This window comes from Balaenoptera borealis (assembly GCF_965194805.1).
Source record: "Balaenoptera borealis genome assembly, chromosome: 5".
Taxonomy (NCBI): domain Eukaryota; kingdom Metazoa; phylum Chordata; class Mammalia; order Artiodactyla; family Balaenopteridae; genus Balaenoptera; species Balaenoptera borealis.
In genome coordinates this window covers 84,908,297-85,052,475 of record NC_138862.1, presented here as the reverse complement: position 1 = coordinate 85,052,475, position 144,179 = coordinate 84,908,297, and the positions used below count along the sequence as shown (strand labels likewise).

At 37.6% G+C, this 144,179-nt stretch overlaps 1 long non-coding RNA gene across 1 annotated transcript; it reads left to right on the top strand.

The window, feature by feature from the left end:
- Nucleotides 1-47,525: 47,525 nt before the first annotated feature.
- On the top strand, nucleotides 47,526-118,655 carry LOC309629822. Its single transcript, XR_014245243.1, has 2 exons — nucleotides 47,526-110,799; nucleotides 110,838-118,655. It is a non-coding gene; the product is annotated as an uncharacterized lncRNA (long non-coding RNA).
- Nucleotides 118,656-144,179: the final 25,524 nt, after the last annotated feature.

Below are 144,179 nucleotides of genomic sequence, written 5' to 3'. Positions count from 1 at the left end.
ACTTGCTAAATAGCAGAGTGTTTGGAAATTTTTAAACCACTGCACTGGATACACCTGGACTCCCCGAGTGAACTGACTCTCCCTCTCCCATCCACGTGGGTTCGGCAAATACGAGCAACTCCCAGCCTCTTTATGGTGATTTCTCTGTAGGGAAGAGGGTCTGGGAAGGGGAGTGGAGGTCAGAGGCTCCAGCAGTCCCAGTGGCTGTCAGCAGAGAGACCCAGTGACAAGAGCCAGCTGCATGTTTGCAGGACCCATTGCAAAATGAAAATGTGGGGCCTCCTGCTTCAAAAGCAAGAAAAATGTGTCATTAAAGGGATTTTTTTAAGTTTTTTCCTTTTTCTCTGTGGTTTCTTTCTCTCGACTTGTCATGGTGTTTTTTTACTTGCTATTTAATGTCTTTCTAAGTAGAGCACAATATCAAGAATTTAAATTATTAGCATGAATTTTACCATTCATCTTTTTATTATACAGTGTGAGTTTTATAAAAGGGCATTTAGCTCAAATGCAGATTCAAATGCAGACGCATTGAAATTACACAATTCATTTTTCTTAGTTCATACATGCATACGTATTTTGTTATCAGAACACTGGAAACATTGCACAAAACTAAGTAAATGCTTTTATTTCACTTCTTGATATATGCACATTCTACCAATACTTTCTTCCTTTGGCTTACTGATGAATAAGGGAAGACTGAACTATGGGTTGCCCTGTCTTTCCCTTTCCTTCTGTGTCATCATTTTCAGCATAAGTGGGTGGCTAATACAAGGAAGTAACAGACGTTAAGAAAGAATCTCATGGATTCCTTGGGCTTTCATGTTCTTAGAACATCACTGCTTTGTTTCAGCATTAGAAGCAGGTTCCGTACTGAGTTTGAGTCTAACTGAATTTCCACACACTGTGAGTCCACCAAAACTCTGTGCTTACTGGGCACTGTGAATACTATATGAGGATGAAGAAGAAAGGAATGGTGGCACTCAGATGGTGTGTGTTTCCTTTGTTCAAGCTCATGCTCCGTTGCCCCACTGGACATAACTTAGAAAACACAAGTTCAAAGATAAAATTATTAAGAATTTAAAAATAGCAACAGGAAAGTAGTGAACCAAGCACTGAGCCTTCTGAGTGGGAGGCCCTGTGTGACTGCACAGGTCACATGTCCATGAACCTAGCCCAGCTTTTGAATCATCAAAGGCAAGACTATGTCCCTTCCAATGATGGAGCAACATCCAGGAAGGCTAGCTCTGCAAGGGGAGAGACGGGGGCTGGGGGGAGAGTGAGAGAAGAGAAAAGTCCCACACCCCAGAAGAACTGGATAATAATACAGCAATAAAGTCATTCTAGTCCACTCCCAGCCTAGACTAGTTAAGATGGTCAAATTGGCCAATATTTTGCCAGAGCATTCAAAACACTTTCTGGCCCCTCACAAAATAGTTTGTTGTCAGTGTTATTTCCAGGCAATATACAGTTAAATATGTTTTTCAAGCACAGAAAGATTTTCCAATGTATTATAATATAATCAGTGGCAACAATTCTCTTCTATCCTGGGTTGACAGTTACACTGTGCTAAAATGTCAAATGTGTATGAAAGACCCTCGACAGTTATGAAGGATATACCCCAAGTCCTTAATAATCCCTAACTAGAGAAAATGGAATGATCCTGGATGTTCCATAAATTATTTTCTGTGCATGTCTTCACACCACAAATTTATTGCCTTTTCAACTGTCACTATGTCTGTTTCTCATTCATTGGGTATTGTTACATAAATAAAGTTTATTTTTAATTCTTAAGAGTTACTATATTAAATAGTGAGTAGAAAAACACAAAAATGATTCACTTTCACAACGCAGATGCACAGATCATGTGACTAAATTTGGTGCCTCAGAAAAATTGCAAATGACTACATACCCTAGGCTGACTAACTAAAGTGGCAAGTGTTAAATCTTCAGATGCCCAGGACTTGCTTTCTATTTCTACATCCATCAGACCTAAAATGTATACTAACTCTTCCTAAGGAACTTGCAAAAAGTAAAGAATGTTTGCTACTGATAGGACTTGCGGATTTTATAACAATTTTTCTAGAACCTACATTCTTCTCAGGTATGAAGCCTTTGACTACTCTGCAGGAATCCTAACTGATGCTTATAAACTTTTTTTTTTTTTTTTTTAAACTTTGGGTTTATTTATTTATTTATTTTTATGGCTGTGTTGGGTCTTCGTTTCTTTGTGAGGGCTTTCTCTAGTTGCGGCAAGTGGGGGCCATTCTTCATCGCAGTGCGCGGGCCTCTCATTATCGTGGCCTCTCTTGTTGCGGAGCACAGGCTCCAGACACGCAGGCTCAGTAATTGTGGCTCACGGGCCCAGTTGCTCCGCGGCATGTGGGATCTTCCCAGACCAGGGCTCGAACCCGTATCCTCTGCATTGGCAGGCAGATTCTCAACCACTGCGCCACCAGGGAAGCCCTAAACTTTTTTTAATGTTTTAAACTTTAGTACTATTAATTTTTAGCTAGGGTAAAGAAAAGCCCCCATAATAGAGGCATCAGGAAAGTCACTAAGTTTTGAACACTGTAAACATCATAGCGACACTCTCTATTGATTTGTTTATTCCTTAATTGAGCAACTATTTTCCTAGCACTGTGTTAGATGGGAGGTATGCAACAATGAATAAAAGAGGTGTGATGTGTGCTTTAAGGAGCTTAGGGATCGGTGAGGAAGATAAACATTAAACAATATACCGCCAGCTGAAGTACTTACCTGCGTGTGCGTGTGCGCACGCGCGTGCACTTGCATCAGATAGGTGAGGAATGGAAGGTAAAATTAAGGAGTGCACGTGGTGTCAGGAAAGGCCTAGAGGAAAGAGAGGGAGTCACAAGGATGGGTAGGGAATCACAGTTGGAGATTTTTCCACGTCAAGGTAACAGTGTGTGTAAAGTGCTACGCAGAAGGCCTTTTAAGCCACACTAAGAATGTTGGACTTCACCCCAGGCAGTGGGATCTCAGAAAGGCATCTCAGAGGAGGTGGTACCACTGACACACCAGGTCTTGCAAAACGGTGACATAACAAGTATATTGTGGTTCAACGTAATGTATTGGACCAAAGCTCACAAAGCCAGGAATCTATCCTAGAAGACCTTTCAAAACCTCTGTCCCTTGGCATCTTGGTTTCTCTTTCTAAAATGAAGCAGATATCAACTGCTTATTCTTCTTAAGAGAGCACTTCATGCCATACATTAAGTTTCATTGCCTGAGATCTATAAAACTGCTTAAACTGACGAAAAAACTTAATCAGATAACATTATTAATATATTATGAGTTATAAGCTACTGATGTAAGGTTAAACAGCAAGTTAGCTCAATTAATATTCTCCCAGATAATAGACATGAAAATTAACTGAATAAAGGCCAAACAGTGAGCCACAACTCTTAAGATCTCATCTCTTAGTAGAAGGGCTGCCCTCGGCGTAAGATCTGGTATCTGTCGTAGAAGAGTCACTGTAATGTAAAATGTCTGCCTCTTGGCTCCTTGGGGTATAATGCCATCTTCACTAGGGTTTATTGAGTTCTTTCAGTTTATAGTCTTTTTCAGTATACCTGTTACTTAGTTGTCATTCTCAACCAGGTTCTGATGGATGCTAATGGAAGAAATGTGGGTACCAGCTCTCTCAGTTAAAAACAGTAGGATCTTTCAGTTATAATACACTGTGAGTACCACTCTATTTAGCAGCAAATTAGTCTCTAAATGCTCTGTTTGTGTTGCTTTTGACTCCTTAACAGACCATTCTCATAACTGCTGTAGGTCTGGACACATAACTATGCCCAGAATGATACTCATGGCTTAATCTCGAGACCGTGCCCAGACCACTGCAGCCTCTTCTTAACAGTGTGTTGTGCTCACAGTTGCTTCTTGGTCACATCACCATGGAAGGCAAGCAGAAATGGATCAGGTTCAGTATTTTCAGGCCAAGGTGAAAGTGTAAAAATAAAGTACTGTAGTGACCACAACTGTGGGTCTGCAGAAATCATTTCCAGCAACAAACTTTGGTACTGATTTTAGCTAACTAAAATTTCATAGTTTAAATTTTATTTCATAGTTGAAAAAATTGGTAAGTGAATCCTTTTATTAGACTCCAACAAATTAATTGACTATTTAACAATAGATTCTGATACAAAATTTGACTTGAGTGAATTCTGTATTTCACACCAGGATAATAAGCATAGTCAATATTTTGTTAAGATTAGAGTAGAAAGCATGTTTAAATGCTGTCTTTCTGATGATCAGTTGCAAAAGACAATTCAAGCCTTTGCTAATTGTTCTTCCTTGCTACAGGCTTTGGTCTTTAAAGGAGTCAGAAAAAAATTCTACCTACTTTATGATCTATCATGATTTCTACTGAACTCTTTTGCAAGATTTTATTACTCCAGTCTCAGGAGGTGCTCTCTGAAAAACATTTCCATGAAAAAAGAGTTCCATGGTCAAATAAGTTAGGGAAAGACTAAAATTATGTCACTCCTTGTATAGTCACAACAGATAGTAGCATGGTAAAACCACTGAGAAGTCCTATAGTGAAGAAATTTATGTCATTTCATTTCATCCATAGATGCCACAAACTATCTGACCACAAAACCCTATTGTCAAATACCACCTGTTAACATCCTGTGGAACAGTAATCCATGGAATGTCCTTTGGAAAGGATGTGTCTGAGTAAGGAGACAGCCAACAAAGCCAAGGTACTTGCTAACCATCCGCTTTAATAAATAAATACCACACTTCAGTTGCACCCATTCAATTGACTAACTATTAATCCATTCTAAAGGTATAAATTCTTAACATTCACTATGTTACACTGATGTTTTAGTCATTGAATATAAGAGCTATGTCAACACAGTATCTACTGTTAGGAGCTTCTAGTATTCTTGGAAAGAAGAGCTCTATCTCCTTAAAGGAAGTTGCACAGAAAGGCCACATGTAATTATGCAAAAATTAGTGAGGCAGAAATAAGCACTATGGGAGTTGAAAGGGGGAGGGCAACTGAATGTACATTATCCACTTCTAGAGACAATGGCAAAACATACACACGCTTTGTTCCCTTCTGCCTGTCATTTCTTTCTTCCTTTCCCAGAGACACTGAGAATACAAAATGTGTTATTTGTTCTCTGCCCACAGCTCTGGCAAGTTGGGATCCCTATATTGTAAAGCCAAAAGACATTCAGTATTAGAGTTTATTGTCAGGAAGTCACAGATCTTAGAGCCAGGGTAGAAGGAAAGTCGCCCTCATCTAAGCTTGGCTCCCCCTAGCCCCTCCACCAAAGGTCTCCTTGCTCCTACCCGGGCCCCCTTGCTCACACTTCCCCAGGCAGCAGCCAGAGTCACTCTTTTCAGATGTAAATCTGACCAGGTCTTTTTCCGGTGGCTTCCTGTCACTGGCTACCAAACCTGCAGTGATCTAGCCTAATACTTCCCCTCCGTGTTTCTAACCGCTCTCCTGGCTCGCTGATCTCCAGCCCCACTGGCATCTCCATGTCCCTCCTTCCTCAGGGCCTGTGTACTCACTGTTCCTTTTCCCAGGGCATTTCCCCTCACATCTTCACGTCTCTGCTCATCTGCTTTCTCCTCAGAGAGGCCTGCCCCAGGCCTTCATCTAAAATAGCAGTGTCATTCCCCACCTCACCCCCACTGCATCCTCCATTCCCCTCACCCGTCTCTCCTTGTTCTTGAATAGGGTTATTGCTATTTTTAAAATATTTATCTATCTACTTGTTTACCTCTGTGAGGGCAGGGGCATTATTCTGTATTTCTGTTTTTGCCAGGCATATTTTAGGCACTCCATAAGTGTTTGTTGAATGACTGAGTCAATCGCTGAATGATTGGATGATAAATTTACAGTAGAATAAACCTGCACAGAATAAATTTGCAGTAGAATATATGTTAAAGAATAGCTGAGTGAATTAGAAAATATACACTTTCTCATCAAAATCTGGTGGGTGACTAACTTCTGTGTTGGCATAGGAATTTCAAGAACTTGTTCTGGAGCGAGTCTGGCACTTACAGCCGATGGCCTTGCGTAAGTTACTCAGCTTGTGTGTGTCTCAGGGTTTTTTTCTGTAAAAAGGGAACAATAACTACCTGGCAGGTTTCCTGTGAGGATTAAACGAGATAATGTATAGGAAGCCCATAGGCCAAGTACCTTCCACAATGGATGGTAACTATTATTAATTCCCAAAAGCCTCTTTTATAGAGTTTCCTTAAATAGAAAGGTATCTTTTACTAGTTCTTGGCGAAGACCCTTTGGCCTGTTAATACATGAGAAAATAATCAGCTATTCATGAAACATATGGTAATTACCATGCAAAGAAATATTTTAGATTATTGTTTTGAACTATCTAGACAAAAAAATCCTCAGCATTCTGAGCATATAAATATATGACACATCCCCTTTCCGCTGATGTTTTCAACTTCTTGGAGATTTCTTAGCTTTCCAGGAGAAAGCTATATAAAGAGTTGGGTTGTTCTTAATAACTTTGATTTTGAAATAGTTTAAGACTCTGAAGAATTTGCAAAAATAGTACAGTTTCCATGTAACCTTCACCGCACTTGCACTAATGATTATATCTTATATAACCATAGTGTAGTCTCAAAACGAAGAAATTAACACTAATGTATCTGAGTTAATGGCGCAATTCCATTAACTCAGATACAAACCTTATTTGAATTCACATGAAGGATTTTTTAATCTTAGGGTTAGGAGCTAATTAGGATCATATCTTGGCTCCATTAATCAGGCAAATGAGACACTTACATATTAGTGTATGAAAACCATAAATTATACAATTCCTTTCATTTTCAAAGAATTTTAGAATTTAAAAAGCTATAAGTTCCAACCTACCTAGAAGTCTGGTCTACTATTCTGTAAAAGCAAAACACAAAAGCCCTTCACAATTTCAAAGGGATGTAGACAAGAGAATCCCTGATTTTAATCTCTAAGGTCAAAGCCCTTCTTTCCCTGAAAAACTAATTCCTCCTTTTCTATCAGTTCTGGATATTGCTGTTCATTAGTACTGGAGGGGAAATAAAGTCGAGGGCAGGCCCAGAGTTCAAGAAGTGTTTCAACTCTAGCTAGATGATTATTAGGGCAGAGGTGTACGGGAGAGGCAGATATGGATGGAGGGAAGCCCTCCCTAGTGCCTAGGGAGGGCCCGCGTGTTCTGGGCTCCCTCAGTCTGTGCAGGTGCAGAAGCCACCTGCGTCCAGCTGGACACACACAAGGGAACACATCCCAGCTGTCCCTCACCCAAACCAAATTCCCCTTGCTCCACAGCCTCCCTGCTGCCAACTTTTGGAAAGAATGCATTGGAGCAAGGAGACATCTCCCAGACCTGAATGTGAACAAATTTGCATCAAGTTAGTCAATTTGATGGAGCAGAAAGAGGTACAAAAGTTTTTTAAAGGAAAAAAAAAATCTAAAAGTAAAAAACACAAAATCAACTACAGGTGAGGCACTAACATGTTTTTGTTTGTCTTATTAACTAAATGTTTTCTGCTTTTCTCTTTTGTGTAATCCCACCCCACAGGGTCATCCACTTGGAGTATGAAAATGTGGCTTTATATATGCCAGGTTTGAGATACCCATTCTTTGTAATTAGAGTGTCTTGGGACTGAGCATAGCTTTTCGTTTCAGGTCTACCATGGTGGAAATTTGGGTTGTTCATAATTCAAAAAGAGTCATGTACCAAAATGTTCATTGCAGCTCTATTTACAATAGCCAGGACATGGAAGCAACCTAAGTGTCCATCATCGGATGAATGGATAAAGAAGATGTGGCACATATATACAATGGAATATTACTCAGCCATAAAAAGAAATGAAATGGAGGTATTTGTAATGAGGTGGATGGAGTTAGAGTCTGTCATACAGAGTGAAGTAAGTCAGAAAAAGAAAAACAAATACAGTATGCTAACACATATATATGGAATCTAAGGAAAAAAAAAAAAGGTCAAGAAGAACCTAGTGGCAAGATGGGAATAAAGACACAGACCTACTAGAGAATGGACTTGAGGGTATGGGGAGGGGGAGGGGTGAGATGTGACAGGGTGAGAGAGTGGCATGGACATATATACACTACCAAATGTAAAATAGATAGCTAGTGGGAAGCAGCCGCATAGCACAGGGAGATCAACTCGGTGCTTTGTGACCACCTAGAGGGGTGGGATAGGGAGGGTGAGAGGGAGTTGCAAGAGGGAAGAGATATGGGAACATATGTATATGTATAACTGATTCACTTTGTTATAAAGCAGAAACTAACACACCATTGTAAAGCAATTATACTTCAATAAAGATGTTTAAAAAATAAATAAATAAATAAATAAATAAATTTGGGTTGTTTATAAGATTTTCCCAAAGTGTGATAATCTTGTTCCAGAGAATAAAACAGATTGAGCATGGGAAAATTATGTCAAAGAATGTCCTTCTTTCCTTAACACATGGAGTAGACAGAGAAAGAGCACAGAATTTGGAACCAAAGGACGTGGGTTTAGTTCTAGCCCCATAATTTACCAAATTTATAAACTTGAGCAAATCTTACCCTGTTTCCTCATCCATAAAATGGGTAATAGGAAAATAACAGGATTATTATAAATATATAGGGTTGTTTGGAGAATCAAATAAGATTATAATGTGAAAATCCTTTACAAATGAAATAGTGCTATAGGTATGTTACCGTTGCTATGTTACCTGGAAGAAATACATGGTCAAAAATCCTATTTAAATCCATCAGAACATTTTTATAACAGAACTTTGAATACCACTGTAATGAAATGATTTAATAGATTAGCCTCTCTTTTCTTTTCCTTTCCTTTTTCCCCCCTTTTTGTATAGAGAAGGGATGGAAGTCATTTTTCTCCATAAAGTTCTTCTTAAAGAAATCTTCATAAAGTTTCTCTTCCTAAAGTTCATGAAGTGTGTAGTGTTATTTTTCTGCTCATGAATATTCTTTATAAAACTGTTCCCTGGGTCTTGCCATTGTGGAAAATCTGGAGGGAAAACCTAAAGCCGGCCTGCAAGAGAGTTTTCATAAGTCTTCATGGTAATGAGAAAAAAAACCACATCTTGGTGAGCTAAATTAATTAAATTTACATGACTGTCATTTATCCTGAGATTATGTCCTTCATACATTATTTTGTGTAAAAATCCCCTTTCTCTTGTGAAATGATGGTGATAGTGGATGGCAACTGTTTTGTTTGTTTTCAATGTCCTTACTCTGCAAAATAAAAAGTTGGCTACCCTACGTCAGGCCCCAATTATTTTTTGAAATTGGACTGGCCCCTAACATGCCAGTTTCTGGGAACCCTTGGCCTAGAAGGTTAATTGGAGATGGCAGGTATGGCGGTGGGGAAGCCAGTTCAGCTGCCTGTGTTTTGCTCCCTTCCCCAGAGCCCGCGGGGCCCACTGCCCCACATCCGGGCTGTCGCCAGTCCCTGGCTGTGTATCTGCGTCCCAGCCGCCCCCCACCCCCCCGCTCCTCACCCCTGTCCGCTTCACTCTCCCAGCCCCTCCTAGCTGGCGTCATCCTTCCAGACACAGCTCCCTAAGTTTGCCATGTGCAGTGACCCTGGGTTGACCCCGAGCCATGATACAAACTATGGGATTGTAATGAATCTTTAATTACCCACAGTACCTTCATGAGTCGTCAGCCCTGCTGCTCAGCTATATTCCTCAGCAATTTGGTCATTACCAAGAATTCAGAACGCAGCCAAACTCTGTGCCCGGAAGCTGGGAGCCCTCACGATCTCTGCCAAATGAGGCTGGCTCTGCAGGCTTCTGGGAATGACAGGGTGATTTCCTCCCTCGTTATGAATCAGAGAGGGTGTCTGCACATGAATCATGCAGCTCTGCGTGGGGACCTTGTCCTGACTTTTATTTATTCCAGTAGGTCAGACTTAGTGGATGCTCAGGAACTTGGGGAGAGTTGTAGCATTTTTAATCTCATGTGATAATTCCAAAATTCCACATCTTATCTTCAAGCCAAAAAGAGATATCGGCAGACTTAATAAAGTGACAGCAGCAGGTCTTGCTTGATTTTCCTGCAGAAAATGTCATATCTTACTACTGGGGCAAATAGCTTCATAATAAGACAGTAATAATAGCTCCCCCATGTGCCAGGCATTGTGCTAGAGGCCTATATACCTTATGTCTAATATTGACTAAAACAAGAACAAAAACAAATAACGGCAAAGACATTTTACACACAAGGAAACTGAGCCTTGAGTGGTTAAGTAAAGGTTAAGTTTCCAACTCATATAGCTAGAAAGCAACAGTCTGCCTTGCTCCAAAGCACATGTTCTTTAGGAGCATTTAACAGTTGGAACTAGAGAGAAATGACTGGTCTTAAAGGGTAGATGGACTTTTAATTCACTATTAGCTTCCAAGTGAAGAATTAGTCCTAGTTTTCAAAATAACTCATAGAATTTTATTTTTTTTAAGACTAAATGAGATATCAGCATGAAAGTACTGACTTAAGAAAAATTAGCAAAACACTTGAGAAAGTGCTCTACTAACTCAAGAAATCAATTCAATTCAAATATTCATGGCACAAATAGTAAACATTCTCTTCAATATTTAAATATCCTTTTGCCTGTGTCAGGAACTGGGGAAATAAAGATGACTAAGACAGTTCCTGCCTTCAGGAAGCTCAGAGATCATTATTGTTGCTGTTCTTATTTCCTACTTAATACAGTGTTAAACGTTATATTTATTTATTTTATTCATTCATGTATTTATTTATTTATTTTTGGCCGTACGGTGCAGCTTGTGGGGTCTTAGTTCCCTGACCAGGGACTGAACCTGGGCCCTCGGCAGTGAAAGCACGGAGTCTTAACTACTAAACCACCAGGGAATTCCCTTTTTTTAAAAAAATTTTTTTTAATTAATTAATTTATTTTTAAACATTATATTTATAAAGTACCATAATCAAAAAAAATTTTAGAGTAAATTACTAATATTTCTCTGGCTTTCTAAATACCAGGCTTGTCATAGCATGAATGATGTCACACTGTTCAACTAGTGTGGGTAGAAAATGCTTATTAACACTTGATACCCAGGTTATGTCCAATAACCTGTGTGAAAAAGATTTTCAAGGAATAAATGTATGTGTTCAGTGGTTGTGTCTTAAAAAGCGGAAATGAATAAGCCACAGGAAATGGTCTTGGCCACATTTCTGAAGCCAGCCTGTTTTCCTAGCTTCAGGAGATGTTTTTAATACTTAGTGTCTTGCAGTCCAATTAATTCCTTGAATTTGCAGGTAATTTGTATTTTTGTTGTACAACAAAGCTTTGTGGTTAAAATAGTAATACTCTGTTCTTGGGACTTACAGCCTTCTCCTACCTCCTAGGTCAGGCCACAGAACGTAACTTTCTTCTTAGGGAACAATTTCATAATTAAAACCCAATTAAAACCCATAGTTCCTAAACCCAGAGTCTCTGAATCATGCTATCTCTCACCTCGCCAATAAAACAACAGATGGTTTGAGCTAGCAGGGAATTCGGAGATAGCTAACACTCTCATTTTACAGATGAAGAAAATGACGCACAGAGAAGTGATGTAACTTCAAAGACACATTGGCACACAGAATGCTAATGGGATATAAGCATATTCTATCCAGGGTAAGAAGTTTGCATTACCCTACTTTTGAAGGTTTGTTCCTGCTGTGGTATTGCCCATATGTCTCTGCAAAGTTGACTACAGTCTTATCTATCTAAAGGAAGGCCATTTCTCAGGCAGGAAGACTGTTAACATTTTAGGAATATGGGTCCAAGCAAAAGGATAATTTAGGACATGTTTACATAGATTTACATAGGACATGTTTACATAGATTTAGGACATGTTTACATAGATACCTGCCATTTGAATATAAAGTAGCGTCCCTAAATCTTTTTAAGCATTACAGTTAATAATAATACCATTTACTGAGTGTACCTTATATGTCATATATTATATATATGCCTTCTATATGTCATGTATCACTCATCTTCTCACTATCCAGAATGTATTATGAATCCCATTTTACAAAATAAAGAAACAAGTAATGTGCTGAGAGTCACAGCAGCTTGCAACTAAACTCAGCTTCTTTTTCCATCTGCCTCTAAAGCTCAGGCTCCTCCACCACCCTGATATGTGAACACAAGTGCCAAAATCAGACGAGGAAAAGTAGTCTTACCCCATTTCACAGTATGATAAAATGTCTGTATCATGAATTTAAGGCTGGAGGAAGTTTAGTCAAAACATCCTTAATTAAGTCTCTACCTGCAAGGGCTTCACCGTGGACATGGTGCCTGTCTCACCACAGCCCCTGAGTCAACAAAAGTATTCCTCTACAGCTCAAGAAGGAGGAAACACCTCCAATCTCACTTCCAGATCAGCTTCAACAGAATAAGAAGTAACCACTGAGTAGGGGGATCTCTCCAGGCAAGTATTTGCCTTTAGGAAGATTCTTGCCTGCTATTACTACATTTCTACTTGACTGTTTGAGCCTAACTACAGAAAGTACTTATTAAAATTCACACATACAGCAAAGAGGGCTAAAGAGGATTGGCTGTTCCATTTTCAATCTCTCCAGCACTCACCTGGACTGAAGAAAAGAGAAAATGGGCCTTCCTACAACTTTGCTGGAAAAACGAAAGAACACAACTACATTGTTAAAGAAGCCAGATAACTGTCTAAAACAAGGCAGCTGACAGGAGTGAGCCAGTAGAATACATGTGGGTGAATTTTGTCCTAGTCACATATTTGTGCACACAGTTCTATAAGGCTTCTAAGGATTTCCCTATGTTCAGTACCTTGCACTCATCCTTAAATAACTTTTAAAGGAGAAATGGACAAGTTTCCATATGTAAGGGAGGTCTATTTGTGATAATAATAGTAGTAATAACCAAAATGTGCATAAAATTTGCATGCTTAAAAGCTTTCCTAGACAATGTCATGGTGTGCTTAAGCTTCTGGGCTCTGGAGTCAGATTTCCCATTCTGGAATCCCAGCTCCACCACTCCCAATTGTGTGACTGTGGGTACATTCCTAAACCTCTTGGGGCTGTCTCAGTTTCTTCTGTAACACTGGGATAATAATAATAATACCTATTTCATGAAGTAATTGTGAGCATTAAATGAATTTATGTGTGAAACACTTGAAAGGTGGATGGTAAAGTAACTGTGCGATAAATGTTGTTCTTATGGTTTTTGCGTTTTGTTTTGTTTCAAATAGTCCTTTAACAAAGCTAGTATATAGTGGAGCCAGGACTTGAACAAGAGGGAAAATAGACATTTTGCATGTTGCATCTTAGTCAACATGAAGAATTGACTAAAGAGGGACACGGGTGGCAACAGGGAAGCAAGAGAGGTACATACTGCAGGGCCAGGTTAGAGATGATGGTACTTTGAAGCAGAGCAGAAAAAGGTAAAAGAGGTAATAAATGGTGGGATTTAGAATGTACTTTGAAGAATGCAAAGTTTGAGGCCTGACCAATAGGTGAATAGAGATGCATATTTGGGTAAAACAAGGCAATCAAGATTTTGGTTTTGGACATGATGAGTTTAGCATTCCTATTAGACATCAAAAGGCAGATTTTGAGTAGGCAGTTGGATAAATAGTCTGTAGTCTCTTATCAACAGGGGAGAGGTTGGGACTGAAGATAAAAATTTGGGAGTCATCAGTAAATAGGGGGTTTTTAAAGCCATGGAATTGAATTCAACCCCTCAGGATGTTGAATGAAGACAGAGAAGAAAAGAGATCCCAAGATCGAGGTCTGAAGCAACTCCAATTTAGAAGCAGGAATACAGAGAGTCCAGCAAAGGAGACTGAGGAAGAACAACCAATGTGGCAGGAGAAAAATCAGCAGCACATGCTGTTCCTGAGCCCAAAAGAAGAAACCATTTCAAGATGGTGGGAGCACTAATTATATGAAAAGATTTCTGAGGAGTAGAGTTCATACTCGAAGGATCAAGATTTGGCCAGTGGCTTAGGCAACATGGAGGATATTTGTGACTTTGGCAAGAGAGAATGCAGTGAAGTGCTGGGAAAGATAGCTTAGTTGGGGTAGTGGGGAAGTGATAAGGTGAGAAAGCAGGTAAGGTGAGGATGAATCTTGTAGATGATACCATCCAATCAATTTAGTCAAGTCTTACTGGCCTAGAAGTCTGTATTTTGCTGAATACCATTGTATGCTGAATTTGAGGTTTAACTTCAAATGGGCAAGGGTTCAATGGGCAAGGAGAAGAACGGTAAGATGATTGGGAGAGACAGTCAAGGGCAATATCACAAAGGGTCTTATAAAGTTATAAGGCCATGATAAGGGCAGTTTTATTTCTCCTAATTCCAGTTCCTTGAGAGCATCTTGATGTTTCCTTTAGGAATCCACTACTTCAAAATTTCATTGTTAGTCTGACAGATATAAAATATCAAATAAAAACATATAAGAATAAACAATCACTGTTTTTGAAGAAAGATCAGGAAAAGAAAGAAGCAGAATTATAAATTATTTTAAAGAGCTATGATTTAATTCTCTTGGATAAAAAATTTCATGACAAGAAACGTTTCTATGAATTATATAAATCCATGTAAAACCCTAGTACCCCAAACTCAGTATGTATTCACTGATATTGTTAGTAATTGATGACCATGATGATAATGGTGATTGTGATTCTTTAAAAAGTAATTATATTAGAGCAAATAAAGATGAAATATCTTTAATATGAAGAACAGGCAAGAATTCAGCCAATAAATTATTAACTTTCTCTAAAAATCTTAGGAAAAAATAAACAGACCTGACTGAGCAAATAGACTGCCAAATCTTACAAGGAAAGGTGCCAGACTTACTGATTAATGAATTGTCTGGAGGTACACTTTTAAAAAAAAATTTTTATTTTATATTGGAGTATAGTTGATTAACAATGTTGTTAGTTTAATCTTTTCCCACTTAGGTTATTACAAAATATTAAGCACAGTTCCCTGTGCTATACAGTAGGTCCTTGTTGGTTATCTATTTTAAATATAGCAGTGTGTACAAGTCAATCCCAAATTCCCAATCTAACCCTTCCCCCACCCTTCCCCACTAGTAACCATAAATTTGTTCTCTAAGCCTGTGAGTCTGTTTCTGTTTTGTAAATAAGTTCATTTGTTATCATTTTTTTTAGATTCCGCATATAAGTGATATCATATGATATGTCTTTCTCTGTCAGATTTACTTCACTTAGTATGATAATATCCAGGTCCATCCATGTTGCTGCAAATGGCATTATTTCATTCTTTTTAATGGCTGAGAAATATTCCATTGTATATATGTACCAAATCTTCTTTATCCATTCATCTGTTGGTGGACATTCAGGTTGCTTCCATATCTTGGCTATTGTAAACAGCATTGCAATGAACATTGGGGTGCACGTATCCTCTCAAACCATATTTTTCTCTGGATATATGCCCAGGAATGGGATTGCTGGATCATATGGTAGCTCTGTTTTTAGTTTTTTAAGGAAACTCCATACTTGGAGATATGCTTTTTTAAAAATAAATTTATTTACTTATTAATTTTTGGCTGCGTTGGGTCTTCATTGCTGGGTGTGGGCTTTCTTTAGTTGTGGCGAGTGGGGGCTACTCTTCGTTGCGGTGCATGGGCTTCTCATCCTGTTGGCTTCTCTTGTTGTGGAGCACAGGCTCTAGGCACACGGGCTTCAGTAGTTGTGGCGTGTGGGCTCAGTAGTTGTGGCTCACGGGCTCTAGAGTGCAGGCTCAGTAGTTGTGGCACACGGGCTTAGTTGCTCCGCGGCATGTGGGATATTCCCGGACAAGGGCTCGAACACGTGTCCCCTACATAGGCAGACGGATTCTCAACCACTGCGCCACCAGGGAAGCCCGGAGATACACTTTTCGTGTCCACCTTTCTGGGACTATCACCATATACATTTTTTTGTTTGTTGGTCTTAAAGTAAAATTGGGTCCAATCAGTTTTGAAGCATCTTGCCAGTAGACATCGTGAATTTGAAGACACTGAATTATTTTTAAAAGTCTGATTTATCATTATATAAATGTTAAATTATGTATAATATCTTTGAAAAACTTATGAAACAGGAAGTCAATAATTATTCATAAACTGAAGCTGGAAACTCAAGGACTTAGATATACTCAGAACATAGGTAACATGTAGTGACTATCCCAGAGGCAACGGTATATAACAGAAAACTACAGTTCCCAGTCCACCTGAAGATAAATGGGTTTGTGTGCCTACTGATGGTCTGTGAAATGTGAACAGAAGTGACATGAGTTACTTTAGAGCTGAGGCAGTGATATGCCCAGTGTGGTCTTCCATCTTCCATTCTTTTGCTTTAGCAAATGACAAAGTTATGAGCCAAGGTGGTGGAACCTATATCCACCTGGGTAATTCCATGCAGCAGAGCTCTCCACTAACCTGCTCAAGACAAGTAGCATGAACAAGAAGTAACATGTAAAATATTCAGGGTTAATTTATTATTGCAACATCACTTATCCTAACCTAATAGTGCCCACAACAAGTGAGATATTGTAACCCAATTCTACTAAGGTAAAGAGAAGGGAAGTTCTAAAGACCTGAAGAGGGACAGGGGCCTAGGACCTCTACAGCATGAGAATCCAAATTAAAGGCCTCTACACAAAGATGAGACTACATAAAGATGACTCCTTCTGTCAGTGAACTAAAAAACCATGTGTCCCACAGAAAGAGATGTTGAGGATGCATACTGATCATGGCCTTGACTCTAGGAGAAGCAGGAAACAAAAAGAAAATAGTGCCCTCTGGGATTCCCAGCCTCCTCAGGCTGCTCTCATGTAAGTTTGGGGCTAGAATTTTACCACCTATTTAGCCACATAAAATTTCCCAGCTGAAAATTCTGTTAAAGGGTTCCTGAGTCAGTAACTACCTCAGATACCCACCAGAAACAAAAGCAAATCCTTTCTCAAGGAGCCAGTTATAAAACCAGACCTTAAAGAATTCCATCAGGTAACGTGAAAAACACAAACACATGAGGAAATAAGTTTGCATTAGTGAGAGTCATCAGATATTTGAATTATCAGAAAGAGACTATAGAGTAATACACCTCAAACTGGAGAATATACATTCTTTTAAGCAGACATGGAGTATTTTTAAAAGTTGCCTATGTTCTAATCTAGACCATAAAGCCATATTCAGCATATATTTTTAAATCTATGTTATATAAAATACACTTTCTAAACACAATGAAATTTTAAAAAATCAATAACAAAAGAAAACTTTAAAACATACATTTAGTAATCTTCCAGGTGCCAATTTAGTTGCATTTCATAAATTTCGGTTGGTGGCAATTTCATTGTTTTTTAAGTTCCATTTTATTTTTATTTGGCCTATCAACCAAAACTTAGGAGACACAGCTAATATGGCAACTGAAAGGAAATTATAATCTAAAGTCTCATTAGAAAAAATAAAAAGCTGAAAATAGATAAATTAAGTATCCAACTCAGTATGTTAGAATAATAGCAGAATAAATCAAATGAAGAAACAAAGTAAATCCAAGGAAACTCAAAGGGAAGAAATAATAAAAACAGCAAAACTCAATGTAAAAGGAAAAAAGATATAAAAAACATGGCTCTCAAGAGCATGAGAAGACAAGCCACCCCAGACTGGGAGAAAATATTTGCAAAGAAGTGGCTAATGAAGGATCATTATCCAAAATATGCAAAGTACTCTAAAACTCAATAATAAGAAAACAAATGAACAGAATTAAAAAATGGTCAATAGAACTGAACACATACCTTACCAAAGAAGATATACCGATGGCAAATAAGTATATGACAAGATTCCCCACAGCATACGTCATCAGAGAAATGCAAACTAAAATGACAATGGCATGTTACTACACTCCAGCAGAATGGTGAAAATCCAGAATGCTGACAACACTAAATGCTGAAAAGAATGTGGAGCAACAGGAATTCTCGTAGATGGCTAGTGGAAATGCAAAATGGTACAGTCACTTTGGAAGACAGTTTAGCAGTTTCTTACAAAATTAGACATACTTTTACCATACAATCCAGCAATTGCACTTTTTGGTATTTACTGAAATGGGCTGAGAACTTATATACACAAAAAAACCTGCACATGGATGTTTATAGCAGCTTTATTCAAAATTGTCAAAACTTGGAAGCAACCAAGATGTCCTTCAGTAGGTAAATGGATTAATAAACTGTGATAAGTCCAGACAATGAAATATTATTCAGTACTAAAATGAAATAAATTATCAAGCCACAAAAAGGCATAGAGGAATAATAAGTGCATATTTACTAAGTGAAAGAAACCAATCTGAAAAGACTACATACTGCATGATTCTAACTACATGACATTCTGAAAAAGGCAAAACTATGAAGACAGTAAAAAGATAGGTGATTGTGGGGGTCCAGGGGAGGGAGATAAATAGGCAGGGCACAGAGGATTTTTAGGGCAGTTAAAATATTCTGTATGATATTATAATATTTGATACATGTCATAATACATTTGTCAAAACCCATTGAATGTTCAATACCAAGAGTGTCCTCTAAACTGTGGACTTGGGTTATAATGATGTGTCAGTTTAGGTCCAACAATGGTAAAAAAATGTACTGTGTAGTGTGGAATGTTGACAGTAGGGGAAGATATGAGTGTGGGAGAGTATATAGGAACTCTCCATAGTTTCTACTCAATTTTGCTATGAACCTAAAACTACTATTAAAAATGAAATCTACCTAAAAGGAAAAAAAAAGGATCAACAAGGTTGAAAATTAGTTCTTTGAAAAAAGTAATAAAATTGATAAACCACTGGCAAAGCTGATCAAGGCAGAGAGAAGGTACAAATGAACAATAAAGGAATAAAACTATACAGCTTTTTTATATAAATATTTTACAAATTTAAGTTATGAAATATCAAAATATAGAAAATTTCAGAAAAAAGTAACAGCTACCTATGTTCCTACTATATATGTGCTAACATTCTGATGTATTTGCTTTCAATTCTTTTTTTAAAGACATAAAAGATTATATATATCAAAAATATATAGCTAGAGGAGCAATTAGAGAGGTTAAAAAGTAAACTTGAATATAAAACGTTAAAATGTAGATACAGATGTATGAAAATCATTAGTATGGTATTTTTTATGTGAAAAATTGTGAAAACTTGTCTTAATGTCCCAAATATCTGGAAATTAAGTTTCTAAATAACCATGGGCAAAGTAGAAACTCCACGAAATTTAGAAAATATTTTCAGCTGAATGATAATGAAAAACAAAATACCAAAATATCTAAGCAATACTGAGAGAAAAATATGTAGCTTATATTAGAACATAAAAAATTTTAAATCTGTGATCTAAATTTTCACTTTAATAAATTAGAAAAAAAAGTCAAATTCAGCCCAAAGTAAAAAGAAGGAAATAATGACGATAATAGAAATAAATAAAATAGAAAACAAACACTAGAGAATAATGACAAAAGCAAAAGTTGACTCTCTGTAAAGATTAATAAAATTAATAAACCTATAGCAAGACTGATCAAGAAAAAGAGTAAATAAAAAGAAAACATCAATTCAGAGCCTAAAAACATTAAAAGATCAATAAAGTAATGCTAAGAACAATTTTATGCCAATAAATTCAACAATTTAGATGAAGTGGACAACTTTTGACAGATACAAATTACCAAATTGACATAAGAAGAAACAGAAAACCTGAATAGCCCTTTATCTATTTTAAAAAATTGAATTTGGGATTGAAAAATATTCTCACAAAGAAAACTCCAGACCCAGAGTTTATTCCTATGGAAGAAATAATAGTAATTTCACACAAATTCTTTCAAGAAATGGAGGAGGGTATGTGACCCATCTCATTATATGAAGTCAGCATAACCATAAAAATAACAAAACCTGATAAGGACTTTAGACACAAAAAAATATATTGCAGGGAAATATCACCCATAAACAAGAAGTTAAAATCCTCAACAAAATAATAGCAAAACAAATGCAGCAATATGTAAAAAGGATAATATATTATAACCAAGTGAAATTTATCCCAGGAATGCAAGGTAGATTTAATACGTAAAATCTGTCAATATAAGATGCCACAATAGCAGAATAAAAAAATCATATGAACATTTCAAATAGATGTAGAAAAATATTTGATAAAATTCAACATTCCTTCATGCTGCAGACTTTCAGTAAACTAGAAATCAAAGGTAACTTCCTCAATCTAATAAAGGGCATCTATGAAAAACTTCAGCCAACACTATATTTAATGATAAAAATTTGAAGGTTACTTCCTAAGATTGAGAACAAAGCAAGGACATCCACTCTCACCACTTATATTAAAAACATTATACTGGAGATCCTGGAATTATAATAAGGGAAAGGGAAAAAAAGGCAAAGGAAGAAAAAGAAAAAAGAGAAGTGAAATTGCTTTTTTTTTTTTTTTTTTGCCACACCACGAGGCATGTGGGATCTTAGTTCCCCCACCAGGGACAGAACCCGTGCCCCCTGCAGTGGAAGTGCAGAGTCTTAACCACTAGATCACCAGGGAAGTCCCTAAAATTGCCTTTATTTGCATACAGTGTGATTTGTATGTAGAAAAATCCAATTAAAACATAAATTACTGGAACTAATAAGTGAATTTAACAAGCTTGTAGAGTACAAGTCAATATCTAAAAGCAATTGTATTTTTATGCTCTAGCAACGAACAATTGAAAGTGAAATTTTTAAAATACTGTTTGCTATAACATCAACATTTTAATAGTTTTAGGAATAAATATAGCAAAATGTGCAAGAACTTTACACTAAAAACTATACAGTTTTGCTGAGAAAAGTAACTCAAATAAAGGAGAGATGTCATGTTCAAAGATTAGAAGCCCAATATTGCCAGATTACAATAGCAATCATAATCCTAGTAGCTTCAGATGGAAATATTTTTAAAAAACAAAACAGAATATCCATGACAATAATTAAAACAGAACAACAAAGTTTGAGGGCTTACTATGATGGTAAGTGATTAAGAGAGTGTTGTATTGGCTTAAGGATAGACATATATATCAATGGAGTTGAATAAAAAGTCCAAAAGCAGATCCCCATTAAATGTGGTCAACTGACTTTCATCAAAGACAGCAAGGTAATTCAATAGGGAATGAAACGTCTTTTCAATAAATAGTGCTGGAATAACACGATGTCCATGTGGGAAAAAATGAAACTTGATCTTCTATCTCACACCATGAAAAAAATTTATTTCAAGATAATTCATACATCTAGATGTAAAAGCCAAAATTATACATATGATAGAACACACAGCGGAATATCCTGACTATTGTGGAGGAGGCGCAAAGACTTCTCAGGACACAAAAAACACTAATTCAAAAATTTGATAAATTGTACATCGCCAGAATTAAAAACCTCTGCATATCAAAAGACACAATTAAGAAAATAAAAAGACAAACCACAAACTGAGCGAATATATTTACCATTTATACTTCTGACAAAGGACTTGTATCCAGAAAATATAAAGAACTATAAGTCAATAGAAAAAAAAGAGAACAAAATTTAAAAATAGGCAAAAAAAAATTCAACAGATCTTTATTTTAAAAAGTATATGAATGGCAGGCATGCTCATGAAAAGATGCTTAAAATCATTAATAGAGAGATACAAGTTAAAACCATAATGAGATATCACCATATACCCACTTGAGTGACTAAGATTGAAAAAAGTGATAATACCAAATATTAGCAAAAAAAAGGTGATGCACCAGAACTCTCCTATTCTGCTGGCAGAATGTAAAATCCTAAAACCACTTTGGAAAATGGTAAGGCAGTTTCTTCTCAAGTTTATCATTCACCTACCCAATAACCTAGCAACTCTACTCTCAGCTATTTACCCAAGAAAAATGAAACATGTCCACAAAGAGACTTGCATGAGAATGTTCAGAACAGCTCTATTTGTAATAGCCAAAAGTGGAAACAGTGGAAATGCTCATTAATAGGAGAATGGATAAACAAACGGTGGAATATTCATATAATAGAATATTACTCAGCAACAAAAAGTTAACAAGCCATAGATACTGCAGCAACTTGAAGGAATCTCAAAAAAAAAGTTTGAGAAAAAGAATCCAAACTCATAGAGTACACACGATATAATTCCCTTTATATGAAATTCAAGAACAAACAAGACTAATCTAAGGTAGAAATCAGAACAGAAATGTTTCTTAGAGATAGAGGGCAGGATTCCCCGGAAAATGGCATGCAAGAACTTCCTGCAGTGATGAAAATATTCTATCTCTTTACGGGTGTTGGGTACATAGGTGTATACATTTGTCAAAGTTCTTCCATATATATTTACTACATATAAATTATATCCCACCAAAAAATTTAAAAAAACAAGCAAAAATGACAAATCCTAGTGAAAAAAGGATCAAAATTGACCCAACAATAACTGAAACTTGAATTGTTCTAAAATAATGAGGAAAATAAATCAGCAGTTCAAAATTTTCTCAAAAACAAACTGCCAGTCTTTTTTTCCAAATACAGAAAAACTGGGCTGAGATGGAGACATTGTGACAAGGACCGATGAGGCAGAACAGTAAGAAAACACTTAACTGATAAGTCAAGCTCACCTTTGAACTTAAATGTAAAAGCCCTAAATAAAATATTATTAAACCAAGTCTAGCAATTTTTAAAAAGATACTATCTCATAACAATTTGAATGCAATGTGAATTAAACATGGGAAAATATCTTATTGAAATTCACTGTATTAACTGGTTAAAGACAAATGTGTGTGGTAATTTCAGCAGATGCAGATAAGAGGCATGGCCAAGGAACAAATAAAAAGATGCTCAGTTTTACTAATAACAGAGAAATATGTTAGAATCACAATAAGATATCATTTTACAAACAGTTGTTTGCCAAAAATTAAAAACACCAAGAGTTGGCTAGAATGTGGAACAAAGGAAGGCATGCATGGATGACAGTGTAAATTGATAGACTCATTGTGGAAAACAATCTGACATTACCTACAGAAATGCGCTCCTCCTCTGACCCAGCAATTAATTCCATTCCTAAGTGCATACTAAGAAATGAAAGAATGAACATGGCAATTAGAAGTGGGATGAGTGGGAAAAGGTGGGTGTTACATTGGAAGAGGAAGCCTTAACTATAGGGTTTGGGAGTATTTATGGTCCCAGGTTTGGAGATCAATGCAAGTGGTCAAAGCAATTAGCAAGATTATTGCTTGTATTGGACAAATATCTCAAAGTGGTTTTGCCTGATTCTTTTACACATTCCATTAATATAAAAATCCCTGTTCTGACTCTGTGTTCATCAAGCAATCTCCCATTTCCCAAGTATATCTGCCTATAGAAGGTAATATAATAATCACCTAGGTTTTGGTTATTTCTGATTCCTGAGAATAATTTCTGGATAAATAAAAAACTGGCCTCTTATTATAATTTGGCTTCTTAAATACTTTGACTATAGGAAGAGAACTTTATGGCAACCTCAATGATCTGGTTATATTTCTCACTGAATTCATAAAAATAGACTTTCTGATTTGTATGACTCTTGTGTGCCCTTGAGTTAGCGTGAGTTCCTCCCTCTGGGGCTGATCATCCTGGTGCTAATTCACAAGCATGATTTCTAGATCTTCGACAGAGTCCAGATCCAGCTGTTCTTGTGTTAGGTGACATCACTATCTCACATCCACTTTCCAATCCTTTTTGTTGATTCCTGTACTGATTACATTAACGTTCAACTAGTAATGAAAATTAAGGTTACAAGTTGAAACTATAATATATGAAGTCATTCCTGAAACTCCACAAATTTTGAAGTTAACTAGTTCTAATTTATAAGTATTAGTATATTTAAAAATTTATATGAAAAAGTGCTGAACACAAACATAAGCACTTGTGTTTTGAAGTCAGTATTATGGAAAAGTTATGATTTTTTGAGAAAGTTGAGAACTTAACGGAGATAGGCATATCATGATTAAGCACTGACCAGTGGGCGAGCTAGCTACATGCAAGTTTACCTAGTGATGATTTTGTTACGAGGTGGTAAGTGGCAACATATATAGCCATGTAAAACCAGCTGAACCTGTTAGGACTTGAATATGATGGGCATGTTTCTCAACAACCACACCTTACACCTCCTTTGGTTGACCTTTTTTTTTCATCTTTTTTACCTGTCAATGAATAGTGCCCACTCAGTGCTGCCTCTGGTCTATTAATTCTGCTTGGCTCTCTTTGAAATTTTGGACAACGTGCTTCGCAGGTGATTGCAATATGAGTCAAGTAGAAAAAGAAGTTGTCAACAGTCTCAGTGAGGTCCTAAGCCTTGGCAGTGGGTTTCATGCAAGCCTGGTATTGTCACAGCATCAATCAGCCCTGGAGCACACTGTCGTTATCACAACCAGTTATTCCCCACTGCAATCACAACAGGACAGAGGAAAGCCTGCTCTTCACAATTGACTGCAAGCAGCTTGATCCCCGTAACCCTGAGAAGTGCCCACTGTCACACGTAGGAGTTCCCTGCGGCACATCTACATATCCTTTTCTCCCACTGCACCGCCCCCTCCCTCTCCAAGTCTTCATTCTTCTCCAACTGGAAGATAGTCATGAATGAGACTGAGCACAAGGATCTGGCTCTAAGCCAAAGGACAAACTGAAAGGACCATAGATGGGAAGGAAAGGTATAATTTTGGACTGCTGTGGAGGGGAATGCAAAATCCAGAAACAGAGGCTTCAGTCTCTGGAAGCACTTGCCAGTGTTTTTTGTGAATGAAAACCGATCACTGGCTTCAACTAGTGATCCTTACTTAGCAAGGCCCATTTCTGCACAAAATAATGAAGAAAGTAAAGTTTATCATCTTTTTTTGCCACTTTCATTTCCTGCCTTTTTCCCCCTCTCCTGTTATAAGGACATTTTCCCCTAAGTTGACCAAAATCTACCTTTCCCGGTGACCAGACTGGCCCTTGATTCATGCTGATGTTGCAAAGAATCACCCATATCACAATTCACACAAATGTTTAAGGACCTGCTATACTTTATTGAGGTGCTTTTGCTTGATGGTTTGGATATGAATAAGGGATAATATGTCAATTTAGAGAAATGAAGCTTGATTAGTGAATGTTTGCTCCTCTCAATCCAGGCTCAATGGCTTCTTAGTTGGTCTAGAACTAGATGTCATTTTCTCCTGTGTTGGTGAGAACAGCATGTTGGACTAAGCTTATTTAACCCAATAACAACCACAGCAATAGCTGCTATCTATTAAGTGCCTACATATGCCACTTACCAGATGCTTTACATAAGTCATCTCATCAGTCATCACATAAATAACATTAAATGTATACTATTATTTCTATTTTACAGATGAGGAAACCAACATAAGTAATTCTAAGTCACTAAGCTTTAGAGCTCATGAAGGGCAGAGATAGACTTTGAAAGCACTTGACCTCTCCACTATACACAACATCCCAGTAAAACAAAAACTTCAGTTAAATTCTAAAATTAAACCATTTAAACTAGATTTCCAATGTAGCAATAGAATACAATTGTGACACTGAAAGAGGTGTTTAGAGTATCTCTACCTGCTTTACCCACCTACCTCAAAGGATGATTAAAGAGCTTCTCCAAAAACCTTTCTTCTAAGAAGACCAAACTACTAGAGTAAATCTCTGTTTCATTCTTTTTTAAAAAAAACCATTATATTCCTATACCTGGACCACAAAGATAGCCTCAACGCATTTTAAAAAGAAGAAATAGTACAAACAACATTCTATGACTAAAATGTAATAAAACTAAAGGTAAAAACAAAATCAAAAACTAAAAAGGAAATTTCAGCTAGAAATTAAAAACATGTTAAATAACACCTGAGTCAAAAACATTATATTGAGTGGAAGAATCCAGACACTAAAAGTACATACAGTATGATTTTATTTATATGCTGTTAACAAGCAAAACTGATCCATGATGACAAAGATTAGAATAGTGGTTACCTCTGAGTATTATTAACTAAGAATGGGCACAGAGAAACTTTCTGGTGGATGAAGATAGTCTAAATCTCAATCTAAATGGTAATTACGTGAGTGTACACATGAGCAAAAATTCATCAAGCTGTACACTTAAAATCTGTCCATTTTAATGTATGTAAATTATACCTCAATTCAAATAAGAGAAATCAATGTAATTCACCACATTAAAAATTAGATTAAAAATTATATTATCACTCCATAGTTACAGAAAAGGAATTTGATAAAATTAATCACCTATTTACTTAAAAAAAAAAAACCTGTTAGAAAAACTAGGACTAGGAGGAAACTCCCTTAATCTGATAAAAGGTGTAAAAAAAATCCTACTGCAAACCAAATGCTTAATGTTGAAGTACTAACACTCTCCTATGAGATTAGAAATGAAGCAAAGATGCCCATTATCACCACTTTTATTCAACATGGTACTGGAGGTCCTGTCCAGGGCAATAAAGCACTGTCATTTTTTGCAAATTGGCATGATTGTGCATGTAAAAATCCAAAATTATTTAGAGATAAATTATTATATATAGTGAATTAGCAAGGCTCAATATACAATCAAATTACAAAAAATAATTGTATTTTTATTAATAAACAAAACTGTGAGAAAAATAGCATTTACAATAGCATCAACTTTAAATAACTTAGAATAAATCTAATGAAATATGCACAAAACTTCGACACCGAGAACTTTAAAATATTATTGAAAGAAATTGTAAAATCCCTAAATAGATATATTTCATTCATAAATTAGAAGAATCGGTGAGTTAACATGTTAGTTCTCCCCAAATCAATTAATAGATTCAATGCAACTACAATCAAAATCCCAGGAAGTGTTTTTGGAGGGAGAAATTGACAAGTTTCTAAAATTTATTTTTTTAAATGCAAAGAACCAAGAACAGACAAGGTAGGTTTGAAGAAGAATATATTTGGAGAACCTATACCACTGGATATCAAGCTACATTAAGGCAGTGTGACACCAGTTCAAGATTAGGCAAATGGACCAGTGAAACAGAAGAGGGACACCTCATTTATGGCAGAGGTCACATTACAGAGTCACAAGTAGAGGAGAATTCTCACACACTGTGGTGGGTCAACTGGATATCCATACAAAAATATTAATCTTGATTCTCACATTATACCATACAACATTCAGTTCTAGACGGATTGTAGATTTAAACATGATGGGTAAAACAATTACGGTTTTAGAACATGAGGTAGGAGAATACCTTCTCAAAGACTTCTCAAATAGAAAAAAAAAAAAAGCATTAACCAAAAAGGGAAAAATGATAAGTTGGACTAAATAAAAATTTAAAACTTCTGCTCATCAAAAAACTCATTTAGAGACTTAAAAGATAAGATGCAGAGTAAGAGTTCATGTTTGTAATTCTTAAATCTGACAAAGGTTTTGTATCCAGAATATATAAAGAACCTCTTTAAATAAAAAAGACAGACAATCCAATAGAAACATGGGCAAAAGAACTGAACAGCCATTTCTTAAAGGATCATACCCAAATGGATAATAAAACATGTGAAAGATGCTCATTGGTCATCAGGGAAATGCAAATCCAAAACCAGAAGAGTTATATTTAAGATGACTGATAATACCAAGTTTAATAAGGATGTGGCACAAAAGGAACTCTTATATACTATTTTGGGGAGTGTAAATTGGAACATTTTAAAAACTTTTTGGAAGTATTTACCAAAGCTGAACACATGGTATGATTCATGAGCCAGCAAATCACCTCATAAGTAGCTATCACATGGACATGTTTATATGTGTACCAGAAGACATGTATAAGAATGTTCATAGTAGCATTATTCTTAGCTGGCCACCAAATAGAAACAATCTATGTGTTAATCAACAATAGAACAGATCTTAAATTGTGGTATATTAGCAAATGGAGTTTTATTCAGTAATTAACATGAATGAACTATTGCTACATGCAGCAACATGGAATAATCTCACAAATGTAATGCTGAGTGAAAGAAGCTAGACCTAAAGGAGAAGCAAGACTCTATAATTCCATTTATATAGAATTGACAAACAAGCAAAATGAATCTACAGTTTTGGAATTCAGATAGTAGTTACCTACTTGAGGAGTAGGGAAGTTGTAGTGACTGGGAGGAGACGCAATAGGGTTTCAGGGTGTACTATTTCCAATAATGTTCCATATCTTGATTAGGTATCAGGGCTATGCAGGTGTGTACACTTTGTGACAATTCATTGAGATGTACACTTATGATTTATTCCCTTTTTGCATATTATATGTCAGTGAAAAAATAATTTATTTTAAAAATTAAGACAGTACAAATACATAAAATTAAAAATGACAAATGAGAGATAATTATCAAAATGAAGAAAACTTTTAAAAAGACACTTTTTAAAACCTACTTTGCACAACTCAATGCAAATAAATTTGAAAACTTAAGTAAAATGTGTTCTTTTCAAGAAAAATACAATATACCTTAATAGAGACAGAAAATCTAAACAGCCTAGTTACCATAAAAGAAATAAATAGTTGAAAGGAAATAATACAATTATATATGTGGAAAATGCAAAAGAACAAATGAAAAAGATTTTTGGAACAATAACAGAATTTAGTAAAGTAGCAGTTTAGAAAATCGTGCAAAAATCAATAGCCTTCATCTGTACAAACAAAACAGAATATGCAGGGAGGGAGATGCAAGAGGGAAGAGATATGGGGATATATGTATACATATAGCTGATTCACTTTGTTATAAAGCAGAAACTAACACAGCACTGTAAAGCAATTATACTCCAATAAAGATGTTAAAAAAAACCAGAATATGCAATAGAATATCCCTTATATGATTACCAAAAAGAGAAAAACAAACCTAGGAGTAAACTTGGCTAGAAAGGTTTAAAATCTATGTGAGGAAAACTATAAAATGCCCTGAAAGACAAAAAGAAAAAAAAAAAAAAAAAAGGAAAGACATATTGTTTTTGGATTATAAAACTTAATAGCTAAAAATGACAGGTCTCTCTCAGTTCAGTATTTAAATGCAATGCAACCTTCACAAAAATACAATCAAGCCTTTTTCTAGAACTAGACAAAATGATTATAAATTTCATATGGAAGAACAATAGCCAAGAAAACCCTGGAAAAAAGAAGAGCAATGGGACTGGGAGGAGGGGTGTGGGAGCAGGAGTCTAGCCTTACTGGATATTAAAATACAGTTATAGCTTCTACAAGTAAACCAGTCTGGTATGAATAAATGGACTGACCAATGTAACAGAATAAGAAATCCAGAAATAGATCCAATGCACTTGGAAATGCAGTACACGAGAAGGGCAGCGTCTCAAACCAATGGGGAAAAAATGCACTTTCTAATATATAAGGTACTGGGCTAACTAGATAACCATGTGAAAAAAGACACGATTGGATCCATTCTTCATAGCACACACAAAAATAAATTCAAATGTAGCAGAGTTAAATGTTAAAGTCTAATGAAGCCATCTAAATCCTAGAAATATTACTTGGAAAAACACAGAAGAATTTCTTTTTAATTTGAGAGGAGGGCTTCTTTCCAAACTATGACTCAAGATCCAGAAGAAAGAAGGGGAAAAATGATACATATAATAATACACAAAGTTTTTAATTGAAAAGCAAAAATGAACATCATAAGCAAAATAAAAAGTCAAATGGCAAACTGGATAAAATACTTGCAACTTCTATCACATAGAGTTAATAGCCCCAAATAAAAAGCTTTTAAAAACTGAGAGGCATAAAATCCTATAGGTAAAATGGGCTAGAGGTAAGAGTAGACACTTTAGTCAAAAAGAAATACAAATGACCCTTAGTCATATGAAAAAATGTTCAACCTTCTCCTCAGTAAGAGAAATGTCAATTAAATCTACTCTGAGATGTTTGACAACATCATCTTTGGTTGAGGCTGTGGTGAGTCACTTTTATGCTCTACTCATGGAAATGAAAAAATGGTATAAACCCCAAGGAAAGGAGTTCGACAATAAACATTCTCATACATTTACTCTTTGACACAAAAGTCCTCCTTGTAAAAATCTATCACAAATATACACTGGAAAAATATGAAAAGACATTCAAATACATCAAGGGCACAAAACCATTCTTTATAACACTATTTGGGAAAGCTAAATACTATAAACAACCCAAATCAATAGGAGAGAGTTACATCAATTCTGGCACATGCACATAATGGAGTGCTACCCTCCTGTAAAAAGGAGCGCAGAATATAGTCACTATGCTATGCTAGGAGAAAAAGGTAAAGTGGAAAAGAGGATGTATGGTAATATAATTGTGTAAACATGTGTGTACTAGCTCTGTACCTAGTCTGGCAGCATAACCACAAAGAAGGAAAATATCCCAGGTAACTTTAAAATGCAGTGTTTGGAATATTCATCCCTAGTGGAATATATTCTAAGGACCAAAGAACTGCAAACACGACTTAAACTGTTTTCAGTAACCATATTGTTGGTGGTAGTCTTAATATTATTAGTATAATTTTGTTATATCTTTATTGTAGGATAAAGCAAATAAGAAATTATTTTAGTGCCAGAATCAGGGATGTTGGTGTACAACAAAGGAATGCAGATGTAAGAAGAGTTTAAGTAAAATTCTATAGTCCTGAATTTGAGTTGGAAGTATCAATGTGAAATTATGATATATTTTGTCTTTAAAAAATACATATTTCTTACCTCTGTCCACTGACAAGGCCTAAGAGCAATGACAAATCCAGAAGCAATAGGCACTCTTACTAACCAGATGGTGACCTTTAGATACTACTTCTTATTAAAAGAAGCCAGGGCTTCTTCGGAAAATGGCTGACTCTAAGTGTGGGGCAAGCAATATACAACAGTGTCATACCAGAAAGCATGAAAAATATTAGGGCTATTAGGATTTTGTCAAATGGACTCAACAGCAAACTTGAAAAGGCCTCCACTGGCTAAAGACAGAATAATTTCAGCAGCATCAACAGCAATAACTAAAATGGAGTGAAACATGTCAAGTATGTTTAAATTCATGAGTTCATAATGATACTTTAAAAACTTTATTGATTACTTTTGGAAAATGTTAGAGATCTAACACTGTTTTGAAAACTGGTTCATACCATGAAAGAATTCAACATTTATTCTGCCTTTATTATATGAACTGTTCCTCAAGGTAAAGAAATCGTTGATAAAGAATAATTCTTTAGAGAAGTATTCAAGCTAGTAAATGAAGAAAGAAAAATGGAATAGTGCATTTTGCAGCTGTTAATGAATTAATTGATCTAGGCAATGATCATTAATTGCTGTTAACATCTCGAGACAATCAGATACCATAAGCCTCCTGATAGGTGTATACAATACCACTTATGAAATATTTTTGTTAAACAAAAGTCAAACCTGAATCTGATCAACCCTCTATATCAAGTTATCAATTAATGGGAAAAAGAGGGAAGAGAAAATATTTGGAGCAATACCAAAGGGATATGAATAGAAAAGTGCACAAACGAAAAACTCCACAGGACAAACAACTTCAACAGATAAGCTGTAGAAGAAAAAAGATAGAAGTTACAGACTAAATAAGCCTTAAGAGATATATTAATCAATTGCAATTTATGGACCTTATTTGGGTCCTAATTTAAACAAAGTATGTATGTGCAAAACAGCCAGGAAATTTTAACTGACCATACCACATATCAAGGATGTTATTAATTTTTAGTATGATCTTTTGGGATTCTTTTTTAAAAGAGTCCATATCTTTTAAAGATATATATTAAAATCTTTACACTTGAAATTATATGACACCTGAGTTTGCTTTAAAAGAATGAAGCAAGGGAGAGACCTTCAAGATGGAGGAAGAGTAAGACATGGAGATCACCTTCCTCCCCACAAATACATCAGAAATACATCTACATATGGAACAACTCCTACAGAACACCTACTGAATGCTGGCAGAAGACCTCAGACATCCCAAAAGGGAACAGATGCCCTCAGGCGACCTACACGCAGAGGCAGGGCCAATCCAAAGCTGAACCCCAGGAGCTGTGTGAACAAGGAAGAGAAAGGGAAATCTCTCCCACCAGCCTCAGGAGCAACGGATTAAATCTCCACAATCAAATTGATGTACCCTGAATCTGTGGAATACCTGAATAGACAACAAATCATCCCAAAACTGAGGCGGTGGACTTTGGGAGCAACGATGTATATTTTTTTTTCCTTTTTCACTTTTTGTGAGTGTTTATGTGTATGCTTCTTTGTGTGATTTTGTCTGTATAGCTTTGCTTTTACCATTTGTCCTGGGGTTCTGTCTGTCTATTTTTTTTTTTTTTTTAGTATAGTTTTTAGCACTTGTTATCACTGGTGGATTTGTTTTTTGGTTTGGTTGCTCTGTTCTTTCTTTCTTTTTTTTTCTTTTTTTTAAATTACTTTTTACTTTTTTTATTGTTAATAATTATTTTTTATTTTAATAACTTTATTTTATTTTATTTTTTTTTCTTCCTTTCTTTTTTTCTCCCTTTTCTTCTGAGCCATGTGGCTGACAGGGCCTTGGTGCTCCGGCCGGGTGTCAGGCCTGTGCCTCTGAGGTGGGAGAGCCAAGTTCAGGACATTGGTCCACCAGAGACCTCCCGGCTACATGTAATATCAAACGGCAAAAGCCCTCCCAGAGATCTCCATCTCAATGCTAAGACCGAGCTCCACTCATCAACCAGCAAGCTACAGTGCTGGACACCCTATGCCAAATAACTAGCAAGACAGGAACACAACCCCACCCATTAGCACAGAGGCTGCCTAAAATCATAATAAGGTCACAGACACCACAAAACACATCACTGGATGCAGTCCTGTCCACCAAAAGACAAGATCCAGCCTCATCCACCAGAACACAGGCACCAGTCCCCTCCACCAGGAAGCCTACACAACCCACTGAACCATCATTAGCCACTGGGGGCAGACACCAAAAACAACAGGAACTACAAACCTGAAGCCTGCGAAAAGGAGACCCCAAACACAGTAAGTTAAGCAAAATGAGAGGACAGAGAAACACACAGCAGATGAAGGAGCAAGGTAACAACCCAGCAGACCAAACAAATGAAGAGGAAATAGGCAGTGTACCTGAAAAAGAATTCAGAGTAATGATAGTAAAGATGATCCAAAATCTTGGAAATAGAATGGAGAAACTACAAGAAGCGTTTAACAAGGACCTAGAAGAACTAAAGAGCAAACAAACAATGATGAACAACACAATAAATGAAATTAAAAATTCTCTAGAAGGAATCAATAGCACAATAACTGAGGCAGAAGAATGGATAAGTGACCTGGAAGGTAAAATAGTGGAAATAACTACTGCAGGGCAGAATAAAGAAAAAAGAATGAAAAGAATTGAGGACAGTCTCAGAGACCTCTGGGACAACATTAAACATACCAACATTCTATTTATAGGGGTCCCAGAGAAGAAGAGAAAAAGAAAGGGACTGAGAAAATATTTGAAGAGATTGTAGTTGAAAACTTCCCTAATATGGGAAAGGAAATAGTTAATCAAGTCCAGGAAGCACAGAGAGTCCCATACAGGATAAATCCAAGGAGAAGCATGCCAAGACACATATTAATCAAACCATCAAAAATTAAATACAAAGAAAAAATATTAAAAGCAGCAAGGGAACAACAACAAATAACATAAAAGGGAATCCCCATAAGGTTAACAGCTGATCTTTCAGCAGAAACTCTGCAAGCCAGAAAGGAGTGGCAGGACATATTTAAAGTGATGAAAGGGAAAAACTTACAACCACGATTACTCTACCAGCAAGGATCTCATTCAGATCCGATGGAGAAATTAAAACCTTTGCAGACAAGCAAAAGCTAAGACAATTCAGCACCACTAAACCAGCTTTACAACAAATGCTGAAGGAACTTCTCTAGGCAGGAAACACAAGAGAAGCAAAAGACCTACAATAATAAACCCAAAACAATTAAGAAAATGGCAATAGGAACATACATATCAATAATTACCTTAAATGTAAATGGATGTAATGCTCCAACCAAAAGACATAGACTGGCTGAATGGATACAAAAACAAGACCCGTATACAAGCTGTCTACAAGAGACCCACTTCAGACCTAGGGACACATAGAGACTGAAAGTGAGGGGGTGGAAAAAGATATTCCATGCAAATGGAAATCAAAAGAAAGCTGGAGTAGCAATTCTCATATCAGGCAAAATAGACTTTAAAATAAAGACTATTACAAGAGACAAAGAAGGACACTACATAATGATCAAGGGATCAATCCAAACAGAAGGTATAACAATTGTAAATATATATGCACCCAACATAGGAGCACCTCAATACATAAGGCAAATGCTAACAGCCATAAAAGGGGAAATCGACAGTAACACAATCATAGTCGGGGACTTTAACACCCCACTTTCACCAGTGGACAGATCATCCAAAATGAAAATAAATAAGGAAACACAAGCTTTAAATGATATATTAAACAAGATGGACTTAATTGATATTCATAGGACATTCCATCCAAACACAACAGAATACACTTTCTTCTCAAGTGCTCAAGGAACATTCTCCAGGATAGATCATATCTTGGGTCACAAATCAAGACTTGGTAAATTTAAGAAAATTGAAATCATATCAAGTATGTTTTCCAACAACACTATAAGACTAGGTATCAATTAAAGGAAAAAATCTGTAAAAAATACAAACACATGGAGGCTAAACAATACACTACTTAATAACCAAGAGATCATTGAAGAAATCAAAGAGGAAATCAAAAAATACCTAGAAACAAATGACAATGAAAACACGACAACACAAAACCTATGGGCCGCAGCAAAAGCAGTTCTAAGAGAGAAGTTTAGAGCAATAAAATCCTACCTCAAGAAACAAGAAACAGCTCAAATCAACAACCTAACCTTACACCTAAAGCAATTAGAGAAAAGAACAAAAAAACCCCAAGGTTAGCAGAAGGAAAGAAATCATAAAGATCAGATCAGAAATAAATGAAAAAGAAATGAAGGAAACAATAGCAAAGATCAATAAAACTAAATGCTGGTTCTTTGAGAAGATAAACAAAATTGATAAACCATTAGCCAGACACATCAAGAAAAAAGGGAGAAGACTCAAATCAATAGAATTAGAAATGGAAAAGGAGAAGTAACAACCGACACTGCAGAAATACAAAGGATCATGAGACATTACTACAAGCAACTATATGCCAATAAAATGGACAACCTGGAAGAAATGGACAAATTCTTAGAAAAGCACAACCTTCCGAGTCTGAACCAGGAAGAAATAGAAAATATAAACAGACCTATCACAAGCACTGAAATTGAGTCTGTGATTAAAAATCTTCCAAAAAACAAAAGCCCAGGACCAGATGGCTTCACAGGCAAATTCTATCAAACATTTAGAAAAGAGCTAACACCTATCCTTCTCAAAATCTTCCAGAATATTGCAGAGAGAGGAACACTCCCCAACTCATTCTACGAGGCCACCATCACCCTGATACCAAAACCAGACAAAGATGTCACAAAGAAAGAAAACTACAGGCCAATATCACTGATGAACATAGATGCAAAAATCCTCAGCAAAATACTAGCAAACAGAATCCAGCAGCATATTAAAAGGATCATACACCATGATCAAGTGGGGTTTATCCCAGGACTGCAGGGATTCTTCAATATATGCAAATCAATCAATGTGATATACCATATTAACAAACTGAAGGAGAAAAACCATATGATCATCTCAATAGATGCAGAAAAAGCTTTTGACAAAATTCAACACTCATTTATGATAAAAACCCTCTAGAAAGTAGGCATAGAGGGAACTTATCTCAACTTAATAAAGGCCATATATGACAAACCCACAGCCAACATCATTCTCAATGGTGAAAAACTGAAAGCATTTCCTCTAAGATCAGGAACAAGGCAAGGTTGTCCACTCTCACCACTATTATTCAACATAGTTTTGGAAGTTTTAGCCACAGCAATCAGAGAAGAAAAATAAATAAAAGGAATCCAAACCGGAAAAAGAGAAGTAAAACTGTCACTGTTTGCCGATGACATGATACTATTCATAGAGAATCCTAAAGATGCTACCAGAAAACTACTAGAGCTAATCAATGAATTTGATAAAGCAGCAGGATACAAAATTAATGCACAGAAATCTCTTGCATTCCTATACACTAATGATGAACAATCTGAAGAGAAATTAAGGAAACATTCCCATTTACCATTGCAACAAAAAGAATAAAATACCTAGGAATAAACCTATCTAAGGGGACAAAAGACCTGTATGCAGAAAACTATAAGACGCTGATGAAAGAAATTAAAGATGATACAAACAGATGGAGAGATATACCATGTTTTTGGATTGGAAGAATCAACAGTGTGAAAATGACTATACTACCCAAAGCAATCTACAGATTCAATGCAATCCTTATCAAACTACCAATGGCATTTTTCACAGAACTAGAACAAAATTTTTCACAATTTGTATGGAAACAGAAAAGAACCTAAATACCCAAAACAATCTTGAGAAAGAAAAATGGAGCTGGAGGAATCAGGCTCCTGGACTTCTGACTATCCTACAAATCTACAGTAATAAAGACAGTATGGTACTGGCACAAAAACAGAAATATAGATCAAGGAACAGGATAGAAAGCCCAGAGATAAACCCACGCACATATGGTCATCTTATCTTTGATAACGGAGGCAAGAATATACAATGGAGAAAAGACAGCCTCTTCAATAAGTGGTGCTGGGAAAACCAGACAGCTACATGCAAAAGAATGAAATTAGAACACTTCCTAACACCATACACAAAAATAAGCTCAAAACGGATTAAAGACCTAAATGTAAGGCCAGACACTATAAAACTCTTAGAGGGAAACATAGGCAGAACACTCTATGACATAAATCACAGCAAGATCCTTTCTGACCCACTTCCTAGAGAAATGGAAATAAAGACAAAAATAAACAAATGGGACCTAATGAAACTTCAAAGCTTTTGCACAGCAAAGGAAACCATAAACAAGATGAAAAGACAACCCTCAGAATGGGAGAAAATATTGGCAAATGAAGTAACTGATAAAGGATTAATCTCCAAAATTTACAAGCAACTCAATATCAAGAAAACAAACAACCCAATCCAAAAAAGGGCAGAAGACCTAAATAGACATTTCTCCAAAGAAGATATACAGATTGCCAACAAACACACGAAAGAATGCTCAACATCACTAATCATTAGAGAAATGCAAATCAAAACTACAATGAGGTATCACATCACGCTGATCAGAATGGCCATCATCAAAAAATCTACAAACAATAAATGCTACAGACGGTGTGGAGAAAAGGGAACCCTCTTGCACTGTTGATGGGAATGTAAATTGATACAGCCACTATGGAGAACAATATGGAGGTTCCTTAAAAAACTAAAAATAGAACTACCATACGACCCAGCAATCCCACTACTGGGCATATACCCTGAGAAAACCATAATTCAAAAAGACTCATGTACCACAATGTTCATTGCAGCTCTATTTACAATAGCCAGGACATGGAAGTAACCTAAGTGTCCATCGACAGATGAATGGATAAAGAAGATGTGGCACATATATACAATGGACTATTACTCAGCCATAAAAAGAAAGGAAATTGAGTTATTTGTAGTGAGGTGTATGGACCCAGAGTCTGTCATACAGAGTGAAGAAAGTCAGAAAGAGAAAAACAAATACCGTATGCTAACACATATATATGGAATCTAAAAAACAAAAAAAAAAATGGTCATGAAGAACCTAGGGGCAAGACGGGAATAAAGACACAGACCTACTAGAGAATGGACTTCAGGATACGGGGAGGGGGAAGGGTAAGCTGGGACAAAGTGAGAGAGTGGTATGGACATATATACACTATCAAATGTAAAATAGATAGCTAGTGGGAAGCAGCCGCATAGCACAGGGAGATCAGCTCAGTGTTTTGTGACCACCTAGATGGGTGGGATAGGGAGGGTGGGAGGGAGACGCAAGAGGGAAGAGATAGGGGGATATATGTATATGTATAGCTGATTCACTTTATGATAAAGCAGAAACTAACACACCATTGTAAAGCAGTTATACTCCAATAAAGATTTAAAAAAACAAACAAACAAAGAACCAAGAAAGGGAACAGAACAAGTGGGGATGAAACAAGATTGGCCATAAATTGATAACTGTTGAATCTGGATGGGGTTCATAGGAGTTCATTATACCATTCTCTCCACTTGCTTATGTTTGAAATTTCTATAATAAATTTTTATAGTTTAAAACATCGTTGATCATTTTCATTCATTTACCCATTCATTCAAAATGTATTGAGCAGCCACTAAGGATTTGACAGAAACAACAACAACAACAACAAAACAAATCTGAATTTACCTAAATCTGTAGGAAAAGTTGAGTGTAATAATGCGAAATAGAAAAAATAAGGGCAGAATCCTTTTCAATAAAGATGTTCTCTCCTTCTCCATCCAGGTCACAATGAAAACATTCTGTTTTATCAGAGCCAAGATAAACCCCTTCGGAGTTGCTAGTTGACCTCTCCTTGTTAAAAAACAAACAAACAAACAAAAAAACTCCTGGACAGGTCTCTACAAGGTGAACCTCACTCCATCCATGGGTAAATTAATGAAGTATGTGAGCTGTTTTTCATTTATCCCAGAATGCCCTTTACAGTACCTTTTCTTTACCTTTACACAGATGTCTTTCAGACCTACCACAGTCCTACACTCACATTTGGTAAACTTGCTTGTTAGTGGAATGTGCTACCTTTACACGAGATTGTAATCTTTATGACAACCCAGAGAGATATGTTATTCCCATTCTTCAGATGAAGAAATGAAGACTTAAATTTAGGTTCATGATAAAGTATCAGAAACAAAGTACAAACTTTGACTTGGGACCCCATAGAAATGACTCAAAAAGGAAACCTTAGTCTTCTAAGGGGTTTTCAAGAAAAGAGAGTCATATTTCAAAACAGGGGTGGGCATGCCTGTGTTCTCCCCATGGAATAAGGCTGACCATGGGAGACCAGGAATAGATTTAAAACCACGCACTGGAGAAGGCAGGTACTGAGGATGGGTCCTGAGAGGCAACCCAGGCCACAGGGAACCCATGGTACCCAAAGTATTGGACAGCAGATGAAAGATGGTAGTCCTTGCAAGTGGTTGGAAAAATTAGAGGCAATATATGCGAAAGGCTTAGCCCTTAGTGGTCAATGAAGAGAAAGTAAATTATTATTCCTGGATGTAGAACCACCAAAGCAATGCAAATTCTCATTCTGGAAAAACCATGGGACAAACAGATTGTCTACCTGGGATTTCATGCAGGGAAAAAGACAGAGGTCAAGAGGCCATCATCAAGGCACAAGGTGAAAGAAGACTGGCTGCAAGAATGGCTTGTTGCAGCATCACTCATTGCTTGAGCTAGGAGTGCTTAAAGTCTCCCCTTAGGTAGCCTACAGGTGAGTGTCTGAGTGTGTGTGTGTATGTCTGTGTGTGCGTGTGTGTGTAAGGGGGAAGAGGGAGGCACTGACTCTACTGGACAAAAAAAAGGACAAGAATCTGAACCATAAAAACTATACTACACAATCTCTCCTAATTGGGGCATATTTAGCTACAGGAGCTCATTGATTAAGCAATTCTGAGATCATTGCACTGAGGCCAAGAGCACTTCCTTTGGCGCTCAGAGCCAAAGTGTGAATTTAACACTTTTGCTTACTAGCTTTGGGCTCTCACAAGTTATTTAACCTAACTGAGTCCATGACTTACAGGATTCTGTAAAGTTTCACTTTGGGCTTTCATCAAAACATACACTTTTTGTCTTCCTAATTAAAAATATTCATGGCTGTATTGCCAGAATTTCACAGTTGAAAGCTTCTCATTAGTAAAAGAGTACCTGTGACATGATGAGAACTCAATAAAGAATGTACTGAAATGAACAAATGAATTAATGCCAGATTAGATAAATGTAGCCTCAAATACTCTCCACGTATGGATCTCAGACCTTGGTGGGGGGAGGGTCATACCTATATCTCCCTTGAACATTTTGAAATCTACTTCCCTAACTCTAGATTTTATTTGACATTCCTTTCCTTGACTAGTAGGAATACACTCGACACATCTCCCAAACTTCCTGTCACTTCCATTTCAACTCTTTCCTTCTTGCTTCCTTCATTTTCTCATTTAAATTAAGAAGATAATTTGGTCTGGAGAAGGTTAGGCATGAATTCTACTTCTTGTAATTATAAGAAAAAAATCACTTTACAGATTTTAAAAGACATATTAGAAAAGCATTATTATTGCTGGGATTATGTCTATGTTTTATGTTTCAGCATAGAAAATCTCATAGTTCAGCATAGAAATTCAGCATAGTTCAGAGAAATTCCCAGCTTTGGAATAAAGTCGAGCTAGTCACAGGAAAGGCACTCAGAGCACTGTACTTCATCAATAGCATTGAGTGAGCATTAAGTGCTACTCTAATCCCAACTTACTCGTAATATCTCTCCAATGAATTTCTTGTCATCATAGGCAGTGTTTTACACAATTCATGTTTCTGTATGTCACACAGTAGAATGAAACAAAGACCAGCCAAATGCCATAAACCACCCAGAAGCCTCTTTGCTGCTTTAAGAAGGCCAACAAATCTATTCTTATTGGTATTCCTGTAAACCCTTATAAGTACTGGTTAGTCTTCCATGGCCATTTAAGAGGCTTTTATATGGTTTTTGAAATGCTCTCCAGCCATATTGCTTTTATCTTTTTTTTTTCTTTATTGATTTTTCTCCTTAAGACTTTAATTCACTCTTCTGAGGTTGCTACAGTCAAGAGAGAAATTCTGCAGATCACATAGAGATAACATTCTAACCCAGACTGGGTCACATGCATCTCACATAAGAATACCAGCTTCCTGCAGATAACTAACTGGTCCTTTCCTGCGTTTCAAGCCCTTTCGGTCCTGCTTTTCTTTTTTTTTCTGTCCCTTAGTATTTGAGACTTAATCTTTCTTCAGTCTTATTCTTCATGCTGAGCTCATCTGAAATGTACCAATAATTGCTACCAGCTAAATCTGGTTTCATCATTCTGAAAATCCCTCATTGAAACCAGCCCTGTGGAATAGGAATCTGATCATTTCTTGCAGGTTGAAGTGACATTTGTGATGTAGCTCTGCCAATACACTATAGTATAAGCATAAATAATTCCTGGGTGAATTTGATTATATTTCTAAGAGGTACAGGCATATAACATTTGGCTAACTGCTTTAACAAAACATCATTTAATTTGATTAAAGCACCACCTAAGTGGAATTATTTTTTTAGATCATGTGTGACTAAACCTTTATAAAGTTTAATATTCTGCGGAAAAATATCTTTAGTTTTGAGTGTTAGGCAAACCAAGTCCTCAATGCACTGGGAGAATGATAGCTTAATCTATTTTATCTTCCAGATGTTGTAGCTATTAAATTCATAAGTTTCCTGAGTTCCTACATTGTGCCAGGCATTGTGTGATGTATTGAATATAGAGTTAAAAGAGTCTCAAGTCACAGTAAATATGTATACATTACAAATATGCAAACAAGTTAATGACATTGTGAAAAGAAGTTATTTGAAGTATATGCTATGATTGAGTCTATCTGGGCAATCAAGGAAGGCTTCCTTAGGGAGGCAACACTATGTTTTAGATTAAAATATCTTCAAGGGAGACCACTGATTTATTTCTTTACAAGTTCTGCCTTCATCCCTTAGCCTGAGGTCATCACCATTATTAATGTCACATTAAATCACTTATAGTTCTGTCATTCAGACAGTACTGGTAACATTTCACAACTTACTCCAAGTTTCCTCCCAATATCACTATTAGATATAAGAGGGACACAAGGCATGTCTACAAAGAATGTAAAGTCGATTGGAAGGCTTTCTTTCCTTCTTCCTGGTGTCATATTTCTTCCCCTAGCCCACAGGCATCAACCCTGTGCCTTAACCCAGTTACAACCTGTTAAGTGCTAATTGCTAGTAAAGGGCTAACTTTTGTTCTTCTATGTGTTTGCATTTTAATAAGCAATAGGAAGAGCAAAATGACTGGGAAATGCAAAACAGTAAAGCTATAACAGTGGAATGATTGGCAGTAGGGTTGATGTTTGGAGAGTAGAGAGCCATTGGGACCACTTCCACAGATTAAATAATGTAGGAAGCCATGGTACAGTATACTCATAAAATTAGTGGTGGGATACACATCTCTACTCCAGCTTAAGGGCACATTCATTTTTCTGAAAGTCACAGAACAAAAAATAGAGTTGGCAGGATCTAAGTGTCTTAACATCTCTGTTCCTAGTTCTTCCTATTAGACCATCCTGCATTACCTCTTAGTATTTATTAATTAATTTTATTAATTTAAATAGTTCAATTAATAATGATATCCACTTGCATAGTAATGTATAATTTACACTCTTATTCTCACATTATCTCATTTAGTCCCCAAAACAACCAAATGAGGAAAGTGATACACTGAGGAGTTAAGAGATTTGCCCAAGGTTACGCAGCTAGTAGCAGAGTTGGTACGTGAAGGCAAGGTCTGTGTCACTGTCACCGCTCCTCTGCCAGGGTGGATGCTGCTGATCTGTTTGGCCTCAGCACACTCCTACCACTGCCCACTGTGTGCCCAGTTGAAGAAACCGATTTCCCATTCAGTGGCAGCTCTTCTGTAGTCAGGGATATAAGTAGCTGTGTTCTGAAGCCAGAACTTTCCTTCAAATCCTCCCAAGAACATAGCATTTCTGAAGCCCAGGCATTCTAACTTTTATTTATTTTTTAATTATAGAGTACAGAACACGATGCATACTTACACCACCAAAAGAGAAAGCATGCAATGACCACTGCAACCAATAAGTTCCAAGGCACAAAGGCCCCAGAAACCCTGGATACAACAAATCTTCACCCTGCCATCCCTTCTTGAGTGGTATGAGTGAACTTCCTGTGTGATTCTGAGGCGGAGTCAGCTGAAGTCCTAAGAGTTGGCAACCAGTTCGCCTCCGTAGAGGGCATTCATTTAGGGAGCTTGACTGGTGGCTTCATAGGATTGGAGAAAGGGGGAGGGGGAGCCGAAGAGAGGAGGAGGAGCCCTAGGCAGAAGTCCAAGTTCCGTGGCACTGGCCCCACGGAACTTTGGAAACAAGAATCAGGCATGGGCTGCACAGGTTCCAAGTCACAGGGCTTCCATGGCTGGCAAGCGTCGAGCCGGAAATTCAGCTGAATAGAGCTCTAAATGTTTTTTTGTTTGACATTCATGCTTAACAGAAAATGATGAATCCATTAGCAACTCCTTCCGTTGCCAAAAGAAACAGACTTGCACTTGTAGATTGCTTTCATTCTGCGCTATCAAGCCACTGCATGTGCTGCTTTCACAAAGCTGACAGTCATCTATCATTTTTAAATGGGTTTAGAGGTACAGTCGTCTTTGTCTGAAGTGTGTGGATGTGTCAGCGTGAATGCGACTCATTAAAACAGACTGACCCAAACAGTTTAAATAGGATTCACAGTAGGGGGAAAATGTTTTATTTGAGGTTTGTTTGGAATTATTTTGAAGTTTGTCACTAATTTTGAAAAACAATGGGCTCATTTTCCCAACTTCTTTTTCTTCCCAGAGATGTGTTCATGAGAACAAATAGCTATATTATATGCTGTCTCAAAAACATGCTCTTTTGGAAATGAAGAAAGATTCTATGATTATGAAATTTCAAGAGTTCCCTTGTGCTCTAGAACATTCCACATACTTAGATGACTTCATGAAACTCCCCCAAGTTTCTCTATCTCTCCTGAGCCTCTGACCTCCAGCCCATAAATGACATATTTGAACATAATTTTTAGACCCGTTTTTCATCATTTAGATTAGCCTCTCAAGGAATACCTTTTGAAGTCAATGATTTAACATATGGATTAAATCTTCCATAAAATGGGTTTAAATATTAAGAGGAAAGCACCTGGCTATATTCATCTGGGTTCCATAGGACATCATTTTATTTTAAATGCTTCAAGATGTTCAATAAAAATTGAATATGGCCAAACTCATCTCCAGTGTGAGCCTGTGGGCCTTCAACTTGTTCCCCAATGGCTCTCTTATCTCTCTCCTCTCATCCAACACTGATATTAAGTTCCTAAAGAAATAATAGAAGTGTAAATTGTAGAAATTAAGATCCAAGAAGATTCTCACATATCAGTGATGATGAAAGTAACTTGTCAAGAGTTTCAGTGTGGCTAGTATGGTTGATCTTCTGAGTTTTATATGTGGTTACAGAGGGAGATATTCAAAATATTTAACACATATAAGTCCTGGGCACAGCCAGTCAGAACAGTCCCCAGAGCAGGGTCGTGGAAGCCCCTTGCTAGGGCAAATGTTAAACCTTAGGTTGCTGGATTCCAGAGATTCAAGGAGTGTTGACATCAAGGAGGCTGGGGCAGTGAGTGAAGGTAGGTTGGGAGTAATGGGAGTGGCTATTTATCAGCCAGCAGAGAAGTATTCCCATATTTTGATGCCTCGCTATATCAGTGTATATTGGCTGAATTTCAGCGTAGTTTTACCATTTCTTATTCATCATGACATAGATTCCTAGGACTTGAAAAAACAAAGGCAGGAATACCTCGTTAGTGTTTTGGCATTGCTCTATAGTCTACAACTTCTTTCTGTGCAACCCCAAATCAACTGAGCACCTGCTAAGGCCCCAAGGGCTGTGTAAGCAGCTCCCACAGGAATGAACAGTCATTGGAAGTGAGGGATGAGGGAGAAACCCTAAGAAAATAGTGAACTAGTAATTATGGTATAAAAAACATTTTAAAATAAGAATAATTTCTTAGTCTTCACCCTATTTTATCCAAAAGACTTCTAGATTTTTAGCACTTGCAAGGCCTGTTTGTAGAATAAGATACGTAGAACATATATTTAACGTATGTCACATGTTTCCTTTAAGGCGCTATAATGATTTGACAAATTAACCAATTCATTCCTTCCCACCACCACTCCCAAAGAAAGTAAATTCAAGTCAAATATTATGATACCCATTTGTCAGATGAAGAAATTAAAGCAATTTTCAAGACCCTAAGGCTCAAACCAACCAAGGACCAGTTCAAGTCATCTTTCTCGCAACCAAGGCTTCTTTGACGGAGCTGCCATGTGATCTGACCACAAGTAACATTCATGTAGGAAGAGGATGGAGGAAAATGACAATTCTGTGATCTCATTCTTTACAGAAGTACAACTGGATATCACTAGTGTAACTTAAGACACATCAGAGCTTGAAATACGCATCAAATATAAGGAGGAATGTAGTGCTTTTATAGAAAAAGCAATGACCATAAAAAAAAACAGTTTCTACTTAAGTGCACAAAAATATAATTAAAAGCATTTGATACTAAAAAAAGCATAGAAAGACCAAGAGAGAGAGGTGGAAAGTTAGATTCTGGAAAGTTACATTCCTTCTAAAGAATGTGGGCCAGAATGCAGCAGTTCATATCCGATTTTCCCAGGCAACACGCACTACTGCAGAAGATTGCACTTCTGACCAAAACCTCAAAACTCAAGTCAAACTATTTTATTTAAACTATCAGTTTATGTGCTACATACAATTATAAACACAATAATGTTTATGTAAACAAATATACATTCTATAAAGATTCAAAAGGCCTGAAACTGTAACAACTTCATGCATTGCATTTATTTAATAACAGGACATTAAACGCAGGCTCCGGAGTCAGAATGCCTGTTTGAATCAGCGTTACTACTTGGTGGCTCTACAACCTTGGACAAATTACTCCCTCTGGCTCCTGCTTATAAAATGGACATATTAACGCACAGTGAGGTGGTGAGGATTAAATGAGATATGTTTCCCAAGTTCCAACAGAATGATTGGCAGAGAGTAGATATTTGGGTACCTCCCTCTCACTGACATTTTTCACTCCACTCTTTCATTGAACATTTCCCTTTAGCATTCAAAGACTTCAATGATTGAGTTTCTGGTCGTTCTGCTGCAAGTTTGGAATTTCATCAAAAACAATGCCAATGCAGCTTCTGGAATACTTGGTCCCTCCTCCTGGTCCTAACCACCCCAAGTCTTTCTCCATCTTGGACTGCCTGCGTAGTTAGCAATGTCATGGTTTCTGATGGCCCCAGAACTTGGGCCACCACTTTCTGGCATGCTACTGCCATCTCACTGGTCACTTGGTTCTCTTTCAAGTGGAAGAGATACACCCAGGCCGTCTATAGAAGTAGGTGTAAGTTACCAAACTCTCCCCCTTTCTTTATTGTGCTTCCTCTTAAGAAAGTGCAATGCATCTTTTGAGTTTACAGTGAGCAAATACAAGGAAAAACAAGGAAAGAAAATTGTCAAATAAGGGAAAATGTCATAAATTATTTATATAACCCCATTCGTTAAGAGTTGATACTGCTCTTGACTGAATCACAAATGGAGCTAAAGTCTTTCTTGGTTCCCATATTATATTTTGTTTCTTTATTAGGCTGGGCTCTCATCATCTCTGACTTTATTAGTTTATTCAGCAAATATGTATCAAGTACCTACTCCATGCCTGGTGCAGAGTAATTTAGGTACAGATCCTGAACTTGAAATATGTCAAGTCTACTCTTCCTGCCTCCAGACTACTGGTTCTCAAACTTGACTGTGAAGCAGAACCATCTGGAAACATTGTTAAACCACTGGTTACTGGGCTACTTACTCAGGTTCTGATTCAGGAAATCTGGGTAGGGGTCTGAGGATTTGCATTTCTAACCTGTGCATGCTGGTCCAGGAAACACTTTTTTTTTTTTTTTTAAACATCTTTATTGGAGTATAATTGCTTTACAATGGTGTGTTAGTAAATACTTTGAGACCACTGCTCTAGGTTCTAATCCCTTGTCTTCACCATCACATGTGTAAACCTCCTAAAATATAATTAAATCACTCTACAAAGCAAAACCCTATTTGGTTCTCCAACAGACCCAAACCTTCAAACTTCAAGATCTGCTACTCAAGGCTGCTCCTTTTCTAGCCTCTCTCTGGTAATGACAGAGCATGAGGACGCACTTCCCAGTCTTCATTAGTTAAGTCTAACTCTCTCTCTACCAAACATTGTTTAGGTCCCTTTGAATAATTAGCTTCTGTGGAAACTAAAAGTCTTGAACTTCCCATTTATTAAAGAAGGGAGAGAGGAGTTGTCTTCCTTTTGTAAGTGTATTGGCTCACTAGGCATACAAAGCATGCTTTTAGGAGTAGAAGGCAGCAATGGCGCTAGAATGGAACCCTCCCATGAAGACCCAAACCCTGAAAAAAGTTGTTTAAAAAATATGTTTAAATTGAAGAAATATCTGATGACACCAATCACTTTAAAGTACTTATTAATAGTCTGTTTTCATTCTACATTTATGTGTCTGAAACAGTAACAGGAAAATCATCTGATTTGGGAAATTGAAGGTAGGAGAGAAAGAGAGAGAGAGAGATTATAGACAAACGACACCACGTATAATAATCACCATTGTCTTTCTTTCTCTGAAAACTGATATGTTCATAGCTGTTATTTTTGAAAATATCTTGCCTGTGAGCAATCTTCTAACTGAACATTGTAGAAAAGTAGAAGAAGATATATCAATAATGAAGACAAACTTAATAAAAGTGCCCTGGAGTATACGTGTGTGGGCGTGTATATATATGTAAGAGGTGGGGAGGTGGAGCTGGGGCAAGCCTGAGCCACTGGTATTCACTTGGAGGTCTAATTTGGTACCTGTATTTTTTTATTGTGTCCCTACATTTGTAACTAAAGAGTCATGTGATGGGTGAGTAGTTTTCCAATTCCACCAACTGTATCAACCATGAAACTGGCCGCACTCAGCCCATCTACCCTTGATGAGGTCTTGTACAGGCTCTGGAAGGGAAGGGAATGTCTAGAAGGATTTGTGACCAACTGCAATCAAACAGAACATCTGTAAGATTAGTGAACAAATCCCACTGAATGACATATGATGGCCTCTTTGTCTTCAAACCATTGGAAAGACAGCTTAAAAAGACAAGCCTAGAATTAAGCTTTTTATCATTATCCATATTAAACAGATACATACAAAACATCAGCAGAAACCAAAGGCCTTTTAGTAGTAGCCTGGTGTGTGCAAAGAACATTGGATTTGAATCGGGCACACTTGGGTGTGAATCACAGCCTCAGAGCTGTGACCTTAGTCTTGTTCTCCAATTTTGTTAATTGTAAAATAAAAACAGGATTATGCTGTGAGCGATTAAGTGTGCTAACATATACAAAGCATCTGGAACAGTGCCAGCACACAGTAGGCACATAGTAAATTATAGTAGTAGTGGTCGAACAAGAAGGGAATCACTTGAACTTTTGTATGCAGCTCTCCTTAGAGGGCAGAACTCCACAAAACTTTTTTTTTTAACCAAGGCCGCTTAATGTATGCGTGCTGTATAAAGGAATAAATGAATGAGACTGAAATAATCATACTTCCCTAAAGATTATCAGGTTGACAGAATGAAAGATTTCCCAATAGCTTCCATGTCAGACATATCAATAAACATTTTTTAAACACCTACTAAGTTCAAGGCATTGTTCTTAGAGCAGGGGAAAATAAATAAAGATGATCTCAACGTTCCAAAGACAATGGTTTAACCTTCTCAATTGTGACTGCAGGTAGAATCAATTAGATTTCGAAACTCTTGATGCCCAGGCTGCACCTCATACCAATCAAATCAGAATCTCTGGGGGTTGGATTCACCCATCAGTATTTTTTATAAACCCCCTTGTGATTCCAGTGCATAGCCAAGATTAAGAAGCAATGATCTAGGAGACAGGTGGAGAAACAACATGAAAATAGGTAAACAACAACAATGTGACAGTGATAAAGAAATATTTGTGAAAAAATTAATGTAGTGGGAATTGGAAAACATCTATCAGGAGAGGCATGCATATAGAGTTTCAGAGAGGGATCAGTGTTTGAACAAAATCTTCAAAGATGCTCCTTTCATACAGGTGGAACATGGCCAGGCATGAGTCCCACAGCGGAGGGATAGCAATATGTCACATGAAAGACAGGAGATGCAGGTGGTGTTTTCTATACATGAAGAATAACGATGCACTTGGCTTTTTCTCATAAACTTACATTTTAACTCAACAACCCTGCCCCATTTGACTTCGGTTTTACAATTATTTGCAGAATTCTAATGGCCCAAATTTCTATATTTATCTTGAGATCTTAAGGTCAAAACACAGAAGAAATTATTTTAACAACTCTTACGTATTTTTATTTTATGCAGAAATTAGACTCTTCATATTCTCACAAAGAATTTGAGGTAACTTAAATTTTATAGCACTTGTAAGGTAGCAATCTTTTAAGGCAGAACAGAAATCATCTAGGAAAAAGACATAATTATGCCAGAAAGTTAGAATGACATTGTTTCTGAAATTGAGTACTTAATATAATCCTGAGATTCCTGGCAGTCGATGCAACAAGGGAAATATGAAGTCTTATTGTTTGATGAAAGAAAGTATGTAGTTTATTGGAAAAGGCAAATACTGCCCATTGCTCAAGTCTGGGAAGAACGTGGAAAGCACATTGCATACATAACGAGAAGTGCCTTTAACTCACTTTACCCACAACTTGGTCCTTGGATGCTTGGAGAACTTTGATGACTTCAACTCACTGTGAGAGTAAGTTCTTCCTACCCACTTTTAATTCACCTCCCTAAGATTATTCAGATTGAATTGATGTGCCCATTCTATTTAGAAAAATGCATTCTCTCTCCCATAGCTCGGCATGGGAAAAAATACCTGCACTGATCTTTCTGCTTTCTAGCTTTGTTGATATATTAGCATACACAATCTGTAAACCTTGTATTTTAATTCCTCTTTGGTGCCAAGAGTAATGCTTAAAGAATCATTTGCCCACCTATATTATTCCAAATGCATCACGTTGTTAAAAGAAAACATGGGTAGTAAAACCCTCTTGAAATTTAAGGCATTTGAAGGAGTTATATTCTTAAGGCATTAAGTCACCATATTAAGGTATATAAGCAAATTCTTATAAGCTTTCACACGCCCAATTTGGCAAGAGATCATCCATGTGAATAGTCCTTTGTTTTCAAGGACATTTCCCATGATATGTGCAGGTTTTTACAGAACTCAAATTGATTCTAGCAATTACTTAAAATTCCCCAGAAATACCTTAAATCTCATATCTTCGTTTCTGAGTAGGGACAATGCCAAAATGCCAGCAGCTGAGTACTTTTAGATTAAAGGTAACATCCCTTTCGACAGCCTTTCACAGACACAGGTGAACAGCAATTCATATAAATCACATACATCTAATGTCTCACTTTATGTATCTTGATGGGAGAATCCTGCGGTTGACTAATCTAAGACATGAACCTCGGCCATAATTTCTTGAGACTGATTTAATGCCAGTCCTGCTCAAAACCATGCCACATTCAACAGGTCGTGTTTTAAATGGAGGTTGTATATTTATGTCTATTATTGCATTGCCTTGCAAGATCACATATCAACTCTTTTTGTCACTTTTAATTACAGTTACAGCAGCAAATTATCTCATACCAATCTAAATGTCTACATTTTTAAAGCATTGCCCTTTATTTAGGAGATGCTGATGACAAATACAACTGAGTTATTTTCTAAGACTGTACCTTATGCTGAGCCATGCTCCCTTGTTCTCTACTCCTTCAGACTAACAGCTTGTCATGTTCAATAGCTGGATGGTTTCAAGATTTAATCAGTGAACATGAACAGAAAACTATGGAAACAGCTTCACAGGGGAATGCAGGTCAGAATCAACTCTCACTGAATTTTCTAGGACAGGTGGAAACACAGTCATAAACAGTAACACTCCTTTATGCAAAGGTAGACGCTGACTAACAGATCATGAACATTTCTCCTGAAGAGCTTGGACATGGCTTCAGAATTCTTTTCAACAAAGGGCATTTTGCAGACATTATTAACTGATCAAAGGGGTACTTTGTTTAAACTTATTTGCCATCCCTCTCCTAGGACCTCAGACTGGCACAGACTTTGGAGGTAACCTAACTCAACCCAACATCTGGTCCTTAAACCCTCTCTCTAAAATCTCCAGCAAGTGACCATTCAGCTTCGTCTCAAAAGCTTTCATCAGTAGGCCGAGTGAACCAGCCACATGCAAAAGGTTCCACAAACTCATGTGCAAAAAAACTGAGCAATTAAGTTATTTGTAAATAAGTAAAAACAGCTAGGGAGTTCATGAATTGTCTTCTAAGTAGTCCTCTATTGCCATGGTGTACTATTCACTCGTATCACAGCTCTTTGAAAATAAAAAAGGAAAGATGAATTTCTTTTGTTCTTTATTTCCTAAGAAGAGCATTTCCTATCCAAGAATGAACTCTCGACTCTCTGATATTTAGGAGACTTTGCCTTCCAAGGAAGAGTTTGTAGAGCTCTCCAAGAACAGGGCAGTCTGAAAATTCTCACAATAAAGGAAAAGAGAGATAAGTTGGGGAGGAATCAGGCATAGAAGAGTCTGGGGAAGGGTCAAGAATCTGATCCCTTGTGGCCCAGATCTCACCATCGTTATTTTTGACCATTCGCTCCCCCTACCTAATTTCCATGCAGTCAAAATCTCCACTTCCTCTCCTCTCCATTCAAAATACTCAGTTTGATTGAGCTAATTAAAGAAATTCCCACTAAAGCATGCATAACTAGCCCTTTCAGAAAACATTCGAATCCAAAAGAAAGATTTGTTAGTGCAAATGAATTTTTGAAGCTATTTATCATATAGATTATTATCCCTTACTTCCCTCACCTAAGTTGATTAGAATCTCAGGAAATAAAATCCAGGGTATTTGTCATCATTTCATAAATCACAGTCAAACGATGAACTTTTCTTGAATTTTAAAAGTTATTGTACTTTCCAGCATTCTGATGTTCAAGAACACCTGAAAACCTTTGCAATACTTATATTAAAATATTCTACCCCAAAACCTATAAACTCCAACAAATCATTAGCATTGGAGAAAAATTTTAAATAGCAATTTGCTGTGTGAGGTTTCTAACTATTCTTCGTTCACTGTTGATCTTAACCAAGGTTAGTCTTTAACTGCAATACATACACATGCAAAGGCGAACAATAACAAAAGGAAGAAGGTACTTCTAAGACCTAAGTGCTATCACAGAGATCATTCTGACTATAGTGTGGGCCAAAAAGACTACAGTGACTACTCTAGTGTTCAGTGTGAATTTTATTGGCTGAATCACGCTTTTTTGTAAACCAGGAGATATTTGGAAATTGTTGCTATGAAGATGTACAAAAGGTTTTCAAAAATTTGGTATATATATCATCTCATCTGGTAGCTGTTCCAGATATTTACAAGGGCACCCCTTTCTTTAAGTGATTCGGTGAGGCATAATCATTGATGTTCTTTGAGACTAATAGAAGGCAGGCAAAATGGAACAAAAGTTAAATCGTACACCCAATATTAAATCTGGAATTGATCTATTTTATGTCTAGAATTTCATTCAGCTCCTTAGATTGATAATATAATTAATGGCATGTTTCAAAAAATTAGAAAACCAACTCATGTGCATCTCAAATGAGCCAAGTCTTACAGAAGTTCAAAGTATGAACAGGTAATTTTCATCATGAAAACATTCATATTTTTTCTCTTGCACAAATGTAAAATTATCACGTCTCACGTTGAGCTGATTAGAACATATCAATCTCTGATCAGCCAGTACTTTAAGAGCAGATTCTAGAGGACTTATACATTCAACAAATTTGTATGTATAGTATTATTTATATCTTTATTCTTCCCTTGAACCCTGAGGCAAAACAGCACCTTCTGCTACTATGCTAATTCAGAAGTAAGAGCTGGATAGTTATCCCTATGGTAACTCGTTTTACCCCTAGGCTCATTTTACCCCTAGCCCATTTCCAACCTGTTACTAAATTACTAAGCACTGGAGAGATGCATCAAAGAGCACAGAGAGATGCTGTTAAGGTAATGAAACCAAACACCATCCACTTAAAACATGTTGTGTCAGCTTGGAAGTAAGGGTGGATAAGCCCCTATAGCTGACCACCTAGCAACTGTTACATTTTCTAAGTTACAAACCCAGGACCTCCCTCCACACAACAGAAACTACTTCCCAGAGGCAGAACTGACTTTCTAGAGCTCTTGTGTTTTGGGCATAGGAATATTTTTTATTATGCTCCAAAACACGTATTTTGACTTGTTCACATCTCTATTTTTCTACATTAATGAACAACGACTAGATATATTTTCTTTGGAAGCAATTTTTAAGTGTCTATTAGCTGCAAAAAGCAATTACATTTCTTTAGTGCATCCAAGAGTCCAGGAGGCCAAGAATGAGATTTTCCCTCAGTCAAGGTTTTCAAAGTGTCGACCAAGAGAATTGGGACAGGCTTCATTCCTTACTAATGGTGCACTACCACAACATTCTAATATCCTGCCGAGAAGAATCTTTTACTTTGACATTTAAAGTCTCATCCGACAGAACCCATGCCTGCAGGAGCCTCAATTTATCTGCTCTAGAGGAAGAACATCGAAATCCAATGTGAGGGATTCCAAACCTTTGTTTCCATGGTGAGGCTTCCAAAAAGCTACTGAACATTTTATTCTATCCATTTCAGTTATGGGTTGTGGGTATATTTAAGAGTCTACCTTAAGTTAACACAAAGGCACACAAAGCGTCAGTCGTTTCTGCAATGAGGAACCAGGTCATCGTGAGAAGACAGTACAGGTATTTACCTTGAGGTACTGGAATTGTGTCCACCTGTTAGATTAACTTGTCCAAAAAATGAAGGGGCTGAATTAGATGATCTCTAGAGTCCATTTTAGGTCTACACTTTAACTAAGAGGTTAGCTGATTCTGTGACCTTGATCAAGTCACTGAGCGTCACTAATGTGTAAGTTTCCTTCCAGCTCTGAAACAAGTCCACATATCCTTAATATAATTTCAGGGATTATTTTTTTTCCCTTAAAATTAACAGATAACCTTAGAAATAAGATTTGTGTTCTACACACTACATGATATTAACGAGGGAGGTAAAAAGTAGGGAGTAAATGTTTCTTCTAGGAGTTAATTCTATTGGGCAATCAGGTGGTAAATAACTAACCAAAAAACGTACTTAAGTAAAAAAGTGCTTAAGAATGTAAAGTTACAGTAATGAAATCAAAGAATAACAATTGATGAAGAGCAATATTTGCCACTGAAACTAATGTCAATAGGTCTCCACCTATTTGCCTTTTTCATGTCAAAAGTCTCTTGCCTGCCAGTCCTAAATTCTTCAGGGAACATACAACAGGCTTTTTCAAGAGCCGTTCCTTGAGATGGCTCTCCACCAAGTTTAGGTAGACTTGGATCCAGTATGAGATTCCTCTATTGACTTGGAGATATATCAATTGACGTAAGGCCCATCCCCCCCAAAAAAATTCCTGAAGGCAATGCAGTATGAAATGAAATGAAAAGGATGTGGGATTTGGGTTTAGAGGATCCTAGCAAAATGAACTTTGTATTCTATCTCTGTTCCTTTCTAGCTGTGAAGCTGGACACTGCTTTTAATATCTCTGGGTTTCAGTCCCATCATCGTAAAATCATGCTAATATTACCTTCTTCAAATGATTGTCATAAGGATTAAATGAGATAATGGGGGAGAGCGATAAGACCTCAATAAATGCTTGAACTACCTGTTGAATTTACCCAACCTCAGATCAGTAATCGTTTACTGGTGCCCTACTATGTACCAGGCACTGCATAAGATGTTACAGATTAAATGATGGAAAAGATTCATTCCTACTCTGATGATACACTTTGAACAGAAACAATCTAACCCTGAGAAACCCACTTGCCTTGAAATTAGAGATCAGAATTTGTGCTGCTCATCTTTCCCATGGCAAAATCCTTGAGGGAAAAAAAAAACCTGTTGTTGAAACTAATCAATCTCACCATTTTTCAGAGCATGATATTCTTATTTGCTAAAAAAAATATTAATTGATCAACTGCTCTGTGTGAGACACGAAAGTCTTAGCTAAAGTTTTTGTTAAGATGTTTGTAATTCCATAGGGAGAGGAGACATAAACCTATGGCAAGCTAAATGTCAAGACAAAGAAGTAATTCATGAATTTCAGAAAATACCCACTATAGCTTCATAATCCTGCTAGGACTTTTAGAGAAGAGAGAAGTAGGAAATATATATGGCTCCTGCCCTCAAGGTATTTACAATCTATTGGGGGAAAGAAAACTAAAAGACATAAATTGCTAGTCCAAAATAGGACATGATTATATGTCAACTGAGTCTGTTGAGATGTCCAGGCAGAAGTTCTATTGTAACTTTGTAGGAACTGTGAGCTGCTCTCCTTAAGGAATGGGCTAAGGAAAAGATGGGGTTCAACCTAACTTTGAAGAATCAGTAAGATTTAAATAAATGGATATGAGAGGGAGGAAAGTCAAGATTATTGTAATTTGTATTTAAAAGTCTTGGTGTTAAAAGAAAAATGAGCACAACTTGTTCAGAGGTTAAGAAGCCATATGAGATGAGGATGGAAAGATGGGGCATCTTACAATGGTACAGCATAGTAAGCATCTATTCAAACAATTATTTTCCCTTGGCCTGACAGCAGATGCTCAAAAGACCTGCTGTTACCTCTTATCCCTGTCAGTTGTTCTCTTAGACCATGAAGAGTTCTACCAAAATGCATCAAACTTTCAGTTACTGACAGCATAGTCAAGGTCACAGCTACTCAGTCCATTAGAGAAGTACTATTACAGGGCATAACTACCATTTGACAGTGAGTAAAGTAGGGATGTATTCAGACGAGACCCAGAGTGGAAACTGGATAGGGGGCAAGGGATCTGTCTCCCGGAAGTGATGTTGTTATTACATTATTTTTTCCTATTTCAAAGCAGGAAATATCAGGAAAGTGTTGGAACCAGATGTAAGAAAGAAAGGAAGAGTAGACTTGGGAATATGGGTGCTTCCTCTGAACACTTCAGCTTAGTCCAGCAAATATTCTATTGTCATCTTCCCAATATACACCTTTGCAAGTGATTTCTAAGTATATGTTAGTTGAAGATAAGTGTAGCCTTTTCAAAAAAAGTCAATGATATATATATGGATGGATGAATGCAGTTTGGATAACAGATATATGCATGTATTTATTGATCATTTATTAGGTCAGTGAGGACCTTCAAGTTCTTCTAGAGTGGTGGCAAAGGTCCAAAGGCTCTTCTGCTAACTACCCCAACTCAATGAGCTGGAAATATCAGAGATATAGAAATATAGAGAGAATATATATTTATATATAAAATACTAAATGATATTAGTGCAACTCTTTCTCCTCTATTTCAGTGTTTAATATCAGCACCTCAGTTTTATTGAAGTTGTCACTAATATGGTATGACTTAGGTTCATCTGGGTTAAGAAGTGGATTCTAATAGATCTATCTATCCTGAAACCTTTAAGCTAAATGTTGCTGAAAAGATGTATGTAAAAGAAAACCTTGATTTCTCTTTTTGTAAGATAAGAAAATTTTATTGTAACTTGAAAACCTTTCTAGGTATTTTCCTACAACCCAGCCACCTATAAATATCAGGAGAGAGGACCAAAAAAAGATAACTTTAGTTAGTTAATATCCTAGTATTAGGTTTCTTCCTATAACTGAAACCCAGGATTTAGCTTTTAAATGGAATATAGCTTTCCCCCACTCCTGCCCACCGCCCACCCCTGCCCAGCTGGCTGTATTGTTTCTAAACAAGTCCTTCAGTTGATATTCTTTAATGAATCTTATAGGCTCCTTGCCTATAATTCCAATTCATTTTAGTTGTTGGTGACTGTCATTTTAAAGGTGAAAATGTTTTAGCCAGGTGGGTTCTACCATTTTGTTATTGCTACTGTCAAAAGATTGGGGGAGGGAGGAAGGGCACATGTACTGCATTACAAAAGAAGAACATGTCACATATAACTTCCATATTGGAGACCTAGATCAGAGAGCCGAGCATATGGCCCGGATGCAGGCTATAGAGTGCAGATCCATGTTGTATTATGAGACTTATTAAAGGGTTTTAAATTGTATCACTGGAATTCAAAATTATTATACACATCTTTTGGATTAAAAAGTCCTGCTACATTGGGAATATATAATAATGTTGAATACTGCTTACCTTCAACCCAGCAATTATAGTCTGTGGTATATTTCTAGAAAAATCTTCATACCTAAGTACAAAGAGACATGTAAAATATTTTAAGCTAGTATAAACAATGTTGTGATTTAGAAACAACATAAATGTTCATCATTAACAGAAGAATGGATCTATCATGTCATATTCATACAACTGATGAAGTAAAATGAATTAACTAGAGCTGTGTGAATGAACATAGAAAAAAATCTCACAAATACAATTTGGAGCAAAACAACATTTGTACAAGGATATATTCAATATATTACCATGTACATAAACTTTAAAATCATGCCAAACAATATTATCTAATGGTTATTGGTACAGTCATATTTAGTAAAAGCATTAAATTACTATAGTATAGTGAATGCAGTAACAGAAAGGCACACAAGAGACTTCACCTGTATCTGTAAAGGTGTATTTCTTTAAAAATAATTCAAAGCAAATATGATAAAATGTTTAGAATGCTAAACAGTGATTTCTTAGATATTAGTAACATTGTACTTTTCTATAGGGTTCTAATATTTCATTTAAAAAGAAAATTGAACAACAAAAGCCAACCTGCTTCAATGGAATGGGTTTGGGTTTTGGTTTTGGTTTTGTTTTCTTTTTTTAAGTGGTGAGAAATTTTATGTACCACATTTCTTTCTTCTTTCCTTCCTTCCTTTCTTTCTTTCTTTTTCTTTTCTTTCTTTCTTCCTTTCTTCCTTTCTTTCTTTCTTTCTCTTTCTTTTTTTCTTCTATTCAGGTTTTAACTTCTCCACAAGGATATGCAGGAGCTTTAGAAAAAGATTCCCTAACAATTCTTCAAAGAAATTAAGAAGTGAAGCACAAAGAGAAGGATTTTCTACACTTCTAACCAGATTACTTTTCTCTGCACTGAATTTTTTAAAATAAGAGGTCACTAATCACAAATTTTGGAGTTGGAGAATTCTCAGTCTCTCCAAAATACCAGAGCCCAGAAACCTCTGAGACGGGTCTAAGCATTTGAGAGTATGTGTCTATTTTCTCCTCAAACAGCCGTAGGTGCTTTAACTTCTTGAGCTTGGCTAAACCCATTCCAATATTGCATCTCCCATCAGTGTCACTCTGGATCAAGATAATCTCTGTGGGCACTGTGCACTGTTCGCTTTTATCTGCATCCACTCTGAGAGCTTTCAATAATTGCTCTTGGAGCTACAAGGTAAAGTTGCCATTCTTGTGAAATATGAATGGAAGCTTACCTCTTTTTACCTGTAAACTGAATCCAAGTAAAACAACTTGTAAGTGGTTGGTCTGTAGTTTTCCCCTCACCATGAAGGTTCCATTTGTAGATGAATGTTTTCTACCTAATCAATATAAACTTTGGAAATAATCAAAGCAGGCCATCAGTCTGGAAGTTTCTTTTTATTAAGTATATTTTCCATGTTTACATTATTCTTTTATTTTTATTTCTGAGGATTTCAGGGTCATGTAATCTGTAATGGAGCTGAAAATACTCCAACCAGCAATGATCCAGGAAGACATCAAAAACACCCAGACAGAATAAGGCTAATATTTCCTCACCAGGTGTCTAGCCTCTTAATCTAGTGATAATATCACATTCCAAAGGAAAAGGCACCGAGATCCTCCCAACTAGTGCTCTAAGCACTTACTTCTCCACCTAGGATTACCAGCTTGTTAAGCAGCAAACATTCTCACCTGCATCAGAGGTGGGGGCTGATCTCCACTTGCTGAGAGCAGCATCTGAGGAGTAAAGAAGAGCCGAGGCAAAACTCTTTTTAGAAACCAAAACCCGGTAACAAACTTGCTGGTTTCAGGCGCAGGTGCCAAATTATCTGGGGTTTTATTTATGCTTCCTGAGACTGTGGCCCTTCTTTTGAATTGGGAATTAAAAAGTGGTCTTTTTTTATAGGTATTTTAGGTTCTGTGATGAGGAGGGGATGTCCCATCTTCCTTGTCAGAGGATAAATCTGCAGACTTCTCTAGGACTGATGTGACCCAAACTCTGAGCAGGGTCAAGGGTCTTACCTGACAGAATGCTTGTGATGAGTAGTGTAGGGGGAGAGAAAGCCAGGAAATTTTTTGGATCTGATTTATCATCCAGTTTCTAGAACTCATCTTAGACAATTAACTTTTTCCTCTGAAAAAATGGAGTGTGGCTATTAAAATATCCTTTATCGGGTTTCTAAGTGATCGCTCAGAGACTGTTGGTATGGGGGAAAGGACACAGGACTAGAATAAGTAAACATGAGTTCTAATCACAATTTGGCCACCAAATTGCTGTCTACAGCATCCTTATCAATACCGTTGGAAAAGGAAGGGCCCAAGTCATGGGTTTCCAACGCTGTCTACTATACTTGGAATCATTTGGGAAGTTAAAAAGTAGTAACAACAGCAATGTCCTGCCTGGCCATTTCCCAGAGCAACAGAATCAGAAACTCCGGGACATGGGACCTAGCACTGTTATTTATAAAACGCTCCCAGGGTGATTTTAACTGAGAGCCAGACTGAAAACTAGAGTAGTGTTTCTCATACTTTCATGTGCCAGAGAGCCACCTGGGAGCTTATGAAAATGCAGGTTTGGATTCAGCAGGTCACGGCTGAGGCGTTTCTCACAAGCTCCCAGGTGACGTGCTGCTGCTGGTCCACAGAGCACAATTTGAGCAGCAGGAAACCAGATGGTTTCCAATCACCCCTCCAGCGCTGATTCTGTGAATCTGCATTTTTCACTTTCAACAGAATCATCAGTTTCCCACCTAAGATCACCCATCTCAGAGAAATGCCTTTATAATGTCATGCACTGTGCTCGTCTCTGTGAAATAATTTAATGTTCTTTAGAAGTTAGAAGAGACTTCAGAATCTTATGGTGCCTGATGCAACACCATGGACATTATCACTGACTAGTGTAACAGATACAAAAATTACAGGGGATTTGGGGGAATTCACATAAGTAGGAAGGTACCCCTTGGTGTGCAGAATTTAGCACTATGAGGGTATATATACAGGGACATCTCACTTAGAAATCTGTGTGTGTGTGTGTGTGTGTGTGTGTGTGTGTGTGCGTGTGTGTGTGTGCACGCCTGGGGTGCGGTGTAGGTTGGAGATTGGAGGGGTTTAGGGAAAGCTTTCTGGAGAAAAGTATTTTTGATCTGAGCTCTAAAGATAAATAAAATTCAGGAGTTGGGAGGGGTATCCAGACAGAGGAATGTGGTATAAATACCTAAGTGTGTGTGAAAGAGAGGCTGAGGAAATCGGATGACTAAAGTAGCTTGATTTGACTGAAGCATAAAAAACCATGAGAAATGAGGGGTAAGCAGTGGCTAGAGACAGGACTTGAAAAATCGTACCAAGGAGTTGAGTCATTTTCCTAAAGCAAAAGAAGGCCTTCAAAGTGTTCTAAGCAGAAAAGCAACATGATTTACATTTTCAGAAATAACTTTTGTGTGCTCTGTGGGCAATGGAATCACAGAGGCAGGCATATCTGTTAGGGGGTGTCTCGCTGAGAATGAATGAGGCCGGCTACTTCCACTTCCAGGAAATTCTTCTACAGATACTCACACAGGTGCCCACAGGTGTTTGGGCAAGTATGTTCATTGCACTACTGCTTATAATGACAAAACCTATAAGCATAGATGGTGTCTATCAATTGGACACTAGTTGTATAGCTTCTGTTATATCCATGCTATGAAATACTGCATGACCCTTAAAAAGAATGTAGTAGATCTATATTTATTAACATATAAAGATTTCCAAGACATATTGTAAAGAGAAAAAAGCAAGTCACAAATAATCTATATAGTATGGACCCCAATTACATAAAATCAAAAATATATTCTCTATATCTGCATAGTATATGTGTATGTAAATTAACAGAAAAAGGACAGAAAGGATATATTTCAAAGTGATGACAATGTCTTCCTTTAAGGAAAGGAATGGAAGACAAAGAGCAACTTCCACTCTATATGCTTCTGTTTTGTTTAAGATACTAAGAGAAAAAAGTATTTGTGTATCACTTGTGTAATAAGAAAAACAGAAATTAATTGCTATATTGCATATCTTTTTTTATTCATCAATAGCATGAGTTTTGTCTTCATCCTGTCTAATAATTTCTATGATTTTTAATTCTAAATTTCTGAAAAACTTAAAATCTAAAAAATCTTTTAAGAATTTAAAATTCTGTAAAGACGCAAACATAGAGAATGGACTTGAGGACACGGGGAGGGGGAAGGGGAAGCTGGGACGAAGTGAGAGAGTGGCATGGACATATATACACTGCCCAATGTAAAACAGATAGCTAGTGGGAAGCAGCCGCATAGCACAGGGAGATCAGCTCAGTGCTTTGTGACCACCTAGAGGGGTGGGATAGGGAGAGTGGGAGGGAGACGCAAGAGGGAGGGGATATGGGGATATATGTATACATATAGCTGATTCACTTTGTTATACAGCAGAAACTAACACACCATTGTAAAGCAATTCTACTCCAATAAAGATGTTAAAAAAAAAAGAATTTAAAATTCTGAAAATTTCTCTTCTCTCCCCTCCAAGACTGTGCCCTAAAGGTCACCTCTTCTTTCCCCCCCAAACCCCAACCCCCTCAGTTTAATCTTTCTCTAGTTCTCATTACGCAGCTACCCCAAACAGACGATAACTCAGGGCACGATTTAAACTTCCAGAGGTTGAAAATCATTAAAAAGATTAAGTAACCAGCAAAAATCAACAGGGATTGAAAAAAGGAAGTTTTTCTCTTTACCCTTCTGGGCACTGAGAATTTTTAGTGCTGCCATAATTTTCTAGAAAGATCCTGTGATGACCTCTGAAAACAATCCAGGACCCCCACAGCTGCTCTTGGATCCCAGTAGAACCGATTCAGCTGTGCACTGAAGGGAAAGTTATAAATTGCTTAGAGGAGGAGGTTACAAAAGGGAGCGACCAGGCTGGCTTTTGTTAGGGTAAATCTGGGCTCCCCAACCTGTTAAGATGCTTTGAAAGAGGTAACAAAATGATCTATAAAGGCGAACCAGTGGGTGTCATTTCTTTAGATAATCAAAAACCTTTTGATTGGGGCATACACAAAAGGCTGAGGAAGGTTAGTAACCCTGGGATAAAAGAAAAATTTCCTTCATCAATTAAAAAACAGTTATGGAAAAATGAAGACTAGAACTCCAATTTCCCCAATGGAGAAAGATTAAAATGTTGACATCGTTCAACATTTATTATTCAATGTCAATTGAATGGAGATCTCCTGGAAGAAATCAACGATCTAAAATTGATTTTAAATGTTATAACTAAAAATACAAAATGTAAAAACAACCTTTTTAGCAATTAATTAATAAAAGTAACAAACATTTTATTTCCATTCTCGTACATGTTTTTTGGCCTAGTACCTAATAAGCATTCACCAGCACTGAAAGTGTCACCATTCTAATGCTGTTTCTTTCTTCTTTTCTCACCAATCCTTAATTTTTCACTTGAGTTTTATTTTAAATACTGTGAAGACTTTTCTGATACTTATCCTGAGGGGTTTTTTTGTTTTTGTTTTTGTTTTTTGCACTTTTACGTAATACAAATTCACTAGGTAGAAGTCCTATCTAAACAAAGTCAATACAAAAACAACAGCAACACTAAGCTTATTAATAAATAACATTTGGAGCTTTTCTCCGGGGAAACTAAACATTTCTAAAGACACTTGCCATTTAATAATCATTAAATATGAGTGATGTGCTGACATGTTATATGTATTGGAAAGAGAATAACAAAATCTGTATAATACCAACTTAATCCTACAGTTTCTAGGAAACCTCCAAATCAATGAAGCATCAAGCCAGAGAGGGACTGTATTTGCATTGGGAGCTCAGAATTATTCGGTTGGCAAAAGGGAGCAGAGCAAAAAGATGCCCACTGTATATAAAAGCAGAGTTGACACAGTGACGGCAGCACAGCATGGCCGTCTCATCAGCCTGCTCCAAAATACAAAGGCAGTGCAATGGAGCCAGATTCCTGAAGGCAAAGGACTCTACCTTGATGCTTTACATCCTTGTAGAGCAACCAAGATGGAAAAAAACAACTGTCCATCTCCAGAGCTGAATGATAAATAATCCACGGGCAAGGCTGCCCCAAACAGATCAGGTACAATAAAGTACCTGTGGAGTGGAGAAGGTTACACTGACCAGGACAACAGTGACAAGGGTCAGCACTTCTATGCAGCATAGCAAGAACTTGCAGAAGAGCCCGGCAATCTGAACCTGGTCATTGTTCAGCATCTGACTTTGAATGCACTCATCTCCTCCTCCTGAGCCCCACATCAGCCCCAGTTCCAATGCCTGTCTTTTTGTCCCTGTTTTCATCACTCCATGGTAAAATCTGAAAAATACGGGCAATGAAGGGAGGTTTTTTTAAAAAAAATAAAACTATATGTATTCAATTGTTTTTATTTTTAATAATCTTACCTTTATGAAATAATGGTTATAAGAAATAGTGGTAGAAGTAGTAGTAATGTTGTTTTATTGATAAAATGTGGGTAATCCTGTGTTTTTGCATTTAAAACAATTATTAGTTTGTTCAATTGAAAAACCTGGGGATTGCTGGTGCAACAGTTGGAAATTCTGACTGAAAGTTAAAATAGATTTGGCTCAAGTCCCCTCTCTGCCATTTATTGGCTGTGTGACCTCCATTAAGCCTCAGTTTCTTCATCTGTTGAACAGAAATAACAATAGTGCCTACCGAATGGGTTGTCAGGAATATTATGGAGATAACGCAGAAGATGCTTAGCACAGAGTATGGCACACTGTAATACTCGAGTGTTAGCTTTTTAAAGAGTCAAAAGAAAGGTCACTCATCATCTCTGGCCCTCAGCTGGCTCATCTCTCAAATGAGGCCTCTGACCTCAGAGACTTCTGCATCCCCTCTAATTGTGGCATCCTATACCCCACCCCACAGTTCTAGTCCTTCTACCTTTCTAAGCTATTCAAGTCCACAACTGTTCACAGGTTCGAGTCGAACAGATGGTGCTCCATCCATATAATGAACTACCACCCAGACGTGAAATGACATCCAATTATATTACTGAGTGGGAAAAGCAAAGTTACAAACCAGTTACTAACCACATGATCCAATTTTTGTAAAATGAAATACATACAAATGGTAATTTCTAACTCATCCTCCAAACCCCCCCACCCAAGTACTCAAGCCAGAGCTGTCCAGAAGTAATACAACATGAGCCACAATGTGAGCCATATGTGGAGTATTCAATTTCTAGTAGCCACATTAAAAGAAACAGATGAAATTTGGTTTAATGATATAGTACAAAATATTTTCATTTCCACATGTAATCATTACAAAAATTATTACTGAGTATTTTACATTATTTTTCATATGAAGTCTTTGAAATCAGTGAGTATTAGACACTTTCTCATATCTTAATGTGGACTAGCTACATTTCAAGTGCTCGGTGGCCACATGCGATTCACGGCTACCATCTCAGACAGTGCCACTCTAGGCAGTTAGTCCTCCATCTCACATTGAATTAGAATTATCAGACTGAAAGGAAACTCATCTTATTTATCTTATATGCCCATAGCCTAAAATAGTTCCTGTACCTATTGGGTACTCAAAAAACATGAAGTTTGAATGAATATATTTAATTCAAAGTATTCTTGGGGGACTTTGCATCTTTAAGCACTGTATTAATCATGGAATAAAAGACACTGCACCAATCCCAAGAAAGAGCTTGGGAATTTTGGAAAGTGTCTCCCCAAAATCAGACTTCATAAGCAGCCTCCTACTTTGTCCAGAGGTAAAGCCAGCCATGCAGAAATGCAAGTTACCCCAATGAATTAACTAAAAATATTTATAGAACTAAAGCTAGTACCAAAATGTATATTATAGACAAATGTTCAAAGATAGCGGGGCTGAGAGAAATGGATAATAATAATAAAACCTTTATTAAGTGCCTGTTATGAAAATACTTTACATACATCATTTATAATCTTCACCAAAACTCGGTAAGGTAAGGTTAGGTGGAGGAATACGACAAAGAGGAAAAAATACTGGCCGTGGAATCATTAAAACAAACAAACAAAAACTCTTCAGATTTGAATTCTATCTCTGCCAATTTCTAGCTCTATGACCTAAGGTAAGTTTCTTAATCTCTCTAGCCTCCGTTTTCTCATCTGTACAATGGGCATTAAATTAACTATCCTTAATTATTGTGAGGGTTAGATTAATTGCCACATGAACTCTCAATGAATGACACCTAGTATTATTATAGTAGGGCTCAAATAAAATAGGAGTGATCATTGTTATCATCCTTGGTTTGCGGAAGGGAAGATCAAGGTTCAGAGGAATTAAACAGCCTCAATGTCATGTAGCAGATAAATAGATGAGCCAGGATTGAAACCCAGATCTGTCCAACTTAGCAAGCCCATGCACCTTCCACCATATCATACGTGGGAAGGTCCCATGGCCGAGGCCACAGTATTTGGATACAGGGAAGACACCCTGCGAGGGTACCCATGTGGCAAAAGATGCAAATAAACACAACTTGAGGAGAAAGGCATCTCACTTAACTGGATCAGATCAGAATAGGGAACTAGAGGAGCTAAATTTGAGTCAATACGGGAGTTTGGCTTGTGGAAGGCCTTGAGCCATTTGGAGGAGTTGAGACTTGACTACCACCTAAATCCCGTCATAAATCTGTGAAGCAGTTGATCAATCTCTGTGCAATTATGAAGCTCTTCTTTTTTTTAACTTAATTCTTTAGGCTGATAGGAACATTCCTTTATTTAAGTAAAGGCTGAACATATGCTTTTCTACCCTCTTCAAATCCTACTTTAAATTTGTCTTAATCCTTTGAGTCCGCATGAGGAGTGGCGTTCACCTTCCAATATATTAACAAGACTGTGAAAGGTAAACCAACCAAACTCTTATCTGTGGTTAGAACACTGCAACAACTTTACTCAGGTTAGATCCTCTCGCAGGCCCATTAAACCAACACAGCTGTTCGCCATTAGTTACCCTCTCTCATTTGGCTGTTTTCCTGAACCACCTCATCAATAAGCCATGAGCCACCACACCTGGCACACTCGTGTCTGAACTGAGTCATGTGAAGAATGTTATCAGAAACATTTTTTTAAAAAATGAACAAAGTGCATGTATGTGTATTAGACTCTGTATATAAACATGCATGTTCATATACACATACAATTAACAGGTGTTCAAGCAACACATACAACTAGGGATTCTCTCCAACTGAAGATGGACACAAAAGATTGTTTATAAAAAAATGTCCCCTGATTATTTTGTTTCTCTAAAGACTGTATTCTCTTTTAAAAAATGTGTATTCTTTTTCTTAAATTATTTTGACACATATTATTTACTTGATACACAAAATGAAACAGGAAATCTACTAGCAAAAATGACCAGAAAAAGGATAGAGGATGACGACTTAGGGAAATCATCATTAATATTGCTAATGAATAGTTATTCCCTATGGTACGTTCAGAGGCAATTATTTCTCATGTTTTTTCTAAAACAAAAAAATATATATAATTACCAATTTGAAAGAAACTGTATGGAAGATTAAAATCAGCGTCTTACAATCCTTTTAAAAGTTTTCAGTTTTTTCCAACAAGAAAACAAACCAGAAATGACTGATAAACTGAATCATTGATTGAACACTGAAAAGTGTTGTAATTACTCAAGACATGTTCTCCTTCCCTGGCCTGTTAGAGTCCCGTGGTTTCATTATATGACACTTTTCAGCACTTTTAGCTGGTTTGTGGCACAACCTCCCCAAAGAAATATGAAGAGTAATTTTCAAAAGGAACTTTTATTTTTAATATGGATTGATTTTTTTAAAGGCAGCTCCAAGCAGCCCAGTATATCAAACAGGAGCCATCACGCCAATCCCAACACATCAAGGAGCAGTTTTAGCACGTGAGGTTTGTTGTTTCTAGCAGGTATCCATGTAGCCAGCGAGGTCACCACTCAGCGAGGTGCTTTCTTTCTGGTATATAAGAAAAGAAATCACCAGGAATAAGGGGGGAAATGGGCTTGGGAAACAGGAGGGGACCTTGTCAATCTCCAAGATGCTAGAAAATGATTGTGGAAATCTTTTGTTAGGGAATCCTATAATGGTATTGCAGCTCATCTCTTGTGGACATGAACAGCAACTAGCCTAAGATGGTGAGGGCGACAGGGGATTAGACAAATCGTGAAAAGGCCCTGGAAAGGACATTACTGGTGATTGGAATCATAAAGGCCAAAACTGTATCATTATTTACCTTCAACAGCAGTGTCCCTATAAACAAGATTTCTTGGGGAAAAAAACCCGAAGGCATATATGAAATGTTTATTATGAGTGTGTGTATATAAATTATGTTACAAATGGGGAAAGAAAAAGGCCCTACAGAACTACCCATATATTCCTATGAGTCATGCACCGATTTTTTTTATTGTTAAGAATTTATGCTACTTCCAAGATGAGGACATTAAGCTTGTTCCCAGTCCTTTTTATTTTAAACATATGGATCACTGAGAAGGTTAGCATTGTGCTGGAAATGATTTTGATGCATATAACAAAGCTATAAAAAGAACAATAGGAAGAGATGGATAAATTTGTGAGGTTTCAAGATAGCTAGTAGGATTGTAAGATCAAATGGCAGGATCCCTGGCATTACCCACTAGGCAGGATAACAGAATATTCCTGAATCTTGGATTTTAGGAAACTACACTGTAAAGAGCTAAAGTTTTTCAACACAAAAGTCGGTTTCAGTACATATCTTCATCAATCCTTCCATAGACACTTTGTTAAAAAGGAGAATCTTTTATCAATATTTATACAGGTGTTAGAATCCAAGTTTATTGTTTAATAAAGTTTTATTGTTTAATAAGATCAAACCATATCTTGTAAACTAATCATATCCCTTTTCCCCAGGGTATTTTCTCTAAATTGATTGCTATGGGCAATTAAAGTTCATGGCTTACTAGTAAGTTAGTTATTCCTTCAGATAATAATAGTAAAGACAAAAGCAGCAATGGTTACAATAATTATCATGAGTGTTTGTCTAATAATGTAGATGAGCCACGCACTGTACTTGAGCAGATGGGGATAGGGGGCGCGGTTGTTACAGAGAGGAACCAATCCCTGGTCTCACAGATTCCAGACTAGTGGGAGACGTAAACATGGACATAAATGATTACCATTGGATAAGCAGCCACAGAGTTAGTTGTAATGGCCACAGTGACCTGAAATGCTGTACATGCAGGATATGCTTCTTTAGTGCTTACTGAATGAATGAAGTGGGCTTCTGCCTGCCCAACCTGCAACCTGCACACTATTCTGACATCCTCTTCCTCTCTTGGTTGGACTCAGCTTATAGCCCATTTGACCTTTTTCCCTGGCCAGAATCTTGGCCAGTCTCCCAGACCTAACTCATTCCAGCTACTAATAAATACCCTGTTGTATCAAAGTGTCCAGAATTACTTCTGAGGAGAGCTAAATCAAAGCTGTCCCTAATAGCAATTAGATATTTCAGAAAGCACATCAACTCCTTCCACATGTTGGGAAGCAGTGAAATATTATTAGACACTTAAAAGAGCCTGGGGCTGGGACAAGGGACCAACCCATGGTGTGACTATAGGCAAGCCGTTTCACGAAAATCTGCCTGAGATTTATATCACTACTGCACTTATCTGGGTTTACAAGGCTCTTTCTTCCCATGTATTTATTTTGCATTTGGGATCAGAAATCACAAGGTAGACTCCTGAAGCTTTATTATAGCCTTATGGCCCAAACAGCTAGGTTTCTTACAGGTATAATTCACAAAGAAATATAGATTTTATTTTCCCCCATGAAAACAGAATTTTTATTAAAACAGTTAAGTGAAAATATTTAAAATACAAGAACTCTATTTCCAGAAAGTATACACAACATAGAGCAAGACTTGGAGGAATAACAACACCATAGATCTTCAAGCTGGAAAATCTTTTTCCAATTCAAGCTCAGAAATGGTGGCCCAGGGTGGCTTAGTGACTTTACCAAGGCTACACTGTCAATCATGGGAAGAGCTGGGAGCAGATGCTTAACCTGCACTCTCCTTGTTAGAGTCTTCTTCCACTAAACATGCTTAAGTGCTGTGCTAAACTCTCGATAGTGACTCTTTGCAATCCACCAAAGTTTCTCCTATACCTTGGAGAGTAGGACGTGTGGGATAGTAGGATGCATCCTTCAATTCACCTTGAATCTCCTCACTCTAAGTCTGTACACAACTTTGGGACTTTTCAAGACATTCCAAGCCCTTGCAGATAAGGCTCTAGGTTTTAACTTACTCACATGACCACTTTAAGCTTTTTGCTAATGATGCCTTCAGAACTACACAGTTGCCTATATATGTTCCCTGCTCTTAGGTCTTGTTTCTTTTCTTAGATACTGGAAAAGTCAAAAAAGAAAATAAAAAGATCTGGTTAATATTATTTGTTCATACAACTATAATTGTCTCAAGCAAATTGGAGAGGTTTTATTTCTTTTCCATCTGGATTAATTCACCCCCAACTTCTCCATAGTCTTGCTTTTCGATGCTTTCAAAAAATAAACATATTGCTTATGTTTACTCATTAAGCATTTGTTCCTTGAAGAGAAATTTATTGAGCACCTATTATGTGCCAAGCAGGGATGCTGAGCACTTGGTATATAGTAAAAATATGGTGCTTGGTCCCATGGAGTTGACAATCTGAAGGAACTAAGCAAATCACACCAATAAATAGGTATGTCTACATTAGACTACGAGATAAAGGAAAAAAACAGAGGGTAGTGAGGACAAACATTATGGAGATCCAATTTAGACTGAAGTAGGAAAAAAATTACAGCTTCCTTCCTGTGGTTTTATAATTTGTCTCTTGATAAAAAATAAACTTTTTGAAGGGGATGATATTTGTTTTCTCAGAACAAAGCTTTTAGCAAAAGAAACATAAGATCAATTCTCTCTATTGCCTCAACTTCCTCCTCTATAAAATAGATGATCATCATGATCCTCACCCTACTTTCCAGGCACTTTGTGAATAAAATAAGACCATTAGCGAGAAGTTGTCTCCAGCATTCCACATATTATTTGGAACAACACTAATAGAGTTTATATTAAACATACTTTTCAAAGAAGGTAAGAATAACAGCAATACATCAGAAACATATTGACAAACTTAAACTTAAACATCATTTCTCACCACAGGTTTTGTTGGCAGTAAAAGATGCCTTCTTTCTAAAAATATAACAAAACTTAGGATTTTCAAGTGGGCCAGCAAATAAGCCCCCGTTAGCTTCTGTGCCAGTATTTTAGAATCTGCCTTTAATTTTGCTTAACAGTAAGAAAAGCTTATCATGCAGCCAAATCCCTACAGCAACGTTCTCAAAGGTTCTGCATGTGGAAGCCTGCTGCCTTTTGGCTTCCCCATTAAACACCTGTTCTGGGCTTGAGCCATGCTTTTGGTTTCTCACTCAGGTGGAGAGTCTTGCTTAAGTGAACAGGCAGGTATTTTTGCTGTCACCAAAGACAGCTAATTTGGGAAGCCTAATCTTGCAGAGGGGGCCAAGTTTCAGTTCTCAGAGTGCTGGGTTTAGGGTAGAAGGGACTCCGCCCAGAAATGCAACCTGAATACTTCCCCCTTTGCCCCTCTCTTGTCTCTGCTGAGAATCCCCTAAATAACTGGCATGTTTTATAGATTTCAGGCAACCAGGTCTACAGTGTGCAGCTCCCCATTCTCTCCTGTCACCTGGCTAATTTAAGACTTTTCTCCTCCGATGGTATAGCAACTCCTGACAAGCAATTGCCCTGTGGTTTATTTCAGTTGATTCAAACACTATTATAAGTTGAGAAATTAGTTATGGGGATTGAAGGAAGGAGGAATTTTACAGGTGTGAATGCATAGCCATTTCTGATCCAAATATTTCCAAAGGAATTGTGTGCTAAGGAAATACCATCTCCCAACTTTCAAGGCCCCTGCATCTCTTAATGGAAAAAGATATTTTTTAGGCAGCAATTTTGCAGTTTCCTTTAACCCTAAGGACTAATCTTTCCTTGTATTCCTTTCAAAAGCACTATACTAAAGTAAATAACAACTTTAATTCAATAGTTGTTCAGATAATAAAGGGCTTGGTGATGCCAGTCAATGATTTCATTTCAAAACTGTGACTGAAAATGGATAGCAGTGCTGGTGGCTGCTGATCATTTTAAGGCTGGTCTAAAACCAAAGTAGCTACTCTTTGTCCCAGAAGCATTTTGATTTTAGAATGGGGAATTCTGCACATAGAACACTAGTTTGGAGGATTTTATCATTAAAGTTTTGAACAAAGAACAAATAATTTCTGCTTACTTGATCATAATCACTATTTCACAAACGGGGAAATGAAGGGTCAAGAGGTTACACGTGATTCTTACAGTCCCAAAGAAGTTCTGCTGGAGGATTAGTTCTGAAAACAATTACAATTGACGACAACCATTCATTTATTCAACCAATATTTAGTGAGCACCTACTATGTTCCAGGAACTCTGGATCATCGGTGAATAAAACAAAGATCCCTGCCTTCATGGCTGTCAGGAATAATGTCCACATACTTTTGGTTAAGTGTATCTCCATTATTCACTCCATGCTTCACTGTTTTGGTTCTACTCTCTTGGAAGATAAAACCAACACACCTGAAACTAAAAGAAAACATCTACATGAGCATGTTTACAGGAATCGGAGTTAAACTGAGAGTGATAATGGCCTCCTAAGATTAATCAGGGAAAGCCAATGGGTTTAGTAAGCCTTGAGCTTGTTTTAAAGAAGAGATGAGTGCTCACTTCGGCAGCACATATACTAAAATTGGAACGATACAGAGAAGATTAGCATGGCCCCTGCGCAAGAATGACACGCAAATTCGTGAAGCGTTCCATATTTTTGAGAAAAAAGACCTGTATGCAGAAAACTATAAGACACTGATGAAAGCAATTAAAGATGATACAAACAGATGGAGAGATATACCATGTTCTTGGATTGGAAGAATCAACATTGTGAAAATGACTATACTACCCAAAGCAATCTACAGATTCAAAGCAATCCCTATCAAACTACCAATGGCATTTTTCACAGAACTAGAACAAAATTTTTCACAATTTGTATGGAAACAGAAAAGACCCCGAATGGCCAAAGCAATCTTGAGAAAGAAAAACAGAGCTGGAGGAATCAGGCTCCCGGACTTCAGACTATACTACAAAGCTACAGTCATCAAGACAGTATGATACTGGCATAAAAACAGAAATACAGATCAACAGAACAGGATAGAGAGCCCAGAGATAAACCCACGCACATATGGTCACCTTATTTTTGATAAAGGAGGCAAGAATATACAATGGAGAAAAGACAGTCTCTTCAATAAGTGGTGCTGGGAAAACTGGACAGCTACATGTAAAAGAATGAAATTAGAACACTCCCTAACACCATACACAAAAATAAACTCAAAATGCATTAAAGACCTAAATGTAAGGCCAGATAGTATAAAACTCTTAGAGGAAAACATAGGCAGAACACTCTATGACATAAATCACAGCAAGATCCTTTTTGACCCACCTCCTAGAGAAATGGAAATAAAAACAAAAATAAACACATAGGACCTAATGAAACTTAAAAGCTTTTGCACAGCAAAGGAAACCATAAACAAGACGAAAAGACAACCCTCAGAATGGGAGAAAATATTTGCAAATGAAGCAACTGACAAAGGATTAATCTCCAAAATTTACAAGCAGCACATGCAGCTCAATATCAAAAAAACAAACAACCCAATTCAAAAATGGGCAGAAGACCTAAATAGACATTACTCCAAAGAAGATATACAGATTGCCAACAAACACATGAAAGGATGCTCAACATCACTAATCATTGGAGAAATGCAAATCAAAACTACAATAGGTATCACCTCACACCAGTCAGAATGGCCATCATCAAAAAATCTAGAAACAGTAGATGCTGGAGAGGGTGTGGAGAAAAGGGAACCCTCTTGCACTGTTGATGGGAATGTAAACTGATACAGCCACTCTGGAGAACAGTATGGAGGTTCTTTAAAAAATTAAAAGTAGAACTATCATATGACCCAGCAATCCCACTACTGGGCGTATACCCTGAGAAAACCATAATTCAAAAAGAGTCATGTAGGGCTTCCCTGGTGGTGCAGTGGTTGAGAGTCTGCCTGTCGGTGCGGGGGATACGGGTTCGAGCCCTGGTCTGGGAGGATCCCACATGCCGCGGAGCAACTGGGCCCGTGAGCCACAGTTACTGAGCCTGCGCGTCTGGAGCCTGTGCTCTGCAACAAGAGAGGCCGTGGTAATGAGAGGCCCGTGCACCGCGATGAGGAGTGGCCCCCACTTGCCGCAACTGGAGAGAGCCCTCGCACAGAAACGAAGGACCAACACAGCCATAATAAAATAAATTAAAAAAAAAAAAAAGAATGAATGAAGAAAATATTAAAAAAAAAAAAAAAAAAAAGAGTCACGTACCACTATGTTCATTGCAGCTCTATTTACAATAGCCAGGACATGGAAGCAGCCTAAGTGTCCATCAACAGATGAATGGATAAAGAAGATGTGGCACATATATACAATGGAATATTACTCAGCCATAAAAAGAAACGAAATTGAGTTATTTGTAGTGAGGTGGATGGACCTAGAGTCTGTCATACAGAGTGAAGTAAGTCAGAAAGAGAAAAACAGATACCATATGCTAACACATATATATGGAATCTAAAAAAAAAAAAAAAAAGGTTCTGAAGAACCTAGGGGTAGGACAGGAATAAAGACACAGACATAGAGAATGGACCTGCGGACACAGGGAGTGGCAAGTGTAAGTTGGGACGAAGTGAGAGAGTGGTATGGACATATATACACTACCAAATGTAAAATAGATAGCTAGTGGGAAGCAGCCGCATGGCACAGGGAGATCAGCTCGGTGCTTTGTGTCCACCTAGAGGGGTGGGATAGAGAGGGTGGGAGGGAGACGCAAGAGGTAGGAGATATGGGGATATATGCATATGTATAGCTGATTCACTTTGTCGTAAAGCAGAAACTAACACGCCATTGTAAATCAATTATACTCCAATAAAAATGTTAAAAAAAAAAAGAAGAGATGATATTAAAATGTGAGGGAAAGAGAAAAAATTGTCCTGGGTGGGAAATGCAAGAGGAAGGGCACACAGATTAGAAAGAGCACATGATTCCAAGAGACAAAGGAAACTATTTACAGATAAGGCCAGAATTCAAAAACAATCATGTAACTCTCTTTACCCTACCCTTTTTCTTTATGGAAGATTTAGTAGAAACAATATGATATAATATAATATATTGACACATCATAGGATGCCATATATGGATAACTTTCAAGAAAGAAATGTGCTGTCCAAAAGAGCATCCATGGATGAAACCATAGATTAATGTCTAATCTCAACAAGTCAATAAGTTTTTGTGAAACTATAGAACCTTTTTTAAAAGAGTTAACAAATCTCTGTTGTCTTCCGGAATTAGAACTTGTATTTTGATTATTTATCTCAATTACTAATTAAGTTGAAAAAGATTTAATGTGCAATACAAATGTTCACGGTGTGAAGCATATTTGTTGTAAGGTCAACACAAAGGATGTTTTGATAAAATATATTTGGGAGTCATGTCACCAATAACTAGGGGGACACTTTTAAATTGGTGATCTGTAGAAGGTACCCATTGTGGTTTATTTCAGGTGGCCCACTGGCCCTTGATTATAATCAAGGAAGCAGGTGTTTGAAAAAGTACCTGTGATTTCCAGTGTTTCCAATATGCAAACACTTTTTAATACTAAAACGTATCCCCCCAAATGGTAGTCATTCTTTTATTATTCACTATGCAGACAATACTTGATGCTTGTGCACATTCCAGGGCACCCATGATTCTGAGGTGGAGATGAGGAACGCCACTTTTTTGATACTGGTCTCTCACCCATCCCACCCTTATGGTTATCACATCAGCACAGTGACATATTCAGCTTAAACTCTTCTGTATTTATTCTGCTCACTAGAAACACATGAGGAACTCAAAGTAATTTGACTTATAAATTTGACATTCCCCCCCCCAATTATATAAGCATCTGTTGAATAAAATAAAGGAGAATTTATTCTTGACCCAGGTTTTGGCCTTTTTAAATAACATTAAACAGAAACTCAGATTGATTTATTCATTCTAAAAATATATACGAAGGACATTCGTGTTTCCTGTACATATGTATTTCCAACTGGTTTTACAAGGTTATCTCAGTTGTTTCTACAGATTTTTATCAAATTTTCAAAAAGGCTTCAATGCCATCCAACCAGACTCTCATTTGGTATTTCCAGTTACTTCCTAGAAGGCTGAGCAACCCATGGAATGCCTATTAATGATTAAAAGAGCATGAGTGTCTAATTCTGTAGCTCTGCCTCTCTCTCTAATATGTTCCATTGTGCTCATTCACTTCACTGTGAAAGGGAGCACCTAAAGCAGGAGAAGCCATATACATATATCCCCTCCCTTTTGGACTTCCTTCCCATTCAGGTCACCACAGTGCATTAAGAAAAGTTCCCTGTGCTATACAGTATGTTCTCATTAGTTATCTATTTTATACACAGTATCAATGGGATATATGTATATGTATGGCTGATTCATTTTGCTGTACAGTAGAAACTAACACAACATTGTAAAGCAACTATACCCCAGTAAAAATTAACTTAAGGAAACAGAAAACTCTAAGATTTGAAAATAAATAAATAAATAAAGCAGGAGACGGCAAGACTGTGGTCTGACTCCCAGGGCTAACTCCACTATTTATGCATACAATGTTCTCTTTCTCTCTCTCTCAACTTTTCATATGGTACCATAGTGAATTGAATTTGAAGCTCTCTCCATCCCTGCTGCACACAGCCTCAGTGTACATCTCCACCTGGGTGGTGTGATGGAGGATGATTATTTCTACCTCTGGCCACATCATTGCTGGCTCTGTGCCTGAGAGGCAGAAGAAAATTCATCAAGGTGGGAAGAGGGATTTACCTGCCTAACCCTCCCTCCATAATTTGAAAACAGAAAATCTAATAGAAAAAATTAAAAGAAATAACACTACAAGTGATAACCCATCTTTCTAGTGTTTAATTCTCAAAGCAAAGTAAGCGACATTGCACTGAACCCCCAAATTATTTTCATGGCTTTAGCTTTGCAATTGTTGCAGGCAAGCAGCTCTCTTCACACCACTGAGCATTCCCCAGCCTCAGCTTTTGGGATCACGCAGTAGGTACCAGAGGACACGTGAACAGGCAGGCAGGGTCATTTCCAGTGGAAACCGTTGCTGCATCCCCATAATTTCATTGCAGTAACCTCACCACCCCAGCTCATTACAAAACTGTGTCAGCTGACAGAAGTGTCGCTCACTGAAGAGAGAAGGGGTATCAGGCAGTACCCCAAGCCAAGTAAAGAGGTTGTTCAAAACTTCTTCAAAATACAAGTGAAGGAGCATAATGGAGCACAATCTCCTTAAGAGGGGCAAGGAACCACAGTCCTGTGTCACAGATTTGGTTTAGCTGAGTGTTTGGAAGCCACTGCATTCATGGGAATGTTTAAGACAAGGCCCAGCCAAGTGCTCACTTTTATGTTAAGTTCCACTGTGAAAAATTTTTAATAATATTGTTTGTCCAAATCCCTTTTATGTTGGTGAAGAAAACTCACCATGACCAGGTTAGGATCTGTAGTGCTGTTCAGGTATCCTTTTAGAAAGATCTGGACCCCTCCTTCCCACGTATTTAACTAAACCTGAATTTTGAGTGAAGCCCATCCCCGACCTTCCTCCTGCCCCAGGACATCCTTGAAAGAAGTGGCTACACCTCAGAAGAGGCTCCTTGGCAAAGCAGTAGCCTAGGGACCAACATTTCACTTTTCTTTCTTTCTTTTCAAGTTCCTCAAGAATAGGGAGGGCCATTCTTTGGGCCGCCGGAATTTTTACACCACTACTGATTGTCAAGGGACCTCAGTCTCCTTCTCCTTCTCCCACAAAACAGAACATCAGGTCACAGGCAGATACTGTGACTGCCACAGGATTTGTCCCACTAAACAGAGTGAGGAAGGAGTTGCCACGGCCTCACAGAGTTTCTGTACAATCTATGAGAGAGCCCACAGCCCTTGGGGGCAGAGAATGGAGGCAGGAGAAGAGATAAATCATCTTGCCCACTTTAGAGCCCCAACCAGGATGCCCAAGATCGTGCACCCTATTCCCAGCCCAGATTATCAGGCAGGGGAGTTTCTTTAGTTTTGCCTTAACCAAGACTTCCTAGTTCTAAGAAAATATGGATGAAAAATATCAAAAGCACAACAGACTCTTACAAAACAACTGTCTTATGGCTTAGTGTAAATTAAATAAGAGAACATGTGGGGACTTCCCTGGTGGCGCAGTGGTTAAGAATCCACCTGCCAATGCAGAGGACAAGGGTTCAAGCCCTAGTCCGGGAAGATTCCACATGCCGCGGAGCAACTAAGCCCGGGCACCACAACTACTGAGCCTGCGCTCTAGGGCCCGTGAGCCACAACTACTGAGCCCGCGAGTCATAACTACTGAAGCCCGCGTGCCTAGAGCCCGTGCTCCACAAAAGAAGCCACCACAATGAGAAGCCCATGCACTGCAATGAAAAGTAGCTCCCGCTCGCCACAACTAGAGAAAGCCCGAGCAAAGCAACGAAGACCCAATGCAGCCAAAAATAAATTAAAGAAGTAGAACATGTGGGTTGAATTTTCCTTAAAATACAGAGGGATTTTACAATTAAGTGGGAAATTCTCCTAGAAAACGCATTTCAAATTTGGGGGTTTTTTTGGTCATGGTTCAAATATTTGAAATAGAGCAAAAGGCTCAAAACAAAGTTTAAAACTGGACTTGGTTCTGGCATCCTGGTATTAATAATTCTGCTATCTCTCTTTACACCTTAGCTCTGAAGTGACATTGAAGAAAGTCTTGCTATAATTCACTATGTAATTGAATTCATCCATTCATTTAACAAACTTTTACTGATCACCTACTATGGGCCTGGTACTGTGCTAAGCTTTTTCTTTCCCGATCTGTTAGATGACATTGCCTTCTAACAGTAGTTTGGTATTGGAATTAGCTCCGAAAAGGAAGAGTCCAAAAGATGTGCATTAAATACTGAACTAGATTCCATAGGGATGGAGGTTCTGTTGTTTTGAGAAACTTTTAGCATATTTGGTAAATAAAAATCTACCAGTTCTGTAAAGAAAACATTAGATCAGAGGTAAGAAAATAGCTAACATGCATTTTTTTTCTTCTTAACTGTAATTACTCATGTGAGATATAAGTGAGCAGATAACTTTCTGTGGTAAACACAAAGATGCACCAATTAGAACCCCCTTCAAGAAAGTAGTTGCTACCCAGCTGCAAGCAGAGTAGGGAACTGACAGCTTCCAGATGTAGGTTCCTTCGGGACCAGCCTCAGTGTTGGAGCCAAGGTCACACTTCATTCTGGGGTCCCTTGGGCAACAAATGAACAAGTCAGTGACACAAGGGCTTGATCCAGTGGGACAAGGTCAACATAGGACTCCAAAGGGCAATCTTTGCTCCAGAGCTCCCCGTTGGGTTGGCAGGGACTTTGTTAGGCTTATGGTACAGTCTGATGTGTCCCCTTGCCCACTCCAGCTTCTACCCTTTCTTTTCCCATGTGTTACTTAGGATCGGCCTACAGGAGAACCCAACCTACAGCACTTCCTGACAACAAAGATATTGACAGTTAAGGTTGAAATTCTAATGAAACTGTTTTCATTCAAGAAAATGTCATTCCCTACATTATAAGTACTACTTTTCCATGTTGGAAAATGAAGAGTAGATACCTAGTATCGGCTACCTGTTTGGTGGGTTTCTTTCTTTTTTATTTCTCCAATGTGGAAATTTCAGGACAGGCATTCCAAAAATTAAACACTAAAATAAGCTGACAACAATGACCACAGGACATCTTGGTACAGCATAAGAATCAGATAAACCTCTATATTATTTTCCACATATTTTGGTTTACAGGAGAAATAGGGAAAGAGAAAGGAGGGTGTGAGGAGGGATAGAGAGACAGAGAGAGAGGGAGAGAATGAGAGAGAGGACAGTGGTGGCCAGGGATACAAGTAACTTGTATTTTTCTTCTTAATTCAAGAGCCAACTATGGCACTCAGGCCAATTATTTTCCTTTTATTATCATAATTCCTTAAAAGTGAAAAAAATCTGCACCCTATTATAAAATGTAACAAGGGAGTTAAACCTTTTGGCCTCCCTGAAACAGGTGTTCTATACGTGTAAGATTTTTTTTTTAAATATTAAACATGAGATTAGGCCTTTTAAAATTGCACTTTAATACCATCTTGAAGTCATGAAACATATACTGATCACATCTGTACAATTTTGTACTCTGAAGTCTTCAAGTATAGTAGGAGTTTGTGAAAGACTGTTTAGTTGGTAGCATTGTGCACAATGCTTCCTTATCCATGTGCAAATGATAAAAACAATGTGACTACATCTCTTTGTTATTTACTTCTCACTTTCCCTTATGTCACTGATTCTTCTCAACCTCTGCAAGTTAGAATCACCTTTGGGGGGAAGAGGAATCTTAAAAGAATATAGGTGCCTGACAAAACACTTGAATAGACATTTCTGCAGAAAAGATATTCCAGAAGTGCATGAAAATATGTTCATTAATCATTAGGGAAATGCAGATCAAAACCACAATGAAGTGTCATCATCATACAACTACATACACACTAGGATCTCAACAATCAAAAATAAATACATAAATGAAAGTAAATAAGTGTTGGTAAGGATGTGGAGAAATTGAAACACTTGTACGTTGCTGGTGGGAATGCAAAATGGCTCAACACTGTGGAAAACAGTTTGCAGGTTCCTCAAAAAGTTATGCATAGAATTATCATACGATCCAGCAATTCCACTCCTAGGTATGCGTGCAAAAGAATTAAAAATGGGTACTCAAACAAACGTATGTACATGCATCTTCATTGACGCACTCTTCATAACACCCAAAAGGTAGAAACAGTCCAAATGTCCATTAACAGACGAATGGATAAACAAATTATGGTGTATCCATACAATGGAATATTATTTAGCTCTAAAAAGGAATTACTACTACATGATACAACATAGATGAACCTTAAAAACATTATGCTAAGCAAAAGAAGTCAGACACAAAAGGCCACATATTGCATGATTCCACTTATACAAAATATCCAGAATAGGTACTTCCACAGTAACAGAATATATACCGATGGTTGCCAGGGGCTATGGAGAGGTTTCTTTTGGGATGGAAAAACGCTGTGGATCTAGATAGCAGTGGTGGTTGCACAACATTGTGAATATACTAAATACCACGGAATTGTTCGCTTTAAAATATCTCATTTTATTTTATGTGAATTTCATCTTTAAAAAATATATAAATATGTAAATATATATCTATTTAAATATGTACCTCGTCCTTTCCCTGGATCAAGTGAATCAAAATCTCCTGGCGACCAGAATTTAGTAGTTTTAAAAGTTCCCCCAGTGATTTTGTTGTGTATCAAGGGTTGAACCTGGGCCTGTAGTTGTATCTTTATTAAGATAAGTAGCTAGATATTCAAAATTTTAATAATTTACACTTAACTGAAAGTTACTTTTTTTGGTTATTTATTCAAAAATTAACAGGGCATCTACTGTGCATTGTACTATCGGTACTTTGGATAGAAAGAAAGAAAGGAGAGGAAGCTCATTTTTATTGAGAGCCCTTGTCAAGCACAAGAGCTTTATCAAACATCTCAATGATTCCCACAGTAGCTTTGGGAGGTAGAAGTTGGACTCTCTGTATGCGTCAGGAAAAGGAGGCTCAAAGAAGTTACATAATTTGACTAGGGTTAACTATCTGTTGAGGGACAAAGCAGAGATCATGTTCAGTTTGTAAGTGTGTAACTGGCATCCTGAGGTTCCTGACACGGAGGAGGTGATAACATGATGACATGAACTGTGGATCAGAGCAGCAGCTTTGGAGCAAGACAGACCTGGATTCAAACCCCAGTTCTGTCACTTCTTTATCAGCTATATGACAGAAGCTAGGCTAACTAACACAGGTTTCCTCATCTGTACAATGAGATACTAATTCCTACCTCCTATAATTATTGTGAGGATTCCATGAGATACTGTCTACAAAGCAGTTTGGCATAGTACACATCCCATATAAGCACTCGATAAATGGTACCTGTTTTAATTTTGTTTTTATTTTATTTTTTACTAATACTGCTACTAACACTATCCAGCGAAGGATGAACTCTGACCCACTAGCCATCTATTTTCATATTGGGCAGTAAAGGTCATCAGTCCTGGACTCCCAACCATCATTCTTATTCTCCTCTGGGCAGCCTAATACTATTGTTCTCTCCTATTGTTCTATCAAAATGCTAATTTTTGAAACACTTAAAAAAATTTAAATAGCAGAATATACTGGCACAAGTTGATCATAAATTCAATAGACAGAGGAACTAAAGAAATGTATCTATTTTAGGGATAAACAAGCTAATTCTAATCTAATTTTGATCATTCTTATAAGCATACTTTTTTGGTGATGTGAACAGATGAATTTTACTGTAGGACTCAGATTTTTTTCCTATTAAAGTTTTTTTTGAGATGTGTTAAAGGACAGATTCCAAGAAGCAAGAGTGTAATTATAGATTGAGCATCTCCTGTATGGCCTGACAGAAGTCTACCATCACTTAAGAAGCCATTACAGCATATATTTAATGTCAGCTTGATAGAAAAAAACACTTTCATAGGTTCTCTTTGATTGACACATTTGAAATGACATCAGTTTCCAGCTTTAAAACCCACTGTTATTAGGTCTCTGTTGCTATTTATGTTAGAAATATGTGCACGTGTGTCAAAACAATATATCAACTTTGCTGATTGGCTGCATCTAGATTCTGTTGCCAAGGGTAACAGAACAATTGCTTTTAATCTTTCCTAAATTGCTTCTTGTTTTTTTTCCCCTAAATACTTGGGGTATTCAGAGATTTTTTTTCACCCCAGAGCAAAAATAAAGAAATTTTATATAAGGAGAAAACAAATACTTATTGTCTGTGTGTTAGAAGGAAAATTAAAGTCAAAAGGTGTAGTTGGTATATATGTTAATTTGTATCGCCATCTATCACAGATACTGTGGTAGCCCTGATTATTAAGCCCGAGTTGATTAGGAAAAGAACATATCCACTTCCGAATGATGCAGCACCCAACCATTTGCTCTTCAGGATCACAGTCTTCTCTCTATTGTCAGGAAGCCAACTGTACAGATTCTTTATTGTAGGACAAAAATGTATATGAAAGAAAATAATGTGTCTTCAAAACTTTGCAGTCTTTCCTGCCTTATTTACTGAGCAGAGGGTCATGAGCAAATCCTATTGATTATGATGAATTCCAACTCCAGTCTCTGGACTTCGGAAGGATTGAGAAAACAGATCTACATGCTCACATACATATACAGTGTGCCTGTAAATTAACCAGACAGATTCTTTTGTATAATCTGTCTTATTTTGTTGTGTTAACAGCTCTCAAACTTCATTGGGATACTTGTTAGAAAGGTCCTAGACAGCACCTTCAGAGACGTTGGTTCCTTAGGCCTGGAGTGGGCCCAGGAATTTGCAATTTAAAAGATGATTCTGAAGGAGGTAGTCCAAAGTCTACATGTTAAGAAATACTGCTTTGTACTTTCCAATGTACATTTCCAAATGTACTTTCTAAACACTATGTTCTTCCCCTAAAACAGTTGAGGGAAGGCTCCTCTTATGGACAGTCCCATGCTTGCGTGAAATAGGCAAGTGGTCACCTAATAAGATTCTCTTGGAAGGTACCACATCCCCTATCCCTTACACTTGACCGCTTCCTTGCAAAATTAAGTAATTAATCATTCAACTAATTAATAAAAATTAAATAACCCAAAATATACCCTGCCTGATGTCCTCTCCCACCAGTTTTATTAAAATTTAAGACTTAAAGAGAATGTAAGTATTCTTGGGAGGTGTAACACCTCAAGCTATGATTTATCACCTCCTGAATGTATTGGAGGTTTTCGTGTGATAAGGAAGGAAGAGAAAGAAAAAGTAAGAAAACTGGATATCTGATGTTCTGGGATGAATTGTGTACCCTCCACCTCCCAAATTCATATGGTGAAGTCCTGATCCCAGTACCTCAGAATGTCACCCTATTTGGAAATAGGGTCATTGCAGATGTAATTAGTTAAGGTGGTGTCATTAGGGTGGACCCTAATCTAATCTAACTGGTGTTCCTATAAAAAGAAGAAATTTGGACAGAGACAGACACATACAGAGTGAGGACAAAGTGAAGACACAGGGAGAACACCATCTACAAGCCAAGGAGAGAGGCTTGGAACAGATCGCTCCCTCATGACCCTCAGAAGGAAACAACGCTTCCAACACCTTGATTTTGGACTTCTAGCCTCCAGAATTGTGACACGATAAATTTCTGTTTTTTAGGCCACAGAAGTTTGTGGCTTTAAGTTTGTGGCATGTTGTTACAGCAGCCCTAGGAAACTAATATACCTGAGATAAAGAGTCAGCAGAGGAAGAATATGGCCAAAGATTAATGTCTCCAAAACAAACTCTTCCTATTTATGCACTTGCCTCTGTTTGTAGCTGTCTTGCTTAATAGAGTAAAACAAAATCAATAGTCCTAGTTAAATATGATCTTATAATCATAGAAATGAGGAGGGGCCTTATTATCTAGATGCAATTCAAAAATCATAATTTTTATAAGTTATACACATTCTAGAAGCTGATAGCTGTCCAGCAATACCACCCAAAGCAGCGATTTGAGATACTGGTAGCCAGAGTTTCATATAAAAGACAAAATAAAATAAGTTGTTTAAAATTTGGCAAAGGGATATACTTTGCAAAAGAGAAACGACTGCATACACTAGCTGTGGGAACCAGCTTCTCATGGCAAACATTTCATTTCGGCAAGCAGTGAAAGAAATCATTTGGAACTAGCTTTCCAGGGTAGCTCCACAGGAATCAAATTTCTCTGAAATTGTTGTTCGCGTTGCCAAGTCTGTCTTTAATGTTGTCTCACCACTGCTTCTACTTTCTACCCAAAGATGTCTGTTATGGTACAACACTCAGCCAAGAGTGATATGATCTCAATCACCAAGCTCAGACTGCAATCTATCTGCATAAACCTGTAGACAGAGAGTTTCAGGAAAAGTTTACTAGGAGGAAAGAAAAAAAAACAAAACAAGAAAGCAAGGGATTGAGTTGTAGACTTAAAAACAAAAGAAGGTGTAAGGTATGCTATCACAAATTTCACCAGTAAAATAATCAATGTGAAAAGCCAGAGGGAAAGCTCTTAATCTACGATAAAACCAGGCAAAAGAACTACTGTGGTAGACTTCAAGCAATTTAGTAAAAAGAAGAAAACAATATAATCAGATCAACATGCAAAGAGCAACAATTAAAATGTAATAACACCATGTTCTTTATTTATAATGTGAAGAGCTGAGTGGAATGGAGGACCAGTTATATATTCAATAGAGTGGCTAAAATAAATGGCAAACTTGGAAGGAAGAGAGAATTTAAGTCTTATAAAAAGAAGGAAGTGATGAGAGGTGAGAAATACACCAAAACATCTGTCTAATTTCATAACCTTAAAGCAGTTTGCAGCCTTTTTATTATACCTCCAGATGTAATTTGGTGTTTGGGGTTCAGGAAAGCAAGTTAGTCTCAATGTTCAATATATTTATACCATCAACTCCACAGGCCATAGAGTCCATTTCAGCAGGAGAGGATGAAACCCAGTATTTAGTTTTTATGTCCACTACCACTGAAATGCAAACAAGTAAGAAGAATTCGCCTAACCCTTTCCCACTATAGAATTAATCCTAATCAACTGAATAGAAGTCTTTTCCTGCCTTTTAGCAATTACATTAAAACAAAAACAAAAGAACACCTGGAGACTCTTCCTGTTACGATCAATTTGATTTTGTTGCTCATTACAGCTTATTGTAGAACAAAATATAAATTACTTTTTGTTGAAACAAGAAGCCAGCTCTGTTTTTCCAATTTTTTGACTTTATTCCCTTTCTCTACCTGCAATCTCACTCTCTCTTCACTCTCCCTCTCTCTTACCTCTTCCCCCAATTCACTTTCACATTTTACATTTACCAAAGTTCCCAGCATCATGAAGGACATTTTATTCAATCTCTAGACAGCACAATGTAGGATTAAAACAGATAACCAAGTAAATCACCCAGAAATAGACCCCCACAACTGTCATTTGATTTTTGACAAAGGCACCAAAGCAACCCAATAGGGAAAGGAGATTCTTTTCATAAATGGTGCTGGAAAAACTGGATATTCACATAAAAAAATTAACTTAAACCACTACCTCATACCATAACAAAAATTAATTCATGACAGATCATAAGTCAAAATGTAGAAGTTAAAATCACAAAGCTTTTAGAAGAAAATATAGCAGAATATCTTCATGATGGGATTAGCAAAGGCTTCTCAGTCGGGTAAAAGAAATCAATAATCATAAAAGGAAAAAAAAGGTAAGTTAAGCTTCATCAAAATTTAAAACTTCTCATCAAAAGATACTATTAAGAAAATGAAAAGACAAGCTACAAACTGGAAGAAAATAGTCACAGAACATATATCTGGCAGAGGATATATAAAGAAGTCCTACAATTCAATAATAAAAAGCCAACCCCATTTTAAAAAATAGACAAAAGACTTGAACAGATATTTCAAAAGAGGGATATACGAAAGGCCAATAAGCACACAAAAAGGTGTTCATCATCATTAGTCATGAGGGAAATGCAAATTCAAATCAAAATGAGATACCATTACATACCCACCAGGATGATAAAAGACCAACAACAATAAATGTTAGTGAAGTTGTGGAGCAGTGGTGTTTCTTACACATTCTTGGTGAAAGTGTAAAATGGTACAACTTCTTTGGAAAAAGAACCCAGCAATTACACTTTTAGGTATTTACTCAAAAGAAACTAAAACATATGCCCATAAATCACTTGTATAAGAATATTCACAGCAGCATTATTCAAAACAACCAGGTAAAGCCTGCAGCACAATGCTCTACAGTAGTCAGCTCTCAAGAATTATCATTATTTTTTCAAGTTCTGCTCCTCCAATTTCTTTCCTCCAGTTCTCGAGTTTTATTCCTTCAGATCCATGTTTTATTATGACTACCTAAAGCTAGTCTAGAAGGAGAGGGTTTCGAGTTACTCACATGCCCAGGGAGGACTGGGTTGAGTAATCAGAAATCTCAAATATGTAGAAAGAAACAGCCAGTCAGGGCCAATTCAACTGTGTGCTTAGGTTGGATTGTCCGTGTAAATGGAAATAATCTTCTTCCAAAAAAGAACAGTGCAAAGACAGTATATCTACTTAATTATCCTAATTAATTTAAAATATGAAAATAGAAATTATGTGTATGGCATATATGTATGAGAGTTTGTCTAAAGTCTGAAGTAAGTACATATCAACAAATAGTATTCTCTGGGCTGGAATATAGACATTTTTATGTTCTTTATAAATTTCTTACATTTTTCTAAGATTCTATAATATATATGAATAATAAAAAAGTTATAAGGAATGAAAAGAATTTTTTGTATATAGTCTATGTTCCTTAGAACAAAAAATGATGGGAATCTCAGCCTCATAAGCTCCACAGGATGTAGCTCAATAACACGGAGCCAGCAAAGGTAAGGACTTGAGAGAGCAGGAGGAAACCCTACAAAAATATCTATCTATCTATCTGGCATTAGGGCATTTCCTGAAATTGATGATACACACATACACACACACACGCATATAAATTATTATAGGAATTGGCTCATGCAATTATAGAGGCTGAGAAGTTCCATGATCTGCCATTTGCAAGCTGGAGAACCAGAAAAGCCAGTGGCATAATTCAGTCTGAGTACAAAGGCCTGAGCACCAGGAGCATCAAAGATCAAGGGCCAGAGAGAGGATAGATGCTCCAGCTCAAGCAGAGAGGAAATTCTCCCACTCTCTGACTTTTTGTTCTATTCAGGCACTCAGTGGATTGGAAGATGCCCACCTGCATTGGTGGGGACGATCTTCTTTACTCAGTCTCCCAATTCAAATGCTAATCTCTTTGGTAAACATCCTCCCAGACACACCCAGATATAATGTTTGGTCAGCTCTCTGGGCATCCCTTAGTCCAGCCAAATTGACCCATAAAATTAACCAACACAGACCTGTATCCATTTGACAAATAAGCAGTCCTCCCTGTGGTGTCCAGAAGAAATGAAAGTAGAAAAATTCTGATGTGAAACAGACTAACAGAGCCAAAAATAAACCCAAAAAAAAAGTGGGGGAAGGGGGGAACCCAGGCTTCTTGCGATCACCTGCTCTAGGCATAGGGGTCTGTGCTCATCTTCACTACCTATTGGAAATCTGCTCCTATGGTGGCAAAGGCTCAGGCATTTTCTAGTCTGGGGTTCTTCAACTCCGCACTAAGGATTGACACTACTTCCACAGGATGAAGCAGAGCCTCTGCTGGAGGTAGATGAGGACAGTGTCCCGAGTCCAGCGCCCCCCGCCCCAAGCCCTAGACCACAGTCACTTTCTCCTCACCAAATGCTCACAGTGGCTGCTCATGCCTAACTCATAGTGGCCGCTCAATAAATGCTGTTTGAATGCGTGAATGAATGAATATTTGTGAGGTCCATTACAATAATTCCTTCTCTTATTCCTCTCCCTTCTTTTGACAAAAATCTAACACAACCTCCAAAAGTTTCAGCTCAAGGAAAGATGAGTTCTTTCCAAGCTCTCCTTCTGAGTCCCTGAGAGGAAAATGGTATGGGCAAATAAAAAGTGAGCAGACACTTTGGTGTTGGTCAAATCTGGTTTCAAATTCTAGTTCCTCTTTTTGGAATTTCTCTGAGCTTTGTGCTTCCTCACTGACAAAATGGGAATAAACACTTCCAAGAGACAACTTTAAGAACTAGATGAGATATGTTTAAATTCTTAGAACTGTGCCCGAAATGTAGTAAGTGCTCAGTAAATATAATTCTCATCCCTTAAGCTCTGGTATTTAATCCTTTCACTACCTGTCTAATATTTAGGATTGCCCCCATTTTTACATCTTAGAAAATGCAAGAAAAAAAGAGATTAAGTGTACTACTCAGACACATTTCATGATAGAGCCTTTGGGAAGTAAAATGATGAGGCTAATAAAATATATTAGCCTGTTGAAGACCATATCATATTTTAGAAACAAACAGACTTACTCAATCAGGGAGGAATAGGCTTGCACCAAAAAACAGAACCAATATTACAAGGACAGTAAAACAAACAAAAGAACAACCAAATAGGTTAGTTTAAAATGAATCTAGACACTGACCTCACACCTTTCACAAAAATTAACTCAAAATGAATCATAGACCTAAATATAAAATACGAAAGTATAAAATTTCTAGAAGACAACATAAGAGAAAATCTAGGTGACTTTGGGTGTGGCAATGAATTTTCTGGTACAATACAAAAAGCACAATTGATGAAAGAAAAAAATTGGTAAGTTGGACTTCATTAAAATTAAAAACTTCTACTCTGCAAAAGACACTGTTAAAAGAATGAAAAGACAAGGCACAGGCTGGGAGAAAATACTTAACAAAACACATAGCTGATAAAGGACTTGTGTCCAAAATATACAAAGAACTCTTAAAACTCATCAATAAGAAAACAAACAATCCAATAAAACATGGGCAAAAGATCTGAACAAACACCTTACCAACGATGATACACAGAAGGCAAGTAAGCATGGGAAAAGATGCCCCACATCATACGTCATTAGGGAATTGCAAATTAAAACACAACAAGATACTACCACATACCTATCAGAATGGAGAAAATCCAAGACAGTGACATCATTGAATACTGGCGAGGATGTGGAGCAACAGGTACAGCCACTTCGGAAGACAGTTTGGCAGTTTCTTACAAAGCTAAACCTAGTCTTAACATATGATCCAGCAATCACATGCCTAGATATTCACCCAAATGAGTAGAAAACTTACATTCACACCAAAACCTGCACATGGATGTTTATAGCAGTTTTATTCATGATTGCCAAAACCTGGAAGTAACATACACATCCTTTAATAGGTGACTGAATAAACAACCCATGGTATTTCCATATATTAGAATATTATTCAGCAATGTAAAGAAATGAACTGTCAAGCAATGAAAAGACGTGGGGGAATCTTAAATGCGCATTGCTAAGTACAGGAAGCCAGTGTGAGAAGGCTATACAAACTGTATGATTCCAACCATATGACGTTCTGGAAAAAGCAAAACTATAGGAACAGTTTTAAAAAATCAGTGGTTTCCAGGGTTTAGGGGAAAGCGGAAGGGATGAATAGGTGGAACACAGGAGATTTTTAGGACAGTGAAACTATTCTGTATGATACTGTACTGGTGGATACGTGACGTTATGTTTCTGACAAAACCCATAAAACTGCACAACACAAAGAGTGCATCCCAATGTAAACTATGGACTTTAGTTAATAATAATGTATCAATATTGGTTCATAAGTTATAACAAATGTACCACAGCAACACATTACTAACAGGGGAAACTGAGGGAGGCAGAGAGGGAGTATATGGGAACTCTCAGTACTTTCTGCTTAATTTTTCTGTAAACTTAAAACTGCCCCCCAAAATAAAGTCTAAAAATGTTTATTTTAAAGAGAGAGATAAAGATAAACCAACTAGAGGCTATAAAGTCTAATTCTTTATCTGTTTTTGCATCATTTTGATTGTTTTGTATATTTCCTCTGTCCTAAACCCTCTATGTTTCTCTCTACACAACCCCCAACCTATACAAATGAGGCCCACATCTCTCTGCACCTCTCCATTGGTTTTTTTTTGTTTAACACTCATTTATTGAGTAATAACTTTGTGCCAAGCCCTATGATAATTGTTGGCGATATGGAAAGAGGAATAAGATCAGACTTGAGGATCTCACAGTCTAGTGACAGAGATGTGTTAATTACAGTGGAACGGGATATTAGGTGCCATAAATAAAGGTAAGAAAAATCTCTTGGAACAATAACTCAGTACTTGGAACTCTACAAGGCATTATTAAACTATATTAAAGTCCCACCGTCTGTTTTTAGTACTGCCCTATCTTGCTTTTGCCAGTGTCTCACATTTAAAATGTCTTTTAAACCTCTCCCTCCTGTTCTTATTCTTCAGTCTTTTGCTTCTTCCTCATTTTCCAGTTCAGTCAAACTACCAGGCCATTGAATGTATGTTCATCCAACATAATCACAGTGATTTTTCACCAGCAAAAAAAAGGAGAAATGAACTTTACTCCAGGTTCAGTGTCATTAAGCAGGGGGAGTACCAACATGCAATCTCAAGACTGTATTCCAAAAGGAGGGTGGTGCGGTCAGAAGTGAAATGTTGATGTGGAGTGTAGACAAAGGAGCCAGCCATTCCCCTCCCACTGCACAGCCCTGCATCAGGGACCAAGCTCCGAGGTGGAACGAGGATGGGGAGGACAGCTTTGAACAGTGAGCATCTGGTCACAAGTTCCACATGCTGTGTCTTCCCTCTGGCAGCAGACAAGAGGGAGAAGCAGGTGCTGACAGCTTCATGCTTTCCATTTTGCCAAGGGCAGGCCATACTAAACACTCTTGTCTTGGCCTTGGAGACAACCTATCATCAAGTACCTCCCACTAAACTCCTGCCTACCTCTCTACGTTCATCTTCTGCCATCATCCAGATCCCCACTTTATATTCCAGTGATACCACGTGTGGGGACTACTCTCATCACATCCACACTATGGTGTCCTGACTTTCTGCCTCCAATCATGTTCTTCCTCCCTCCTGGAAATCACTTGCTGGGCTTCTACTCAGCCCTCAGCTCGCCAGGTTTCTATCTCTGGAGATCTTTCCTCAAGCAGTCTCCATCCCCACATAGCCTTCCTCTATATTCTCTTTGTATTAAATTAACCTGTTTCCAATTCTGATCTTCCACTAGTCCGAGCAACTTAAAGTCCGGGACTATAGCAACAGTATGTCTGTACTACTGTCTCCCTCCTTTGTTGTGTAAATACATGCGATATAGCATACAGTCACAAGTGAAAAAATTTGAGCTACCCTGCCTAGGTTTGAAACCTGACTGCCATTTACTAGCCATTTACTCTGAATTTGGGGGCTATACTTAAAGTAACTGTAACCTCACTTTTCTCAGATGTGAAATGGGAATAATACTTACCTTACAGTTTTGTTGAGAGACTTAAGTGACTAGATAGATGATAGATAGATAGATGGATATTTTGAATGACACTTGACACATAGCAAGTGCTGGTTAAGTGTTAACTATCATCATCATCAGATTTGTAGTCTTGACAAGAGGTGGCTGGTTCCCTGTAATGCCAAGGATTACCATAATACTTGTTTGGATTTACCTGACTTCCAGGTTATTCAGATGCAATGGTTAATACTGATGCTTTGTGTTCTGGTCTACTGGCACAAACTCTAGTCCAGAGTGGCTTGTCTCAAAGCATTTGTTATTTAAAAAGAACTAGCTATTTATAAGGGGTTGGGGGAGGGGAACCACCAAGAAATAAAGACAAAAAAAGGAAAAAAAAAAGAAAATTGTGGTATTATTGGTAATGACCTTGAAACATAAGAAATATTTCTTAAAAGAATTTGTGAGGCTGTTAATTTTAGGAGATTATGTTCAAAATGCTGAATTTCTTTAGAATGACACATTTGTTGAGAAGAAAAGTACTAAGAAAAAGAAAAAAACTCAGCAAAAAAAAAAAAAAAAAAAGCTAGCCAGGGAACTGCAAGAAACTCAAGCCAATATGTAGCTTGCATCTGCTGGCAATACCCTCATCAAAGAAGGAAATAAGATACAAAACTGAAATTGCTATTCAAAGAAACTTGATAAACAAAATAATCCATTCAATTTAACAGATGGCTGTACAATAGTGTGTGCCATGACTAAAATATCTGACCCACCCACCTACCCGCTGGTAGTGCTACCAAAAACATCAATTTAAACTGGCAACCTGAAATGTACCAAATAAAACTGGCTATAACTACAACGTCAGCAAAATTACATTCATGCTGAAAAGACTGGACATATTCCAAGTGCATCATCTAAAAAGTGTACTTCCAAATGCTCTTTCTCTCTGCTTGGCCCAGGTATATATTTTGTCCTTACAACATTTTTACCCCTAGTTCAGTTCACTGGTTCTCTAATTCCAACAACATAATCAAAGCTATGCTCAATCTAGTTCATCTCAAGAGATCTTCATGTTACCTCTACTGTGTTCCAAGCCTGTGGTAGTTGCTAGAAATATACAGTAAATGACACATTATCCCAGATCTTGATGTTTACACTCCAGGGCTGTTTATTTGTTTAGCAATAAACCGAAGCAACACTTTGGATATATTTGAGTCTCTGTAAATCTGGAATCGCTAAATGAATAATTCATGTTGACCCGCTGGTCAGCACTTTCTGGACTACCATACTTCCATTAAGAACGTGCACGTCACCTAGTTTAAGGTCGCCATTATTGACTGGTCTAAAAGATTTGTTATAAGGCAAAAGAAACTTTATCACTTTGCAACCCAAATCTGATCAATAAGAAAGTTACTTCTGGACTTCCCTGGTGGCGCAGTGGTTGAGAATCTGCCTGCCAATGCAGGGGACACGGGTTCGAGCCCTGGTCTGGGAAGATCCCACATGCCGTGGAGCAACTAGGCCCGTGAGCCACAACTACTGAGCCTGCGCGTCTGGAGCCTGTGCTCCGCAGCAAGAGAGGCCACGATAGTGAGAGGCCCGCGCACCGCGATGAAGAGTGGCCCCCGCTCGCCGCATCTAGAGAAAGCCCTCGCACAGAAACAAAGACCCAACACAGCCAAAAATAAATAAATTAATTAATTTAAAAATAATAATAATAAATACTCCCTCACTCAACCTGATGTGGTCTCTCCCTGCTTGGAACCCTTAGCCATTTGATAAAAAAAAAAAAAAAAACTTAAAAAAAAAAAAAAAAAAGAAAGTTACTTCTTATCTTTAAGGCTTCCATGTATATAACTGAATGTTTGAGCAATGGCTTTTTATACTCATAGTGCCTTTCATGGGTACTGTGAATACTCCAGCGTGAAGCAATGTCATACTTCAGGAAAAACAAAACTCGAAGCACAAATGAAAAGTGTCAAAAAATTAATCACTACATTTCCCTGTTGCCTAATTTCTCGATTAACTTCTGATGGGCCTTGAGGCAATGAATAAAAATGCTCAAACATAAAGGATTTTCAAAGGAGGTGAACTTTTACTGCACAGTATTTCTGACAGCTTATTCCTAAGCAAAGCAACTGTTGTCCCTGGGGACTCATTCAACATTCATTCGAATAGTGGAAAAAGAGACCCAGTTTGGAAGATGTTTTTCTGGAGTACAGAGGGGGACTTTGATCCTAGCTCAGATAACAGCTGCCCTCCATGAGAGGGTTTTCTGGTTGCTCTATCCCTCAGGCCAGGTGAGTCTCACGGGAGGTGTCTAGTTGACCTCAAAGCTCAGCCAAGCAACTGATACCTGAGGGAGGGTCTTTGAGTGGGCAAGGGAGCCTGGCATCGAGTGTTATCATTCTGTCAGTCTCTCTCTTGGCTAGACACAGAGCACACAGGAAAGGGACTCCTAAAGGGAATCAAGTCTCACCTTGATTTTCCCCCCATTGTAAAATTAAAGGAAGGCAGGAAGCCAAAATACCATGATAGATTTTAATCTCTACCATTGCATTTTCTCACTATTCTGGAATTGTAATAAAGTGTTTCCTTTCAAGTTCCTGACCCTTGGCTTTTAAATACAAAAAGAAAGGTGAATATGTATGATTAATATCTTAGAAGAAAATAAAATGTGTCATATAGTTAATAAAGTAGGCGTGGAAGAATACAAGACTACATCACTTTGTAGAAGCCATTTTTCCTTTAGAATGAGGGAAATTTGCGAAAGACTTGGAGCATCCCCTTTAAAATGTAAGAGACTAACCTAAATATTGACACTGTGAGGTAAAATTATGTCTGTCATTATTTGTTGTATTTCTAATATGGGACATCAAGGGAATCACTGAAGTTAACAAAGACATAAAAAATCATTTTAATGATAAAAATTTGATTGAAAAGATAAATACCAAATAGACCTCCAGCCATCACAAAATTATCCTGCCATTCATAATTAGATATGCCTTTATCCTTCATTCATGTACTCATTTAATAAATATTTATTGAGCTTTTATTATGTGCAAGGCATTGTTTTAGACACTTTAGGGCCTAAAGATCTCAATGACAGTTCCTATACATAACAGAATGGATTAAAACTGTACATGGTAGGAAATGATAAATGCCAAAGAGATGACATAAACTAGAGGACTTAACAGACCTCTCAATGACCACAAGACCCATGAGCAGTTTTGGTTCCAACTACTAATTCAATTAAAAGCTAATTTCAGGATGGTAGGATACTTAGCCACTCTCCTCCTCTGTCACAAAGGGGGAAATGGGCTGCTACTGGCCCACAGAGAGACAACAGCACCCCTCAACACCAGTAAGAATGGTCATCATCAAAAAGTCTACAAACAATAAATGCTGGAGAGGGTGTGGAGAAAAGGGAACCCTCCTGTACTGTTGATGAGAATGTAAATTGGTATAGCCAAGATGGAGAACAGTACGGAGGTTCCTTAAAAAACTAAAAATAAAGCTACCATATGACCCAGCAATCCCACTCCTGGGCATATATCTGGAGAAAACCATAATTCGCACCCCAGTGTTCATTGTAGCACTATTTACAATAGCCAAGACATGGAAGCAACCTGAATGTCCATCAACAGAGGAATAGATAAAGAAGATGTGGTACATATATGCGATGGAATATTACTCAGCCATAAAAAAATAATGAAATAATGTCATTTGTAGCAACTTGGGTGGACCTAGAGATTATCATACTAAGTTAAGTAAGTCAGACGCAGAAAGACAAATATCATATGATATCACTTATATGTGGAATCTTAAAAAAAAAATGATACAATGAACTTATTTATAAAACAGAAACAGACTCACAGACTTTGAAAACAAACTTATGGTTACCAAAGGTGGGGGAGGGATAAATTAGGAGTTTGGGATTAACATATACACATTGCTATATATAAAATAGATAATCAACAAGGACCTACTGTACAGCACAGGGAACTCCACTCAATATTCTGTAATAACCTATATGGGAAAAGAATCTGAAAAAGAATGGATATATGTGTATGTATAACTGAATCACTTTGCTGTACACCTGAAACTAACACAGCATTGAAAATCAACTATACTCTAATATAAAATAAAAATTAAATTAAAAAAAAAAGCTAATTTCATGATGGTAGGATATCTAGCCAATCTCCTCCTCTGTCACAAAGAGGAAAATGGGCCGTTATCGACCCACAGAGAGATGATAGCACCTCTCCATAGATCCATGAAGGTGAGTGAAGGCAATTTGCCTGCATCTCTGTCTCCTCTCTTCTTCCAATCCTTATCCTCTGGTGTGAAGCATGACACTGGCTGCAGTAAGACAGCTCAGACAAGAAGAGAAAGAAAATCGCTTCTCCAGTTTTCTTTCAGCCACCTTGCGTTCTTGGGTAGACCTCCCTGGCTCATCTGGAAATATATGTTCAAAGACCCATCACCTAAAGGGAAGTCTGGTGTTACATCTTGAGCTGACACTCCTCAGTGACAGCAAGAGCCAGAGGATTGATGAGGGGAAGGGTGGAGATATTTGTCTTTCCCCACAAGGAAGCCACCTTCCTTTGAGTCCTCCAAAGCTAAAAAGGTTATTAATAAGAACTATAGTCAAGCATTCAGGAGCAGTGTGTGTAAAACACACACATGTGTCAAAGGCACAAATTCCACATGACAGTTTTGTGTCATAGATCAATAAGCCAGTGAAACGTGCTGCCATGTGCGCTGGACACCTGCTCAATGATTCTGTTTTTCTTTAGAGGAGATTTTTAATACTTAAGATAACAAGACTAGTGGAAGAAACCCAAGTTTTCACCCTAGCATTATGTATCAATTATACCCAGATGTGTCCATTCCTTCTCCTTTTTCCTTACTCTTTTTAACACTTCAGATTGCCCATGGAAAGATTCAATTAGGAAATCTGCTTTCTGCCTTGACTTGTTCATCCCTGTGACTTCACTTGGACTCTTAATCTTTTTTATTTTTATCCTTTTATGAGGATTTTACTTTTTATTCCCTTTCTGATATTACCCTTCTGGAGACTTTCACTGTGAATATCTTTTAAAATTATCCCTACATCATAGTGCTTTTTTGACATATGTCCACCTACCGATTTCTGTATATCTATATATGCATGCATACCTATATACATATGGATATGGATATACATATAGATATACATCTATCATGCTGGGGCTGCAGTATCAGCATTACCGCATATTCTGCATGGACTCTTCTTTTAAACAGCCAACCAGAACATCTTTGATTGTTTTCAAGATATACGCTTGTCTTTTCATTATTTTCCTGTGGCAGCCTCAAGAAGTTCAGAACCACATCTGGGTAGCAAAAAATACCTCAAGTGCCATCTTCTGCCATAAAGGCTTGGGAGTTGAACTATTTGAACAAGAAATCCTCTGGAATTCTTCTGTATGATATCTCCACTCATTCTTCCCTTGCCTATTTCACTGTATGATTAGCTTCTAATACTGACTAGATGAATCTTGCTATTGGTTAGCTATATGTTTTAACACTGATCTTTCATAATGTAATACACATCTGTTTATCCAACTGGTATACTAGCTGCATACTGCATTAGGCACCAATTAGACCACAAGTGTCTCAAATTCTGTATCTCCCAAACTGAATGTATTGTAAAGTTCGTTCTCCTCTAGTGGATGGACATAGAGTCTGTCATACAGAGTGAAGTAAGTCAGAAAGAGAAAAATAAATACCGTATGCTAACACATATATATGGAATCTAAAAAAAAAAAAAAAATGGTTCTGATGAACCTAGGGGCAGGACAGGAATAAAGACGTAGATGTAGAGAATGGACTTGAGGACACAGGGAGGGGGAAGGGTAAGCTGGGACGAAGTGAGAGAGTAACACTGACATATATACACTACCAAATATAAAATAGATAGCTAGTGGGAAGCAGCTTCATTGCATGGGGAGATCAGCTTGGTGCTTTTTGACCACCTAGAGGGGTGGGATAGGGAGAGTGGGAGGGAGACGCAAGAGGGAGGGGATATGGGGATATATGTATACGTATAGCTGATTCACTTTGTTATACAGCAGAAACTAACACAACATTGTAAAGCAAGTACACTCCAATAAAGATGTTAAAAAAAAAAAAAAAGTTTGTTCTCCTCTATTTTCCATCACAGTCAAAGGTATCACAGCCCCCCAGTCACTCCAGCCATGAACCTGGGAGTTGTCCTTAACTCTTTACATCTCTGAGGTTCCCTCACAAGTTCCATCCCCATTTACCCTCCGAAATCTAATCAGTCCTTAAGTCCTGTTGATTCCTACCTCCTAAATACCTCTCAAATCCACCCATCCTTCTATTCTCACTTCCTGAGTTCAAGATGCATGATTCCTTTCTTGGACTATTGCCGTAGCTCCATTATCTGTCATTCTGCTTCTATTTTTGCTTCATTCCATTCACACACTACATCAGAAGCATCTTTGGAAAGTGAAAATCTGATCATATTAGTTGCCTGATTAAAGCCTTTCATGACTCCCACTGCTTCAGAATAAAATGAAAACTTCTAGGCACAGCATTGGTCCTTCATGATAGATCCACCTTTATGGTCTCATCTGTCTACTACTCCATTCCCAACACACACACCCTACCTTCCAGCCATAGCAATTATTTGTTGTTACTTTTGTTATGTGAACTATGGTTTAAGCTACCACTTCAACCTCTAAATTTACCACATCAGTCTGTACATACAATTTACAGGCTGATGGACTTAAGAACAGTAAATTATTATTTAAGGCACATCTCACATCCTCTGGAAGCCTATTTCTACATCTGTGCTCCTCCTTCTTCGGGCCCCACAATGGAGAATGAACCATTCTTGCCTTTGTGCCCTCAATTATATTATGCACATACTTGTATCTAGTTCATACTCCACTTTATTTGTTTATCTCTCTGCCCTCCCTCCCTCCTCCCAATCCTGCCATCACCAGGCTGACCTTTTTAAAGATACAAAACATCTTTTATTCCTTTGGTATTTTCATCACATCACACATTGCCTGCCTCATAGTAGGAATTCCACAATGAATATGAACATTTTTCAAAAAACATGAATACTATAAATTCAGATACAATAAAAAAAACTGTATCAAGCATAACTTAAACTTTCTTCTTGACTTGTGATTTTGTTAGCCTTATTCTAGTTATCTGAATTAAAAGTGTTTAAAATTTGGTTAAATGAGAATTTGCTATGTCTCTTTCCTAGTTGATATAATAACCATATCTTTATATAATAAACAATTTAGTGCCTCTGTGGAATAGTAAATTTGCAAGCCAATACATTCTGAGTATTCAGAAATAAACTATCTAGCACAAATTGACAACCACTGGGCAATGAATAACAAAATGTCTCAAAATTCTTCTAAAACATATACATAAGAAAACACATCTCTTAGAACTTTGTGTTCCAAACCTGTAATAGATTATAAGCAGAAAATTAAAATGAGAGAGAGGAACTGCTACAGGCAAACCTATAAGCTACAGCAAGAAAAGACAGCTGTTAGCCAGGGAGAAGACATAAAATTTAAAAAAGTAAACCTAAAACCTCAAAAGGGAAAATTATCCAGGGCCAGTAACAGTAGGAAAAACAGTAATCTGTATCTTAACTAGCCTGTGAATATTGCTGAATTACTCTATACAGGTAGTAAATAGCATATAGTGTACAGTTATTGTTTACATTGATAACCATACTTTTTCAATCAAACTTACGTTCAGTATATTCTGAATAAAAATTAAAGGAATGGTGTAAAACACTTTAGAATTTTGTCAAAATTATTAATTTTTAAAAACTATTTAAATCTTCTTTATCTAAGATATTCGGAATAACCCATTCTTAAATATTTATTCAATTTGAATAATAAATAGAGGTATCATTTATTTAATACCTAAATGCTATACGTGCTGCACTTTAACAAAAGCCTATAGGATAAGTATTATTATCCCTGTTTTACAGATGAAGACACCAAGGCCCAGAAAGTTTGGGTAGATCACCTATGGTCACTCAGCTAGCAAGCAGCTAAGTAGAGATTTGATATAAGATACTTTCATTCTTGTTGTCAACTGAAATTTGAATGACTGAGAGTTCATAAGATTATTTATTAATAAATTGATCTGTAGAAGTTCAACTTGAGCGCCTGCCTTCAGTTCATAAATTTGTGCCACAACTGAGTTTCCTTTCACAGTGAAAAAACACTTAAAATAATTGCTTCACCAAGATAACCTCAGCAAAAGCAGAAATCATCCAGGATGAAATGTTTCTTATGTAATGCCATGCGTATCTGCTAATAGAGAACTAAGCATTTACTGAAGTAAGCTGTAAAAAGCACATGAATTTATTGCTATTTCTCACAGGCAGTCAAAAGTTGAGCAGCTTTTTAGTTAGGATGTAATAAAGTCATAATCATCTGCAAACAACAAGGATTCTTGTAAATGAAGACATACAAAACACACCAGCAAGAAACATAAAAGCCAAAACAACTGCTAGCATTGATATCTTAATGAAAACAATAAAAACAAATATTTGAGGCAATTTTTAATCTAAAAAATAGATTAATATGAATCTTTTAAACTGTTAGTGTAATCATTAAAACACTAGGAATGTACCTAAGAGTTATTTATTTAAGGGCTTTGTTCTTGAAAGTCATTACATTATCCAATAAAGACTAAAGAGGTTATATTCTCTAAATTATTTAGGTGTAAGAGTTAGCCTTCAGCCAGGTGTTCTGTTTATGCAGATGGCAAAATAAATTATTCAGAAATAGAAACAGGTAAAACAGATGGAAAAGCAGAGTAAACCAAGAAAGCCGTGAGCAGCTGCTTAACAGGCCCCCAGTAAAACACCCAGTTCTACATCATGGTCCAAGTTACCCAGTTAGGAAGAGTTCTAGATAAATACACTGTTGTCCACTTCTCAAAAACACTTCTGGGACCTTGAACTCACTTCAGTGATACTGTATTTAAAATATGTCAACTGAAATTCTTTATGGAAACAAATGTCTTAACCTAAACCATGAAATATTCCTGAGAGCAGTTTTCCTACCAGATGGGAGAGTGAATTGTATTTCCAAATCACTTGACTCTTTTAAGAAAGTAATAATTCTTATATTTATGCAACAAGAACTGTATTAGGTTTCCTCCTAGCACCTTACAGAAATTGATGGAGTTGTCCATTAAGACCCCTCCCCTTTATTTTTTTAACATCTTTATTGGAGTATAATTGCTTTACAATGGTGTGTTAGTTTCTGCTTTATAGCAAAGTGAATCAGGTATACATATACATATATCCCCATATCTCTTCCCTCTTGTGTCTCCCTCCCTCCCACCCTCCCTATCCAACCCCTCTAGGTGGTCACAAAGCACCGAGCTGATCTCCCTGTGCTATGAGGCTGCTTCCCACTAGCTATTTTATATTTGGTAGTGTATATATGTCCATGCCACTCTCTCACTGTCCCAGCTTACCCTTCCCCCTCCCCGTATCCTCAAGTCCATTTTCTAGTAGGTAAGACCTCCTTTTGACAGCAAATTTCTGCCTCTTATTTCACTGATTCACTGATTCAATGCCTATGGTAAAGTTGCCAGAAAGACCTACTTTTTGGTAAATTCTGCAACTAGAAGAGTTTTATAGTGGCATACCATCATCATAGCATGGTGATATGCTGAAGAAATTCTGGAAAGTAACCTGTTTACAGAAATGGACCATTAAGGGAAAAAATGTTCAGAGCTCTACATATACCTGTCTTCATTCAGCTCATTTAATAAGGCAAACAGAGACTACCCACTTAAGGGAGGAGGTCAGTTCAAGCATAGGCATGTTAATTTCTCTCCCACCAGTGTTTTTACTGACCAAATGAGAACGTCAGACTATCAGCAAGATCCCTTGAGCTCTTGTACCCTGCAAGTCTATATAAATTTGGAGAAGGGAAAAAAACAGCAGTGAAAGCAAATGAAATCCATAAGCAAAAGCACTTTGAAAAACATCTTGTCTGCATCTTGTGCTTTCACTTTTAATCTACTTTGTAGAATTTAGAACTACTATTTCATAGAACAATTTTTAGTTAAAAAGAACCAACCATATATGCTTATCACAAATAGAGATTAAAAGAGGAAAACTATGGTATAAGCTAAAGATTCAATCTTCTAAATGGTTTCTATGATTTGGGTGTTTGGTATATAGTGTGAAAGCTAACCATTCAAATATTTGAATTGTTCACTTTCCACTGAAACCATTTGGTATTGTGTATATACTGCCTAAAAAACTTGTTTTGAACCAGTTTCGAAAAAGCATGTCTAAATAGTCCACTGAAATACTTCAAAGGTTGGATATTGAAGACGCTGTCTTTATTGACATTGCCATTTTGTCTAAATATTACCATTAACCCAGGCTCTTGTCCTGGCATTATCCAAATTGAATTTGCTTGATTTCATTCACTCAAAGAATAGTTTACTTTTCCCACATGGCCACATTGTGAAAGGGAACTCATGGTCTAGTAGGGAAGACAAATATGTAAGCAAATAATTACAACTCAGTGGAAGGGGCTATGATTACTGTGCTGGCTTCTCAGTATTGGCCTTGGCCCCATTTCACCTATTTTGCCCTTTATTTAATATTCTTTCTTTAAGAGACGTTGCTATCATAACCTAAGATGTTTATGTAAAAAGTACATTTTATAATATCTCTATAAATGGAAAATCAGCAACCTTTGTCAATAACAGATAGCAACTCATAAAAAATACATAACCACTAAAGTAAATATATTTGTTAGTGAACTACCTAAAAACCCCCTTGTATACCATAGGTGGAATACATAGTACAGAAGTGGTAGTTTTATTGGTCATGCTAAGAATCCTGGGCTTTCTCTTAAAGGATTCTTTTTTTCATTTAACAAGTGTGTACTGAGCACCTATTATGTGCCAGGAACTATTCTCTGATGGTGATCACAATCTACGTAGAGACTTTAAATAGTGCAATGACAGAAACTGTATTGCACTCTAGAAAGTTTAGTTTTTAATTTAGTTTGGAAGATTAACTGAAAGGGCACTGAGACTATGAGAGTAGGGGTTAAGACCCAAATGATGACTATAATAATTGACATAGAGATGATGAGAGTCACTTCAATGCATGTGCAGGAGGACACGCCAACAGGACTTGCGGATTATTGGGTTGTGGGGAGTACAGGAGAGGAATGTGTCAAGGATGATAGCCAGGTTTCTGTCCTGGGTAACTGAGTACAGTTAGGTATCACGTTCCTGGATTCATCTGGTACCTGGCATGTTTAGTGGATCATTAAAGGTCCTTATCGCCACCTTAGAGATTTACTGATGAGACATTATGGTATCAGTTTCATTATGTACTTTTATAAGGGTAAGTTTACAAAAATAACTGTATAGATATTGACATGTTGGGGCAGGGAGATAAATTGAGCCAAGTGATTTAAGACATGAAATAGACCCCAAACTGCATTTTGCCTTTCTGAAAAGTTGAATTCACTCACAGACTTTGTACAAGGGCAGTCTAAGACGGCCTCAGAAAATAAAAATCCAAGGCTCTGAAAAAATAACGTGGTCCTTGAGTTGCTCATTCCCCTTTAAAAACAAACAAACAAACAGATGAGAACTGTTGTAAATGATGAGGAACAGATGGCAAAATTGTTGATAGTCCGATAATGTCCCTGGAAGCATGTCCCCATCCTTCAGGTGTGGCCTCCACTTTTGCCTCAGTCAATAATGAATGCTTCTGATGAAGCAAGCAAAGGTATAAAGATACCTAATTATTACTCAGAACAGAGATGTCAGTCAGCACAAGCAAGAACAGCCACACTGACCTTCTGTCAACAGGAAGAGGCTCCTGTTACAGCTGCTCTTTGCTGCATGATCCAACAGGTTATTACAGCCATTCTTTAGAGTAAAAGCAAACAAGTCAAACACATAGTCGCTTTCAGTAAACTGACATATATTATGGGACACCCTATGCATACTCTTAAGGTAATTACTTTCATCCTTACAAAACTATCATTTAATCTTCTAGTTAGGGCATATTGAAAGTTGGAAATTTATGGATATGATTGATAAAGTTGCTTTGGGGAGTCTGAAACCCAAAAACACTTAGATGTCTAACTATTCAGGATCTTGGAATTTTTTAAACACTTCTTCTGTAGAGATGAAATCCAGAAAGAATAAACGACAGGCATAACTAGAAAGTGGCAAGAGTTGGATGGAAAACCCAGACGTGCTGATTTCTAATCCATTCCGTACTAACAAGAAGCAGTTTTCCTGAACGTCTCCCAGGCATGCATCCAGCTTTTAGCAATTAAATTCAAACATACGTCTACTCTTTAGGAAGACCAGCACCTATATCCCAGCCCCAGGCAGCCATCTTTCACAGGTGGCTTCAATAGCATTGTTGAGAAAACAGCTCAAAGTGCCAAAGACATTGATGCAAGGTCCAAAGCATCATTTTTACATAGGAAGCACAATGCATTTGGGTTTTTTTAAATGTATCTATTAATTTCTATAGTGAGTTCTTAGAATTTCACTGTAACAAAATAGACACTTCACCATTAATAAAAGAATGATTTTCAAGCAAATCTTTGATCCAGGAAAATGCTTCTCGTTCTATGAAAGAGCTACTGTGCATACGTTTACAAAAATGAGGCTAACATTTAAACACTTCTTCAGAGAATCTCACTTGAGAAAGGGTGGCTCATAATGGCTCATCAAAGAAATGTTGCCTCTCAGAATTGCTTTTTAAAGAAAGCTAAACACAGATCCCACCAACTTTTCAATGCTGACATAATTCAGAAACTTTTCTTTTGCAGAAGACTCAGAAGCTCTAGCTTTACAGTGCCTGAGGCTGAGGAGCAGGAGTTGGGAAATGAAATGTATTTAGATATTTCTATGAGCAAGAAGAGAAACACCCCGAACTACTCAACAGATTTTTTTAATACTTGAAAATATGTATGGTATATATAGCATTATCATCTCAAATTTAATATCACAGTCCTGTGACACTCCCTGACTAGGTCAGACAACAACAAAAGCTATGCTGGTTGTGTCTGTTTGTTCTGCTTAATGGAAGTATGAGAGCCCACTATGTGCTACCCAGTGCTGAGAGAATGAGTGGAGGATGGAAGGAAATGATATAGAAATAAATACAACAGGGTCACCAACTCCCAAAGACTCTAAAATGTAATAGAAAAGATGTAAAAGCAAATAATAGAAAGAGATGCTGAACATGAAAGTATTTGCATTCTGTTCTGGAAATGTGTTAGTGAGTCCTGTCTCAGTCTGAAGTAAAGAAGGAAGTAATTTTGAAATCCTCTTTATGTGCAATAACTCATCTGTTCAATCATTTTATCATTCATTCAGCAAATGTTTACTGAGGATCCACTGCAAAAACAAAGCAAAATCCATGGCCCCACGAAGCTTCATTCTAGGGAAAGCAGACAGACAATAAGCAAAAACAAATAAATATATGTTTTGGTAACAGTACTATGAAAAAAGTTAATAGGTTATATAGAACAGAGTTTGCAAGGGGGCAGAGGTTATAAGAAGAATTAAGGATGCTACTACATAAAGGGTGTAAGAGCAGACCTTGCTGATGAGATCTGAGCTGAAAGGAGAAAGTATTGAGGGAGGGAGCCATGTGGGTATCTAGGGAACACGTGTTCAACACCACAAGCACAAAGGCCCAGAGACACACCAGGGAGGCATATGCGGCTGCAGTAGACTGAGCAGAGAGCAGAGCGGTAGAGGATGAGGTCAAAGAAGTAACTGAAAAAAACAGATGCAGGTTTTGGATATCATCTCCAGCAAGAGTCACTAACTAATATTAAGCCGTATATATTTATATGTACCTCCATTATGTCTAATAGGAAAACAGCAGGTGATAAAATCACAGGGGATAATTTCTTATAATTAATATCATTGCAAGACTAAAATATATGGAAGGTTGAAAAACACCTTCTTCTATATGCATCTCCATTCACTCTGATGCAGCAGGGTTGCCCTGGGGAGAAGGGAATGACAGAAAAAACTAAATAACAACAAAAACAACAAGCCTTGTATATGTCCATTCACAACTATTACGTTACTAGCTCCCTCCTTGAAGAGCTGAAATTTTCCCTGCAGTTAAAAGATGTTCCTGTCTTCTTTATCAATCTTTGTAATCAGATAAGTAAGGAAGATTACAAGTGTCACGTCCCAACCCTGGGGCAGTATCAGACTGAGTAAAAAGCTGCTTTCTTTGCTGTAGCTTGCCATATGCATTTTCACATCATGAGGTTCTTTACTGCTTGAAAAATTAACGTTGGTGAATCCCCTTAATTGGCCCTGACTGGCTGAACTCGGGAAAGGTGCCAATTATACAGTCTTCCTGATTTCCAGGGTTTATAGAGTACACATTTTCTGAGAGATAGTGACATTATTTTCTGATTTACTTTAAAGGTTTATACCACTAAGCAGTAAAACTTCTCAAGAGTATTTTAATTAACACATCTTTGATTCATTAGGCTGTTATGGTTCAGAATAAAAAAAAAATTGAAGGACACATTAAGCAGGAATGGGAAATGTAGAAGAAATACTGTTACTGTCTGGGAAAGAGAAAACCCAAATTCTGGTTATCTCACTGCAAAACTGGGCATGATGGTGATGATGCTGGACAATTATTTACAAGGATTCCTCCAGATCCAAGATTCCAAAAGATGTGCTAGCCACTGGTGAACTTTTTGCTCAGATGTCCAGGTCTGCCATTCATCTACAGCTTTCTCATTAAGCAATGTTGAACTGTTTTGCTGAGTCCCTGTTCTAGCATTTCTGAAGAATATTCCAGTTATGTGGTAGTGCCATTTATCAGGGAAAAGATATCATAGTTAAGTTGCCATTATCTACCTAGAGACTTTTCTTTCATTCAAATTATTTCCTAAAATGGGTGTGTGCTTCTCCCTATCTTTGGGGAGGGGGACATATAAGAATAAGGCTAAGATTTTAATTTTTTATTCCTCCAAATGTAAATAGAGACATATTTGTGTCTCTGTAACCATTCTCTAAACCATTTTCATTATTTCGACAATTTAATTTCAATATGTGTTTGGCTGCAACTGCTCCAAGTTCTCAGTGCCCTACTCTCTGACATTACCCACAACTTAGCCTTACTGGAGTAAATGTGTATGGCCACAGGAAGGTTTAAGTTTGCTAATACTCCCTGAAACCACAGCTGTCTCCAACAAGCTTCCACCGCCTTGGCTTCACAGTGTACCAGTCCAGTGAAGTCGACCCTGCAATCCCAGTGAAATGTCAGATTTTTTTGCTTTTTTTTTAATTGACTTTGAAGAATAGTTTGTATGTTCTAAGTGGATAGTTGTGCTTCTTTTTTTTTTTTTTCCTATTCTTAATAGTTTCTCACTTTATTGCTTTGTGCTCAGGGAATACGGTCTGTCTGATTTCAGCTTTCTGCAGTTAGCTGAGATCTTCTTTACAGACTAACAATACATGGTTAATTTTCTGTGCCATATGTGTTTGACAAGACAGTATATTCACTGTTTTTTGGATGTAAAGTTAAATATTAAACATGTTAATAATGTTATTTACAACTCTAGCTCCTTTCTTGTTTTTGTCTAATTGTTCTGTTATTTTCCAGGGAGTTGTCTCCCACTGTGATTGCAGCTTGATCATTTTCCTTTGTACTTTTAACTGTTTTTGATTTATATACTTCAAAGCTATGCTGTTAGATACATAATGTTCATGACTGTTGTATATTATTGTTGATTTCTCCTTTCCTCAATGTGAAATACCCTTCTTTATCCCTTTTGATGCTTTTTTTCTTGGACTCTATTTTGTCTTATGTTAATTTAATAATACTTAAACTTTATTTTAGTTAGCATTAACCTGGTATGTATTTCTTGCCCTTGATTTTAAATTTACCTAAGTAATTTGTTTTGGATATCTCTTATAAATCAAATATAGTTGGGGGTTTTTTTAACGCAAGCTGAGAGTCTTTTAGCAGTAGAAATACATTTATTGTGATTACTTATATACTAGAATTTCTTCTTGCCATCATAACTTAAATTTTCTGTTTACTTTGTCACTGATTGTATTTTTCACCATATTCTCCTTTTGTTCTGTTGATTAAGGGTAGAATAGAATTATTGTACTAATTTGGGAATAGAAAGAATCGTTCTATTGATTTTCCTATATGGCTTGAAGGTTATGCATTCCATTTCAATTTTTCCAGTTGTTACCCTTAGATTTCCAACACATATATTGAAGGTATATTTTCTACCAGTGAGAAGATTTAATTAGAAGTGAGATCCCTTAACATACTTTCCTGATGCTATTCATCTCATCTATTGAGTTTTTGATTGTAATATCAATTTTTTAAAGTATTTTATTTTTTTAATTGGTGATACACACACATAGGAAAAAACAAATCAGAAAGTACAAAAAGGGTTACCATCAAATATAAATCTCTCTTACATCCCTGTCCGCTAGCCTTCCAGTTCAGTTCCCCAGAGACAACAGCTGGTCCTAATTTCTTGTGTATCCTCCCAGAGACAGTTTGTGTGTATGCAGCCTTGGAGTCAGGCTTTTTTTTTAAACACAGTAGTATCATACTCCATACGCTATTCTGCTTTTGTGTTATGTTTATTTAGTTTGCCTTTGTTTTACCTAGAAATATATTTTTTATATCTTTTAATATAAATACATATGGAGCCATTTCATTTTTCCACCAATTTTTCTAGATTTTCTTTTTTAAAAAAATTAAAGAGATAATATATTCATTGAAGAAGCGATATATTAATCACTCATTTTTTAAAACTAAGATATACAGTGTAAACTCTCTAGCTCTTATTCCCCTTTTGCCCAGTTTCCAGCACCAAACCAGGAACCCCTATTTCTATTTTCTTGCAATGTTCCAGAGTTTTTCTGTATAAGTACAATACAAATGCATGTATTTTCCTCCTCCTTATTCACAAAAGATAGCATAACATATACTTGCCTTTTCACTTAACAATTTATCTGAAGAGAACTTTCAGGATCTTACCCATAGAGTTTCTACATTAACTTTTACAATGGAATGGTACTTCATCATTTGCATGTACCATACTTTACTTAACCAGTCTATTAATGGACATTTGGTTTAATTCTAACTCTTGGCAATCACAAGAAATGCTTCAATAAATAGCCTCTCTCATATATTATTTCATTCACTTTGCAAGTCTATCTGTGCAAGTACATCACTTATATGCAAGAATATTTGTAGGATAAATTCCCAAATGTAGAATCATACTCTCTTTTAAATACATGGTTCTTCCTTGTATGGATTGCTATAATTCATTTAACCAGTTTCATGCTGGTAGATATTTTGATTGTTTCCAATATTGTGCTAATCAAAAAGAAATCTACAATTGATATCTTTACATACACACAAGTAAAATTTCATTTGTGTACATGCATATCTGTAAGCCAACTTCCTGGAGTCAAGGGCATTTTATAACTTGACATGTGTTGCCTAACTGTCTTAACTGTTCTTCATACAGACTGGACTGATATTACTTTCACCAGCAATGTAGGGGGATTTATCTTCTCACACTTTCACCAAATCAACGTGTTAGCAAAGCATTCAAACTTTACTAATTTACAGGCAAAAATGTTATCTAATTGTATTTTTAGTTTCCATTTTTCTTACCATGAGTGGGGTGGAGTATATTGTCAAATATTTAAGAACCATTTATATCCTCTTATTCTTGCCCATTTTCCTATTGTATTGTTGGGTTTTTATTGATTTATATTAACTCTCCATATATTGAGGATTTTAGTCTTTTGTGACAAATATTTAATCTCCAAAATCTCTAGCTGTTTATTTTTTATGGATGCAATAATCTCTTGGAATTCTCTGATATTAATTTTACTTATTTTAAATTCTTCTTCTGTTCGTTCTATTACTCCAAGAATGGGGGCTGATCTTTTTGAAAATCCCTGTACACCTGCTTGCTGTGTTTACTCTAACCCAGCCTCAGTGATTATGGGGGAAAGATAGGGCCTACTGGTATCCTGTTTTCTGGGTGTGGAGACTCCCTAGCCTTCCTGGGGAAAGAGGAGTAACTGCTTGGGGCAATACCCTGCCCCTTCTGGCTCCAGAGCCCTCTCACTTTAGCCCGTGGCCAGGCTCAGCTGCTGCCCACAATCTGCACAGGTGGGAGAGAGAAGGGGGAGGGACTGCTGTACAGCAGCAGCAGGGGCTGCCAATTACACACCCTGAGGTGTGCCTGGGGACCTTCCCTTCTCCTTAACAACTGACACTGAGCTTGGCTTTCCCCAGCATTGTTCCTACCTGGGATAAGTACTCTTTTGTGCAAGTTTTGGGCCATATTTTCTGCCAAATACCTCCTATGATCTGATCTTATGTAATTGGTTTGGTTTTTCGTTTGTGGGTTTATTTGTTTTAATAGTTAGGATTTCCTCAAGATTTCTGGTTTGCTATTCGCACTCTTTTTACAGCGCGGTTACTGATTTTTCACTCTCAAATACTGTTTCTGTCATTTTTCCGCATTTTTGGCCGCAAGAAAGGTGTACGCTTAGGATACTATCTTGATCTAATCTTCCCAAATTACTTTGAAAACCCAAAAGGTGGGAACAGTACCTACCTTTTCAATTGCACAGCTTTGCTCACTGTGGGCCTCTTGAAGTCAGGCATGAAAAAATATGTAACTTGGTACTTCTCTACCATGGTGTCTGGCTCATAAGACAATTCAATAAGTGTTCATTGTATGAGGAAAGGAAGGAAAGAAGAAAAGAAGGGGAAAAAAGTAATTTTAAGAATTATCTCTATTAAGGCCAATTCAACATGTTTTTATTGAATATAGTACTACGTGCCAGGCACTGCTAGGCGTGAGCATTACAGAAATGAATAAAACATTCTCCTTGCCCCCCTAAAGTGTGTATGTGTGGGCAAGAGAGAGAGAAAAGGATAGAAGTATGCTTCCTAAAGTCCAAAAGTTAATATCCTAACAGAAAACCTAATACATTGTAGCCTAATACCGGCTTTAGAGGGGAACAGAGAATTACTTGTTAACGGAATATTTCAAGGTGACTAAAACTAGACTAAAACTAGAAGCTATTTCAAGGTGACTAAAGCTAGAGGTGGAGGAGGAGAAGAGAGAGGTCTAAACCAATGTTTTACTATCCACACAGAAAAGTTTTGGCAGATGTGTCTCCACCCTTCCATATACTCATGGTCATAAAAACAAGCAATCACTGCATATTTTTAAAAGATGGTCTAAAAGTAAGTTTCTTGGAAATACAAATGACAGATAAAATTATTGCTTGCAAAACTCATTTCAAACATTAAAATAAATTATCTTTTGAACTTTGTTAACTTAAAAGTAAATTTTGCTTCCAGAATACATTAGGCTTGATGCATTGCAGTTGCTAGGAAAGTGGCTCAATATTAGCAGGAGAGAGATTTGCGTCTCTCAGGAGTGCTCAACTCTGATAATCTCAATAGCTCACTTCTGCCCTCCAGCATGAATACTCCAGGGCAAACAGCTCTCTTGGCTTAGCCTGATACAAAGAGCAGGGCCAGGATCCCCACAGCCAGGATCCTAGGGAGAAAGCAGAGAGGCCAAGGGGAGAGAGACTGCTGTGCTTGCATCTGAGGTTGACCCTACGATCTGAGAGGTGACATAATACACTAAACCCTAAAAGAATGTTTTCCAACATCCTCTGAATTTTGCCTTTTCATATTCCATGGCATGTTAAGATTGGGTTCTTTAGATAAATAAGCACACCTACATGCCCATACAGATATGGTAGAGCCCAGTGGTGAGGTAGCATTACAGTTATCCAGCATGTGGGCCATCTTTTTGTAGGATGGTATGAGATGAGAACGTAGAGGCACCATCTGTAGGTAGTGGTCAAGAGGGCCAGCCCTAGAGACAAATGCCTTGGAGAGTATAATCAAGTTGCTTGACCTCTTTTTGCCTCAGCTTCTTAGCCTACGACATGGAAGTATCGATGGCAATTTAGCTCTTATATTTAGTTGTAGTAAGGATTAAACAAAATCATATACTAAAACTCTCAGCATAGTTCTTGACATACAACATGTACTCAAAATTATTACCTTCTTGTTATGATTAATCTCTTCATACCACCTAGTTGCAATACGTTAAATCAGCCATTCTTAAAGTATGGTCTGGGGGATACCAGAAGGTTCTGAAACACTCTTAGACAGTTCACAAGGTGAAAATGATTTTTACACAAATATTATTTTCATAATGGTAATAAATACATGATTTGCCTTTTTACTCTCATTCTTTCATGAGTGTACAGTGGAGTTTTCCAGAGGTTATGCGGCATGTAATACCACGATAGATTAAATGCAAAAGTAGATGTGAAAATCCAGCTATCTTCTGTGAGACCAGACATTAAAGATTTTTGCAAAAATGTAAAACAATGCAGCTCTTCTCACTATATGTTTTTGTTTTGGAAAAAATATACTAATTTTTCATAAAAATATGTTAGCATTCAATGAGTTTATTATTGTTATTTTAAGTAAATTAATACATAGATCTTTTATAAATTTCTTAGTTTAAATTTCCAATTTAGTAAATATAGATATATAAAATCCACATAAATAAAAGTTCTTTAGATGTGTCAATAATTTTTAAGAGTGTATAAAGGGGTCCTAAGACCAAAACATTTCAAAATTTCTGTCTTAAATCACATGGGTAATCACTAGGATAATTTCTTTTTTATCTATTTATAATGATTTTTAATATAGATATTTTTATTTACAAAGGGGTAGGGAAAATTTAGAGTTTAAAAATAACTAAAGAGGGGCTTCCCTGGTGGTCCAGTGGTTAAGACTCCATGTTCCCAATGCAGGGGACCTGGGTTTGATCCCTGGTCAGGGAACTAGATCCCGCATGCCACAACCAAGAGCCCGCATGCCACAACCAAGAGCCCACATGCTGCAACTAAGAGCCCACATGCTGCAACTAAAAAAATCCTGTGTGTCGCAACTATGACCCAGCGCAGCCAAATTAATTAATTAATTAATTAATTAATTCAAAAAAAATAACTAAAGAGAAGGATTAAATGTACTATGTAGCCATTATTAATGTTTTGGCATATATCTCTCTGGTGTTTAGTCCATTCATATATCATGCATGTAGAATTAAACTGGTATGATATGATACATAATGTTTTGAAATTTTTTTAATTAAAATATATCATGACACCTATACATATCATTAACTACTCTACAGTAGCCTTTATAAGGACTACATTATCATTTATTTCATTAAGCCCTTATTTTTAGACATTTATGTTGCTTACATTTCTTCATGTTATAAACACGATTATAGTGAACACCCTTTATATAATACTTGATTACTTCTTAGAATAAATTCCTGGAAGAACATTGTTGTGTCAAGGGTATGCATATTTTAAGGCAATGTACTGCCAAATTGCTCTTCAGAAATATCATGCCAGCACATGTTAGCAGCTTACATTTCACCCTCTTGTTATTAGGCATTATTTCATATCTTTGCTAATCTGATAGCTTGAAAGTGGTATTTTATTGTTATAATTTACATTTACTTGATTACTAGTATGTTTGACTATTTTCTCATATGTATTTTGGCTTTTTATATTGGTTTATATATTCAGTTCCACAAGATAAGGTAAGATAGCATAGGATAGGTGGGGTAGAGTAGAATAGGAAGAGTAGGGTAGGATAGGATAGAATAGGATAGAGCCATCTGAGACCCTCACAAAAAATAGTATCCACAGAGTGCTCGATGAGTGTGGGCTGAAGCAACAGACCCATCAGGCAGTGGGCTTGTCTAAAGTCAGGCTGGGATGCATCATAATTCCAGGACGCATGCCCTCTTCATCCCTCTCTCCTAGACCCCTTCCATCCACTATCTGGGGCTAAAGTAAGTGAGATGAGACCCCTGGGGAAGATGCTGGAAAGCACTGAGCAGAGCAACAGTCCCCAGCTAGGGGCTCAGGCCAGTGAAGGACTCCAACAGGAAGAGAAACCCATGCTTATTGCATAGCTCAGTCCATGTAATGGGGGCAAAAGAATCCTGTGGGGCCAGCCTCATGTCTCATACCAAGTCAGCAAGACTAAGCTCCTAAATCCTCCCTGTCCTCTATAAGAAGGGCTAAGGAAGCAAGTTAGACCAAGGCTGTAGCTGAGAGGAGCTGAAGAAGGGATAGGCCAACTGAATACCAGCTGCTTCTAATGGGTTTCAGGGCCACTAACCTCATTCTGCCCCTGAAACTCCAGGCAGAATCCTGCACACAATGGGGCCTGCAAATATTAGCTGAACGAAAAAAACGAGTAAATAAATAAATAGATGAAATTTGCAAAACCCACAAAACCAAGTAACAAATGATCAGGATTCTTAAGAATTTTTGTTAACTCTTCAAAATAAAGATTTATTTTCACTAAAAATAATAGGAAAAATAAAATCTTTACCTCCATTTACGTCAATGGTCATTGCATCTATTTAAAGTTTCCTACCAGGAATCCTAACAAATATTTAAGCTGTTCTGATCTACCTTGCCAGTTGGTACTTAGGGGGAATTAAGCAGTGGATTAAAAGAATGGTTACTTCGGAAGCTTTGAAGTCTACTGTTTTAGGCTGCATGATCACAGGAATGTCTCATCCACTTCCCTTTCTCCTTTCTTTTCTAATCTTTTGTTAAAGAAAAGTAGCTATAAACGCACCAACGTATGCTGCTATAATGATTTTCTTAGTTAACACTGTAGTTAAGGTTACATACAGACTTTTATTGTAATCCCTCATCTTCACTAGTTCCCAAGGTTTTGAACACATCCCTTCAGCCTAAAGCTCTCCAGGCTTTGTTCCTTATTCAGATAAACTTTAAACTCAGTCTGTTCAGCTGCTTCTGAGGAGAGAGAAAACAAGAGGTATAATGTTTTGCCCATGAGTGTTATAAAGGCTAACTTACAAAAGTTGACATATTCATCATGGCTACTTGTTACTTGGGAAAGACATCATCACCCAGGAAATTGTCAAGAAATCAAAAGACCAGGAGAGAATAATCAGGTGATGTCTAAAATCCAATTTGGCTCTTTTAATTGAACATATGCAGATACCTTCACAATTTCAATATGTCTGAAAAACAGCCTATTAATAGGTGGGTATCTCATATACTAGAATTTTCTACCCAAAGGATGAACATTGTTAAATATGAGCTTTTTTATGCACTTGAGGGTTTAACTTTTGTGGACAGATAATACTATTTTGTAGTTTACTTTGGTTTAAAAATTAATATTCAATTCACTATGGCTACAAAAACAAAACTTCCTTGAACTTTTACATTTGCTACACAAAACGTATAAGCCTAACACATTTCAGCAAACATTTTTAAAATCCTTAGATTAGTATTTGGTCCCATTTACAGACTTAATTAAATACCTTATAATATTCTTAACTGTAAATTTGATATATTAAATTTCACTTTTCAGTATAATTTTTGACTCAATAACCCTTCCAAAGTACTTAAGTCACGTAAATGTCATAAATTAAATTTTTAACTTAAAAATCTTATCTAAACGAATTATTCAATTCTATATTTAAAATTTGAATCATAAGCCTGGCATTTATTCTAATAAACCAAATTCTCTTAAACAAATTACAAATGCTTAAAATACCAAACATGCAAAAGTTTGATCACAAGCAGCTCACACTCATATGGAAAGAACAGCAGTCCACATTTACAGTCTTGTCATAGGGCTACATGTTAATCTTCCTCTTCTCTGTTACAATATAGTCCAGAATAACTTTGATCACCTTGATATTCCATACAACACACTAGTTCACTTTCTTATTGAGGTCATACTAATTGGACTGGTGAGCTGGTAGTGGCAAGTACTCTGGATGTCCTAATTAGAAACATGCATACCACAGGGTAGGAGATAAACCCTTTTATAAAGATTCAGGGGACTGACACATCAATAAATTTTTTAGGATAAATAAAAAATGTTTTTCTAAAGTTTCATTATGAAAATTTTCAAACATATAGGAAACCTGAAATAATTTTACAGCAAACCTCTGACTATCCAACATCTAGATTCTATTATAAAATTAACATCCTACTATACTTGCTTTATCATATTTAATAAAGTATTTAGGAGTTCAATAATCCGGGGCATGTCAGGATATCCCATTTCAAAAAAAAAAGGACAATTGTTGCATCTTGCTTCCCCTACCACGAAAGAAAAAACAGTGTTTAGTGACCCATTTTGAATTTTGGTGGCAGCATATACTGCTCGTAGGACTACCACTCTGATTTAGTTGTTGGACAGTTTGAAAGGCTGACATTTCTGATGGAGCCCAAAGTAGAAAGAAGGCTCAGCAGCAGATCCAGTCTGTGCTGCAAGCTGCTCTACCCTCCAGACTATACAGCCCAACAGATTCAATGGCACATGGGGTATCCATGATGAATACATGGATCCACAGTGAATACAGGTGTGGGATCCCTGGAAAATGACAATTCAAAAGCTACAGTAGAGAGACTTCAGATTTTGGAGCAAGACTCCTGTCTTCTATGGCAGAAACTACATGCTTTTTGCAAAGCAGTCCCTGGCTGCTACTAAGCCCTAGTAGAAACTAAATGCCTGACCAAATGGCTGTGTGAATGTTGCAACCCATCTTGAATTGGTATTTTCAGATCTACCAAAGTATAAGGTCAGACATGTGCAGCAGCCATCCATCGTACCATAGAAATGGTACAAAATCAGGACCAAGCAAAGTCAGAGGATACAAAAACCTACACGAACAGGACTTCTGACTCTCACACCACTTACTTCTGCTGTACCAATGCCTAACCCTCAATTCACACCTAACATCTTGCTGAAAGGATGGGAAGTATTCCTAAAGCCAGCTGACGCAGGAGGAAATATCTTGGGCCTAGTTCACAGCTGGGTCATCACAATACATTAGTACAAACTTAAAATGGGCTGTTGCTGCACTGTAGTCCTACTTGGGGGATGGCTCTAAATGTCAGTTGTGAGGGACAGTCCTTCCAATGGACAGAGCTGGGAGCAGTACATTTGATTTTTTTTTACCTTATATGAAGGAAGAAGTAGCTTGAGAAGAACATGCATGGACTCCTGATTATTGGCAACTAGCCTGGCTGGTTGGTCAGGGCCTGGAAGGAACAAGTTTGAAAGATCAAAGAGTTGGAAGAAGAATATAATGGACCCACTGGAGCAGGTACAAAGTAGGCACAGATATTCTACTGCCCACCAGAGAGCATCCAAGTCAGGGGAGACACTCAACAACAAGGATGATTCATCCTGTGGATGTCAGCCAGCTTCGCTCCTCTACCACCCCTATGCCTGCACAATGGGGCCAAGAATGGAGTCACCATGGTGGCAGGACTAGAGGCTATACGTCGGCTCAATGGTATGGACTCCCACTCACCAAGGCAGATCTAGCCACTGCTACTGAACACCCCACCTGCCAAAGTGTTAACAACCTGATACAAAGCCCATGATAAAGAAGAAAAGCTTGAGATCAGCCAGACATTTGGTGGCAGAACGATTACATCAGACCCCTTCCACCCTGGAGCAGGCAGTGATTCAACATCACTGTAGTTGATACTTACTCACAAATGGCTTTGATTTCCCTATCCGCCATGTCTCTGCCAGCATCACCATTCATGGGCATATAGAAGGCTCAATGTACTGTCATGGGATTCCCGCATAATACCACTTAAAACCAAGGGACCTATTTTACAGGAAAGGGTATGCAAAAATCAACGCGTGACCAAGGGATCTATTACTTCTACCACATAGTCCATCACCTGGAAGCAGCCAGCCTACTAGAACAATGGAATTATTTACTAAAGGCTCAACTAAGGTGCTAACTCAAGACAAAGACCTCAGTGGATTTGGGACATTGCCCAACAAAACGAAGCGGACAAACAGCTGTGACGTGCCCCTCAATAACTAGAATAAACAGGTCTAGACACCAAGGGATAAAAGTAGGATGTGTCCCTCTCACCTTCATTAACAGTTGTTTACTTACAGGATGTGTGTTTCCTGTCCCCATGTCTTTAGGCTTTACAGGATTAGTACTCCCCTGGTGCCTAGGGGAGTACTGCTTCCACTAAGGGAAACAGTAAGAGTTCCATTAAACTGGAAGCTATGAAACTTTGGGTTCCTCGTGCCAGTGACCCAGCAGACAAAGAAAGGAGTTACTGTACTGGTAGGAGGAGGAGGGTAATTGAATATGATTATCTTGAGCAGTAGGGTTTCTTGCTACACAATGGGGGCAAAGAGAATATGTCTGGAATACAGGGGAGTCACTGGGTGTCTGTGGGTACTTCCATGCAAGGTGATATTGGTAAACAGCCAGTTGTAGCAATCACAGCCCAACAAGGACAAGGAAATAAAGGGCTCAGATCCCTCAAGAATGGAGATACTGGCACACCACCCAGAAAGCAATCTGGAGGAACTGAAGCGCTGGGCAATGGTGAGGGAAATCCAGAATAGGCATTGAAGTAGTTAGATGATGAATACCAATTGTGACCTCAGGCCCAGTTGCAGCAGAAGGGATTGTAACTTGTTACACTAACCCAATGTATTAAGCTCCTTTGGGGGAGTGATTGCAGCTGCCAGCAGTTTGAAAATTCAGTGACAAATTGGTCTTAATATGTGGTGTTAAGCAAGGGGTGGACTGTATTCTTGTGCCCTGCCTCACTTTCTCTTGGTCTTACTTCTGATTCCATTTGCAACTGTAGCAAAAGTGTGAAGAGTTCCAATACTGACCACATCTTGCCTCAGGCATGTCTTTGGCTTGCTATGGTGTTTGTCTGATTCTAAAGGAGTGGGATACCCACAGGCATTTACTGGACGTGGATGCTTGCACAGGCCTAATACAGAGGAGTTAACAAGGCAACCCTCAACCAATAGGAGACAGGAGCCAAGGGACAAGTGCTTCCACTTGCTAATCCTGGCATCACTTCCCAAATAAACTACCTGAATGCAAGTTCTTTTCTCAAGTTCTGCTCTCCAGGGTCACCCAGGCTAAGAAAGAAGCCATTGAGCGTCAACAGTAGCTCTTGCAAATACGATGTAAAATGCTGCAGAACAACAATAAAAGCTTTCATGCAAACACATCAGCTTTAAGAACAACAGAAAACATCAGTTTTGACTCATTCCAGCCAATCCTTCCTTTTATTAAGTCAAACATTAGGGCAAATGTACTCCTTTACAAATTCTTCCTCAGCAGAACTTAATAATAAAGAGAAATTATTATAGAAAAGAAAGTATATTTGTTTTCTATTGCTCCTGAAAATTACCATAAACTTAGTGGCTTAAAACAATAAAAATGTAGTATCTTACAGTTCTGTAGGTTAAAAGTTCAGTGCAGGTCTCAATGGGCTAAAATCAAGGTGTGAGCTGGGCTAAATTCCCTTCTGTAGGCTCTAGGGAAGAATCAGTTTCCTTGCCTTTTCCAACTTCTAAAGACTTCCCACATTCTGTGAATCATAGTCCTCTCCCTCCATCTTCAAAGCCAGCAATGGCATGTTGAGTCTTTTCTACATCACTTTACTCTGACCTCCTCTTCAGTCTCCCTTTTCTACTTTTAAAGACCCTTGTGATTATACTGGGTCCACCCGGATAATGCAGGATAATCTCCTTAACATAAAATCATAAGATTAACAAACTTAATTCTACCTACAACCTTAATTCCCCTTTTCTGTATAATGTAACATACTCATAGGTTCCAGGGATTAGGATTTAGATATCATTGGGGGTTGCGTGGAGAGCAGTATTCTACCTACCACAATATTAGAGTAGGGACTTGCCTTGTGGCGCAGTGTTTAAGAATCCACCTGCCAAAACAGGGAACAAGGGTTCGAGCCCTGGTCCGGGAAGATCCCACATGCCATGGAGCAACAAAGCCTGTGTGCCACAACTACTGAGCCTGTGCTCTAGAGCCCATGAGCCACAACTATTGAGCCTGCATGCCACAATTACTGAAGCCCACGTGCCACAACTACTGAAGCTCATGTGCCTAGAGCCTGTGCTCTGCAACAAAGAGAAGCCACCGCAGTGAGAAGCCTGAGCTCCACAACGAAGAGTAGCCCCCACTCACTGCAACTAGAGAAAGCCCGTGCACGACAATGAAGACCCAACGCAGACAATCAATCAATCAATCAATCAATCAATCAATAAATTTATTAAAAAAAATATTAGAGTAAAGGAGAGAGTTTATAAATTTTCTTTAATGTCTACCCTCATATTTACTTTAGACCCAAATTCTCATTCAATTTAATTCAATGCCAATTTTTGGTTGTAATTATATTGATTTATACCAGGCTGGTGAGTCCATTTTTATTTTATAGGTGAACAGAATGAGATATGAAAAGTAAAAAAAGACTAAAAAAAGTAAGAGGGAGAGAGGGAAGGAAGGAAGGGAGGGAGGGAGGGAGGAAGGAAGGAAGGGAGGAAGAGGGAGACAACTTCAATTTTCTTTTCACATATGGAAAGTATTCTTAGCTAATGGACCCTGAGGTCATTGGGTTAGTACGATGGTTAATTTTATGTGTCAACTTGACTGGGCTAAGAGATGGTTAGATAGCTGGTAAAACATTATTTCTGGGTGTGTCTCTGTGTTTCTGGAAGAGATTAGCATTCGATTCAGTAGACTGACTAAATGGACTAAATGTGGCAGATATCATCCAATCAGTTGGGGACCCAGATGGAACAAAAAAAAAAGACCAAGGACAGGCAAATTCTCTCCTTCTTCATGAGCTGGGACACAGGAGCCCCTGGTTCTCAGGCCTTTGGGCTCCAACTGGAACTACACTCTCAGCTTTCCTGGGTCTCCAATTCGCAGATGGCAGATTGTGGGACTTCTTGGCCTCCATAATAGTATAAGCGAATTCTTATAAGAAATCTCATCTTAAATACATCTCCATATACCCTAATGATTCTGTTTCTCTGAAGAAACCTGACTAATATCGTTGGAGAAGCTTCTCTGAGCAGGAAGCATCCATCTGCTGGGAGTTGATAATCTTATTCAAACTCAAAGTTCTGAGGAAAGATTCTGGTCATCACAGCTAGTAAAAAAATCTAGTCAAGTACAAATTTTCACTAGCATTATTTGTTAAAAATTTTAATTTAAATTATTTGCATATTGTAAGTTTTTCTAGCTAAAATTTTCTTGAAACAAATCATATTCTTCTTGATTCTGATAATATGGACAATACAGAAGAGTCAGTGGCAGACCAGACATGTTTTGGAAAAACAAATGGGCATTAACTGATGAAATTTATCATACTGCCATCTTCACTAATTACCATTCATTGCTCTCATGTGAATTGTTCATATTTTACAACCTCCAAATCTGATCTGTAAGATTAAGTGTGATGAAATGTTTCAATTGACAACATGTTATATTTTATTTTACTATTGATCTCAATCCATGTGATTAAGGTTAATTCTGCAAGACATATTTCTTTTGAACCAGTAAATCCAACAAAAGTGATAAAGAAATGGCAAGGAGGCAACATCCTGAACGTGCATTTGGCACTTCAAAACAAATGGATTGTTAAAAAGTTATTTGAGATTAGTTGAGCATGAGTAGGTATTTATTGCTTTCTTCTTGGCCAGAAAATTGTTAGAGAAATAAGACTAATGGTAGAAATATTTCCTCTTGTAAAGCATAATCATTTTTTTAGAAGATTGGCTTTAAAATATCCTAATGCTTTTAGATAATCGTGTCTTTCTGGTAATGCCAAATATCAGTTTACTTTGGGAAGCCAGTGTATGAACTACGATGTATTTAGTACAGGGAATTAAAGAGAAAACTGGAACCAGAAAAATGTTTCAGGAAGAAAAGGTACCGCTTGTGTCTGTTTAACTATGCCATTCCCCATCTAATAAGATACTTTGAATCCCTTTAGAGACTAAATTTCCACTCCTGAAAGGATCTATTCCTAAAGAAACCGTCCCTCTTCCTGACTCTCAAATTATTTCCTTTTTTGATTGTCCTGGTCTCTACTGGCAAAAATATCTACTGATGTGCAAACAATATTAAAGGAAAGAGTTATGAGCCAGATTTACAATTAATCATAGTTGTAAATGGAAATTGAGGGAGACTTACTGTAAGAAAAAGTATTTAAATTGAGTAGTTTGGGTTCTTCTATGATTTGGGGGTGGGGAAGGTCACCATTGGAATTATATGCATGGATTGTATTAGTGGTTTGGGAGCCTATATTTACTATCCCATTCTTAAAGAACATTCCATCCTCAAGGACATTATTAAGTACAGTAAGTCCCCTGCATACGAACGAGTTCCGTTCTGAGGGAGCATTTGTTAAGTCCAACTTGTTCGTAAGTCCAACAAAGTTAGACTAGGTACCCAACTAACATAATTGGCTATATAGTACTGTACTGTAACAGGTTTATAATACTTTTCACACAAATAATATATAAAAAACAAACACAAAAAATAAAGAAAACATTTTTAATCTTACAGTATGGTACCTTGAAAAGTACATTAGTACAGTACAACAGCTGGCATACAGGGGCTGGCATCGAGTGAACAGGCAAGAAGAGTTACTGACTGGAGGAGGGAGAGGAGGTGGGAGATGGTAGAGCTGAAGGATCGTCAGCAATAGGAGACAGAGGGCAAGCTGCAAGTTCACTCACGCCTGATGTTGATGGAACGCACGTTTGCATCTTTGAAAGTTCACAACTTGAAGGGGACTTCAAGTATGTAGGGGACTTACTGTAAACTTAAAAATCAAGTAGATCTACTTCTTATTTACTCAAGGGTTAACTTCTTGAAAAATGGAAGGTAATTAAATTACAATTAATTTTCTCAGAAGAAATGAAGGTAAAACAGGAAATGTACTCCAATATGTTGAAAATAATACAAGTTGTTCTTTTTCTAATGTTTCCTTGATGTAAGCAGTAATTAAAAGGTTTTGGAGAAAAGAAAGCGAACACATGAAAAAATTAATCAAAAATTACATTTTAAAAGTCACTGACAATGTCTAGTCAATCTGCAGACATTAGTCTCTTTAGCTATTTTATTTTTCATCATATTCATTAATGAAATTCTGGCATATAAAAGCTTTGACATATATTTGTTCACCAAATTCTAGTGAGTAACCCTTGAAGGAAAAATACCTAGGGCACAACAATTAGAACACTGTAATGAGGAAATTTATTTTACCCAGGAAGATGACAACCTAAGTAAATTTCTTCCATCTGTATAGTGCTCTGTCCATAGAACACTTCGATAGCCACAATATCATTTGACTTTCACACACTCCCTATGAACTTGGTATTGCTGGATAGACACTTCCACCCATATTTACAGCAAAAGAAAGTAAACTCAAGATGTCTTAGTTACTCACCAAGTAAGTGCTCATTTGAGTGTGAAACTTTTATCCACTCACTAGGTAACTGCTTGGAGAATTCATTACCTAAAGATATAATAGGAATTGAAAACACAGATGCACCTTAAAAAGGCTTAGATAAAACTGATATATAACAAACTTCTAATGGGTCATAATGCGTTATTTTACAGGCAACTATTTAGTTCTTTTTTTAAGATAAAAATAACTTCCTTTATGAAATACTTTTCATATTGCATGGCTTGTCTGAGACATATGTATTCACCATATTATATCCAGAATAAGTTTTAGCAGGAGAGTTCTTTAAATATAAGTGACATACACACATTCTTTTGGTGATGAATAAGGAAATTATACTACTGTATATTCTTGTTTTACTTTCTTGAGTTAATCATAGCTTATTACTAACGCGAACATGAAGCATATCTTAATACCAATACTGACGCCTATCATAACATCTGTATTGTACACAGGGGTTTGTCTGTATGTAAAGATTTAATATAATCATCTTCAAGTATTCCCATTTCTATTAGAATTATCAGATTAGGAGGCTGGCTGATTTCCATTTCCAAACATTTCCATGTTAAAAATATTTGTACATTATGATTGGTGCCCTTTTGTGGTTTTGAGGGTTTTCAATTTAGACTAATAACACCAAATCCCAGCTAGTCAAAACACTAAAAAACGAGCACTGCTCTCTGGGACTAATATTAATAATTCCATCTAATGAGTGTCTGTCATGTACCAGGTGCATACACTAGTCAATTTATTTCATTTAACCCTTACCTCCCCCCAAAATCTCAATAAATAGGTATCATCACCCCATTTTACAGATGAGAAATATGAGACTTAGAGAGCACATGTAACTTGTCCAAGAATATACAGCTAATAAATGGTGGAGCTGGCATTTGACTAGGGTAAGGTAACTCAAAATTCTTGGACTACTAGTTTAAATGATGAAAAGACATTATCATTTCAACAATTATCACAGAAGCTTTAACAAGGAAGAGCTTTGTTTACCATGATATTAAAATGCCATTATTACAAGAAACCCAGTCACACTGAATTTCTCTGCAAGTGTCTCTTACACACATTGAAATTATCCTCTCTTCTTAGAAGATAGCCTGTTCTCTCAATATTTTCTTAAATGACAACACACAATAAACTTTCAAACAATGTATTCAAAACTGTAGAACAAGAGGCAAGAAATATTTTGGCATACAGATATTATACACAATATTGGCAGATAACATTCAACTGCATCTTGTAGTGAATCACGTAGATATTAAATGGGATTATCAGTTGAAAAGAGACACAACTCTTCTTTCAAATCATGGTAGACCAATCAAATGACTGCATGAAATTCCGTAGCTATTTACTCTAAGCAAGGTAAAACATGACTAATACACAGAACCATTAAATTTTGAAATTAAAATAATCTCAGGACACATTTGTAGAAGACATGGACATAATATTTAGCTTAACAGAAGGAACAGCCAGAAGTCTTCCCATCCAAAGATTCTTTTTTCGGATTTAGAAAAAAGGAAATTACTGATGGGCTTTTGAGTCGCAGTGAATTGTGGGCCTGATATTGTGGCTGGCAGGTGCCCCCAAGACAGGAACATGTAGGTGCAACAGCTGCACCCTGAGACAGTCACATTGCACCTGCACTTTCCTCCTGGTAGGTACAAGTGGCTTCTCTCCTGCCCAGCTCCAAAGGCAAGCTGTTAACTGGCCTTGCCTTGAGTTCTCCTCAGTTGGGAGGGCACTGAAGCCCCCCCACAGACTGAACTCTTGACTGGTATTATTTGGAGATCCTGGAGTCAATGCCAAACCCCAGACCACCTGAAAAGGATGAGGGGAAAGATGGATGGGAAAGATAACCTAGGTTCAAATCTTATTTCTGCCCTTTACTTCGGCATCTTTAGAGAAATTACCCAACCCCTGGGAGTATCTGTTTGCTAATCTGCAAAATTGACATTGAATAACAAAAATATAAACAGCATTATGATGATTAGTTGATATAATGCCAAAAACCTGGTACAGTGCCTTGACAAAGTGGGTTCTCTCTTCCTTCCTTCCTTCCTTCCTTCCTTCCTTCCTTTTTGCCTTCCTTCCTACATATCTACAAATTTATCCAGGGCTCCTCCTATCTCCTGGGTGATAGGACTGGAAAACTTTAGAGAAAGCATTTGTCTGTCATTTAAGGCTTGCACTCTTCAACCTCCTCATTTGGCTCCATGTCCATTTTTGAAGTTTCCCTTACGAAGGGTTCTGAATGGGGAAGTGAGAACCAGTAACCCTCCTGCTCAGTCTTTTTGCAGAGCCCTGGGGTCATTGCGAGCAGGCCTGGGGAGGCTTTTTTCACTAATGTCGAACTAAATGATGCATTAAATTGGGTGAGGGCTGCCTTCAGGTGAAGATGAAAAGGACCCTGGCTGCCCTAGGAGAGAACATTTCTTCCAGGATGTTTTCAACTGCACTTTTCCATTCCACTTTAAATAGCGCAGGTGACAAGGACTTTATGTGCATAACCCCCTGAACCAGCCCAGCAGCCCCGTGTCACTTTCTGCTACAGAGAAAGAGAGAAGGGAAGGTTGTGTGAAAAGAGATGCTTTAGCTTTCCTTTCAATTTTTTTTTCTTCCTCATTCCCCCTTTGGAAGGAAAGAAAATACAAGCACAAAGAAGGTACCACTTATTTTACCAAAACTTCAAAAGACACCAAATTCAGGTCTCCAGGTAAGTTTCTGGAGCATTCCAGTAACCTTTGATTATAGTGCCAATTAGGATAAGTTTTGCTAAAGTGAGTTAGGTATTTCTCTGTGTCTGCCATGGTCGTAGAATAGAGACAATCAGTCATTTACTGTACACGTCAGTGGAGGGTTGAGGGAAGACTTTTAGAAGATGTGGGTCCCAGGCTCTCCAAAAGGTCAAAGGGCAGATAATTTCACAATAAAGGGCAGTGAGATTTGGACCTCAAGGTTATGGGAGAAACCCTGCTATCTGATCAGAGCACAAATTGCTCTAAGGTTTGGCTGTCAATCACAGCAGAATAAGTAGACCATTATATTTTACTGTCCACTGCTTGCATAGACTAAATGAGAGCAGTTTGTATATTTTTGATCACTTTCTTTGTACTTTGTGCTGTTAAAAAATGAATATGGCATATATCTAGTTTGGCCATCAGAGCTTCGAATATAAGAAAAATTGACAGAATACTTTTTGAAATATTTTTTTAATTTCCCTGGCTCTATAACAGATAAAGCAGTTTTTTGAACCATACAAACATGGATAGTGCCTACCTCTAAGCTTACATATTTCTACAAGTAAATGGTAAAGCAGGGTTTAAATATAGGTCCTGTCCAAACTCCTACCTCATGTAGCTGCTGTGAACATTAAATGTAACAAACTCTAAAAACTAAGTTAGAGCAATGCCTGGCATGTAATAAGCACTCAATAAAGAACTCTCCCCCAACACACACACACACACACACACACACACACACACACACACACTCATTTTTACATTTATCCACAGTGCCCTACTCACTCCATACTCCACAGCCAGCTGAGACACAGGAGCCCAACAACTGGTTAACCATTGCAAAGCAGAAATGACAGAAGAGTGGACAAAGCTGAGGCTACAGAGAAAGGAAGAAATAGTTTTTAAGATATGCTACTGGAGGAACAACAAGGCTCTGTGATAGCCTAAATTTAGAATTTTAAAAAGCGCATAGAGAAAGACACCAGGTAAGGGAAGTGGTAGTACTGGCTCAGCGGCAGGTAGGGAAATGACAGGATGCAGCGTGCAACTGAGCTCTTGCTATATTCTAGACCTGGATAGGAGGCTATCTCTGAGTTTGCCTTCCTGCAGATGGAGGTCGCAGGTGAAAAAATGATAAGTCAAAACCCTGAGTGGGTATCTGACAGGAAAAGAAACAAGGTCTCCTCTTTGTTTGCCCTGGGATGTAGCCATATTTCCTTATGACCATGAGCCCTGTCTGGCTTGCAGACTATATAATTTTCCTATTTGTTCCTCAGAAATGACTCACAAATACTATATTATTTTACCCTATGCAAATTGCTTTCCATAAACCCAGAGGTGAAAAAAGTGCTTGGAGCCATCATTATAAACATGACACATCTGTTTTTAATAACCGAAGAAGTATAATAAAACCTTTACTTTGGGGGAATATCCAGAACTTTATCCTGAAAAAAACTGTATCCATCTGGTTCCAAGAGAGCTGGTTTTTGCATTAAGTGATATTTGTTGGTTGGGTGATTGGAGAGTGGGAGTGAGGAAAAGGGGAAGTTGTTAGATCCAGCACTTATCGTTAAGTGGAGTTAGTTTCTAAAAATGCAGCATCCAGAAACTGGTGAGTAATCCTTCTTCGTCGTGCAATATTATGTCACCAGATCTGCTGATCCAATGCACAATAAAATTAATCCTCCATTCTGCAAATGCTGGTGATACGGCAATCACAGATGTGCTGAAACAGAAGTGTTCGTGCCAGGCAGAGTTCATGAGCCACAGGACGGGCCAGGTTTTGAGTTTCTGGTCCACGCTCGGCTCCAAGCCTACAGTATCTGAAGAGGGGAGGGGCGGGCTGAGGATTCATTCACTAGACAGCCTTCCAATCCTTTCTATTTCCTCTCTTTTCCCAGAGTTGCTAGTGCACGTTATTTTAAATTTCCCGCCGATCTGGCAACATAGTAATGATGAAGACAGTGTGGAACAGCAGGGTAGGTGTAGAGTAGAAGCAGGTGAGGGAAAGGAACTGACATTTTCGGGCATATACACATTAGGCCCTCTAGATTTAAACCTCACAGTGACTCCTGGAGTCGGTGTTACACAGCTATCCTTCGACAAAGCTTTATTTGGGACCCAAATCTGTGCAACTCCCAAGCTCTTTCCATTAAACCACGCTGATCCAATCATCCCATGGTCTATGCTTAAATTCTTCTCGGTGATCCCTACTGAATTCCATAAAGGGGGAACGAGGTGAAGGGAATTTAGGGTCAACATAATTTAATAACTTGGTACTATCATCGGCAAACTAAAGCAAGAGTTACCCTTAACTCACGAGTCAGTCCATTATGGCTGTTCATTATTCCATGATATCAGTGGTGGCCTTTTTTCAGAATCTGGCCACATGCCCAAGGTATCAACACCCAGCCCCTCAATCTCCAGAAAAGAGATTCTGACTGGTCAACATTTGGTCATATGCCCACTTTATGGCTAGGGAAAGGTGGGATTCCTTGACAGATTGTCTGCCAAGACCCTATGTTGTGGAAAATCAGGTTGCTGTTACCAAAAAGCCAAAATAAAAGATATCCACTGGAATATACTACAGAAACCTGCAATTACCTTGTTCATTATTTAAAAATTTTTAATCTGTCCCTCTCCAACTAGAATGTAAATCCTACGCGGGGAGGGGAGCAGTCTGTTTTATTCTTTTCTGTAAATCAAACAGGCACAGACCCTGATACACAGTAGAGGCTCAATAAATGTCTGTTATATGAATGGGCCAGGCAAGATCCATACGTTGCCTGAAGTCTCGTTAAGAGACCCAAGGGAATAGAGCTAGGTGCTTACTTAAAGCCCAGTGATTCAGATAGCCCCCATGAAAACTTAGCTTCTATCAGCTGAATCTCAAAATTGAACATGAATCCTAGCAGGTCCAACAACAGCAAGGAGAAAACAGCCAGCTGTGACTTTAGCCCCTTCACAGAAACAACACTCACCGATTCTTTGTGCTTGGACAGCCAATCACCACAATCAGGTGAGCTAAGCCATTCCCATCAAACCTCCTTTTAATTTTAATTAAACATCTTTTATTTTTAAATAGCTCAAAAATCTTAACTACCAAATACAATGCTGTATCTCCATTTCATGTATTTATGACTGATTTAGCTTGTATTTCAGTGCCACAGAAGAAAATCTATTTTAATTAGGAGGTTGACACATTTTTCAAATGGAAATCAGGGATTTCTTCCACCTTATTTTTACTAAGCCCCTACCCCTTGAAAATGTCATTTTTGTGTGTTTCTTCTCACTGCCCTTCTCTGAAGCTTATTTCCCATTGTATCTCTAACACTGAGTGCAGTCAGTACCCGACACACAGTTGGCACTAAATAAATAGCTGTTGCACTTAATGAATAAATACATCAACGTGATTATCCTTTAAATCAATTTCAATTATATGCAACTAATTATTGGATACTAACTCTATGCCAGGCAGGGCACTGTTGGGAACCCAGAGGAAAGGTGATCTTAATGTTGTTAACCCAGATAGTTATTTTTTGCCCTCAAAGACTCACTCTCAGAAAGATTTACAGTGAGAAAACAACAGTAAGGAACAGTAAGGAAGAACAGTAAAGAAGGTTGTCTAATGAAATAATTCAATGTTTTAGCATCCCCCCACCCAGTGCCACTGGTATGTGGCTTCTTTGGGGCAGGACCACATGAAAATTTTCATGAGCATTTTGCCCTCCTGGCTCCCTTGCTCCATGAGAATAATTACAAGTTATACTTTATGACTGTGCTGGTGTAAAGATGAATATAAACCAAGCTGGATTCATCATTATATATTCATCACCATATTCAGTTTTTTCATCTTGTTTTAAACGGAATTCAGGTGAAAACATTAATGTGAGCCATAAAAGTACCATGGACCTATGCATGCTATGCCTAGTGAGTAAGCGGGCCCTGCTCTGGGGGCCACCTGTAGGGGACCCCACCAGAGCAAGACCTCCTCCCTTCATTCCTGACGGGATGCAGTTTCAAAGCAAGGAGCTGGTCCAGACTTTCTAGTTGGAATCCGAACTCAGGAGGCCTCTCCTTTTCTTGTCTGACTTAAGAAGAATAAGCTGAGACCCAAGGGTGGAAATCCCTACCTGCATAACCTTCCACCAGGTCTTAATCATGCTGGCTCTTACCCTTCCTGTTGTTAAGCTGTGGGAAGATTATACCCACAGCCTCTATAGAGCCCTCCTCTTGTTTATGTAAAGACCCCCATTAAGCTAGAAATAGAATTTAGCACTGCAAACATTGTTTAAAAAGTGTTAAGACATCCAGTCCAGTGCTCCTGTTCATTATTCTCTGCTGAAACCTAATATTAGTAACAGCATGTACCAAGGACCTGGACCATGAATTAATAATGAAGCACTTGTACTGGAAAATATGTGAGCACCTAGTTACTTTATTTGGCAGGCACCCGTGGGGACGGGAGTTTGCTCTGTCTTACACAGTACTTTCAGAGATAGTTTTCCAGGATAAAAGTAGTTATCAGTTATTTTTGAGGGATTACCTACAGGGGAAAAGATAACCGAGTATTCATCTACCACCCACACTCTTCCGGGCTTTGCTTGCCGTAGATAGAAGGCTCCTCAACACTGTTCTAACCTGAACCATTTCTTCCATGAAACTTTCACTTTCCTCAAGCACTTAGTCCTGTTAATGTTTTAACAAAAGTAATTTCAATTATTTCCTCATCCGGTTTATTCCACCTCAATATTATCAATAAAAGTGCCATAAGGACAAAGAATTTTACAGGGAAGCAAGATGGGATGGTGGTGAAGGACAGAGGTCCCAGATTAAATCAGATGTAGGCTGGAATCTTATCTCTATGTACCACCACAAAACAGCTGCACGATCTTGAGCAAATCATTGAACTTTTCTGATCCTCAGCTTCTCCTCTGTAAAGGGGTAGGAGGGGTGGTAATAATAATTACCTTTCTGGATTAATGTAAGGATTAGGATGAATGTGGTGCAGCACCTAGTACAATGTGTATATAGCGGGCATTTCATAAATACTAGCTGTTATCATCATTATCATGATTATTTTCCCCATCACCTTCTTTGTATCCCTACAATCAAGCATAATAGTTGGTGCATACTAATGTTTGTTGTATAAATCATTAAATATATTTTATATGTAATCCTTTGATCCAAGAAGAATGGCTTGAGAGAGCAATTTGTTTGGTTTGGCTTGGTTTTTGACAAAGCCAACTTTCACCTGAGTTTCCTCCTTCTTTAGCACATCCCTGCCTCCTGGAGATATCTCTGAATACCTGATAACAATGTATCAAAGACAGTTTCCAGTGGATTTTCCATTTCTGATTTTACTTCAAGAAAGTTCAGAACAAATCCTCAGCCAGAAGTGATCAAAGCACCTATTGTAGCAATCAAGAGAAAGGTAAACCTGAACCTAAAAACACGTTTGTGTATAGATGTGTCAGGCTTTTGGCTCTGTATGTGTTACCACAACTTTAAGGATTATTTGGTTTATTTCTTGCAAGGCAACTCACTCACCTGTCCCCTAAGACCAGGTTTTCTGTTGCTTCCTGCACATGTAAAAAAATGCCTTTCTACATCTGCAGAAAACAAGTAGTTGTTGTCATCACTATACTTGCCCTGTGAAACCTTAGCAAGGTGATAGAGTTACACATTCCGTTCCTTTAAGAGGAGCACAGCATTTCAGCTCCATCGTCAGGAGTTGCATCCAGAGGACCTGATAAACTTGGCTTTTGAGTTTTGTGGATTTAGACATTAAATTATTTTTAAAGACAAAATAAAACCCAAAACACTTTTCAAAGACAAACCAAAAAAAGATAAAAGGAAAAGGAACGCATTAGAATTCTCTCTGCTGATGAAAACCAATTCATAGGGAAACGTTCCATGGTTGTTTTTCTTTTAAGCTATTACATAACCGAGTGTAGTATGTTGTACAGGAAATAATTTTGCCAACACACCTGCACAGAAAAACCCACATCAACAAGTTTGCTTCGGCCATCAATCTGTGGGACCAAGAGCTAAGCCTGAAAGCAAAGGTGAAATAAAATACGAAAATTGCACAGCAGCCGCAGAGGAGTCAGCTACCCAGAGGCCCCTGCTGAAACCCCATCTTTAGGGTAGAGTTTCAGATGCATTTTGATGTTTTGGTCACCTGACCGAAACTCTGGAGCCCAATTGGGCTCTGACTTTACAGGCTAAGTAATGATGTAACCAGAGTGTGTGGGAACCAGAAGGATGAGACAGATACAATTTTTCCCAGTCGTTTATTAGACTTGGCTACTAATTCTGCTTGTTCTTCGATTTGACTGCTGGTTATCAGGAAATTGGAACTACTTAAAGGACATAATGAGTTTATCTATACCTGGGGTAGAATTTAGTCACATTCATGTAAGATTAAACCAAAATTACAGAGAATAGTAATTCGTGAAATTCAATTATTTTTGTTTGAATTTGGTAGCAGGTCTATTTTAATGTATCTAAATTTTGTTTTTCCTGTACTCCTTCTTTTTTATCTAAACATCATTTACGTCACTTACAATATCATTCTTATGTTGCCTGAAAAATAAAATCCATCAAAATAAATGTGTTGGTTTATCCATGATTTTTCTATTCCTTTTCTTAATCTTACAGAGTTTTTGTCTAAAAAGAATAAATGTTTATACTTCTATAATTTGTCACTACGGTAACTTTTGGCCTTTAAAATGCTGTCACTATATCAGAGACAACCAAGAGAAGAAATTATCCCTGTTTGACAAGAATAAGCAGAACCAGTTTGGCAAACTTAAGGCAAACCAAACATAGCAGGGCAAGGATGCCTAAGGATGAAAAGCACTTGTTGTTCTACTCATATGACTTCACATCAAGGAAAACTAGAGCATATTCAGGTTTCATGGCAAAAATGGGAGATCTGATGCTCATAGCAAAACTTAAAGGGAATTTTTTTTCCACTAAATTTCCTATACCTGTCCCCCTATGCCTCCTCCACCAAAGAAATCATTTAAGTAATTTCTAACACTCACACTATATTATCTTTCTGATGTGTTTGCATGAATTTGTAAAAAGTTTTCCAGCTCATATTTCTGAATCTCTTGAGGACAGTCTTGCAGTTGTACCTCACAAGATCTTATCAACAGTTTCACAACAGACAGAAAATATCATAGGTCTCAAAACTGATGGTATAATAAACTCCCTGCATGATTTTATAAATTAATTGATGTTGTATTTTGGTGGCATTTATACTCACAGGAAGTATTTCACATTTTCAAAATACTTAGTCTAGTTAGCAAAAATGTCTTCAGGAAAGAAATCCTTAAAAACACTTCTTTATCATTCTCCTTGTGTATATCATGCCCAACACATATGCAATAGATATGGTGTCTGACATCTACTTAAACCTGTTGAGAACTATATCAAACATTAATGGGGATTAGTGTTAGAACCAGTGTAAACATAGCAAACAATCTGCTGAAAGTACATACTCATATTTCCATATGTTATGCAGTAAGCAGAGTCATTTAAGAAGCGAGATACTCAGGGAGATGGTGTTCAGGTAGCCAGTGTGTGACTGGTGAGAAGTAAACACACCCTGGATATATTTACTTCGTAACACCACCATATACATACCTACCCAACTCTGGCCCTTAAGCTTCTCCTCAAGAGACAGGTCAAGTTCAAGATATGCAATTTTATTATGAAAAGCTTCTAAAACATGGATAAAAATGATTTAGTACTTCCAGGTGCACTGTAATTCTTGGCAGAAGAAGTTAATTCCAGGTGTGTAATCTCCTAAAGAAATCTGTTGTCAAAGGTGGATAAAACCATCACATTAGAAAAATACAAGTTCACCCATGAACAAAGTATAAGGTATGGCTAGGAAAACTCTCTGCTCCATGCAGAAATTACAGCATAAAAGTGAAACTCCCTTTTACTTATGTAAACATTGCTTGGTTTTGGGCATCATTTCAAAAGAGGTAGAACTGAACATGCACGAGCATATAGAAATATGACATACTCTTGGTGGGAGGTTTGTGGTGGGGCCCTAGTGCCAAGCCAGACTCTAATACACAGACAAAGGAAGAAAGAAGATGCATTTTATAGCTTACAGATTTTTTCTCCATTTTTTTTTTAAGCAACAAAACCAACCAAATAACTCAATCGACAACAATAAAACGGAGATGTGCCAAACAGTGGAAAATGTTATAACAGCTTGAATAACAAGGGGGCCCTGGCAGGGGTGGGAATGTGGGTAGAGAGGGTGGGGAGAGATCCCATATTATGGAATATTTAAACTTTGTAATTCAATGCACATTTATTAATTGGTTTCTTTTTAAGAGGCACTTATTTATGACAGGTTTATGAACAATATAGCATGTGCAGAGCACTGAAGTTCTCCCATGACTTGTTTTTATTTCCATATGTTCAGATGAAATGAACATCACATTTAATAGTAGTACTAGCTGCTCTTGAAGTGTTTGCCAGTGCTGCATCCTTTGGGAGTTGTTACCACCAGATTGATATCCTGTGGGTCACTTAATTTAAAAAACCACATTATAGAGGCATTATGTGATTAGATGTACTGCTTTTACAAGCCAGTTGCAGTGTGCACAATGCATCTGGTTCAAAAAGGCTGGTGAGGCTAATTTATGAAGACCTCCAACCTGGAGTCTCCGAGAGGCCAATGACTGTACAGACACATGGACCAGCAGAGAAAAACGTGTCCTCCATCTACCATCAGAGACCGCCTTGAAAACAGGATCTAAAAGGAACAACTTGCTTAGTCAGAAACAGGCCTGAACCACTGGTCGGAACTGGCTGCTTCAGAGAGGGAAGAAGGTGCTATCAATATCCCCCATCATGAGGACCTTCAAGATGTCGGAGGAGTAAGACGTGGAGATCACCTTCCTCCCCACAAATACATCAGAAATACATCTACATGTGGAACAACTCCTACAGAACACCTACCGAATGCTGGCAGGAGACCTAAGATTTCCCAAAAGGCAAGAAACTCCCCATGTACCTGGGTAGGGCAAAAGAAAAAAGAAAAAACAGAGACAAAAGAATAGGGACAGGACCTGTACCTCTGGGAGGGAGCTGTGAAGGAGGAAAAGTTTCCACACACCAGGAAGCCCCTTCACTGGTGGAGACGTTGGGTGGGTGGGGGGGAAGCTTCGGAGCCACGGAGGAGAGCGCGGCAACAGGGGAGGAGAGCGCGGCAACAGGGGTGCAGAGCGCAAAGTGGAGAGATTCCCGCACAGAGGATCAGTGCCGACCAGCACTCACCAGCCTGAGAGGCTTGTCTGCTCACCCGCCAAGACGGGTGGGGGCTGGGAGCTGAGGCTCGGGCTTCGGAGGTCAGATCCCAGGGAGAGGACTGGGGTTGGCTGCGTGAACACAGCCTGAAGGGGGCTAGTGCGCCACAGCTAGCCGGGAGGGAGTCCAGGAAAAAGTCTGGAGCTGCCGAAGAGGCAAGAGACCATTGTTTCGGGGTGCATGAGGAGAGGGGATTCAGAGAACCACCTAAACGAGCTCCAGAGATGGGCGCGAGCTGCGGCTATCAGCGCGGACCCCAGAGACAGGCATGAAATGCTAACAATGCTGCTCCAGCCACCAAGAAGCCTGTGTGCAAGCACAGGTCACTACCCAAACCTCTCCTCCAGGGAGGCTGTGCAGCCCGCCACTGCCAGGGTCCCGTGATCCAGGGACAACTTTCCCGGGAGAACACACAGCACGCCTCAGGCTGTTGCAACGTCACACCGGCCTCTGCCGCCGCAGGCTCATCCCACATTGCGTATCCCTCCCTCCCCCCGGCCTGAGTGACCCAGAGCCCCCTAATCAGCTGATACTTTAACCCCGTCCTGTCTGAGCGAAGAACAGACACCCTCAGGCAACCTACACACTGAGGCGGGGCCAAATCCAAAGATGAACCCCAGGAGCTGTGCGAACAAAGAAGAGAAAGGGAAATCCCTCCATGCAGCCTCAGGAGCAGCGGATTAAATCTCCACAATCAACTTGATGTACCCTGCATCTGTGGAATACCTGAATAGACAATGAATCATCCCAAAATTGAGTCGGTGGACTTTGGGAGCAACTGTAGACTTCGGGTTTGCTTTCTACATCTAATTTGTTTCTGGTTTTATGTTTATCTTAGTTTAGTATTTAAAGCTTATTATCACTGGTAGATTTGTTTATTGATTTGGTTGCTCTCTTCCTTTTTTTTTTAATATACATTTTTTCCTTTTTCTCTTTTTGTGAGTGTGCATGTGTATGCTTCTTTGTGTGATTTTGTCTGTATAGCTTTGCTTTTAGCATTTGTCCTAGGGTTCTGTCTGTCCATTTTTTTGTTTGTTTGTTTTTTTAGTATAGTTTTTAGCGCTTGTTATCATTGGTGGATTTGTTCTTTGATTTGGTTGCTCTCTTCTTTCTTTCTTTTTTTTTAATTACTTTTTTTTATTTAAAAAATTTTTTTTAATTTTTTATTTTTCTTTCTTTCTTTTTTTCTCCCTTTTCTTCTTACCCATGTGGCTGACAGGCCCTTGATGCTCAAGCCAGGTGTCAGGCCTGTGCTCTGAGGTGGGAGAGCCAAGTTCAGGACATTGGTCCACCAGAGACCTCCCGGATCCATGTAATATCAAACAACGAAAGCTCTCCCTGATCTCCATCTCAATGCTAAGACCCAGCTACACTCAATGACCAGCAAGCTACAGTGCTGGACACCCTATGCCAAACAACTAGCAAGACAGGAACACAACCCCACCCATTAGCAGAGAGGCTGCCTAAAATCATAATAAGGTCAGAGACACCCCAAAACACACCACCGCACACAGTCCTGCCCACCAAAAGACAAGATCCAGCCTCATCCACCAGAACACAGGCACTAGTCCCCTCCACCAGGAAGCCTACAGAACCAACTGAACCAACCTTAGCCACTGGGGGCAGACACCAAAAACAATGGGAACTACGAACTTGCAGCCTGTGAAAAGGAGACCCCAAACACAATAAGTTAAGTAAAATGAGAAGACAGAGAAACACACAGCAGACAAAGGAGCAAGGTAAAAACCCACCAGACCAAACAAATGAAGAGGAAATAGGCAGTATACCTGAAAAAGAATTCACAGTAATGACAGTAAAGGTGATCCAAAATCTTGGAAATAGAATGGAGAAAATACAAGAAATGTTTAACAAGGACCTAGAAGAACTAAAGAGCAAACAAACAATGATGAACAGCACAATAAATGAAATTTAAAATTCTCTAGAAGGAATCAATGGCAGAATAACTGAGGGAGAAGAACGGAAAAGTGACCTGGAAGATAAAATACTGGAAATAACTACCGCAGAGCAGAATAAAGAAAAAGAATGAAAAGATAAAGCAGAAACTAACACACCATTGTAAAGCAAGTATACTTCAATAAAGATGTTTAAAAAAAAAAAAAAATCCCACACTAACAACAAAAAGCATTTGTGCTTTACCCTATAGGTAATAGGGACAATCTTTTGTTCTTTTTGTTTTTTTTAAGCAGGAAGGAAATAAAATTTTATTTATGTTTAAAAAAAAAAAAGAATGAAAAGAATTCAGGACAGCCTTAGAGACCTCTGGGACAACATTAAACGCACCAACATTCGAATTATAGGGGTCCCAGAAGAAGAGGAGAAAAAGAAAGGGGGTGAGAAAATATTTGAAGAGATTATAGTTGAAAACTTCCCTAATATGGTAAAGAAAATAGTCAATCAAGTCCAGGAAGTGGAGAGAGTCCCATACAGGGTAAATCCAAGGAGAAACACGCCAAGACACATACTAATCAGTATCAAAAATTAAATACAAAGAAAAAATATTAAAAGCAGCAAGAGAAAATCAACAAATAACATACAAGGGAATTCCCATAAGGTTAACAGCTGATCTTTCAGCAGAAACTCTGCAAGCCAGAAGGGAGTGGCAGGACATATTATAAGTGATGAAAGGGAAAAACCTACAACCAAGATTACTCTACCCAGCAAGGATCTCATTCAGATCTGACGGAGAAATTAAAACCTTTACAGACAAGCAAAAGCTAAGACAATTCAGCACCACCAAACCACCTTTACAACAAATGCTAAAGGAACTTCTCTAGGCAGGAAACACAAGAGAAGCAAAAGACCTACAATAACAAATCCAAAACAATTAAGAAAATGGCAATAGGAACATACATATCGATAATTACCTTAAATGTAAATGGAGCAAATGTTCCAACCAAAAGACATAGACTGGCTGAATGGATACAAAAACAAGATCCATATATATGCTGTCTACAAGATACCCACGTCAGACCTAGGGACACATACAGACTGAAAGTGAGGGGATGGAGAAAGATAATCCATGCAAATGAAAATCAAATAAAGCTGGAGTAGCAATTCTTATTTCGGACAAAATAGACTTTAAAATAAAGACTATAACAAGAGACAAAGAAGGACACTATATAATGATCAAGGGATCAATCCGAGAAGAAGATATAACAATTGTAAATATTTATGCACCCAACATAGGAGCACTTCAGTACATAAGGCAAATACTAACAGCCATAAAAGGAGAAATCAACAGTAACACAATCATAGTAGGGGATTTTAACACCCCACTTTCACCAATGGACAGATCATCCAAAATGAAAATAAATAAGGAAACACAAGCTTTAAATGATACATTAAACAAGATGGACTTAATTGATATTTATAGGACATCCCATCCAAAAACAACAGAGTACACTTTCTTCTCAAGTGCTCATGGAAGATTCTCCAGGATACATCATATCTTGGGTCACAAATCAAGCCTTGGTAAATTTAAGAAAATTGAAATCATATCAAGTATCTTTTCTGACCACAACGCTATGAGACTAAATACCAATTACAGGAAAAATCTGTAAAAATACTAAGACAAGGAGGCTAAACAATACACTACTTAATAACCAAGAGCTCACTGAAGAAATCAAAGAGGAAGTCAAAAAACACCTAGAAACAAATGACAATGAAAACACAACAAACCAAAACCTATGGGATGCAGCAAAAGCAGTTCTAAGAGGGAAGTTTATAGCAATACAACCCTACCTCAGAAACAAGAAACATCTCCAATAAACAAGCTAACCTTACACCTAAAGTAATTAGAGAAAGAAGAACAAAAATTCCCCAAACTTAGCGTAAGGAAAGAAATCATAAGGATCAGAACCAAAATAAATGAAAAAGAAATGAAGGAAACAATAGCAAAGATCAATAAAACTAAAAGCTGGTTCTTTGAGAAGATAAACAAAATTGATAAACCTAGCCAGACTCATCAAGAAAAAAGGGAGAAGACTCAAATCAATAGAATTAGAAATGAAAAAGGAAAAGTAAGAACTGACACAGCAGAAATACAAAGGATCATGAGACATTACTACAAGCAACTATATGCCAATAAAATGGACAACCTGGAAGAAATGGACAAATTCTTAGAAAAGCACAACCTTCTGAGACTGAACCAGGAAGAAATAGAAAATATAAACAGACCAATCACAAGCACTGAAATCGAGACTGTGATTAAAAATCTTCCAACAAACAAAAGCCCAAGACCAGATGGCTTCACAGGCGAATTCTATCAAACATTTAGAGAAGAGCTAATAACTATCCTTCTCAAACTCTTCCAAAATATAGCAGAGGGAAAAACACTTGCAAACTCATTCTATGAGGCCACCATCACCCTGATACCAAAACCAGACAAAGATGTCACAAAGAAAGAAAACTACAGGCCAATAACACGGATGAACATAGATGCAAAAATCCTCAGCAAAATACTAGCAAACAGAATCCAACAGCATATTAAAAGGATCATACACCATGATCAAGTGGGGTTTATCCCAGGAATGCAAGGATTCTTCAATATACGCAAATCAGTCAATGTGATACACCATAGGAGAAAAACCATATGATCATCTCAATAGATGCAGAAAAAGCTTTTGACAAAATTCAACACCCATTTATGATAAAAACCCTCCAGAAAATAGGCATAGAAGGAACTTACCTCAACATAATAAAGGCCATATATGACAAACCCACAGCCAACATCATTTTCAATAGTGAAAAATTGAAACCACTTCCACTAAGATCAGGAACAAGACAAGGTTGCCCACTCTCACTGCTATTATTCAACATAGTTTTGGAAGTTTTAGCCACAGCAATCAGAGAAGAAAAAGAAATAAAAGGAATCCAAATCGGAAAAGAATAAGTAAAACTGTCACTGTTTGCAGATGATATGATGCTATACACAGAGAATCCTAAAGATGCTACCAGAAAACTACTAGAGCTAATCAATGAATTTGGTAAAGTAGCAGGATACAAAATTAATGCACAGAAATCTCTTGCATTCCTATACACTAATGATGAAAAATCTGAAAGAGAAATTAAGGAAACACTCCCTTTTACCACTGCAACAAAAAGAATAAAATACCTAGGAATAAACCTACCTAAGGAGACAAAAGACCGGTATGCAGAAAACTATAAGACACTGATGAAAGAAATTAAAGATGATACAAATAGACGGAGAGATATACCATGTTCATGGATTGGAAGAATCAACATTGTGAAAATGACTCTACTACCCAAAGCAATCTACAGATTCAATGCAATCCCTATCAAACTACCAATGGCATCTTTCACAGAACTAGAACCAAAAAATTCACAATTTGTATGGAAACACAAAAGACCCCGAATAGCCAAAGCAATCTTGAGAAAGAAAAACGGAGCTGGAGGAATGAGGCTCCCAGACTTCAGACTATACTACAAAGCTACAGTCATCAAGAGAGTATGATACTGGCACAAAAACAGAAATATAGATCAACAGAACAGGATAGAGAGCCCAGAGATAAACCCACACACATATGGTCACCTTATTTTTGATAATGGAGGCAAGAATATACAATGGAGAAAAGACAACCTCTTCAATAAGTGGTGCTGCGAAAACTGGACAGCTACATGTAAAAGAATGAAATTAGAACACTCCCTAACACCATACACAAAAATAAACTCAAACTCGATTAAAGACCTAAATGTAAGGTCAGACACTATCAAATTCTTAGAGGAAAACATAGGCAGAACACTCTATGACATAAATCACAGCAAGATCCTTTCTGACCCACCTCCTAGAGAAATGGAAATAAAAACAAAAATAAACAAATGGGAACTAATGAAACTTAAAAGCGTTTGCACAGCAAAGGAAACCATAAACAAGATGAAAAGATCAACACTCAGAATGGGAGAAAATATTTGCAAATGAAGCAACTGACAAAGGATTAGATTCCAAAATTTACAAGCAGCTCATGCGGCTCAATATCAAAAAAACAAACAACCCAATTCAAAAATGGGCAGAAGACCTAAATAGACATTTCTCCAAAGAAGATATACAGATTGCCAACACACACACGAAAGAATGCTCAACATCACTAATCATTAGAGAGATGCAAATCAAAACTATAATGAGGTATCACTGCACACCAGTCAGAATGGCCATCATCAAAAAATCTACAAATAATAAATGCTGGAGAGTGTGTGGAGAGAAGGGAACCCTCTTGCACTGTTGGTGGGAATGTAAATTGATACAGCCACTATGGAGAACAGTATGGAGGTTCCTTAAAAAACTAAAAATAGAACTACCATATGACCCAGCAATCCCACTACTGGGCATATACCCTGAGAAAACCATAATTCAAAAAGAATCATGTACCACAATATTCACTGTAGCTCTATTTACAACAGCCAGGACATGGAAGCAACTTAAGTGTCCATCGACATGGATAAAGAAGATGTGGCACATATATACAATGGAATATTACTCAGTCATAAAAAGAAACAAAATTGAGTTATTTGTAGTGAGGTGGATGGACCTAGAGTCTGTCATACAGAGTGAAGTAAGTCAGAAAGAGAAAAACAAATACCATATGCTAACACATATATATATGGAATCTAAAAAAAAAGAAAAGGTTCTGAAGAACCTACGGGCTGGACAGAAATAAAGACACAGATGTAGAGAATGGACTTGAGGATATGGGGAGGGGGAAGGGTAAACAGGGATGAAGTGAGAGAGTTGCATGGACTTATATATACTACCAAATGTGAAATAGATAGCTAGTGGGAAGCAGCCGCATAGCACAGGGAGATCAGCTTGCTCCTTTGTGACCACCTAGAGGGGTGGGATAGGGAGGGTGGGAGGGAGACGCAAGAGGGAGGAGATATGGGGATATATGTATATGTATAGCCGATTCACTTTGTTATAAAGCAGAAACTAAAACATCATGGTAAGGCAATTATACTCCAATAAAGATGTTAAAAAAGAAAAAATTATCCCCCATCAGGTCTGCTTGCCACCAAATACTCACGGTAAATAGAGAATCATGCTATTTCCACATTATGCTATCAACACCAAGTTCTATCAACTCTAAAGTATTTTACTTATGAATTTTTAAATGTTCTTTATTCTCCCTTTAAACATTTTCAAATCTGGGCATTGGACAGACCACCCAAAACAACAGGAAGTGTGCCTTTTGAGCGAGCAAGAGGAATCTGTCATTGGCTCTAAGGACACCCTGGAATAGGATGCCCAGTGTTTCCTGTAGGAGTTTCAAATGGCATCAGGTGCAGAGGCTCCAGGCAACACAGAAGCATCAATCATCATTTGTGGTCCACTACAGATTATCTGTTAGGGAGATAATACATTTAGGCTTCCTCAGGCCAGGCCCAAAGAGGCCTCAGGCTACCATCAAGAGGGAAAGAAACCCTAAAAGGCATCCAGGTGGGTCACTGTGAGCTGGAGAACCTATGTATGAGGTACATTGTGGGTATCCTGGTTACTTTCATTCATTAGCACAAATCTTCAGTCTTTACTCTTCTTTTTAACTGCCCTGTACCTTTACGAATACTAGAGACTGAAATAACTGTTTTAAAAACAGTCACTTTGTTCAGCCCTTCAAACTGTGGATGGGTATGTTCTCAGAAAATTTTTCATCAAATATAAATTGAACTGATCAACAGTGAAGTTCATTTCACTATGTAGAGGAAAAGGAATTTATTAGGAGAATGGGCTGTAGGAGATGAACTGGACAACACAAATGGTGTGCCTATGGTTTGCCAAAGCAGAAAATTCCTGAGAGCCGCCCTGTAAGTACAACTGAGTTCTTATTTTTTGGAGGAAGATGAGGTCTTAGAGAAAAGAAGCATTGCCAGTGGTTGCTTTGAAGCCCTGCGTATAGGTTTAAGCAGTGAGGATCACAAGTCTTTCAGCCCAACTGCAACCATCCAGATTTGCCCATTACTTTATTTTTTAACCTGACTCAACAAGAAAAATGTGGTCGTGAGAATGGGGAGGGGTGAAAAGATGAATCATACTCTTTGTATTCTGTTCTGCCATTTGCCGCATTTCTAAAATACCAATATTCCCAGTCTCGAGAGGATGCATGAATCTTTTGCTCTATTCATCTTTCGACAAAAAAACTGATAATTTCCAATGGCTGAATAATTGCTGAAAAGGACTTCCAGTTTCTTGCACTTGTATCTTGAAACTAACAACAGATGGAGTTCACTGACCCAGAAACTTGGATACTATTCCAAACTGTGCCACCCTGAGTGGCACAGAACATCTCTGTGTCTGTTTCCTTATCTGTAGAATCATGATATTATCTCACCTGCCAAATTCACAAGGTTGTTCAGAAGAATTAAGTGGCTTCATGACTATGAAAATGCCTTCAAAAATATGAAGCAAAAAATTAATTAGAAAAAAATTTTTTAATTAAAAAAAGATATGAAGCACCACAACAAATTCAAGGAACAGTGGCAATTGTGACGATGATAATGATGACAAGAGAGAATGCAGGTGGAAATTGTGTACATTTATGAAATTATGGCTTAATATTTGTCTTGTGGGTATTTTAATATTTGGAGGCATCCAAGATACAGATGCCAATAAGTTTATAAGCACAATGGTGATACCTGAATGAAACATTTTAAATATACAATGTATACTTGTCAAAAGAAAATTCATGATATGCATATTTCTAAATTTACTAGCACTACCAAAGGTAACAAAGATGCTAATGCAAAGTGCTCAACATTTTGCAGCTTCTGGAAGTTATCTTTCCTTGCTTTGCCTACATGATCACACCTCCTCTTGAATAATGCTTGGGGAGACCTGATGAGGATAATTTTTAGACAGTCTGACTGAAATACTGTCCTGTCCTATTCAAGTCCTGGGGTTTCTGTCAGAGG